The sequence below is a fragment of the Rhamphochromis longiceps genome, linkage group LG20 (genome assembly GCF_057381845.1).
Source record: "Rhamphochromis longiceps isolate RC_006_pf linkage group LG20, R_longiceps_female_GT1.1, whole genome shotgun sequence".
Taxonomy (NCBI): domain Eukaryota; kingdom Metazoa; phylum Chordata; class Actinopteri; order Cichliformes; family Cichlidae; genus Rhamphochromis; species Rhamphochromis longiceps.
The window spans coordinates 16,215,793-16,359,971 of NC_140576.1; the positions used below are offsets into that span (position 1 = coordinate 16,215,793).

At 41.5% G+C, this 144,179-nt stretch overlaps 4 protein-coding genes and 1 long non-coding RNA gene across 7 annotated transcripts in view; 4 read left to right on the forward strand and 1 right to left on the reverse strand.

Moving 5' to 3' along the window:
* The window catches only part of nsfl1c (NSFL1 (p97) cofactor (p47)), a 7,921-nt gene extending 3,953 nt beyond the window's left edge, over positions 1–3,968 (forward strand). For both annotated transcript variants that reach the window (XM_085393993.1, XM_085393994.1), the window contains exons 5-9: positions 1–36; positions 1,089–1,198; positions 1,314–1,451; positions 2,311–2,481; positions 2,916–3,968. The exon at positions 1–36 is cut by the window's left edge and continues 60 nt beyond it. In XM_085393993.1, coding sequence (XP_085250119.1) covers positions 1–36; positions 1,089–1,198; positions 1,314–1,451; positions 2,311–2,481; positions 2,916–3,078 — 618 coding nt within the window. In that variant the 3' untranslated portion in view covers positions 3,079–3,968. The remainder of the gene's footprint in view (positions 37–1,088; positions 1,199–1,313; positions 1,452–2,310; positions 2,482–2,915) is intronic.
* Positions 3,969–6,143: 2,175 nt separating this feature from the next.
* fkbp1ab (FKBP prolyl isomerase 1Ab) lies at positions 6,144–16,241 on the forward strand. The gene is made up of 5 exons (XM_085393928.1): positions 6,144–6,299; positions 6,406–6,453; positions 10,074–10,186; positions 14,167–14,334; positions 15,851–16,241. Exons 1-4 carry the CDS (start codon positions 6,263–6,265, stop codon positions 14,293–14,295), a joined length of 327 nt encoding a protein of 108 aa, XP_085250054.1. The 5' UTR covers positions 6,144–6,262; the 3' UTR covers positions 14,296–14,334; positions 15,851–16,241.
* Positions 16,242–30,926: 14,685 nt separating this feature from the next.
* sdcbp2 (syndecan binding protein (syntenin) 2) lies at positions 30,927–57,614 on the forward strand. The gene is made up of 9 exons (XM_085394120.1): positions 30,927–31,083; positions 43,443–43,494; positions 44,282–44,378; positions 48,561–48,661; positions 49,449–49,613; positions 51,691–51,866; positions 53,099–53,270; positions 55,361–55,452; positions 56,101–57,614. The coding sequence occupies exons 2-9, from the start codon at positions 43,444–43,446 to the stop codon at positions 56,153–56,155; spliced, it is 909 nt and encodes a 302-aa protein (XP_085250246.1). The 5' UTR covers positions 30,927–31,083; position 43,443; the 3' UTR covers positions 56,156–57,614.
* A 3,391-nt stretch (positions 57,615–61,005) lies between these two features.
* snphb (syntaphilin b) lies at positions 61,006–94,723 on the reverse strand. 2 transcript variants are annotated; one of them, XM_085394118.1, is made up of 6 exons: positions 94,602–94,723; positions 78,372–78,500; positions 69,100–69,279; positions 68,498–68,605; positions 67,557–67,706; positions 61,006–67,417 (listed from the first exon to the last, which is right to left on the reverse strand). In XM_085394118.1, the coding sequence occupies exons 2-6, from the start codon at positions 78,419–78,421 to the stop codon at positions 65,425–65,427; spliced, it is 2,481 nt and encodes an 826-aa protein (XP_085250244.1). In that variant the 5' UTR covers positions 78,422–78,500; positions 94,602–94,723; the 3' UTR covers positions 61,006–65,424. The 2 variants fall into 2 exon arrangements, with proteins under 2 accessions (XP_085250244.1, XP_085250245.1); XM_085394119.1 differs by lacking the exon at positions 69,100–69,279.
* LOC146645139 (uncharacterized) lies at positions 80,245–83,832 on the forward strand. The gene is made up of 5 exons (XR_014909072.1): positions 80,245–80,263; positions 80,678–80,741; positions 81,118–81,270; positions 81,632–81,721; positions 82,297–83,832. It is a non-coding gene; the product is annotated as an uncharacterized LOC146645139 (long non-coding RNA).
* Positions 94,724–144,179: the final 49,456 nt, after the last annotated feature.

Sequence of the window (144,179 nt, forward strand, 5' to 3'; positions counted from 1 at the left end):
GCTGGTGAGAGGCAAGCTTCCAACAGGCAGCAGGATGTGAGTGTAGATTATTTTCTTTCTTTTTGTGGGTAATTCAGTCCTTGCATTGTTTCCTGTCCTGTGTTTCTGAATCTGCTCCAAGGTAGACTTCAGTCAATCAAAGCCTGGGGCTCTTACGTTTATAGCAATAAAACAAGACAGTAACAGATGAAGGGTGATCAATCCTGTTCCAGGAATCCAACTAATCATTAATCAAATCCTAAAGAGTGTCCTGATGAGTAGAGTCACATAACACCGAGATGTTTGTTTTGTTGCTTTGTTATATAAACTGCACTCACGGCCATCTCACAAAGCATACCAGTGCTGAAAGGCATGATGCACTTAAGTTGTTGTTCTGAGAGTATTTCAAAAAGTATATTGGCTCTAAAAGTAGCCCATAAATCTGAGAGAATATGTAGGCAGAGTAGAGGTCTCTTTAGCCACTAAGACCAGACAAATCCTGCAGGGATGTTGCACTATTACAGGCACTCTGTGGCAAATATGCTGCAATTATGTATCAAGCCTGAATGCACTCTGCAGAGCACAGTTTGCCTGAAAGTATATAAATGCATGTTTCAGCAGCACCAACAGTACGAAATAAAAGGAGCTGATTTTAGAGCGTTATTCTAAGAAATCATCACTAGATTTGTTAGAATAACTATATTTAACTGCATTGATAATGCAAATCATACACCTAACCTAGGAGGCCTTTAGGAAGCATCCTAGTCAGAGGCCCAAACCATCTCAGCTGGCTCCCTTTTCTTTGTGGAGGAGCTGCGCCTCTGCTCCACCCAACCAGCCTTTAAAGAAAAATAATTTCTGATGCTTGTATCTGTGACTTTGTGACTAGTTAAGGCTAGGAACGTAGGTTGAATTGTGAGTGGACAGCTCGGGTCTCTTCAGAGCAACGGGTGGGTACAGCGTCTCATTCAGTGCCTCACCAATCTGTCTGTCAGTCTCAAACTGTGTGTGTGTGTGTGTGTGTGTGTGTGTGTGTGTGTGTGTGTGTGTGTGTGTGTGTGTGTGTGTGTGTGTGTGTGTGTGTGTGTGTGTGTGTGTGTGTGTGTTAGGTACATGTGGTGCTTAAGCTGTGGAAGACCGGTTTCAGTCTGGATAACGGTGAACTCAGAAGCTACGATGATCCTGGAAATGCCAACTTCCTTGAAGCGATCAGAAGAGGGTGAGATTAGCTGAAATCTATTATTTGTTTGCAATTTCAGTAATTTGCTTTTCGGCTCGTCTTATGTCCTGATGAATGTTAGTTCCACACTCACCCGTTCATCCTCATCCCACAGGGAGATTCCTCTTGAGCTGAGACAGCGGTCTCGAGGGGGCCAAGTCAACCTAGACATGGAGGACCACAGAGATGAGGACTTTACCAAGCCCAGGATGGCCTTCAAAGCCTTTGACGGTGAAGGACAGAAGCTGGGGAGGTGAGGATGACGTTTGATTTAACATTGTAGCTGTATTGTGTCTATTGTATGGTTTTTAAAAAAGCACTGACTGAGCTCAGTGCAAGCTTCATTCATATAAAGGCCAGTGAACCAGTCTGCCTCGTTTTTCAAGTTATCATGAATCATCTGGATGAATTACTGGTTTCTATGGGTCATAGAAACTCCAAGGTTACTAATAACCTGCATAAGTCATGCATGTTGACGGTAAGTACAAAGAAGACAATTCCAAAGCAATGGTTCAATCCTGACATTTGTATGGAATCATTCTGGATACGATGTCTTATCTGTATCATTAATCTTGAACGTACCACAGCAAAATTAAATAACCCACGACTGTCGAAGCTTGGAAAATCTTCTCATCCAAAGTTATTTCCTGGAAGAAGTCTGTAATATATATCGAAATTCTCACTATTTGATTTTCTTTATTTATTTGTGGATGGGGATATTTAATACTTTTATCAGTTTCCAGAACATTGTTGTGGTTTATAGGCCGGTGATTATCTGAAAATAATACAATCTCAAGCTAAAAACCTTTTCCTCAGGCCATAAAATCGTCTGCTGTCCACAGGACTGCAGGAGCATGTAATTTGAATAGTTAAATGTTTGATTGAATACAACCTCAGTAAAATCGATCAGCAAGCAGCAAATGGAAAAGCAAAACCCAAACTAAAGTGTTTCAGACAAATGTTTGGAAAATAACTGCAAACCAAATCAGTAGCTACTTTATTCTTCAGATGTGGACATTCATGTATTTAAAGTATACGTTGTGTATGTTTTGCATTCATAACTTCTGTTCACTTTGGTCATGTTTGGGTTTTTTTTGCCCTTTTCTCTCCAGCGCCACACCAGAGTTGATTTCAGCTCCGCCCACCTCCCAGCAGGACCAAGCTGCCAACGAGGCCCAAGCCAGTGCCTCAGTGACCCTCGACCCCTCCCAGCCCGTCACTAACATTCAGATCAGACTTGCCGATGGTGGCAGGCTGGTCCAAAAGTTCAACCATACCCACAGGTAAAAAAAATTTAAGTTGCATGTGTTTCTGCTGGACGTGGATATGAAGAGGACAAGATCTGTAGATATTTGGTCCCAGTTATGCAACCAGTCCTTGTGATTGTTAAGGCAGAGACATTGTGTTGTTTCAAGTGTCTTATTAGGGACACAAGGTTTGGGGGGTTGTAAATCAGTGAATCCCTGTCTCATAAACCCAACACACTGTGATTTTACACCAATACAAACCATGTTCTTAAAGAAGAGAGAAAGAAACAGATACACAAACTGTGGTACACGAGTCTGTAGACAACATTTAGCTTGGTCAGTGCTACCAGCCTAAATAATTGAAGAAGGTGAAATCAGTCCTGTATCAAAGAGTAGAAGCTAACATTGTCAGATTTCATCCTGTCATATAACCCTTCTTTCCTGTCCTGCCGTGTTCTTGTGTCTCTCAGGGTGTCTGACCTGCGGCACTTTGTGGTGGCGGCCCGGCCCGCCATGGCTGCCAGAGAGTTCGTCCTGATGACCACCTTTCCCAACAAGGAGCTGATGGATGAGAGCCAGACGCTGCAGCAAGCCAACCTCCTCAATGCTGTAATCGTCCAGCGGCTAAAGTGAGGATGAGAGAGGAAGATCAGCCCCATGAACCCTCTCCCTGTCCCCCTCCTCCAGCTGCCCTCCCCCCTCTTCCACTCCTCCCTCTCCCTGTGGTGTGGCTAAGCAGCTCTTTGAAACCTGCTGCCCTATCGAGGGTGGAGAGAAAACAGACTTATGTATGGACTTCTAATTTCTCAGTTTTGTTTTTCTAAAGTGAAACTTAACACTCTGCTTCACAGCCCTGTCCCCCCAAATTCTCCCCCCTCTCCCTGTCTGTGAAAGACGGTAACGGGGACGAAACTAAAAATCTTCCAGACTGGAACAGAGTTCATGTAAGAGCCTGTCGGAGCCTGAAGATGCAGTCTGAACGACAGTTTAGTTATAAAGGTGTTCACTAAAGATTTGTTTGTTTTCCATTAACCCATCTTTTCTTTTTCTATAGACCTTAACTCAGCCCATCAGCTGTCAGTAGCCGGTGCTTTGGCAGATCCACACCGTGACAGATTCTCACTTTGATTCTGTCTCAACAGCACAGACCAGAATCACATAACCAAAGCCAGTTTATTATCGCATGATGACGTGGCTTTGTACAAGTTTCCATTTCTCTCCACACATTCATGTTGGAGAGAAATGGGTGATGATGTAACAAAACATCAAGGATTTTTCTCTCTCCAAACAAACCTGTACCCGTAGCCTTACTCTTCTTTACGCATCTCCACAATCACACCTGTCCATTTGTTTAAATGAAGATGGAATAATTTTTTTTAAATCAACTCCTTTTATCACTTCCTTCTCTCTTTTTTTTTTTTTTTTTTTTTTTTCACGCCGATTGTAAGATTGTCCCAGTTAGACAGAGGCATTTTGATATATGAACACCAATTACACATGGCTTTATTATTAAACCAATGGTCGAGCAAAAGAACATTTAGATTGTAAACACTGGTTTGTGTTAGCGGAAGTTGAATTCTTAAGATACACTGACATCTTCTATGCATCCTGGGGCAACACAAAAATATGTTTGGACCTCTGGTGAAATAAATCCATTTTATGGTTGATGTATAAAGAAATGATGGTCTTGTGTTTTTGTTATTGTTAGTGGGATATCTGCTGCTTTTATAAAGTGAGAAAACATGAATTATAATATGCTAGATAATGTTAGCATTTCACCTGGGGGACATCAGTGAGTTTATCAGTGACGTAACCACATTTCATGTTGGTTTTCTAATGTGTAAATCCCTCCATTTGTCAGACTTCCCAAAAGAAATTACACATGGACCCAGCAAAGGTGTGTATACACCTTATTGCCAAATACCGCCATTTCCATTGTCAGTCTGGCACACAGACTGTATCTAAAAGAAGGATGTTGTCACAGGTACGTCGCCCTTCTGGATGTTTTGGCTGTCAGAATATTTGGTTTGTTTTCAGGAGTGACCATATTTGGACAAGAGGCTGGAAGCCTAAGTTATTGCATGCTAGCATGTTTGGTTAATAAGGTGCATCAATGAACTGCATGAATGCAACATTAAACACACATCTGCTAGCAACTACTAAGTAGCAGACTTATCAAATACTAAGACTGAACTCACCAAAACTGAAGCAAACAGATTCTCTGCATCTGGCAGCAGGTTTTATTGTTTGTCCAACTGTAATTAGCAGAGGTAAAGCTTGGCACACAGCTGCCGGCTATTCAAAGTGGCTACCTTCCTTAACAAAACAAAGGCATTCTAAAAATATTTACCCACTGTATAGCACTTCTTAAGAAAATATCTGTAGAGTCTTGGTTTCTGATTATTTCTGCTGTGAGGTTGAAAATTTTAAAATGTAAGAATTGAGAGGAAGGCAGATGATGTGGTTTCTAATCTAGGGGTCCTCCTTGGATTTGGGCATGCCAAAAGGGAGGGAGACGATCCCAGCTGGACATGAGATTGTCAGTTGTGTCTCTTGGCTGGCTTCGTTCCTAGCCTCTTAGTGCCCCTTTGGAGAGTGTTGTGTGGGAAGAGGGAGGTCTGAGCAATCTGCAACACATGGTAGATGGATTTATGGAAGTGTCAAGCTTTGTGTAATATCTGACTATTGATCAGATCTGATGGGCCCCCTTTGTTCTAATAGTGTTTTATTGTTTGTCTTACGTGACTCACTGTATAGTGTTTAGATCTAAGAAACCTAAAATCATTCTCATGAATAAAAAAAGCTTCCACTTTAAATATTTCCTTTCCTGTTCTCACATACAGTTTAAGCTTACTGTATTCTGAATTAAGATGAATTAAGATCTCAGAGGCCACACACACACATCCACGTGGACTCGGTTGGCATGCAAATATTTTATAGTGACTTTAGCATAACAGTCTCAACTACTGCGCTACAGTTTAACGATAATAATAATAATAATACATTTTATTTATAGGTGCCTTTAAGACCCTCAAGGTCACCGTAAAATAGTACAAGAACAATAGCAACAATAAAATAATATTTTAATAATAATATAATAAACATGGCAAGATAAAATTTAGACATAAGGTTGAAAAAAATGAACCATGGAGAATGAAAAAACCTAAGAAGCAGGTCAGTTCTGATTCTTCTTTCAGTCAGAAATGAATGGCACGTAACTTTTTTAATTTCTTGCTACGTTGTGCTTTTGCATTTAAGGAGCACTTGCTGGTGCCCAGAGTAAACCCAGTGCGCTGTGATCGGTTTTTCCTTTTTGAAGGCCTGTTTTTCTGTTATTTGCAAACTTTTTTAATCTTGATTTTTTTTAAAATCACAAGATAATATCTGAACAATATATTATTCACTTTTAAAACTGATTTTATTTATTCTAATAACATTCATCTAAATATGAAAACGGGTGGCCTGTGGCCGCCAGGGGTCCGTTCCTGTGATTTAGATTGGGTTTTGCGGAAGTGTTGATGTGAGCCATTGACGCTAGTGTGTGTGTGTGTGTGTGTGTGTGTGTGTGTGTGTGTGTGTGTGTGTGTGTGTGTGTGTGTGTGTGTGTGTGTGTGTGTGTGAGAGAGAGAGAGAGAGAGAGAGAGAGAGAGAGAGAGAGAGAGAGAGAGAGAGAGAGAGAGAGAGAGAGAGAGAGAGAGAGAGAGAGAGAGAGAGATGTGGAACATCCGCCGGAGGAGCGCGCAGACAGACTGACTGCGGGAGGAGTGTTGCCGTGTTCAGGGACAGCAGCAGCAGCTCCAGGACGCACAGCGCTGAAATGGGAGTCGAAATCGAGACCATCACCCCCGGTGACGGTAAAGCCTGCTGTACATTTTAACGTGCTTGCGTGCAGCCATAGAAACAGCGCCTTAATTGCGTCATGAGCATGTTATGTTGAGCTCCCTTTTGGCTTCTCCACAGGACGGACTTTCCCCAAAAAAGGACAGACGTGTGTGGTGCATTATGTCGGTGAGTTTGACGTGACAAACTTAAACTGTACGTGCACGGACACACTGTACACGTTAGGCACACCGGCGGGTTCACGGGAAGGCCGTCCGAGTGGAGTAACGGCTGTGGGCACTGTGTCCTACACCCGTTCTGAAAAATAGCTCAGCGTGATAATCCTGAAAGTATCGCAGGAGATGATGAGAATCCTCGCAGGGACGCTGTGAGGGTTGGATTAAGAGCAACGTGCAGCCGGACAAAGTGTGCACAGCAGACATATTTTGTGCCTCAGACCTTTCCAGGCAGTGATTTCTCAGTAGGGCAAAGAGGTATTACTGTCAGTCACCGACCGAGCTGCGTGGAAATTTAACCCCTTCGTCGCGTTTCTACTCCCCGCACATTCGGTGTGTTGGGTAGGTGAAAACGTGCAAAGCAGCATCAGCAACAGTAGGTGGAGTTGGTGGTGGAGGTGGTGGTGTGTCCCGGGGACGGTGCTCTAGATTCACCACTGCGTAAAATAATGCGCGCCTCAGTCTGGGGCCGACCGCTCCATTACAGCCTCATGAAGATCACTGGATGAATGTGGTCATTTGTCTTGTCTGGATAATTAACAAATGAGGAGGTGGAGGGGGGACGCAGACTGATTCCGCCGCAGGGTTCACTCAGAGGACCAGACAGACAGACCAGAGGAGCCCAGACAGCACGGTTTTAAATCCCGTCTGATTTCCAGCGCTTTTCTGTCTTTGTTGGAGTTTCTCTGGGGTCGTTGGGGGGTTGGGGGTTGGTGGCGTTTAGCTGAGCCGATTATAACCGTCTGGCTGACTGTAATAATAGCAGGCTCAATCCTCTACTATTTTCTGGAGAATTGCACGTTATGTGAACAACACTGAATGTTGGTCACTTCGTCACTCTGAACAAGAGTTAGCAATATCAGTCACATCTTTTATTTTTAACCCCTCCTTTGTGCCACCAGGATAGAGCTGTAGGACTGATGTACAGCACAGTCTGTGGCTAAGACTTATTTTCTGTGTTAATTAATATCTCAGTTGTCTTTTGGTGGGGTTTTTTTTGTGTTTTTTTTAAGAAAAAATGTTTAGAAAGGAAGAAGCTTATTACAGTTCACTGGAGTCAACTTGGATGGCAGCATAAAATGTTTTGTTGTCTAACTAATAATCCAAAGCCACAGGGTGCAGATGAAGACTGAAATGGTTCAATTTATTTAAGTTTTAATTATATAGTGCCAAATCGCAACAGCAGTTGCCCCAAGGTACTTTATATTGAAAGATAATGATCCTTTAATATTAGAGTAAAACCCAACAATAGAACAACCCCTTATGAGCAAGCACTTGGCGACAGTGGGAAGGAAAAACTCCCTTTTAACAGGAAAAAACCTCCGGCAGAACCAGGCTCAGGGAGGAGTTGGGTTGAAATTGAACATCATACTGTGTTAAAAAAAGTCTAAAGTAGTGACTGGGGCGATCGTGGCTCAAGAGTTGGCAGTTTGTCTTGTAACTGGAAGGTTGCCGGTTCAAGCTCTGGCTTGGACAGTCTCGGTCATTGTGTCCTTGGGCAAGACACTTCACCTCCACCAGTGTGTGAATGAATAGTGGAATTGTAAAGCGCTTTGAGGGCCCGAAAAGCGCTATATAAATGCAATCCATTATTATTATTGATAGCATAACTGATTGGCAAAAACAATAGTGGATAAAGAAGGATTATCCAAAATATGAACACTCGTCCATGACAAATTGTCGACATTAGCAAATTGGTAGCACCGTTTAATTGACTAATGACGTATACTTGACCTATTAATATTAACAAGCCTATGAGTATAGAGTTATTAACTAATAAGCACGGGGTTTCACAGTCAGATCCAGCCCTCACTCGTCACATCTGGTTTCAATACACTGGTGATAGAGAAAAGTGACTAACTATCCAGTGAGTGACTGTGTCCATCTTTTATACTGGCTCTCATTTAAACAGACTAAGTTTTGGCAACATATACCCCCCAACCCCCATTAATCTCTAGTTGCCGATCAAGTCACACATCACTTACTAGATCCTTCTCACTTACAAATCCCTCCATACGCTGGCCTTCAGTATCTGTCTGACCTCCTTCACCCGTGCACACCGTCTCAGATCCTACGATCTTCAGCCATGGGTCTGTCCCTCGCTCTAACCTCTGTACCGCTGAGCTTTCAATGTGGCAGCCCTACCCTCTGGACTCCTCTCCCATCTGAGCTCCGCAACGCTAGCAATGCAATGCTAAAACCGTATGTTGAGGTTTAGCAGTCGGTTGTGTGCATGCTAGCAGAATTTGTGCAATCAAATTTGTGGCTTTTTCTATTGCCAAAGTTTTGCATAAATTAAAATTCTCCTCAGATAGTGCTATATGAAAAACTAATTTATTACAAGCCACTCATAGTGGAGCATGAAGTTTGTGGATCAGCAAAGTCATTGAGAGTTTTCTTGTGGAAATTGCACACTACTTCATGGAAATCCTTCCTCGTGTTGCTGTTGAGACGTAAAAGCAGTGGACAGACTGACAGATATCATTAGCATGCTTTGCAGTGTATTAAAAGGGAGTAACATGTAGATCATGTCGTGCAGTTCCCAGCATACTAGACTACATATTTGTCTGCACCTGTTTTTAGTTTGGCAAAGCGTGTTGCCTGGTGAGACAGACATAACTCACCCTGTAACACAAGCCTCTTTGCTTCGAGATTATGTAACATGAAGTCAGAGCTCATTTGGGCTTTGCAAGGCAAAGCATATTTTTTAAAACTTGTTTTTAGGCTTGAGACTGCATTCTCTCCTTTTTAATAACCCACAATCTGCAGGATTTCCTCTCTGAGCCGTCTCCCTTCCTGCAAGCCTACAAAGTTATCTTGACATGAAACAGGATATTCCGTTACACAAGCGAGTCTTTTTTTGATGCAGACATCTGTATGAAGATCAAAACTTGGTCTGTCTGGGAGCAGCTCTGCATCCAGGAAATGATCAGCGTGTGAGAAAGTCATTATTGGGTTCTTTGCACTGCAGTGCTCGGATCGAATGGGACCTTTAGCTTGTCCAGATAATCTGATATCTAGATTTCCAGAAGAGGACAGGACACCCCACCGTGCCGCTGGGATTACAGGCTGCATCTTGCCAGCTCGCCTCCTGATCTGCGTATCGATATGTGTTATGTTGCATCAAGCAACCACACACACAGACACACACCCTTCCACGGTGGTGGTAATAACAGTAATAACGATGGCGGAAATGGTATTGGAGGGCTGCTATTCTGTGCACCCATGCCTGCATCTTCCTGACTCACATTCAAACCCACCATGCAGACAGCTGCAGCTTCTATTTCTGAGATGCTGAGAATCCCTTTATTTGTGCGCTCTGTATAAACACAGCAGAGATGATGGATGCCAGAGAAGCTTGGAAGACATCACTGTTTGCAATGGTTTTATGAAACAACTTGTACACGTTAGATATTAGCCGGCCTGAACATTCTGTGAGTGATTAGTCCTGTAATTGTTCATGTTCAGGGGTAATGGCTGGCTTTTTCAACAGCAGGATGAGGGCGTGCACCAGCAGCTGTTTCTGTTTCTCTCACACACTGTACTTCCATCTTACCGTTTCCTTGTTTGCAGGCTCTCTCACAGACGGACGGAAGTTTGACTCTTCTCGTGACAGAGACAAGCCTTTCCGGTTCAAGATTGGCAAGCAGGAAGTGATCCGAGGCTGGGAAGAGGGTGTAGTGCAGGTAGGCTGGAGAACTTTGGGAAAAGGTAAAAAGGTTATTATTAGTAGCGTTACATTTTTCCATCATAGACTTTACATGGTGGGTTAGCACGTTTTAGTTTTATATATTCATCCCTCCAGTGATACCCACCTTCAGTTTACTAGGCCATAATCTTCTCACTTTTATTTGGGAAGTTAATTTGCTGCTAACCATTTTGTATTTTCCCTACTAGCTGAGTCACTGGGTAGGTTACTGTTGTGGCGGTCTTCAATATCCATCTGCTGCTTTGTAGGAAGGATCTAGTCCTGTGGTTGGAAAGATTCCAACTCCACTATCTTGGACTGCTGCTGGTGTTCATACTCCTTACTGGAGATCTTCTGCAAGCTGGAAGGCCACCAAACTGGCTCATGTGCTGCAGTTCTAAGCTGTACAACAGAAGAAAGCTTACTTCACCAGCTGCAGTCCAAGATGGTGGAATTTAACTACAACATTCACTGAAGTTGATGATGATTCAATAAAACATGGATACATCTATGCTCATTCAGCCTATTTTCAGTCAGGTTAACAACCATCGACTCTGCTGAGAAGATGGAAATAACAAAGCTGACGTGTTCCACTGGTTTTGTAGTTCTTTTGGAGCCAGAAATAATAATGGATTGCATTTATATAGCGCTTTTCGGGCCCTCAAAGCGCTTTACAATTCCACTATTCATTCACTCTCACACACTGGTGGAGGCAAGCTACAGTTGTAGCCTGGGGCAGACTGACAGAAGCGAGGCTGCCATATCGCACCATTGGCCATCACCAGTAGGCGGAGTGTCTTGCCCAAGGACACAACAACCGAGACTGTCCAAGCCAGGGCTCGAACCAGCAACCTTGCGATTATAACACGAACTGCCAACTCTTGAGCCACGATCGCCACGAGAAGTGACCATATTTACAGCCGAGGATGGTGTGCTAAGTTATCACCATATGCTAGCTAGTTTGGTTAGCAGACATGCTGTTGCTAATTAGTCTGAACACTAAAAAAAAAAACAAAGAATTTCAATCAACAGTTCAGGGACTCTGATTAACTGTCTGCTAAGCGGCGCATGGGCTGGACACAAAAACAAAAGAAAAAAACAGTTTGACCATGAAAGCAGATATATGAAAAGAGGTAGTGCGAAGTAAAATTCTTACCGGGCAAAAAATGAAAACTGAGATTGCATTTTGCAAAATGTCTTTTGACTTCCGCTTAGGCTATTTGCAGACTTGCAGTCTAACAGATTCATTCACGATTAGCCAAAATGACCCAGACTAAAAACAGCCTAAAAAAACTGACTTTAGAAAGGCTCCAGGACCAAAAATCGTGCCCTTTAGAGTTTGCTTGTTCAGACGTGTTCATTGTTTCCTGTTTATAAACAGTATCATTATACCTGGAGCAAATGCCATAAATGCCATAGTTTCTGCTACTTGTCTGGTTCCAGGTCATGTAACTAGTTAGTTGTATTACTGTCAATTATGAAATTCAGCTGGTTAAAATGAGGTGGTGATGTCAGTGATATCAATGTACCCGCTCATGTGCTTTGTAAATACAGTGGGGCAAAAAAGTATTTAGTCAGCCACCGATTGTGCAAGTTCCCCCACTTAAAATTATGACAGAGGTCAGTAATTTGCACCAGAGGTACACTTCAACTGTGAGAGACAGAATGTGAAAAAAAAAATCCATGAATCCACATGGTAGGATTTGTAAAGACTTTATTCGTAAATTAGGGTGGAAAATAAGTATTTGGTCACCTCAAACAAGGAAAATCTCTGGCTCTCACAGACCTGTAATGTCTTCTGTAAGAAGCTTTTCTGTCCCCCACTCGTTACCTGTATGAATGGCACCTGTTTGAACTCATCATCTGTATAAAAGACACCTGTCCACAGCCTCAAACAGTCAGACTCCAAACTCCGCCATGGCCAAGACCAAAGAGCTTTCGAAGGACACCAGGAAAAGTATTGTAGACCTGCACCAGACTGGGAAGAGTGAATCTACAATAGGCAAGCAGCTTGGTGTGAAAAAAAATCAACTGTGGGAGCAATCATCAGAAAATGGATGATAATCTCCCTCGATCTGGGGCTCCACGCAAGATCTCATCCCGTGGGGTCAAAATGATCATGAGAACGGTGAGCAAAGATCCCAGAACCACACGGGGGGACCTGGTGAATGACCTGCAGAGAGCTGGGACCAAAGTAACAAAGGTCACCATCAGTAACACACTACAACGGCAGGGAATCAAATCCCGCAGTGCCAGACGTGTTCCGCTGCTGAAGCCAGTGCATGTCCAGGCCCGTCTGAAGTTTGCCAGAGAGCACATGGATGATACAGCAGAGGATTGGGAGAATGTCATGTGGTCAGATGAAACCAAAGTAGAACTTTTTGGTATAAACTCAACTCATCGTGTTTGGACGAAGAAGAATACTGAGTTGCATTCCAAGAACACCATACCTACTGTGAAGCATGGGGGTGGAAACATCATGCTATGGGGCTGTTTTTCTGCCAAGGGGACAGGACGACTGATCCGTGTTAAGGACAGAATGAATGGGGCCATGTATCGTGAGATTTTGAGCCAAAACCTCCTTCCATCAGTGAGAACTTTGAAGATGAAACGAGGCTGGGTCTTCCAACATGACAATGATCCAAAACACACCGCCCAGGCAACAAAGGAGTGGCTCCGTAAGAAGCATTTGAAAGTCCTGGAGTGGCCTAGCCAGTCTCCAGACCTCAACCCCATAGAAAATCTGTGGCGGGAGTTGAAAGTCTGTGTTGCTCGGCGACAGCCCCAAAGCATCACTGCTCTCGAGAAGATCTGCATGGAGGAATGGGCCAAAATACCAGCTACTGTGTGTGCAAACCTGGTAAAGACCTATAGTAAACGTTTGACCTCTGTTATTGCCAACAAAGGTTGTGTTACAAAGTATTGAGTTGTATTTTTGTTATTGACCAAATACTTATTTTCCACCCTGATTTACGAATAAATTCTTTACAAATCCTACCATGTGGATTCATGGATTTTTTTTTCCACATTCTGTCTCTCACAGTTGAAGTGTACCTCTGGTGCAAATTACTGACCTCTGTCATCATTTTAGGTGGGGGAACTTGCACAATCGGTGGCTGACTAAATACTATTTTGCCCCACTGTAAGTGCTGAGCTTATTGTTCCCACTGGTTTTACATTGGACTGACTTGATTGCAGAAAGGAAATAAACATTTTATTATGTGTCTTAAACAGTCTTAAATTTGTATCTAGTACCCCATACGGAAACCCCAATACAGCACATATAAAATAATGATCAAGCAATGAAGCTAAAGCTGGTCTATAAGCTGTGTGAATTTATTCAGATGTCCTCAGAGGACATTCTGCAGTGTATTGTATGCCACTGGATCAGATTCTGGGGGAAAAGTCATAAAGCTCGGCAGCTTCAGCAGTCATGATTTAGAGGCAAATGTAACTGGGATGGTTTCAAAGAAGATGTATTTTGCTTCTGTAACACATAAATTTATTGACATGGTTCCATTATCGAGTTTTCACTTACCAAGCTCTCCATTAACTCTGTTCCTCTGTGCACCAACACAGCAAGGACACAGCTCCATATCTCACCCGCTCAGCCGTGCAGCATTTAGATGAGGTGGCTGGTGCTGCCTGTGTGGACATCCTGTATTTTTAATGGTAGCAACTTCAAGTTCTCTGTGTGCTCAGTGTGATCTTTAATATACCCACAGGGCATTTAGATTGATTTGCTATTGTGCAGTAAAGCAGTCAGAGTAGATGCACTGTGGATAAGATTGAGGAAAACTGAAGCATCATTAGTAAACAAGATATTTTTACTGTCCCCTGTGGCTTATTATCTAACTTCCACTGCAGAGACTACATTATGATCCAATTAACTGTATTTTCTAGCAGAACAAGTGCTCAATAACAATCCATTGCCTTTGTCCTGTTTCTGTCTCCTCCTCTTCATCCTCCTGCATCTAGATGAGTGTTGGTCAGAGGGCCAAGCTGACCTGTTCGCCTGACTACGCTTACGGAAACAAAGGCCATCCGGGCATCATCCCACCTAATGCCACCCTCATCTTTGATGTAGAGCTGCTGGGTTTGGAGTGAAACAAACCCGCTGGCTTTATTTATTTTTTTTAATGTTGTGTAAGTAGTCTGTAAAAAGTCACAGTCTGATATACATTTAGCTAGCTTACATATTAAACACAGGGCAGCACAGCAAGTGATGAATGGACTGGTTCTCGTATCATGCATTTCGACTCTACTTGAGCACTTGGAATGCTTTATACCCATTCATGCAAGCACTTTTTTCCTACACTTAATTGCTTTCCATCTAAACACACACATTCATACTCTGACGAACACCCTGGAGAGCAACTTGGCGTTGCCCAAGGATTCAAATAAAAAATCAGCCACCCAAAAGCCCCATAAACTCATAAGGCTAGAATACAAGGGTTGTTGTTATTGAGAAAATAACTGGTAGCACACTCACAAGTTCAGGCTGTCCTAGAGCTTTCCTCTCACCACAGATGAGCTGTTGTTGTTGTACCTTTGTCATTTTAATTTTTTTCTTTTTGTCCTGACAGGACACAACTAGCCTACTTTAACACAGTACCATAGCATAACAGTTGGCTAGCTTCTTCAGTAGCTAGTTTATTATTTCACATTACATGACATATTGTAGCTGCAGCATGTATTGAATTCACTCACTACCTATTATTATAGCATTTCATTATGTTACAGAACTAACATATTCACACATGAATATGAACTGGCTAAATTTGGGTTAAAAACTGAGCTAATGTAGCTATAGTTATAATGTAGCTAGTTATGGCTACATTCTAACTTTCTTTCTGGGCTCTGTTAGCATTGTTTTCTTCTACTTCAGTGGGTGTTTTTTTTTTTCTAGCTTTAGTTTTTAGCTGACATTCAAAAGCTTGGTTTACAATCTCCTAAAACTCTACAGGTATAACACAAAGACATAGATACCCCATAATTAGTGTAATTAATACTAAAAAAATAGAATTTAATGACAGTGAATCAGCTTAGTGGATGTGACACCAGACAGCTTTGGGCCACTCCCCTAACTTTAAGTGTTATTAATGTGGAAATTAGCTATAAAGAACAAAACCATTTCTCCAGGTTGTAATGTTACAGCTAAAGCTCTGTTTGTAGCCAGTTTATACTGGCCATTAGAGGAAATGAAGTTTTTGGCTTTTAATTCTGTAACCTAGAAGTTGATACTTGTTTTTAATGTTCATATATATCCTATATTCCAAGTTACCGTCTCAGTTAAATCCAGTTTGGATCCCAGAAGTGCACCTATTCAAATATGTTTCACAGCATCCATTTAGCATTTATGCTTAATTGACTTCCTACACTCCTTGTTTTTACCCTTACCCCTGAATTGGTCGTGGCAGGAAGTTTCATCCTGTTTAAAGGGAGTGTTTCCTTCCCAGTTGCCAAATAGGCGATTGTCTGGTTGATGTGGGGGGTTATCTTATTCCATTAAGTGCCCTGAGTGTATATACTGCTGTTAAACACTTAAGCTTGATAAGATGACTCTTAAATCTCAATCCAAACTAAAGTGTCAGAGGTATCTCCATCTGTACATCCTAAAATGTTTTTAAACAAGATGTTCTCCTTCATGTTGTCATCACAGGGGACTTCCTACACGGGCGACCAGGAGAGAAGCTAGGAGAGTCTGCACTTGAGGCTCAAGTCAATATTCCACTACTTATTTCATCAAACTATGACAGTTTGTGTTATTTTGTCTCTGTGACTGAGTTGATTCTGTTTTTCCATCTTATTCTTCCTCCTAGAAAAACCATGGGTCATAGCCTTAAAAACCTCCACGTTCTTAATCTTAAAATGCTAATTGAATTGCTTTTCTTTGTGTTTTAGAAATGTTGTGCATGGTTACGCTGAAAAGTACATAACCAATGAACCACTAGCCGAAACATTCATCTTTATAAGTCCAACCCATACTGATGTTATATGTTTGACAGCTTGTTGTATTCCAAAAAAAAATAAAGGAAAAAAAAGTACAAAAACATATTAAAAGCACACATTTTTATCCCTGCCCAGCTTCAAATTGGGTTAAATAGGCATAAGGTTAAATTTAATGGCTACTTGTTGTGAAAGTCAGGGAAGGCCTTAATGGTGCGACACAGGAACGTAGTTTCTGTAAAACACCACTGTGTTTACTTTTTCATTGAACTTGCGAATTTAAGCTGGCACAAAAGAGAACAAGTAACAGTTGTAGATAGCTCTCATGTGTGCCTAAATCTTCTCACCAGATACACGGTTACTACTTTACCCTATCTGCATGTTGTAGGCCTGATGGAAACTTAGTGCGTACATGCTGAAAGCTTTGCATCTGATTTTATTATTACTGCCTTCTCATCTTGCCAAGTCTTTAAACCCCATTTAAAGCCATACACAGGTCGAACGGTGCAACAACGGGATTTGTGGGAGCACGTGTCAATTGGAAGTTTGGTTATTTTTGTCTTATAAAAATAGGATGGAAATGTTTGAAATCAAGGGGAGGGTGTCAGTCAAATTGCAACCTCCCTGATTTATTTTGTGGATCAATTACAATTGTGTATTTTTTCAGATGCTCACTTTCTATCTCTAGAATCAACATGGCTGATGTTCAACCTATGACGATAAATTTTCTTCTTTTTTTAGTTATATTTTATTTTTTTGCCACTGTTAAGTACCACACTGCCTAACTGAAGTCTGTGTTGTCATAAAAAAAGTTGCTGACACACAGGCGTCCTTGTGGTTTTTGTATCTAAAAAAAAAGTAGTAGTTTTAAATGGAGTTTAAATGAAGGGATTTGCTGGCCTGGCTGTCTGATATTGACTGTTGATGTTGCACATTGGCCAAGCTGCAACTGGTGTGACAGCAGTCCACCTATGTACTGTGTAGTTCTGTGCTGATGCATTACTGTATGCAGGCTAAACCAATGAAGACATATTTAAAATAAAAGAAGTACTCTCCACATGCCTATGAAGTTTATTTTTGGCTTTTTTTTTCTACTCCACTGTATTTGATTTATTACCATTTGGGGCGTGACAAAGTGCAGACCAATCATCATGCTTCAGAGGCTGCCTCTGTTTATTGACTGCTGCTCACTGACCTGCAAGCCAAGGGTGGGGTAACCTAGACAACTAAACTGATGAGCAGCTTATATAATAAATTGTATTAACATTAGATAAACACTTTAAAAATCAATAACTTGTGAAACTATTTTACCACAAGTGCCTACAAGCTAATCATAAATACCAGCTTAAATAAAAGCTTTTGTGCATATTTTTTTATCTCTCCTAGAATTCCACTTGGTGCCATCTGGAACCTTTAAAAGGTGCTCAGGATGCATGAGCTTACTGGGGGGGAAAGTAAAAATGTGCTGCTTCAAGCTGACTGGAACTCTGTATGAGTTACTGCACTGCAAAAAGACCACTTGGATTAATACTGAATGAATACACATACATTGTTGGCTTAACCTTGTTATAACTGCTTTCATCTAGACAGCAAGCAATACCATGTTCTTAAAATCTTTGAAGACAAATAATGAATTAACGCCTGAATTCATGTTAAGTAAACCTTTTGCCTTCTGTGTTTCTGGTTATAGTTATTATTGACAACATATAGGCATATAGGGAATATAGAAGGATTCTAAGTATCACATTACTTCTAAAGGTCAAATAAGTTAAATCTTTAATAAAATGTCTTTTATCTTTAAAACTATGCTTAAAATGCTGCTACCTTTGTATTAGCAACATTCAGGAAATGACACAGGAATATGGGGATTCAAAATATCATGTTCTAGTTTGCGTCTAAGTATCATGTCACCTCTGACCTCAATTTTAAATTTCACATCTGTGTGGAGTTTGCATGGTTTGGGGTTATGTAAATAGGTAATTCTAAATTGCCCATAGGTGCGAATGGTTGTCTGTCTCTATGTGTTAGCCCTGCGACAAACTGGCGACCTGTCAGGATAGGCTTCAGCCCCCTGCAACCCTCACATGGATAAGCAGAAGAGAATGGATGGACAGTTCTGATCTTTACTATGCAAATTACAGATTCTTTACTCTTTTCAGTCTGGTTTTCAAAAGTACTCCAATGAGACTGCTTTCTTGAAGATCTATAATGATCTTTAAATAGCTTCTGATGCAGGGAATTATTCTGTAATAATTTTGCTTGATCTCAGTGCAGCCTTTGATACCATTGACCATAAAATCCTACTTAATACGCTTAAAGTTTTCACTTGTGTATTTTGGTTTTTCCTTAGGCTGGGTTTCTACTTATCTCAGGGCTGCCCAATCCCAGTCCACAAGAGCTACTATCCTGCAGCTTTTAGATGCATCCCTACTCTAACACAGCTGAATCAAATGGTTTGATTGCCAAACATGATGGCATGCTGAAGAGGTAAAGGCCTGATAACAAGCCATTAATTTGATTCAGGTGTGTGGGAACAAGGATGCAAAGCTGCAGGACGGTAGCTCTCGAGGACCGGGATTGGGCACCCCTGACTTATCTGATAGGACCTTCACTGTTAGAGCAAACAAGTTCACCTCCCTGACCTGCAGGTTAGAGTTCAGTTTTGGATCCATTATTATTTTCTTTCTACATGCATTCTCTAGTTGGCATTATTCAATCTTTTAATAACATTTCTTATCATTTCTATGCCGATGACAATCAGCAGTATATGTCTTTTAAGCTTCATCACCTAAACATCACCGAATTTAGGATCTTCTTGCTGTGAGGCAACAGTGCTAATCACCGAGCCATGGTGCTGCCCAAGAACTAATTTTCTACAATTGCTTTGTAATAATTTATAATAATTTGCTTCTACATGGCAATTTTGAAATAGGCAAATAATTACCAGTAGAACTTGCATCAAGATTCTGTTTCTTCAGAATCTGTTACTTCACAGTTACCTTGCCTCAGTATTAATGAGTCACTGTTAATGACAGACAGCAATGTGGGACCATTGCTGGTGAGTCCCAGAAAGGACAGAAGGAGGTAATATATCTAAGGATATTATGACAAGGATTTCATTTGACCTGTTACTGAAGTTAAACCATTCATTGTAATTGGAGAAAAAGAAGTAGATGATCCAGGGCACCAAGGACCATTTTCATGAGGGGAGCCATTTGAGGAGATTTTTGATCTCAAGTCCATCAACTTATTTACAAAGTGATTGAGAAATGTATTGCAATCATCATCAGACAGCTGAGTTGGAGAACAAACAATACTGTTGATAATCTCAAATAATACCCTTGGATTATTCTTATGACAATTTACGAGATTATTGAAATAAGAGTATTTAGCCTCTTTCACTGACTTATTACACTCAACAAAAATATAAACGCAACACCTTTGTTACTGCTCCCATTCCCCATGGGATGGACGTAGAGACCTAAAATTCATTCCAGATACACAATATAACCATCCCTCCCAAACAGTGGTCACAAATCAGTCCAAATGTGTGGTAGTGGGCACATCTGCTATATTGAGATAATCCATCCCACCTCACAGGTGTGCCACATCAGGATGCTGATCTGACATCATGAGTAGTGCACAGGTGTACCTCAGACTGCCCACAACAAAAGGCCACCCTGGAATGTGCAGTTTTTTGTTCTATTGGGGGTCTGGGGACCCAGAACCGGTCAGTATCTGGTGTGACCACCATTTGCCTCATGCAGTGCAACACATCGTCGCATGGAGTCTATCAGATTGTCAATTGTGGCCTGTGGAATGTTGGTCCACTCCACTTCAATGGCTGTGCGAGGTTGTTGGATATTCGTGGGAACTGGTAAACGCTGTCGTATACGCCGGTCAAGCACATCCCGAACATGCTCAATGGGTGACATGTCCGGTGAGTATGCTGGCTATGCAAGAACTGGGACATTCTCAGCTGCCATCTGCTCTGAACAATGTGAACCATGATTCATCCGTGAAGCGCACACCTCTCCAACGTGCCAGATGCCATCGAATGTGAGCATTTGCCCACACAAGTCTGTTACGGCGACGAGCTGGAGTCAGGTCAAGACCCCGATGAGGACGACGGGCATGCAGTTGAGCGTCCCTGAGATGGTTTCTGACAGTTTGTGCAGAAATTGTTTGGTTGTGCAAACCAATTGTTCCAGCAGCTGTCTGGGTGGCTGGTCTCAGACGATCTTGGAGGTGAACCTGCTGGATGTGGAGGTCCTGGGCTGGTGTGGTTACACAAGGTCTGCGGTTGTGAGGCCGGTTGGATGTGCTGCCATATTCTCTGAAACGCCTGTGGAGACGGCTTATGGTTGAGAAATGAACATTCAATGCACAGGCGACAGATCTGGTTGACATTCCTGCTGTCAGCATGCCAATTGCACGCTCCCTCATTGCTTGTGGCATCTGTGGCATTTTGCTGTGAGACAAAACTGCACATTCCAGGGTGGCCTTTTGTTGTGGGCAGTCTGAGGTACACCTGTGCAGTACTCATGTCAGATCAGCATCCTGATGTGGCACACCTGTGAGGTGGGATGGATTATCTCAATATAGCAGATGTGCCCACTACCACACATTTGGACTGATTTGTGACCACTGTTTGGGAGGGATGGTTATATTGTGTATCTGGAATGAATTTTAGGTCTCTACGTCCATCCCATGGGGAATGAGAGCAGTAACAAAGGTGTTGCGTTTATATTTTTGTTGAGTGTATATAAGCCAAGAATCTCTGAATTATTGCAAGATGAATATGAGTAGGCCCTGATACATGTTGAACAAAGTTAAAAGAGTCTGTAATGCTCAGGAATTCCTTAGTGATACTATTTGATGGATCTTCTGCATGAATATAAGTCCCTAACAGTGATGACCATGCCAAACCTAATAGTGGGAGTTAAAAAGACTTGAAATACTGACAGAAAAGATTAAGCAGACCCAGGAGGTGGAAGATAAATTAAAATATCATACATGAGCTGATCTCTTCCAATTTTGATCATAATCATCTCGAAAGAGCTGTAAAAGCTCGAAGAGATCACCTGGTATAAAAATGTATTGCGGGGCATAGCTATAAAAGATAAAGATGAAGCTGACGAAGTAGTACAAGGAAACCGTCTCTCTTCCCCCGCTGCCTCCGATGAGTCCTCCAAAGAAAGGGGGAATGACCGGCAAGAGTGGAGATATGCTGGGTGCTGCGACGCACTCAAGCATTCTGTGCTGGCACGCGATGGCGCTAAACATGTTTAAGACATTTATAGCACTTATTTAATTCAGCTTCACAGACAGAGTTACATCTATGTCAGTTTTTGAGAGTAGGATTTTGTAGTGTAAATTAGCCCTTATACTAATAGTATAATGCAAATAAATAAATCAGCGATCTTTTACAATATATATATATATATATATATATACATACAAATAAAAAGAATCATGTTTTATACTGATCCAGAGTCAGGGTCAGCAGCAGACATGTACTAGCAACCTACTTTTTCAAGGGGCATTTAAGTCACCTTGCTTTTCAATATTTACAACCATATAGGCACACTACATCACAGAGAAATGTAGTCACAGTAGTCAAAAAATGGTCTTAAATTGCAGAGCGAAGGCAGGAGCCAAACAGGAGACATTTTATAAGTAGAGAATGAACTTATTATACACTAGAACAGTTGACTGCGAGCACACAATATCACCAACACATTTCCAATTTCTTTGCAATTTTCATGCTTTGGGGGGGGGTCATGCTTAAAAACTACATGCAAACGCAGAAGAATGTCCTCTTTTTAGTTTCAAAGATTCATGAGGGGTACTCCCCAAAGTCTGACCTGAATATGAGATATATATATATATATATATATAGTTGTTTAACTAACTAGTGATAGTATGTCAAGAGTGAGCGAGACATCGATTCACTGATCCACACTACTAGAATTTACAGCAATGACCTCTGAATGTTCATGTCACGAGATGGTAAATAAGAGAGGGAAAGTAGTCAGAACTGAGGGAATGCACTCCCAGGAGGCAACATTGCAGACATCGAGGACAGCTACAAATATCTGGGAACCCAGGGACTAAGCATTTAGTATTGCTCCACTCTTTCCCTGACTCACAAAGCATCACATGATGTCACAAAATGTTATTGATCAGTTGCAATGATGGTCTTAGAACAGTATTAATCAAGATATTGTTAGAATAACACCAACACGGGGATAGCTGACTGTTAGCGGGACATCCATTCGGTAATTCCTCTGGCACGTTTGTCCTTCTTATTAAAGTCAGCTGCTGAGAGCTCACACTGTTCTCTGTGTACAAATCAGCCTGACTCGCCAGATGTTTGGATCCATATTTGACTATTAAGCACATTTTGGCTATAATGTTTGGTCTTCTGTAAAGTGTCAGCTACCTTTGTAGCTTATCTATGACATGTTGTCATTTATTTGACACAATGTAGCTCCATGGTTGACCAGCACTTTAAGAAGTTGTGCAACTTGTTACTAAAATGTTCTCTTTTTATGTTGGGGCCCCTTATTATTTATCTTAATTTTTTTACAGTGCACAGCGATCCAGCCAGATAAAAAGACAGCCTCATGGCACTGTGACGTTAAGCTCCACTGATCTCCCCTACACCCCTTTGATGCATATTTGCTTTGTGCTTAAAATATGGCACTCATTAAATTATAAATTCTACCCTTCCTGTGCATCACTTTAGGTATAAATTCAAATGGTTATTATCTCTTGGCATAAGCACATTTGCAATACTAATCTATCATCGAATTCCCAGGGCCTCCATCTGTACCAGCTGAGAGGCTGCCAACAAGGACAAACCAGTCAATAAAAACAAAAAAAACCAAAAAAAAAAAAACCCCATAAACATTTTAGTGCATTCTTTTATCTTTACAGTGTCCCCCCCCAAAAAAAATAAAGCCCACAAAATGCGCAGGGTACCAGGAAAACACTCCCAAAACAGTTCAGGGGGCCGGCCTTGAGGTCGACGGCCCAAGAGTCCAGAAAACAGCTCAGGGGGTTGACCATGAAGCCAGCGGCGGCGACGGAGCAGGTCTTAACAGTCTTTGATTTAACAGTTTTCACAGTCTCAGACTTTACGTGGCCAGGTTTAGAAAAAACAGACTTGGCAAAAGTGGGTTTTAGCTTATTTCCACCACGATGAACAGTCTTAGGACTAAAAATCTCAGAGGAATGTATATTGTCATTAACTAGCTCGTGAGGAGCTAAACCAAAACTGGCCTCCCAATCCAAATCATCATCGAGAAAAGAGATCCCGAAGGTGTCTGAGGTGAGATTATAGTCATTTCTGTTTATTGGCTCAGGAGTGTGGGAAATGTAGTCATTTCGACTCACCACCACAAGTTGCTCAGAATTGTCCTTATGACGGCAGCGTGGGCACCGCTTTCCTCGGGAGGAGCAACGCTGTGGCTCCAGCAAGGAATGTGTGTCCGAAGTTAAACGAAGACCTCCCACTTGTAGTGTAGGTAGCACAAGTGCAGGCGAAGCAGCAGGTGAAGCAGCATGGCAACTCCGGGCACCCCCCAGAGCTTAACGAGTCCCATGAAAAATGTGCCCATAGTGGGGGTGAGCCATGGCCTCCACCGGAGCTCCTCCTCTAGCTGGGAGAGAGCTACCTGTCGGCGCTCGTGCAGTTCAACGTCTGCTGGGTCCATGTTCTGGTCGCGATCTTCTGTTATGAAACGGCTGTGTGCAGGCAGGAGTGGTGATATGAAAGACCCAAAATGCAGACTCACGGAAATCAAAGGTGAAGTTAAATACAGCTTTAATGCTGAACTCCACAAAAATGTAACAAAACTGAGACTCCAAGGTAAACTTTACACAGACAGAACACACAGCAAAACAAGGGTAGATCACAACACGGACACAGAGAAACACAGGGCTTAAATACACAAATGGAGCAATCAGGGAATAGGTAACAGGAGGGAAACAGCTGGGGCAAATCAGGCCTAACGAGACAAAGGAAGCAAAACCAGACACATTTACATGAGACACGGACTTTCAAAGTAAAACAGAAAACATAACACAGACTGAACTTACAGACTCACAGGCAGGCACTACAACAGAGGGAACAGAGACGTGGGACCAGGGCAGACAGACACTGACTGGACACGGGGATATAGCAGACAGGGGAGACTGCAACTAAAGATTACACAGAGACATAAACCATAAGACAGAGCTCTAACAAAGAAACCAAAGACTAGAAATGATAAATAATATAATAAACTCAAAAACCCTGGGTCAATGACCCAGGCATCCTAACAAATATACATTATGCACACCGTAGATTTATTCATGTCATAAGTGTAGACACTTCTGAGACCCTGTGTTTTAACCTATGGCATAACCTGATCTGTACCTCCAGTGCAGAAAGCCAGTAAAAATAATAACAAACTGTGTATTCATTACAGACTGTTGAGGACATTGTACTGTGATGTTTGATGTGTGTTGGCTCTCCTGCACGCAGTAATAAATAGCTTGACCACAGCTCTTTCTGTGTTGCAGACTTTTTTTTTTTTTTTTACAAAATTCCACGACAGTAGACACACATTTTTCCCATACCTAAGGACTCTCCAGCTAACACTTCAGTGAAAAAATTTGGGTAAGACACTGAAACTAGACTAGACTAGCCAAAGATTGAACCACCAACCTTCCAATTAGAAGAAGCCCTGCGCTACCTCCTAAGCCACAGGTTCCACCAGTCACAGGGTGCTCCGGTTAGCATTTAATTGGAAAGTTGAATTAAAGAAGAAAATGTGGTACAGTAGGAACATTATTGACAGGGCCCACCAGTAAAGTCCCTGTGCTCCCTCAGCTAAATTCTACTGATACACTAATTCATGCAGTATGGTAATGAAAAATTTAAATACCCATATCACTGTTAATGTATTGAAATGCAAGCTCAATTTAATTATTTAGTTCACAGTAGTTTAGTGCTTCTGCAGCATAAATGGGAACCAGCATGAATGAGGGGGACACTGAATGGATGGGCCTGTGCAGGTCAGTCTTTGAAAAGTACTCACCATGAGTCTTTCAAACTAAAAAGAGGTCATCTACACATCACTTTGTGCATTTAGTTTTAAAGCATGGCCCTATTGGAAAACTGCAAAATAAATGGAAACGTGTTGATGATATTGTCTGCTTACAGTCAAATGTTCAAGATTGTGATGAGTTCATTGAGCCAGAGAAAATGTCTCCCCATTTGTCAGTTGGTTTGCTTCTAGAATCTAAGACATATACTTTTGCACATTTATAACTATGGTTACATTCCTCTGAGTGTACAGTCTATGCCTTTGTAAATATGCATAGCATTTGCTAATTATTTATTTCATCATCATCATCATCATCGTTTATTTATATAGCACTTTAAAAACGCACCAGGCAGACCAAAGTGCTGAACAACACAAAAACAAAGAAAAGCAAAACATAGTATAAAATAATAGGAGGGATGTCAGTTTCCCGCAGAGTTAAAAGCCAGGGAATGAAAATAGGTTTTCAATCTGGACTTAAAGAGCTGCACTGAAGACGCTTGTCTAATATGAAGGGGAAGGCTGTTCCAAAGCTTCGGAGCCGCAATTGAGAAAGCTCAATCTCCTCTGAGTTTCAGCTGCGACTTAGGGACTGGCAACAGCAATTGATCAGCTGAACGGAGCAAGCGAGTAGGAACATGAGGCTTCACCAAATCGGATAAATAAACAGGGGCCAGACCGTTTAAAGATTTAAAAACCAATAAAAGGACTTTAAAACGGATCCTAAAAACAATAGGAAGCCAATGTAGTGAAGCCAGAACCAGAGTGATGCGGTCAAATTTCCTTCTACCAGTTAAAAAACGTGCCGCCGCATTTTGCACTAATTGCAAGCGTGACAGGGTGCCTAACCCAACCCCAATTAAAAGGGAATTGCAATAGTCCAAATGTGAGGTAATAAATAAGAGTTTCCAAACTGTGTTTGGAAAGGAAAGGCTGGACCTTCGCTAGGTGTCTGAGGTGATAAAAAGCCAATTTTACCACCCCATTTACATGACCATCAAAGGTAATAATAATGGATTGGATTTATATAGTGCTTTTCTAGGCACCCAAAGCACTTTACAATACCACTATTCATTCACTCTCACATTCATACACTGGTGGAGGCAAGCTACAGTTGTAGCCACAGCTGCCCTGGGGCAGACTGACAGAAGCGAAGCTGCCATCGGCCCCTCTGGCCAACACTAGTAGGCAAGTAGGGTAAAGTGTCTTGCCCAACGACACAACGACCAGGACAGAGAGCCCAGGGATCGAACCGGCGACCTTCCGGTTACAGATGCGATTCCCAACCCCCTGAGCCACAGTCGCCACGGTAAGTGCGGAATCAAAATTCACACCAAGATTTACGATTGAACTTTTCAGATAGGAGGTCAAAACACCAAAATGAGCATCTGGAGAAACAATAGAGCAATGCGGGCCAAATAAAATTGCTCCCGTTTTATGATCATTAAAATTTAAAAAGTTATTTGCCATCCACACTTTAACTTCACTGAGACAGTCAAGTAAAGATTGACAGGGAGAAGTAACCAGGTGGCTAAAAGGTAAATAAAGCTGACAATCATCAGCATACAAGTGAAAAGATACTTTATGTTTTCGAAATATCGCACCAAGAGGGAGTAAATACAGCGAAAAGAGTAATGGCCCAAGGATAGATCCCTGGGGCACACCCCAATGCAGAGGAGCCACAGAAGATGCAGCTAACCCCAGCTTAACACAGAAACCTCTGTCAGAAAGGTATGACTTTATCCATATCCAGTTAAATATATCTTATAGGAGACACACACAGTGATATTTGAGAAGTGAAATGAAGTTTATTGGATTTACAGAAAGTGTGCAATAATTGTTTAAACAAAATCAGGCAGGTGCATAAATATGGGCACTGTTGTCATTTTATTGATTCCAAAACCTTTAGAACTAATTATTGGAACTCAAATTGGCTTGGTGACCCCTGACCTACATACACAGGTGAATCCAATAATGAGATAATTTAAGGGGGTCAATTGTAAGTTTCCCTCCTCTTTTAATTTTCTCTGAAGAGTAGCAACATGGGGGTCTCAAAACAACTCTCAAATGACCTGAAGACAAAGATTGTTCACCATCATGGTTTAGGGGAAGGATACAGAAAGCTGTCTCAGAGATTTAAGCTGTCTGTTTCCACAGTTAGGAACATATTGAGAAAATGGAAGACCACAGGCTCAGTTCAAGTTAAGGCTTGAAGTGGCAGACCAAGAAAAATCTCGGATAAGCAGAAGCAACGAATGGTGAGAAGAGTCAGAGTCAACCCACAGACCAGCAAAGACCTACAACATCATCTTGCAGCAGATGGAGTCACTGTGCATCCTTCAACCATTCGGCGCACTTTACACAAGGAGATGCTGTATGCGAGAGTGATACAGAGGAAGCCTTTTCTCCGCCCACAGCACAAATAGAGCTGCTTGAGGTATGCTAAAGTACATTTGGACAAGCCAGCTTCATTCTGGAATAAGGTGCTGTGGACTGATGAAACTAAAATTGAGTTATTTGGGCATAACAAGGGGCGTTATGCATGGAGGGAAAAGAACACAGCATTCCAAGAAAAACACCTGCTACCTACAGTAAAATATGGTGGTGGTTCCACCATGCTGTGGGGCTGTGTGGCCAGTGCAGGGACTGGGAATCTTGTCAAAGTTGAGGGACACATGGATTCCACTCGGTATCAGCAGATTCTGGAGACCAAATGTCCAGGAATCAGTGACAAAGCTGAAGCTGCGCCGGGGCTGGATATTTCAACAAGACAATGACCCGAAACACTGCTTAAAATCCACTAAGGCATTCATGGAGAGGAACAAGTACAACGTTCTGGAACGGCCATCTCAGTCCCCAGACCTGAATATTATTGAAAATCTGTGGTGTGAGTTAAAGAGAGCTGTCCATGCTCAGAAGCCATCAAACCTGAATGAACTAGATGTTTTATAAAGAGGAATGGTCCAAAATACCTTCAACCACAATCCAGACTCTCATTGGAACCTACAGGAAGCGTTTAGAGGCTGTAATTTCTGTAAAAGGCGGATCTACTAAATATGGATTTCATTTCTTTTTTTGTGGTGCCCAAATTTATGCACCTGCCTGATTTTGTTTAAACAATTATTGCACACTTTCTATGAATCCAATAAATTTCATTTCACTTTTCAAATATCACTGTGTGTGTCTGCTATATGATATATTTAACTGACATTTTTTTTTATTGTAACAACCAATGATTTATATAGGAAAATGATAACTATTAATAAGGTTGCCCAAACCTTTGCATCCCACTGTACATCCATTTCTGCAGCATGGTCAGGCCTATATGGTAACCCAACCACAATCATAAGAAAGGCTGCTGATTTGACAGTTGTTGATCATGAACAACCTCCACAAATTGGGTAGGCCATTGAAGGACCTTCAGGACTGGCTCTTACATAGTGCTTTTCTACTCTGCGTGAGCCATCAAAGCACTTCATAATACAAACATTAATCACACACATTTTTCCTATACCTAAGTGCTCTCCATCTAACACGTCAATGGAACAACTTGGGTAAGATACTGAAACTGCAACTCCTTGGAGACTAGAGCAGCCAGAGATTGAACCACCAACCTTCCAATTAGAGGATGACCAAAAGAGAGTGTGATCCACCAGTCTATATCTGCTGTGATTACAGCCCGGTACAGGTATAAATCCACAAAAGCACCACGAGGTTCCCGCACAAACTAATGAATCAGATCTAGCTGCTAATCGTTAGCGTCACGGCTAATTCACATCGCTACCAATAACTTATATACTAATGACACATAGTGGGGATCAACGGCCAACTTTCCCACATTCTCTGCAACCCCGTGGACTCATCTGTAGATACATTTTAAGTTATTTACCATCTTGTATCTGCTTACCTGCAAATATATATATATTGACATAGCACAACGTTACACACTTATCAAGTCTCACACAACTCTCACACAACACACAACTCAAGGCGCACATTATATAACATTATATATATACATTATATATATATATATATATATATATATATATATATATATATATAATGTTTTTCCTCTACACCCCCCCCCCCCCCCCAATTTTTTTGCACATGTCGAGGAGCGTGTCAGGCTACATTTCACTGTGTGTTATACTTGTATAACTATGCATGTGACAAATAAAGAACCTTGACCTTGGGGGGTGCCCTGTTTTGTCCATAATGTCTTTCTTGTCCTTACACCTGTATTACCTCCTAAGGCACAGGTCCCAGCTTTGAATTTTGTTCCAAACAAAAATAAAACAAAATGATGAAAAGAAGATTGGACTCTTTGCCCTTAATACCAAGAGTCATGTCTGGAGGAAACAGGCACTGCTCATCACCTGACCAATACCATCCCTAAAATAAAGCATGGTGGTAGCAGCACCAAGCGCCAAGCAATTTTTCTTCAGCAGGAATTAGAAGACTAGTTGGGTTTGATTCAGGAATTTATAGAGACATGCTTGATGATAATCTGCTCCAGAGTGCTCTGGATGTCAGACTTGGTCAAAGGACAAAAACCCAAAGCACACAGCCAAGATAACAAAGCAGTGGCTTCAGCACTCTGTGAATATCCCTGAGTGTTCCAGGCAGAGCCCAGACTTAAAACCTCTGCAGAGATCTTAAAATGGCTGTGCACTGACACTCCCCATCCAACCGAGGTCTTCAAAGTCAGCTTAATAATAACTAGTTCAAAATTCAACAAAAGTGCCTTATAACTTAGAAACTATGATTCTTACAGCATATGATTCTTAAAGCATGTTGTGTATTGTCAATATGTAGAACATACTGTATAGAAGTTTAAAACATCATTGTCACATTTGACCTCTGACCTCTCCTTAACATGGATGTATTGACAGCAAGAATGACAGACAGAATTTTAAATTCTACAAACGATATTTTAAGTGTCCAAAAAGGACTGGATTGATTATGATGTAGAACACAGAGTATGTTTAAAACTGCTGAGTCATAAAGCCTCTTGCAAACCAGGTGATTTCTTTATTTGATATATTCTGCTGACTACAGGCTATTTACGGACATAAGGAAAGATATCAGACATAAAAAACACATAGAAACATTGTAAAATCACTTTTTTTGGCTGATGATTACTGTTTGGCCCTCCCTCACTTTGTACTCTGGTAGCAATAAGTCTGACTCCTCTTCTACAACTATGAGTAAAGTCCTTCCTTCCTCACTCTGCCCTCAGCTTACTTAAATATTGACATGGGTGGAGGTATTAGTAAGACTTGTTGTCCACTACAAAGGACACTGAGTGAACGTTTAGTTTTGAAAGAAATGCCTGTAACCTGAAGTTAAGAGTGTCATACTGAAGAAGAAGTTTGCAACATAATCACTTAACCTCCTTTTTTTCCTATGAGCTACAATGACGTCGCTCTGAAAACAAAGTCCATGTTGTCTTTTAGCTTAACCCAGCATGGCCTCTTCACAGTACAGTAGGATTCATTTATACTGAATTGCGCTTGAGTTAAAAGTCTTAGACTCATGTTCCCCAAAGAGAACAAAAATGAACAGTTGTCTTATCATTAATTACCGATGATCACAATGTTTTCGTATAATTATGGTCCTGGTGAGTTAATATTCATGTGACCGGTACTGGGCGTGGCTTACAACGTCAATACTGATTGACGTGGTTGGCACGACCAGGAAGCCAGGAGTGACATCACTTTCCAGAAGTCCCCTTCAGGTTTGATCGGCGGAGAGCCACAGCGAAGCAGAGACAAGAAAAAAAAAGGCGTTCGCTGCTATCTGAAATTCAGGAGCGTTTAAGCTGACTTTTCAACCAAAAATTTAAAAGGTAAGACGGCATTTACCAAATTGTTGTAGCAAAGCCTTCCTAGTATTAACTGTTACATCCTGACTTCGTGTACCTTACAAGCTAACGTCGTTACGGCTAGCTCTCTGCGTTCCTGCTGTTTATGTCGGAACAAAGGGGGTCTGCTTCTCGGCTCCTCCGCTGCTTTTCTCTTGATATGCACACCTCCCAGTGTGTTCTCATTTCAGCTATTTTTTTTTAGCAGCGTTATGACTGCCCAAAATGTACCCGTCGTCTTAAAGCACCTCATTAATATTTAATGGCTGTGCGGTAAGGTTAGCTAACGGTTATTCGCAACACTTTAGTGTCGTAAAACTTAATGATTGTCATATGATTTAGACGCAACTGAACGACCTCATTAAAGTCATAAAGACGCTTAGCCATTATTAGAGTATTATGGCAATGGCGAACCTGATATTACTGACCAGTCGTCTGAAAAATGCAGTTCCTGTGTTGTTATAGCGTTAAAACAACAGCCTAAAGCATAACGGTATGCTAGCTATCTTAAGTCCTGTAATGTAACGTGGTACAGATAAATAGGGCACATTAGCAAGGGTGTGGGCTTTTTTTTTTTTTTTTTACCTTTTCAGTCCTTCTCCCTCCCTCTTTCGTTTTCCCAGCCATGTCAGTAGACCGGAATAAGCTGCCAGGAAGACCACATTCTTAGATCGAACCAATTCGTTCAGGCTTACTGAAGTTGGCCTTCTCTTTTCTTTCCACTATCCATCCAAGCTTTTTGCTTCGCTGGCTCCATATTATCAGGCTGAATAGAAGTGATGAAAAGTGCTTTAATTCAGTATTTTAGTTTTTGGGGAACTTGGACTTTGCTTGCACTCTTCTATTCGATCCTGCTTCACACTCCCAGGACAGAGTTATTGTTGTTTTGTCTATTTTGTCTGTTTTCGTTTTAATTTCTTTTCTTTTTAAATATTTTCTTAGTTTCCACAGTGGGTCTGCTCTTTAGTTTTGTGCTTTTTTAAAAAAAAAATATACTTTTACTAGTATTGTATTAGTTTAGTTTTTATTCATAATAAGTGAAGGGTTGAGGGAGCATATTTATCAAGTGCAAGTCATAACAAATATATAAGGTATAACAATAATATAAATGTAAAATAATGTAAAAGATGGCTGCTGCTACTGTAAAGCCACCTACTGTCATGCTTAGTCATTCTGTAAAGAATACGCTGCTTTATCCAACTTCTTGATTCATTTGGGGACCATAATTTCCAAAATAAACATTGTATTTTATTCAAAACTAGTAATATAGAACATGGATTCAGGAAATAGGAAAGTGTTTATTGAGGTCATGGATTAGGTCAGCAGTACGGTTATTTTCCATGGACTAGATCGACCATCGACTAGATGTTTGTTTTTATTGTGAGGAATCTCCCCCTGCAGACGATTAGAGACATTTCAGGTCTCAGGCACTCCTGATTTGGCTTCACTTTTCAGACTTCAAAGGTACAGCTGTTTTTTATATGCAGTCTGTGTACAATACATGCCACCTTTGACTTTCAGTTATGACCAGTTTCAAAAAACATAGTTAGTTTTACATGCCCACAAGTTAATAATAAAAGACAAATTACTTAAAATTAAACTTTTTTTTATTACCTGCTTGTAGTTGTGTTTTTTGTGAACTATAATAAGCTTTGTTCCTGGCCATGTCTTATTCTAGTGTATGCAGATGAAGATTTGCTTTAAAGCCATGTGATATGGACTTTTTGTGTTGTGTAAGTTTTCTTTGAAATGGTTGCCTAGTCACAGCCCTGTAGGTTTCAGATGAATGTCTGAGCTATTTCCCCTTTGGCTTTTTTTCCCACAGGGTTTCTTTATTTCGAAATTATCTTAAGATCCCAAAAAAGCAGAGTAAAAAAAAGAAAGAAGTTTTGTGAATTGTGAAACTTTCACAATACAGGCTGGGGAAATGCTCCTCACAAGGGTTATAATCTAACAATCTTAGATTATAACCAGCCACAGACAACCTGCAGTATAAATGCTTTTACTTTAGCGCATTTAGCTGATGGAAATATCAGCTGCCCACTTCTTTTAAGCTGCAGATGCAGAAGTGAGTCAATGATGGGATTGTGTCATGGCAAAAGTTGGTCAGACTCTCCTTTTTTTCCACCACGGTTACTCCCTTATACCTAAAACCTGCAGATATGAAGGAGGGATATAAGGAGAGCAAACAAACAGAGCTGAAAAGTAAACAGTAGAAGGTACAAGAATGTGCCTCTGTATCCACTGGCACAATGATGCACTTGTATGTGAGGACTGGGAGGAAGAGAATAGAGTATTGGCTGGAGTAGCTGAGAGAGTGAGATGTTATTGTGGTCAAGTGATTTGCTTACTTTACGGGCTGAGTTCAAGTTTTATTCACTGGTGTTAAGCTCGGTGTCTGACTGCATGTCTTGCCACAGGATTGTGATATATCGCACATATTAGTACAATAATTTGGTAATGCATCATACAGCGAGTTACAAAGCATTTACCATGTAATGTTTGGTATTTAAAAATACTCACAATACATTTTACATTTACAAGTATTTTAGGTACTGCAAAGTAGTTTCAGGTACTGAAAATATAACCCTTATTTCAGAAGAATCATATGACATATGGACATTACACCACAAGTCATGTGCTGTATTACGAGTTGCTAACAACAGGGTTTTTTTTGATTGGCTATATTTGCCTCAGTATGTGGATAAGCTTTCTTTGGGAAGTTGTTTGTGATGGGTGCATTAGCAGGATGGAGAGCAAGTCATTATTTTTTTAACTTGACTCCATTTAGTTTTTCCATTTTGTTGTCTTTCTTGCTGAACTCTGTCATTCAGCTTCAGTTTTGGTCCTAGTTTGGTCCTAGTTGTCCTTTATCCTCCTCACCAATTTCCTGTTTTGTTTTGATAAATATGTGTCCAGATGTCTTGTGATCATGACACGCAGTTAGCTGTCACGATGTGACAACTGAGCTTGTAGAGAAGTAGAAAGTCCAGAGTTTGTTTAACATTAGCACTGCTAGCACCAATAGCCTTGGGTTTTTCCATGTTAACGTCTACATCCTGGTGCAGAATATGGTTACACGTCTCTTCAAATGCTTCGTTATTTTCTAGTTTATTCTGACAAAGCCTACATAGAGTCGCTCTTTTTTATTTATTTTTTTATTAATTCATTTTCATTTAACGTCAAAGGTTTGCAGAACAGCACTGCTTAGCACAGCTGTCATATATTTACTTTCCTCTTTGCTCATTTACAGCTCACATTCATAAAGAGCAAGAGAGAGAGATAAGGGTGCCTCGATCTGCAGCCCCAGGTAGTGAATGTTGGCCTTTTAATATCAATGAACCATTAACTGCCATTGCACATTCATAAAATAAAAATAATTTATAGAGCCAGATAGAGCATGGCGATATGGCCAAAAATATTTATCACGATATATATTTGAAAATTTGCGATAACGATATAACCGACGATATAATTGATGCGAGACAAAATACAACTCCACAACATTACTAGCGCAAAAAGACAACCTTCCATTTATTTTCACTTAAACAAGAAGCTGGTTTTTATGTACATTAAAGCTTTATAAAAATGTAACAGTGCAAATGCAAATTCCTTGCTGAAAGTTTAACCAAAAGGCATTTCCAGTAGAAATGGGCTGACATATCCTGAGCATAACCATGTATAATATCCACTGAAGTTAAAAAGAGGTGCTTTGCAACATTAAACTGCAGTGTGCAGTACGCATTTTTCGGACCATAAGGTGCACGGGATTATAAGGCACATTAAGCGAAACAAAGCAGTCAGATAAATCAAACTTTATTAAACTCGTTCTTCTTGCTTCCTCCACTTCTGTACCATTGATTCATTAATGTTGAATTCTCTGGCAGCTGCTCTATTCCCATGTTGTTGCAGTATATTAATGACTAACCTCGTATTGTGGATGGATTATCTCAGTTGTTCTCCTGACTGAAGTTTGGTCCGTTTACAGCATCCTGCCATGTGATTGCATTTGTCTCTAACCATGAAGAACCTTCACGTTAACTTTTATAAGTGGAAAAGTGTTAGTGTTCGTCCTCCAGCTTCACTGTTTATGTTATGCTAACATAGCTGTGTCGGTAGCGATCACGTAGCACATCATTATATACCAGCTAGCCCAACTTCAGTAACCCTACAAACGTCACTGCTGTTTAGTTTCCTGTCTTCATTTATGTTGGAAGTGATAGCAGAGCTGTACGTTTGATTTTTTTCAGAAATCTCTCAGTCAGAACATGCTATATCATGCTTAGGTAACTAGCTAAACTAGCGAGCTAACTTCCGCTAGCTTCCTGCTAACTTCTAACTCCGTTAAATGTAATAACTTTTGTTTTCATGGATGCCTGGAAGTTAAACTTTATAGTTACACCTGGTAAAGCAGCAATGCTGATCGTTTTATTAAAGATGAAAGAATTTAGACAGTTTTTAACTCTCAGTGATGCTGCAGTGTTGTTTGACCTGAAGAATACGGAGTTTAGGACCCAGATTACTCCCAGATTTAAGAGCATCTTAGTCCGACAAATACGACAATAACAACGGCCGCTTGCATGTTCTGCAAAAAAATGTGCTTTGTTGTGTATCTGACGGACAAACACCAAACCAGTTCCACATCACGGAAGTTGCACCATTTTTACAAACCAATTCTGGTTCATCTGTTTCACTCAACAATCGGCCATGTGCGTATGAAAACAAAGACACTGCGCATGCGCGTTTTACTCCCATTCTATCGCGATATTTCATTTTTCTATCGTTGCCTAACATTATACCGGTATTACCGTGAACGGTATAATATGGCCCAGCCCTAGAGCCAGATAGTGTTTTGGTAGTTGAGAGCAGTGGGTATTTAGTAAAAAAAATGTATTCATATTATGGAAACCAAGAAATCTTCATTAGGAAAAAAAAACAAAATTCTGTTGAAGTCTTTGAGCTCTTCAACACATTACAGTCTTTCAACTGAATTAGAATGTATTTTTATTGCCAGGAGGGGCATTGACGCACACCACTGCTTTTATGAATACAATTATAAACTGTAATATATTTATCATTTGTAGCAGTAAATAATCAATAGTGAGCTGCCTCTCCAGTCAGTTATTCATCCTGTCCATGGACGCAGACTCCAAGATCTTGGACCAGCAGCTTCTGTGAACTTAGTGTGGCGGCACCTGAACCAGTTCTCCAGCTGCTGGAGGTTCTGATCACTGTGGTTGTCTAACTTGCAGCGGGTTTCCAGAGTATAACAAGGATTACTGTCACCAGCTGCTGTCGACAGCAGTACAGTTGAAGTACGTCTCACTACAGGATGACGGATTCTCCAAAGATAAATTGTCTAATAGCTGGTCATAACAGTGACCTCATCAGCTTGCTGCTGGGGGAGATACAAGACTGGAATTGTAAAAGTACAACTACCTTTGAAAAGGTGTCCAGTGCAAGATTTATGTCACAAGAGATAAACACCTTTCATTCCTGTCAGTAAATGCCATCTTAGTGTTGATGTCATAAACAAGACTTTTTCCATTATGTAATGGTACATATTTGATAATATCCGTGATACATAAATAGCTACCAAACTAAAAAGAAAAAGATCATCATGTTGTACATCCATGAAAGTCTTTGAAAGCCTCTCATGAAATACAGTAACAATTAAAAAAGTAATTTTCACAAAGTAGTTGGGTATATGCCACGAGTGCCCTCTGTGTGTGAGTGCATGATTGCCTATCACAGGCAATCATGCACTGTAGCTGGAAAATGAAGAGGTTTAAAAAGTTCATCCATTGCAACATGTTCCATTTGTAATGCTCTCTGCTTTTCCCGGTTCTTTGCTGCTTGTTACCTTTCATGTATGAAGTCTGCAGATTGTTATCTGGAAACTAAACAACAACAAAACATCACAAGCTGAAAAGCTTAATTGTTGTGTAGTGCAGCGGTCCCCAACCTCCGGGCCTCGGACTGGTACCGGGCCGCGAGAGTTGAGGCTCAGGTGTGAAATGTATGGTTTTCCATGTTTTTATCGGTTTTCAGCGTTATTTTGTTATATCGTTTACTCGGTTTTCCTGGGTTTTTTCACGTGTGTTATGAATAAATCTTCTTTTTTTCGGTACCAGTACTAGTTTTATTTTGTTGTATTTATCCGCGACACCTTAAAGGCCGGTCCGTGAAAATATTGTTGGGCATAAACCGGTCCGTGGCGCAAAAAAGGTTGGAGACCGCTGGTGTAGTGTACACCTCAACACAATGTGGGGCAAAGAAGTTTTATTTTCAAAAAAGGATATCTGTGCTTTTCCTTAGTGTTCAGATACAGTGGTCATATTCAGTAAAACTGATTTACTTCCACCTTCCACACTTCTTTTTTACTGCTCACCTTTTCCAGCTACTAATGATAAACTATCGATTAAAAAGAGATAGTTTATGAAGTTTGCAATATAGATCCATGATTACGTTTGCCCTCATGCAACTGGGGCTGAACCAGTGTGGGAGGGGTTTTGTGGACCAAGAATAAAATATGAAGTGAAACTAAGGTAAATATGAGGATATGGATTTTGTATGGAAACCAGGCTTTGCTATTGCTGTGGTATTGACATTTATAGTCATTTTTTAGATCAATACTTTTGGTGTATGTGGCAGCAAATCAGCTGCTGAAGTGGGCAGATAAAGTTTATGAAGCTCCGCTTTTCACTATTATATATTCCCACGTGGTAATGTGTGGGTAAGTTTGTGTTTTCTTTTTTCTTTTTTTGTTTTGGGATTTGGTCAAGTACAGTGGAGTTGTTGCAGAGTTCTCTGGGTTATTTAAAGAATGCAAGACCAACAAAGGTGGGGTTTTCCAGGGTCAGAATGGGCTGCTGAGCAGTGACCATAAATAGAATTAGTGAATATACAGTTCCAGCAGTGAGTCTGTCACAAATTCCAATTAAGAAATCTCGTTAGCAGATTGTTTTTATTACAGAATGAATGATTGGTTTTGGATAAAATCTCTTTGAGAAAAATTGTGCCTAACAAGAAAAGTAGATTATGATGTTAATATTACTAAGAAGAAGATATAAAACTGTTTTCAGGAAAAATAGCAATTACAGTTAGCTATTATTTATAAAACCAGTTTTGCAAGAAACATTTGGACAGATGTTCAGGTTTCAACTTATACAAGTATCTTTTGCTTTTAGGATGCTATGATCAGGGGTGCACATAAGTTGTCCGCACGTGTGCATGCACTGTCAAAATAAAAGATGCGCACCAGATAAGAAGTTGCAACGCGTGTTTGCGTGCATAAGATTTTCTGGAGGAGGACAGACATGATGGGAATATGCACCACATCTCTGCGTTCATCATTTGTTTGAAGGCAGCTCACTTCCTGCAACCACTTTTCCGAGAATATGCCCTTCTTTTGCGGTTCGGACTCCTTCTGACATTTCTTTGGAGGTGGAGGAACACCAAAGTAATCGCTTAAAGGAGCTTGCTTCTTCGACATCTTTAAGAGTTCTAAACAAATGTCTGTCCTCCCCTGGCTATGACAGTAAACTGAAAAGAATGGGTCAAAAATGGAGTCTGGTTGATATACGGTGAAGGTCAGCACTTAATTCAATAATGATAATAATAATTGTCAATAGAAAATTGTACTTGGTAGTCAGTATAATCTTTTAATAATATAAGTTTACATATGGTAGTGATAGGATGTGCGATCCTCAATAGTCTGCAAAGGCTTTGTGTGCATTCCAGAGTGCTCTGGCATTCACACCCACATCCTGGGAGCATGGGAAAGGTTGTACCTTCTTTTATTGTTTTACGGTAGGATAAACGTAGCTATGTCAGTATTAGTCTAAGTGCCTTTTTTACATATAGATGAACTGTTGAATTTTCCAGACCAGCAGGTTTAGGGAAGTCGTTTATGGGGTCACACTCTGACACACGCACACGCACACGCACACACACACACACACACACACACACACACACACACACACACACACACACACACACACACACACACACACACATATACACCTCCACATTCCAATGTAAGGAACAAACACCCACTGATGTATAAATAAAGACCAGGGCAGTCTCAGAGCTGCGAGTCTCAGAGCTCTCACTCTCAGTGCGAGTGCTCTGTACTGCCCTTGCATGCAAGTAAAACTGTGTGTTTCTCCTCTCTGATTCTCAGCTGAAGAAGTGTTTTAGAATACATCTCTTGACAACAATAATAATAAGAATTATAATAATAATAACAATACATTTTATTTAAGAAAGCGCTTTTCAAAACACTCAAGGACACTGTACACAAGCAATAACAACAACAAACATAACAATTTGCAAAATAATAAGGATAAAACGTTGAGCAAATAGATAAAATAAATTAAAGTAGCAGGAAACTCTTGAGAATCTGTTTTGTGACAATGTCCTGGTGAGATGAATCAGCATGGGAACCCAAAGAAACCTGCTGGTTTGAAGCCAGGACCTGAGTCAACATGCTACCTGAGCATGTTACCAGAGGATGCTATAGTTTATTTTACATAAACTTTGGACAACCAACTTTTTTTTACATAAGGTGTTGTCCTGTAGAAGCATCCATGAACTTTCTGTTGTGTCAGATTACCAGGCACCAGAGTACAGGAAAACATGAGCATTATTGTATAACAAAGCAAATGAGCGAGCAGGTTCTACAGTAACATACACCAGATGCAGACATGCTTCCTTGTAATGCGTAACCATGCCACTGCATGTCTTAGCCTGTTCTGCTGGACTGTTGACTGTCTACTACCTCTCATTTCCTCTTCCTGTTGCACCCAGCTGTTTGTTTGTGTTCATGATAATGTCTTCTGGCCTGAATTTTGTTTAGACTAAAACCGCAAAGGAGTCCAGGTTGCATTATAATGGTTTTTGCCATTGTAGGATGCTGAGAGCTAATACTCTCTGCTTATGTGTTTCTCCATAAGTCTTTTTTCCTCCACCTGTGTTGACTCAATATTATGTTGTGTGGCAAGCCGCATGTGCTCTGTACAACTCATTTATATTTACAGACCTGAGTGTTATTCAGTGCAATGTTGTTGAACCTTAGCAGAGACCTTCATCATTACCACAGTTCAGAGGAGATGATTAAAAGACTTTCTTATATATTGTCCTACTTTTGTGCACTGTACACATTCTACCAAAATACCTTGTGTCATGTCTACTTTGTCCAGAATACGTCATTTACGGTAATGTGAGTTCAAAGTCAGCACACACATGTGCACACCTTCATTCATCCAGTGTTAAAACAAGACTGAAGAAGATAACTGTGTCCCTAGGTGACACACATTGGAATAAGTGACCTTGTTTTTTCTATGGTCCTTTACATATATTGACAGTGCCTGTGTGTTCACCTGGCCATTCGTTGCCAGGTTCTTCATTTCTGGAGCTTTGCTGCTAATGTTAAACTATGGAAAACTGTTCCATGTACTGTCTGGACAAAAGGTCACCTTAGCTTGGATTTATTCACCGCCTAACACAGATTTAGAAACACAGATTTAGAAATAGCCAAATGCTATTTCTAAATCTGTGTTAATGTGCTTACGGTTTGGCAATACAATAATAATACAAAGTGAGAGGTTGCTAAACAGTTATTTTCTGAGGGTGAAGAAAATGTATTTGATTTGATTTATTTCATCTCGATATACAGCGACAGTTGAATTAGTTGCTAGAAGAAGTCTTTAAAACATGTAAAAAGCTCACTGAGTGTGCCGAGGTGGAGACCAACCACAAGATGAGGGACTCAATGGAAAAGCAGCTGGTTATTAGAGCAGGGCGATATGACCAAAAATATTTATCACGATATACATTTGAAAATTTGCGATAACGATATAACTGACGATATAATTGACACTAGACAAAATACTTTACATCTCCACAACTTTATTAGTGCAAAAAAACCCATCAACGTATTTTCACTTAAACAAGCAGCTGTTTTTTTTGTGCATTAAAGCTATATAAAAATTAACAGTGCAAATGTAAATTCCTTGCTGACAGTTTAACCAAAAGGCATTTCCAGTGGAAATTGGCCGACATATCCTCAGCATAACCATGCATAATATCCACAAAACTTAAAAAGAGGTTATACACACACAATACGGTAATTGAAGCACAGTACGTATCACTCCGCGACGCTCCTGCCTACGATAGCCGTAATGCTCCGACAATCCATCAAGCGGTGCGGGTTCGTAGCTTAGCAAAGTCATACTGAAACATTTGACAGATTTTCGAGCGCCATGTAGGGCTGCTCGATTATGGTAAAAATGATAATCACGATTATTTTCACTGAAATTGAGATCACGATTATTTGACGATATTTATTTAACCCTTTAAGACCTACTATAGAACCATATTTCTACTTGGAGAAGTTTAAGAGGTTTATCCCTCAAAACTTTAAATACAATAAAGTTGCAAAAAATAGTTTCCCACCACAGGAAATTTATTTTGAGTGTCTTCATAGTTTTATTTTGGAGATACAGCAATTTTTATATACTCCAGGAAAAACAAAAAACAATCCTATGATGCAAATTTGCAAAGAAAACAGCATGTGCATCATTTCACTGTGGGAAGTGTTACGAACAGCTGATAGGAACGGCAAAGCGTGTTTCTGGAATATTATGTTTTTGTTGCTGCAAGCGCTTTTTATGCAGTTTTTGCAAAGCTATATGTGGAACGAAACCGTGACCGAGGACAAGCTGATGGCATCAGATGTAAGTACAACTCCTCCGGTTTCATATGCAAAACAAATTATTGCGCTAGCTTACACGGTTCAGGTTCTACAGGGATTTAAAAATAGTTACGCAAAACGGAGCGTGCTGCTCTGACCGGCTTTAAAGGGTTAACAATGACTTTAAAAAAATAATATAAAATAGTGTGCAACACCACTGAAGTTTTTTTTTTTTTTTTAACTCTTTTCAACCAACGGCAGTCACTCTCCAAATAACTTCTGCTTAGCTTTCCGAGCTTCCCTCAGGTCCTCTTAATCAGCGGTCTCCACCCTTTTTTGCGCCACGGACTGGTTTATGCCCGACAATATTTTCACGGACCGGCCTTTAAGGTGTCGCGGATAAATGAGGGAGGGGCTAATAATCGGCTCAGTCATTTTTAATGATCGTTGAAAGCCCAGATCGTAATCGTGATTAAAATTCGATTAATTGAGCAGCCCTAGCGCCATGTACCACATAAAATCAATTCGAGGTCAGTAAACACAACCAGAATTCATACATAAGGCACACGGGATTATAAGGGGCACTGTCGATTTTCAGAAAAATCAAAGGATTGATTTTAAGTGTGCCATATTTTCCAAAAAACACGGTAATAACGACGGCCCGCTAGCATGCTCTACCAAAAATAGTGCTTTGTTGTGTATCTGACGGACAAAAGCTAAACCAGTTCCACACCACTGAAGTTGCAGCATTTTTACAAACCAATTCTGCTTCATCCGTTTCATTCAACGATCCGCTTTCGCCCTTCTCATTCTCCGTTGCCGCCATGCTTTTTCCGCCATGTGTGTATGAAAACAAAGGCACTGCACATGTGTGTTTTAGCCATATTCTATCGCGATATTTCATTTTCTTATCGTTGCCCAACATTATAACGGTTTTACTGTGAACGGTATGATATGACACTTACTGGTTATTGTGCAATTATTTACTATTTTATGTGCTTCTAACTATCTGTAGTGTTGTTTTAGTTCATTATTTTAGAAAGCATGGATTTTGCTCCTATTGCCCATGCACACACACATGCCATGTTGCCCCAGAAAGTTGCCAGAAATACAGTTTTACTCAGTGGTGAAGTGCACAAGAGCAGATGAACACACCCAAAACTCTGGCTGATTGGGACCCACGCCCAGTTTCCCACCTTGGCTCAGGCGATTAGAGGATCATCAGGGGGTCCTTTTGTCCCTCTGTGGGGGGTCACTCCCACTAGGTTTATATCTGGGACTCCCCACCATTTGACCTTAGAACTGAAGAAGCTTCTCGGATGAGAGGTGAAACGTCTTCAAGCAACTTAAAGAAGTCCAGACGCTTTTCTTTGCAAGCTCCTTTGACTACGATGACCTGGATGACTGAGAACCTTCACAGACAAGAGCAGAGTTTCTTACTTTGGCTTTCTGAGTGTTTGACTGTGTGCATCATTCACTCTTAATCTGTGTTATTACTCTTCGTTTCAAACACTAGCATCGAAATTACATTAGAGAGTTGTAATGGATGACATGAAGACAGTTTTCGTCTGGAGCTGGTGATGCTTATCTGGTTGGGTTGTTATCTTGTTATTTCCACTCACAGTTGGTTGTGTTATCTCCACAGCATGTCTCTGTACCCATCACTCGAGGACCTTAAGGTCGACAAGGTCATTAAGGTAAGGGTTTTGAAGTGAATCTATATTAAATGTGGTGCTGGCTTTGTAAGTAACAGGTCATGTAAAATATACAAATATGTTCCCAATGTGGTTTTCATTTTCAAAATGAGAAGTCTTACTGATGTTGTAGAGCCTCTTTGGAAACTCACTTTAGTCACCATAGCTTCTAAAGCAGTGAATGGGACCTTTTTGGAGGTAATTTAATAAAATGGTTTGTAAAACTTGTCCCTCCTCAGGAGGTTTGGATATTCACCAACCTTTAACCTATCCTTTGTGCCTCTGACTTTAATTTAACTCGGTACTTGAATCAGAGAGAACAGAAAACATAATAATAATAAACATATAACACTCACATGGCATCGCAATCACTGAGTGCTAAATAACTTTGTGATATCAGTATCAAACCTGCCTGCCACAGAAGATGTTCAGGGCAGTGTAAAAGTTTAAGAACCCCTGGTCAAAATTTCTGTTAAGGTTGTTGAAAATGGTATAAGCCTTAAAATTAATAATTCTTTTTAACTTTTTTGAGTTAGCAGGAATAGCAGAGGTCAAGCTGAGCTGTATAGCCCAGTAATACCACATTAAGTTTGAACATTGTAAGAAATCAGGAAATTAACTACTTACAGTAATGGAAATTTTTGCACTCCAAAGCCATTGATATTTGTTGTAGGCAAAGAAATCCTTCAGTCAGTCTCCTTACCAGCAGTAAAATACTTATGTATTGGTTTGAGCCCAGTTATTTCTAATTCAGTATTTAAAAATCACTGTGTGTTTGATTGCTTTTTAGGCCCAGGCCCAGTTCGCCCAGACTACCACACCCATGCCAGCCATCACTGAGGGAACCTACCAGCCCCAGGCTGCCACTGCTGGGATGCCAGGATCAAGTGAGTGTCACTTACACTGTTAAAAATCTTTAGAAAGTGTTTTTGTTTTGTCACCTAAAAACCTTCACCACCACCTTTTTTTCTTTGTCTTTTGGTTTCTCTTTCTCTTGTTTCTGTTGCTTGGTGTTTGTGTCTCTGTGTGGGGGGCCTGTGTTTCGGAGCTTTTAGTTAAGAACTTTGCAGTTGTATAAGGGAAAGATAAAGGACTGGGATTGGTGTTAGGAGTTATTTAGGAAAATAACTAGAGTAAAGGGGCCTCACACATTCTATTATTTGTCTTTTTGTGACTTGTTTCTGTTTTGTTGTGCATTTGTTTTTGTTTCTCTGTGTTTTTGTCTGCACGGAAGCCTGAACTGTGCAGTGGGTTGGATTTAGATGGAAGCAAGGCGAGAGAAATGACGACCCCACAAAAGATTAAAAGTGGGCAAAAGGGCCTTTGGAGATTAGAGAAAACCACTTATTTTCACTCCCCCTTATCCCATTCTCCCACTCATTCAATTTCTTCTTTCTCTGCTTGGATGCAAAGTCCTGTGGGCTTTTCCGTCTTTTGTTTTTACCTCAGCATAGCTGTCTATGAGTCACCATGGAGACTGGCTCTGGCAGTTGTGGTGGGACAGGGCATGAAGGGAAAAGGGAGAGGAGGAGGCGGAGTTGAAAAGGAGGGAGGAAGAGGAGGAGGTGAAAAGGGGGCAGTATGATCGACATAAGCCTAGTTGGATATACTCATTTTGTTCAATAACAATATCAGGGTGTCTTGTCATTTCGATTGAACAAACTGAACAGAAACAGTTCAGTTCAATGTAGTTTTATTACTATACTGCGGAATCACAACAATTCCCTGAAGGTTTTTTATATTCTAAGGAAAAGACCGTACAATAATAGCCAGAAACCCCCAACAATCAGATGACCTCTTTTGAGCTAGCATATTTATATTAATAGTAATTACTATTAGTAATAACTAATATTAAATGAGAATGAAAAGAGGTGAGTGAAGAAAAAGTGCTCAGTGCATCATGGGAAGCCCTAAACAGCCTAGGCCTATTGCAGCATAACTGCAGGGTTCAGGGTCACCTGATCCAACCCTAACTATGTGCTTTAGCAAAAAGGGAAGTTTTAAGACTAATCTTAAAGGTAGGGAAGGTGTCTGTCTCCCAAATCCAGATTGGAAGCTGATTCCACAGAAGAGGAGTCTGAAAGCTGAAGGCTCTGCCTCCCATTCTACTCTTCAAATAACCAAGTAACAGACTGATTATTTTTCAAGCGCTTATATGTGAAGAGACAGATTTTAAATTCGATTCTGAATTTAATAGGATGCTCTCTCTTTCTAGTCCCTATCCCTATTACAGTAGTCAATCCTAGATGTTATAAATGCATAGAATAGTTTTTCAGCTTCTCTCTAAGACAGGAGATTTCTAGTTCTAGTAAAACAGGACATCCTTCATGCTCATCCTAATCATCCCTGGGAGTGTGGAGATTTGAATTCAGGTCCTTGTTTACAGAGCTCACAGGTTGTTACTGTTGATACTTCACCCCAGTAGTCTTTTCTTTGCTTTGCTAATTTGAGAGGACAACGGAACATCATTGAATAAAAAAGGAGAAATCATTATCATTCCTAATACTTGCCCGTGTGGGAGCATGTGAAGCAGGCATGTGTGGGAGAGGTGAACCAAAGAGATAAAATAAGAGAGCATAGGAAGATAGACCAGGAAAGCAGAGAGGACAGGCCAACTGTTATGACAAAGTATTCTCATTTTCTGATATAGCAGAGCACATTCAGTGATTTTAATTAGGACCTATTGTAGGATTGCACTTTGAATTAGCATATTTTGTTGTTTGCTTAAGGCTTGACCAACGAGTTGTGGGTGCTTCTCTGTCTCTATGCTTCTCTTCCATACCATGATCAGACCTGCCATTTATTAGTGTGCCTTGGGGGATTTCTGAGTGTGTAGGTGGAGTGTATATTTTATTAAAATGGCATATTCAGATCATGTTAAAATAAGAATATGATACTAAGATTTTGTCTCAGTGATGTATTAATAGATCAGAATCATTAAACTACTCCCTCCTGCTGTCCTGTCATACTCTCTGGTGCGCTCAACATATACCACCTATCTACTGCTTAGTTTGTTTCATTTCCACTTTTGTCCTCAGTAAACCGACCTCACTGGTTTTCAAAAAAGTTTCTGTGATTATAAAACAGGAAGTCAGAATCCAATAGCAACAACCTTTGACAGAAAAGGTAAAAAAGCAATGAGTTCCTGTCAGACCTTCCTGATAAATTATAGGGTCAAACACAACTGGTCACAGACCATTATTTAAAAGAAAAAAAGCCACTTGCCCCCACACAGGCAGTACAGTTTAAATCTCTTTAATCACTTCCTTATTGAAGCTGTAGCTTTTCTGGTAACTGCGGGTAACATGTCAGCAGTGAGTAAATTACTTCAAGAATTACACCACCAGCTACCAGTTGTTCATTATTTTCCTGTTTAATCTACTAATAATTTTAGCTACAGAACAGGTAGACATATGACTTAATTTGCTGGCAATCCATTCTGGGTGTGGTTGCATGTGCTTTCAAAGTACATAAGAACATCATACATGGGGATTAACTTGTAATTAAATGGCTTTCATTCTTACTTTCATAGGTGTTTAGCAACTTGGCTGATACCTATTTCCCTCCTCTGAATACTACCATACACATTCTTCCTTTTGCTTTTTCCAAAATAAAGAAATTCAGGCAGGCATGTATCATCACTTTGCATGAAACTACATGGTTATATTTTTATATCTTTGGGATATTTACGTAGGCAAAACAAGAACACACAATGGACACATACAAGCAACAAGCAAACCTTTCCATAGCAGGTTATAGAGGGCTTGATGTCATAACACGGAGCTCAGTGCTGATGTCTGAATGGTTGTACTGCACAGCAACACAGGCCGCTCATTATCAAATTTCTTCAGCGGAAAGCTTAATAGCTCAGGCTGTGCCCTTGTAGTGATGGATGGCATGAATAAAATATAAAGTGTTGGAAAGAAGGTGGTCGGCTAAACAAACTTAAATCGTTTAAAAACCTGTGACTGCGGGAAACCTGTCTTCATTGTTATGTTTAGAGGTAGCACTTCTTTACCTTCTTTACTTCTTTTGCATTAATTAGAAAAATATTAAAATGTATTTGTATGGGATTTCATCAAAACCAGTGCTACAAAACACAGTGCACATTATAATCATTTCAATCACTTCAAGGATAAGTTACCAGTGTCTCAGCAAGAGTCAAGTGCAATGTCCAGAATAAATTATAGTGGGACTCAGCAGTCAACAATAAAATAACCTAAAAAAGTGTAAATAATTTAGAAGCAGGTCTGCTCCTAAGTCGTTAAAAGGGGATTTTAAAAAAAGATACAGATGAAGCGAGCTGGAGTATGCCAGGCACATCATTCTGCAACTGAGAAGCATGAAGTGGGAGAAATTAGCAGACTGTACACTGGTGGGTACAGGGACAGCAATTCCAGTATAGTGTAGTCTGGGTCCAGGCATTCAAGGGCCTTAAAAGCACTAAGATAGAGTAAAATTGAGGTATTATGTGCACTCTTCCTGGTCCTCCTAGATTTTGCTGCCACGTTTTGGGCAATGTAGAATTCACTAATTGATTTCTAATCGATACCTGTTAAAAGGCTATTACAATAATCTAACTGAGAGGAAAGCACGAATGATCTTGAGTGTGACACTAAAACTTTTTATTGATTGTATTGCAGCAATCTTCCCTCAGTGTTCTTGTTTGTGTGTTTCTCAGAAGTGAGATCCATATCATACCAAACAGACTTCGGACCACTGATTGAACATTAATTTCTAAATGAGGACCAAATGAGGTCCCAATGCTAGGATGTTTCAGAACCACTAACATCTTCATTTTGAGTTTTATCACACAACATTACCAGATTTGTGTTGGTGGTCATAGAGGTGTGGTCACAGACATACCAGTGGATCAAGATGATATTTCTCTATATACTGTGGCTAAGTGGTAGCATATTATGTAGAAAGCTCGTTTTTTCCTTCCTACTCACCACATCAACCTCCTTCTACCTGCTCTGTCTGCCTCCAACTGCTCCCTTTATTTCAGTTCCTTCTTGACCTTGTTTTTCACCCACTCACCTCCTTCTCTGTCCCGCCTGTTCTCCCAGGCCTGTACCCAAATCTGGAGGAACTGGGAGACTACATGGGGCTGGCCCTCAACAGCGATGAAGTGCAGAAGAACTTGGCCCTGGTGCCTGTTGCTGACAATGTAAGCATTATAACTGTGTGTGTTTTGATCTTCATGCTACCCCATTATGTGTGGATATATGGCATGTTTCGTTTTTTATTTATTAACAGTTGTGACTAAAAGATATAATAATAGGCATTTTGGCATTTTATTTACACTAAATTCTGGTCACATTTAATTTAAAACTTCATAATTAATCTCACATCAAACCAGCAACATTTAAAGACTCAAAACCTGCTTTTATTGGATGTAGGAGTTGTGAGAGTGCAACAGTACTGTGTTCCTGGAGCTCCACATTACTAAATGACTCACTGCAGGCCTGGAGCACTGTGTGGGAGGGTGTGAGCTCTTCACTCCCCTCCAACACTGTGTGTGTGTGTGTGTGTGTGTGTGTGTGTGTGTGTGTGTGTGTGTGTGTGTGTGTGTGTGTGTGTGTGGAGGAGCGGGGGGGCGACGACACATTCCGCTCAGTTTTGTCACCTGGCATTTAACCATCTGAGTTCTTTGCCATTTGCTGCTTCTCTGCACCTCCACTGTTATTTTCCTGCTTTTTAAAAAATTAATTTCAAAGCATATTAACGACAGAAGTTTTTGAAAGAAAAGCCTAAAGCGTGTCATTCTCTGGTGGAGGAGGAGATGAAACCGAATCCTCCCACTCTATGTGATACAGCTTTCCTTTTTATGTTGACTTGAATATTAATGTAGCCTTGCTCTTAAATCTGTTTTAAATCACCCCTGCTAGTTCTCTTTTTTTTTTTAACCCACGTCTTTCAACCTTTTCACCTTCCTCGCTGTTTGCCCTTTCCAGCAAGTGGCACTGCCCTCTGGCTCAGGTGTTGGAGGGATGGTGCGGCCGGTTACCGGAGCAGACATTGGCATCAGGAGGGCAGAAATCCGCCCAGGACTGCGGGAGATCATCCTCTGCAAAGACCAGGACAAGAAGGTTGGACTCCGGCTCAGGGCCATCGACAATGTGAGTCAACAGCCAAAAGCCAACTCCTTCATGAATTATTCAGCACAGGCTGACTGTCATTAACAGCCCTTTGAAACCATACCAGTGACTGAGGAAATCCACACTAACATCTTGCGTTCTTAAGCACAGGATCACAGTTGTGATGTGGGTCAAACTGTCTGAAACATCTTTTCTTCCAGCGAATAGATCACTAGTGTCAGCTGTTTGATCTACTTAAACTAGAGCAGAGCTTATTCAGGGACAGTGTAACTCTGAATATTTTTATAGCAGATGTCCCCTAAGTGTGCCACATGCAGGCACTCATAAATAGTGTTTTGAATAGAGGAAAGCTGTAAGGAAATGCTTGCTGAATGCTTGTTTGTGTGTTAAAAATGTGGCTGTGCCAAAATCTGCATGGAGCCATAAAACATAAGGTGTAAGCTTATCTTATAGTAGTATGTTTATGTCCTTTAAGGTGTTATTTGGCTAAACAGAGAGGTACAGAACCTACACAAACTTGCGTGTAGTTCATGCAGATGATGCTGCATGTAGAAGACAGCCTGCAAAGCTGTAAGTCAGCTCAGCTTAGGAACATCCCAAAAGCACGAAGGCCAAAATAATGAAGGGTGACAGCTTATAAGTATAAATAAACTTAGCAACATTACTAGTGAAAACGGGTTGAAATAATGACTTTAGCTAACTTTTAATTTCAAGTAATATCTACATAAAATATTTAAATGAATAATTACGCTTTTACCATGTGACTACTCTGCAGTGGGCTATTTTTGTTGTTGTTGTTTTTCTACCCTTTTCTGCATTTATTTTTTCATGTAAACATGTTTATAGCCAGATTGGAAAACCCTGGCTGAAGTGCCCTTTTTTAGGGTAAGTGAAGCCGCATGGGGAAAAGATATCCTTGGTTTGTTGGGCTTGCTTTGTAATACAGACCCTTCTCTGAGAGAACATTGTGAGGCTTATCAAGATTTTTTTAGGTCAGGTTGAAGGTCAGTGTTGACACTGTATGATTGAATGGAAAATAATTATTATAGGTTCAAAAGAACAAGGTCCTGTTCTCTGCCCAAGTAATATGAATTGATAAGAAGAGGTAATTATAGAATTCTGCAGCATGGCAGAGGGAAATGTTTGAATTGCTCTTACCTTGCAGGGGCCCATAGAGCAGGGTTGTGTGATACTTTGCATCAGAAAAATAACTGAACACGTCAGTGAGTAACACAGAGATGATAGTGTCGGTCATCTGAGCGTGTTTATGAAGCTGTCATATGAGTCTTGTGTTGACATCAGCTCTATGATACAGAATAAACTGGTGCCTTGTGTCTGTTGGGTAATACTGTTATTGTGCTGATTTCTTTTAGTCTGGTGTTACAGTTCTTTTAAAAATTATAGGTTCGTATTTCTTTTTAAGGTCTAGTTACACATTTACTTTGTAAGTGTGGCTGTGCTACCTGAAATCATATGAGTAACTTACTACTGGGCACAGCATTTATGTGTTTTGACAAAACTCATAAAGCCTCTATTGGAACCACCTGCTTTTGTGCTTGTTTCATTTTTAAGACAGAACCATTTTTATGGGCATGATGGGATGCCGTGAGTGAATTATTAGAATATCTAAACCTAAAAAAAAGTCAGCAACAAACCACAGATGGAGTGTCAGCTCAGGTAGCTTGAAAGTGCTAACAGGCTCCTAATGTAGTTAAGTTATCATGTACTTTGTGTTCTGATACAATGAGCCCTATGTGAAGTAAGCTGAAATAAGTGTGTTGGGGATCATTGTGGACCTGAAATTAAGCACTCTTGATTTCTTTCTGCACCAAGGAGTATAGTCAGCTTTGCATTCAGGTTAACATAGAATCCAGAGAAGAGACCTAAGAATAGAGATTATCAAATGTATTTTTATATCGCAGATCCATCAAACAAAACATTTTCATTGGATAGTTAGAACATAAACATCCTGTTTACCTTTTTATGGCCCATTTCTGTGTCCTTGTCACCTTCTTTTGTATTCTTTCCACTACCTGCATCTGTTTTCTGTCTCTTCCTCCATTCCTCACACTTTGAATGTTTTATCTGTTTCTCTCAGGGAGTGTTTGTCCAGCTGGTGCAGGCTAACTCCCCCGCTGCCCTGGCTGGGCTGCGCTTTGGGGACCAGGTCTTGCAGATCAACGGGCAGAACTCTGCTGGATGGAGTGCGGACAAGGCCCACAAAGCTCTGAAGGCTGCGTCTGAGACCCGCATTGAGCTGGTGGTCAGGGACAGGTGAGGGGACTTGTAGTGTGCAGCAGGGCTTGTCAAACCTTATATCAGGACTTGATGCTTCAAACATAACAGATGTCATACAGCTGGTCCATATTCTGTCCATGGTTGTGTTTAGCTTAAGTGGAGTGCTTTTCTATATAAATGTGCATGTCGGTCGTGAAGCCATGAAGCCAGCGCCTTACACCTGCATTCTTTCTGTAGGCCACCAGATGGCAATAGCTGTAGTTGAAAAAGACTTCTGGTCTCATAGACCTGCGGAGTTCTCTGCTACCCATTTTCCAAGAGCAGAAATCCTGAACTCAAGCATTACATTTAACTGTGAATTTGAAATAATAATAATATGGAGCTGGAGTTGAGCAGACTCTGTCCATTTTAAGCTAGCATCTACAGTGTGCTGTTGGTTCTCACAAGATCTCCAGTAACTGTTTGAATAATAAGCTTTTCATGAAATGTTTTTCTTGTCATAGTTTTTCTGTTCGTCCAACTTTGACTTTCAAGGGTGCTCATTAAGTTTCAGTGTTCATCATAAGATGACTTTTTATTTGGTTTCAGTCTCAGTTTTGTTTCAGAAATGAGAGTCACCAAAAATTCATTTTCGACTGTGGTAAAACGGTTGGACACCTATGTTTGTGAATGTGATAACTTGAGAATGAGGCGACGTAGCATTTTGAAATTGATACCATAAGTGTATCCTACGGTGTTCCTATAGGAGGCTAAGTGGTAGCACCATTGGTTTAAGAACAAATTGTTGCGAACGTCTTAATTTCTCTGCGGGCTTGCAAATTATAAATATTACAGTGCACATTAAAACTAGACACATCAGAACAGAACAGACACAAAAAGGATCAAAGGATCTCTGACTACTCGGCCGATGTATTATTACCTTGCCTTTTATACAGAAGTGCTACACTTTGGATTTTGAATCTGTAACAGGATGTGTTCGGTGATATCGATGTGTGAGCAGATTTCCAATGTAAAACTGTAAAATATTTAAACTGCTGGGGTATTGTTGCAGTATCATAGCCTCTGTGGAGCTGAGATCTTTGGCTCCCTCTTCTGACTGTTTCACACATGTCATCTCTCCTCTTAGTTTCTGTTTTTTCGACTGTTATGAAATGCTTTTTTCTGAGTCACAGTTCTGTGATGACAGGCATGTTGTATGCTGCTTTATAGCAAAAGCTCTAAGACTTTCTGCATATGGATTATTGATGTTTTCCTGTGTGTGTCTCTAGGCCATTTCAGCGCACCGTCACCATGCACAAAGATAGCTCTGGTCACGTGGGCTTCATCTACAAGAATGGGAAAATCACCTCATTGGTCAAAGATGGCTCAGCCGCCCGCAATGGCCTGCTGACTGAACATTACATCTGTGAAATCAATGGACAGAATGTCATCGGACTCAAGGTCAGACTCTCACTCGTGCAAATATCAGGCTTTTCATCTAATAGTTTGGTAGGATATTTTGTCATATTGTGTGTGTTGTGGAATCTGTATTATGATAGATGAAGTTCAGTATAGAGAATACCATGGACCGAAAATGACAGTGACTTCAGAACGTTTGCAATGCTCATCAGATGTTTGGTGACTGATTTTAAAGATTGCACTGAGATGGCTGCTTCCATAATAGGAGAACGTAATAAAACACAGGGACGCCCAGCAGTGTTAAGTAAGTGCAGTGCTCCCCAGCTCTGAGGTGTTTAATAAGTGTTGAGTAGTTTGCTTCCAGTGGGTGCGTAGTTTCTGTCTACCCTGTGATGCAGGTTTGCAACATGTTCTTATCTCGGGTTTGTTTGCACATCGATTTGATGCACCTTTGCAGTGCTCACGGTTATGGAAGCATTCACTTTGCTTTTGAAAATTTCTGGCTTTCTGCACCACTTGACCTTTCATAGAACCATGATTCACCATGTGAGAGTATCCAATGAGATCACGGCAAGTTGGTTCTGTGGATGTTTTAAAAAATAAATAAAAAAACAAACAAGCTGTAGTAAAATGTGAATAAAAGCTGGCAAATTTCATACAGTATATAAAAGACAGATGTAGCATACAGGTCTGAAAGGTCTTTGGGAGAATAGCCTTCAGCTCCCCTGATATGTCTATGTGACTGCAGTAAACACTTCAGTGATGAGCTAATGAGTTTAGTTTGTAGTTTAAAGTCTGGTCATTTAATAAATAAAGATAAATAAAGACCTAGATCAGGTCATGCTTTATCATGGGATTGATAAGCTGCTAGTCCTTGAGCATGCAGCATCACGTTATGCGGTTCCTCAGTTTTATCTGCCCCTCACACCAGTGTTAAAACAAGATGATGATGACAAAAAAACTCAGATTGAAGCATCACTAATTTGTGGAAGATGTCACAATGCAGTGTTCATCTTTCATGAGTAATTCAATTTGATTTATATAGCGCCAAATCACAACAAAAGTCGCCTCAAGGCCCTACAATAATACATACAGAGAAAAACCCAGCAATCATATGACCCCCTATGAGCAAGCACTTTGGCGACAGTGGGAAGGAAAAACTCCCTTTTAACAGGAAGAAACCTCCGGCAGAACCAGGCTCAGGGAGGAGCGGGGCCATCTGTTGCAACCAGTTGGGGTGAGAGAAGGAAGACAGGATGACAGACATGCTGTGGAAGAGACCCAGAGATTTATAAGTATGAATCAATGGAGAGAGGTCTATTAACACATAGTGGGTGAGAAAGGTGACTGAAGAAGAAATACATAATGCATTATTTAAGACCTTGTATGTGAGGAGCAGGATTTTGAATTCAATTTTGGATTTAACAGGGAGCCAATGAAGGGAAACCAATATCGGAGGAATCTGTACAGACAGTTTTAGCTATCCTGGAAAGTAACTAGATTTTACTGACCAGATCTTATTACATTCTGATTTTTCAATGTAAACCCCCCCCCCCAAAGCAAAATATGTGACAGTGTGGCAAACAAATTAAGACAGTGACCTACACATCTGAATGTCCACTAGCAGCCAGCTGCCAATTACAAGACCATTTATGATGAACACAATGCCTTATGTAGTGACTGGGCTTGAGCCTAAGTTCATCTAATGAGTAGCTTAGCTCAGCAGAGCAGCAGCGTGTGCTGTGCCTGCATCCCTTGACTCTGGTAGAACAAATATGTAAACCCCTGTATGTAACGAGTCATCTATTGCATTCAACTTGTAGGTTGTTTTTAAAGGTCTGAAAATGACAAAGCGTAAAGGCAAAGTTTCCTGTCGCACTTGTATACCTGGTAGTTGTTTGGTAGTCTTGAAACAACAAACCCCAATTTCTCAGCTACTCCTGTGTTTGTGTTGCTTCCCTCGGCCTTCGTAGAGCAGTTGTGCTGTATTTCAGACCATTTTTTGTTTGTTTGTTTTCTTGTTTCCTGGAATACGTCTAAACAACAGAGTGAAACTGTGAAGCGAGTGTGTTTGTTTTGCACTGATTACACAAAGCCTTTACATGTGCCTCTGCCTGTGTGGAAATTTCCAGGACTCTCAGATCAAAGACATCCTGACCACCTCTCCGACAACCATGACCATCACCATCATGCCTAAGTTTGTCTACGAGCACATGGTTAAGAGGTAGGACTGCAGCAGAGACTTTTTCTGTCCATGCATCAGTTATTAACATCTGATCTCAAGTCAAACCCAATGTGTTTGGCTCGATCTGTGTGGAATAAGCCATAGAGTCACATTGAGTCACCTCTCGCCTGACTAGCCAACATTATCTTAACATACTGCTTACCACCCTTGAGCAAATTTAAAGGTTTAAATGAGTAATTAATAGAGATGTGTACTGAAATTAGGCATGAAATGGACCACAGGGCTTAATTATCGAAGACCAGAATGCAGATGAGCTCCAATGCTATCAGTGCTGCTTTTGGTACTGGAGAAAAGAAAAACATAATGGTTATTATTTCCACAAGAATTTTATCTTCAAGTCCCTTGAAGGTATTTATCTGTGAGGCATTTTTGCTGTTCCTGATCCACAGACAGCAGGGCCATGGCGCAGGTCTCTCATTTGCCACACCGTGCAGATGAACACAGACCCTGGTTTAGTGATGGTGGGGTAGAGAATTAAATGCTCAGAAGTGTGGTTGCACTGATTCAGACAGTGCTTATTGTCACAAGTGAAACAGTGATGCCCTCTAAAGAGTAGCTGAGTGCCCAGCTCAAGAGATCAGGAACCCATGCAGCGTTTTGTTGACAGGTTGTGTGCTTGTGTTCCAGGATGTCCTCTGGCCTGATGCGGTCAGCCATGGATCACTCTGTCCCAGAGGTGTGAGGACCAGGAAGAGGACTAGAGGATGTCAAGATGTCTACAGTGCAGATTCTTTCTCTCTGTTTTCCTTATGTCTTTTTCTCTATTTCTGTCATCAAACCAAACCTCCTCCTACATCACAATCACCAACCCTGCCCTTGCTCATCTCTAACATAATCTTAAGATGCCTTTTTTTCTATTCTTTACCTTTTCTACATTTCCCTCACCTGCTGACATTAGTATGTTTTATATGTTAACCTAGTACTCTGATATGTTTTTTTTTTCTTGTTTTGTATTTGAGATTAAGGACAGTAAAACAAAAAAAAATGTTTTTAAAAAAAAGCCATGCATACCATCATGAGTCCAGAGCTTCCTGCTCAGTGTGGAGATGAATCATTCACCTTTTCATAATGCTGTAAAAGCTGACGGACAGCCATCAGAGCCGTCCACGCAGATATTCAGCTGCCCTCCTGATCCCTGCACCCAACCCCTAACGTGTAAATAATCTGAGCTGAATTAACACCTGCAGACTCATATGAAGAGGTGTGTTGTGGGTTCCAGTGTACAGTCATTTTTACATGGCCAGTGAAAGTGATGGTGGTGTTTACTATTCTTTCTTTTTCTTTCAACATTAAAAAGAATCCCAACATTTCACCACCCAGGTCTGAGTAGCAGTTTCCGCTTTTTCCAAGAGATGGCGACATATCCTTGTAACGCATTTTCAAGCCTCTGACATTAAGTTTGCAGATAGTGCGTGTGCACATTCTGCGGAGCAAGTGTAAGGAAAGGGAGCAGCAGTACATTATCATTAACCTATGCAGCTGGGACTGTCCACAAACACTCTTTGACAGAGTAAAAAAACATGAGTTAGCAGGTGCCCAGCGCACCACAGGCTGCAGGAGTCCTGTGAGGCTTTGTGCTTCAAAGAATCGAGGAAACAGTTGGTGTTTGAATGGAGGGGTCGGCGCCAGGCGGACCCACTAAGTGCACTTTCCATTAACCTTATAAGAGGTCCTCTCTCCTATATTCATTTCAAGTTCCAACAATTTTTTTTTCATAATTGTTGTGTTTGTGATGCTTCATGTTAACGAGAGAAAACTAAAAGCTTAAATTTGATGCTGAAAAATCAATCGGTCAAATGAAAGCATTTAAATTACGCGTCATGGGTTTATCCAGTGAACTGCTGTCCTCTGCTAAGTTTTGTTAAAGGCCTATCCTCTTTAAAATTCCTTCCTTGACTGATGAGCACAGCAAGACTCACAGCAGAGCTCACAGTTGTGAATTTCTACTTGTTATATAAAATTTCTCCTTTTAATGCTGTTCATGTTCGGATGCATGTATTCCTTTAATTTTCTAGGTATGCAATCTGATTTAAAAAAAACAACCGCTGTCATTCTGTAAAAACAAATGCTAGAAAAATCTAAAAGTTTATATACGAATGTAACCATGATAATGTTGTAAACAAATAAAGTCTTTCTGCTCACATTCGTGTTCGGTCTCAAAGCATTGCATTTCTCGTGTTGCTTCAGATCAGCTGGTGTGGGAATAAACACAAAGGCAAAGCAGATGTTTCCTCCATGCTCTTTAATATAGGGGCTTTTGCTCTTTCTTTATACAGTGTGGTGGAAGATGTAGCCTACTGATGTCTGTACCTGTACACACTACTGTTGCTATTAAAATAGTTCATTTACGTGATATTATCTGGCAATATTTATGATGTCAGCTAAATTTCTACACGAGGCATTGAATGTCCTCAGTGGAAGGATGTTAAATGACTCCACCTCTGTTACATTAGTTACTATTACATAGGTTAGGGAACACACACAGTCAGACAAGGACTAAAGCGTAAAGTGACAGTACACATTCAAATATTGTCTGATTTTAAAAAAAAAAAGAAAAGCCAAACATCCTCCGTAGTCCTTTTCATATGCATTTAAAATCACATGTGTCTACAGGGGACATGTATATATAATCAGTCACCCCCACGCACTGTACACTGACATAACAGCACACTACAACAGGAAGTTCAGGTGTATCTTGGGACAGTCGGGTACAGCTACATTTTTCAGCACACCTGTAGTACCAGCGTAGGCATTCTCCTTGGCTTTAAAGTTCCACATGGTAAAAATACACCACAGGAATATTTTAATGCAATAGACTTAAAGCTGCTAATACGGAATCTCCAAAGTCCCAAAATAATCTTTAAAAAGTGACCATTGGAAGATATTACTATAGCTGCATAAAAAAAAAAAAGACGAATGCACAAAATACATTTTATCATGCTCAAGAATGGTACCTTGCATTCCATTTTTTTTAAAGTAATTAAACAAGAAGATCAAATATCCACATCTAATTCAAATTGTGCATGTGAGACTAAAAGTCATTATCAAAGCAGCTTGCCAAATCTTCATTATCTAGCATTGTATTTCAATTAAACATTTCAGGAACAGGAGCCTTGAGAATAAACATGTGCCCACCTAATGGTGCTAAACCAAGACGGCTGAGATGGTTGCTACTACCATTAACAATTAGCTGTTTGCTAAAGAGCTACTTTTGAGTGCTCCTTTGTTACAAGGGGTCACCAGATGATATGGCACCAGATATTTTACACCAGGTGACCTTTCTGACGCAAAGCACATTTGTGTTTGCCTGGAATCAAACCAGCCACCTTTCATTTGCTGCTTGGTAGATGTACCCTTTGGTCCTTCTGTCATCCTGTTTCCAAAAATCAGCTGCAATTAACAGCGGGACTGTCACATCAAAGTACAGTGCAGGTTTACATCAGTAATCACTTACATGATTATTATAGTAGACATTTTGGTACATAATACATTAATATTGAGAGGAGGAGGTAGCTTTCCACATTGTCACACCAGTTCCCTCACAGATTTATGGCTTTTGGTAAAACAGGGAATTGTTTTAGCCTCTTCATTATTTTTAGCCAAACCTTTCCCACAATGCAGCTGGATGATGGGCGCACAGCTCTTGCACAAATCATAACAATGCAAACGATGCTGAGAAAACCTCGTGATTGTGTCCGTAAGGCATTCATTCGATCTTTTCATGGATAGCAATGCATTAATTCAGATTATCATGATTGTCACTGACATCTGACAATTACATAATCGGATCACACAGTATGAGAAAAAAAATTATGTTTTTGAAATGAGAGCTTTTTAGAAATGTTATGGCATCTATGTATGTTAATACATAGATGTATGTAAATGTGAAGGGCTTAAATAAACAGTTCTTATTACATGAGAGAATACTGCTTTACAGCATCCACAGGAACAAGCCATACCTACATGTCTGTAGTATCTTATTTACGCCTAATTTTTGCTTCAGCTGTACTTTAAACTATCACTGCAGAACAGAACAATCAGAAAATGCTCAGTGAGCTCACACACACAGTGCAGCTCAAAAAATTTGGGTGTAAAATTGCGTCTTTCTTTCTTTCTTTCTTTCTTTCTTTCCTAAAGAAACACACATTTGTTGGAATTTAAAATCATATATTAGATTTACCAGAAATATTCTAAATGACAATAAATTGTTCAATAATCATAACCGAGTTAGTATTACATGAAAGTATTGCCAGTCCGAGTTCAACTTCAATTGCTATTTCATCAACACAATGCTTGGTTCTGTAACCAGAATAAAAAGTGGAGTTGAAGGTAAGAGGACCAGTACATCAGAATCTGTCATTAGAGAAACAGATGTCCACTCATCTTTTCACTTTCAACTTATGTTGAAAAAGTTATGACTTTTTATGAAGAGCATGAAATTCTCGGGCTAACCTCAAACTTGCCAGTGCTAAATTACAATCTCAACTTCAAGTAATTGCTTAAAATTCATAAAGTGAACAATAGTGCAAAACATATAAACCAACTGGTGAAAAGAATAGAATAGAAAAAAGAACAAAAGTGTTTTTTTTTAAACGCAGAACAATTTGAGTTGCTGTTTTTTTGCTGGTTGTGTTGGAACATTTTTCATTCGACATTTAAATCGGGACGGACAGATTTAGAGTTATTCCATGGAGGGATTTATCAAACACGCCCCCTGGGCACAGGAGTTTACACTGAAGACCAAAACATTTTGTAGATACTTTGTATGATTGTTTTGTGTCACTTTATAGTAGTTTTGCACCTGCTTGTAACTTTACATTCCACTAACACTGGGGTCGGCAACCTGCGGCTCTTTAGTCCTTATAGTGCGGCTCCGCGTGGTTTGGGAAAATAAAGTATTTAGCTGAAGTGTATTTTATTTATGTTAGTTTGTTTTTAACTTGTAGTTCTAAATTGGAAGGTTATTGTGATATTGAAATATAAAATTAAAATTATATTCTATTATTTTTTCATCGCTCAAAATAAGCGTCACACTCGCGGAAGCCGGTATACCCGCCGAAACGCCGTGCATTTATCCAGACTTTCAACCCATAGACCAGGGGTGGGCAATTCCAGGCTCCGAGGGCCAGTGTCCTGCAGCTTTTAGATCTCACCTTGGGTCAACACACCTGAATCACATGATTAGTTCGTTACCAGGCCTCTGGAGAACTTCAGGACATGGTGAGGAGCTAATTTAGCCATTTAAAATCAGCTGTGTTGGTTCAAGGACACATCTAAAAACCTGCAGGGACACCGGCCCTCGAGGCCATAGCCCAATTATGGATCTTCGGATCCACATTATGTCAGCAGCTGTTCTCCACCGTGAACTATGTTAAAAACAAACACCGCTCACACCTCACAGGTGACAGCTTACAGTCCTGCGTAAAGATGAAGTGACTTCGTACAGCCCCGATTTGCAGACGCTGTGCGCAGAGGTTCAGGAGCAGAAGTCCCACTGTAAACATATCACAGCAGACCCGACGATGCTTCCATGAACACGCTTTTCAGCATCTCTTTATTGACCACTTTTCTCACACACGGTCGCTGTACGCATACAGCCGGCTGTAGCTTTTCAGCTCACAGCCCGACACATACCAACACAACAGCACAGATAGCACGGACGTTAAGGCAGCGAGGCGTGATTGCGGGTGCCGCTTAGGTGCGTCCGCGTCCCCTGCAGCGGCGCAGCAGACCACGCCCCGCAACACACATTAACCAGGTAAAATACATATTTAGGCAGAATTTTGCAAATATCTATTTTTCTGTTTTTAGCAGCATAGTGCTTTTTTTCCAATTACTTTTTTAAAAGTCAGGCCAAGGCTCCAAAAGCCCAAAGGTGATATAAGGATGGCGGCTCACAACAGTTTTTGTTTGCTACATGGATCATTTTAGTTCAGCTGGGTGTCTTTCCTTTTGTTATATTTCTTTAAGAGTTCAAAATATGTTAATTACATAAATAAAATGTAATTTTCTCTGTAGCACTTCATGGATTTCATAAGCAACACACCTTAGTTGTTCACACAAAGCATAAGAGTAAAACACTATATATACACAATGTTATATTCATTTTAGATGTCAAAAAGTATTTGCGGCTCCCAGTGTTTTCTTTTCCGTGGAAACCAGGTCCAAATGGCTCTTTGGGTGTTAAAGGTTGCTGACCCCTGCAATAACATCTTGGTGATTTTGCGCTGCTTTGATTTCCCTCTGTGGTTGATTTTTCTTTTATTGGTCACTGTGGTTCTCTTTGTGGTTGTTCCACATGTATTTGAAGTTCTTTGGTGTGTCTTTGTAGTTGTATGCAGTTGTTTTAAGCATCTTTGTGGTTGTGTCTCTGTGTCATTTTGTGGTTTTATGTCTGTGCAGTTGTTTTTCTTCTTCCTGCAGCCCTTTTACATCTTTTTGTAGTCATTTAGATATAATTTCACATCTATTTGTATTTACTTAAGCTCTCTTTGAAGTCATTGTTTTATATTTTTGTAGCCACTTCAAATCTCTTGGAAGTGATTTTGCATCTCTTTTAAGTATTAGACATCTATACAGTTGTGTTTTCTCTGCATGTTTTTGTTGCTTCAAAGTCATTTAGGAAATCTCTTTGAAGTCATTTTAATCTCTGTACAGTTTAGGCACCTCTACAATTGTTTGTTTTATACATCTTTGAGGTCATTTTATATCACTGCAGCGACTTTCTCTTTCTTTGTAGTTGCTTTCTGTTTTTTTATCCAACTGTCTTGCAGACCTTAGTATTTATTGTCATTTTCTGTCTCTTTGTAGGGTTCTTTATGTTTTATTTCCTTGTACATGACTTTGTAGTCACTTTAGGTCTCTCTGAATTCATTTTGAACCTTTTTGTAGACATTAGACATCTCTTGCATTGGTTTTACGTTTCTTGCAGTTGTTTTGTGTCATTTTTGTAGTTGCTTGGTTTCTTTTTGGAATAGTTTTAAACTCTGTTTTAAACTCAGCCACCTATCAGTCATATGTCTATTGACATATGACTGATAGGTGGCTGTAGGTCAGGAGGTAGAGCAGGTCATCTACTGATTGTAAAGGTTGGTGGTTTAATCCCTGGCTCCCCTTAGTCTGCATGCCAAATATTCTTGGGCAAGATAATAACCCCAAGTTGCTCTCCCATCTCAGCATCAAAGTGTGTGAATGGTGGTTAGAAAACATTTAAAAACATAGAAGACAGTGCTTGGGTGAATCTGGCATGTTGTATGGAGTGCCTTGAGTACTCTGGGAGAGAGTATGTAAGTGTTATGTAAGAATTAGTCCTTTACATAGCATTTTTGTCTGTTATCTACTGGCAATTGTTTTCCACCCTCTTGCAGCCATATTGCTCTTTAGTGAGCTTTCAGATCCCATTCCAACTTCTGGGAAGCTTTTTGTTTTGTTCTAGCAGTCTTAGCAGTTAGATCTGTGCCCAGCAGGCCCATTCAGTTATCCAGCCATGATTTGCTTATTTGTTCATTTACACATTCATCTTTCATCACAGTCCTCTCGTGATGCACACATTCAGACAAATGAAAAAATACCCTGATGCTAAGTGCATTTAAAACCCAGACATCTTATTAATGTACATCTGAACTGTCGACTAAGATGTAGCACACGATGTCTGTAAATGCCTTTCAGAATGATCTGTTAGACAAGTTAAGCGGAGTTATTAGCAGTGACTGACTAGCTCTTGTACAGTTGACTTGGAATACATACTACCAGAATGACAGTTAAAACTACACCACAAGAGCATTAAGTTTAGCAGAAATATACAGCACAGATCACAGACTGAGCACAACTCATTCCATTCAGAGCTACACTAAGATACCAAAGTGAGCCGGTGAGGATCTACAAACAAAGTGTTTGATCGTGACATGGCATTTCAATTAGATTTAATCAGGTGACTTTAAGTAACACAAACTGAGGTCTGTTATTTTCACCAAATGTTGGTTCTGGCAACTTTGCTTTGAATACAAGCTTAAGCAGATAAGGCCCATATGAGACAATATGACTGAGTATGGAAAATATTCCACCCTAAAATATAATGTGCATGTTATTATTATTACCTTCCCAAACAAGTAGACTGCCCCAATAAATAAATAGATACATAAAATGAAAACAACAAAAACAAAAGCTCTCATATGGATTACAGAAACAAATCTAAGATTTTATTTAGAGAGCTTTGCTTTTTAATTTTTGAGTTTATCTTTGCAAAGACTCAGGCTGGCTCTCAACTGAGCTTCATTTTTAGTGTATAGTTATAAGTGTGGTATTGATCTTAGTTTGAGTTTAATAAATCTGAATAGCTTTATTTATTTAGGAGAACTAATCGTAATGCTCTCAGGGTAGAAACACAACGAACATGGCAGAATAGGTAAATCACCCATGGACTTTCTATAATAATTAACATCTCCTTCATTATTAATGAGATTCTGGCTGGCCTCCTGGGGATGCAGAGGTTAAGAGAAATTAAAGTGCACATTCTAACGTCAACATCAAGTACAGGGAAATTTTTAAGCAGTCTTTAGAAAAGAAATTGCAGAAATCAAACAAGGTACTTGCCTTTATCAGGTTAATTGGCAGGTTAGACTAAATAACTGCCTACAAAAGGCGCAACATGAAGACTTCATTCAACAAGGACAAAACCTGTTTTTTGTTTCAAGTGATGGTTATGCATATTATAAGTAGATGAGAATGATTGACGACATATGCAATTTTATGGCCTAAATCAATGCATGTATCTGTGTATAAGAGAAGATAAGATAACCTTTATTAGTCCCACAGGTGGGAAATTTGTCTCTTATCTTTTATTATAAAGTAATTTTAATCTAAAAAAATCTACATGCTGCTAATGGAGAGATGCCAAACAGTCTTTCATTGTTCTTGTAACAGTGACAATAAAGATCTATCTTATCTTATCTTAAAAACAGTCTCATCCTAAGTGTGATGGCATCATGGTTTTTGTTTTTAGATGCCTCAAACTGCTAAATGCATGAAAGAAAATTAGAAATCAGCTTCTATGCAGTTGATGTATACACACCTCAGATTAACCTACTGTGTTTGATTAATAAACATCTACATAGGATTTTTGGCAGAGGTCATTTTAATGATGAACAACATTCCTTTGGGGGGTTGAGCTCAACCAAAACGCTTCTTTGGCCAGGAGAGAGAACTAAAACCTTAATACGATTAAAAGTAAGTAGAGTTTAACTTGGCAGCACAACTGAACTGGCCACAGCTGGGTGTTTATGATTTGAAGCAAATTTAATAGGTTTGTGTGTTTCTACCCTCGGAACATCCCTGAGTTTTGTGTCTACGTCATGATGGCAGACACACTCTGAGATTTCAGTCTTGAAGATCAATGAAAACCGTCTGCAGTCGTAGAAACATGTAAATTCTGATTTAGAGTGGATTTTCCCCTCAGCCATTGCTTAATGACTTGGTGAAGCTGTAGCTTTTTGTAACTTGGTTACACATGTATACAAGCTCTTATACATATATGCCACATATACACACACAACCAGTCAAATGTGTTAGAATTCATAGGTTGAGTAGTCAATGAATCTTTTACAGTTTTCCCTGCATTTAAGATCAAAAGAAACAATCAGCATAAAAGATTCAGGCATCATTCATTTCAATCAGCTCATTTACTTTTCCACAAGCCAGTAGAGCTGGCAGACATCTCGGTAGCAAGGCTGAGGAACATTGGGTGACAGACATTGCGGAGCAGAACCAAAACAAGGCAGAGCTTGTCAGTCCAAGAGCTTCACATTTCCTGTTTCTTATACCCCTCTTGCCTATTCTTGGCAGAAACTGCAGGACAGGAAGTCCTTGTCTTCTTGCACTTGAATCTTCCAAGAGAAAACCTATACAGGAAAGGTCGTGGTTAAGGGCCACAGAGGTGCTGAGCAGATTTTCCTCTTATATCTGTGATCCTCCTAAGTCTCCCCCGCCTGCGGGGTAGTGCCTCAGCCCGCCTCCCCTGCGCAGCGAGTGCAACGCCACAGTGCAACAGCCTCTCAGCAGTGATCCTATGTGATACATTGGCTGTCCTTCCCGGACTGGACCGCGGCAGAGCCACGCCACCGTCGGCACCACAGGAATGGCCACCGCAAGCAGATCAACTAGGAAGTGACGACTCCAGTAGCTTTTCTGAATCGTCCCAGAGCTAGATGATTCTCCGTTCTCTTCTGCAGTGTCCCCTGTGGCACCGTGCTCTTTTGTTTCACCGTTATCATTGTCCTCATTGTGCACCTCCACCACTGTAACACCACCTATCTCCTCATGGGAAGTAGACCTTCTTGGCTGGATTGTGTGAGGCTGTTCTATAGCTGGAGATGATCCCTGGTGACTCGGACTCAGGTGAGGTGTCTCTACCTGGGTTGATTCTTGTAAAGGACAGCTTTCTTGCTGCGTGTCCACAACTCCGAGGTTTTCAAATGATGTCCCACCCTGCCTGCCTTCTCCACAGCATCCTCTTAACTTAAGCTCACCCTGCCATGTTGCTGGCATCGCAGCAAGATCACAGAGTTTTCCTTGAGCCGGCTTCTCTTCAGCACCCTGCCCTCCTATCTTCTCTCCCACTGAACCAATCAGCGTCTGTTGCCTTTCTTCTGCCAGTTTGATCATAACTATCTCCACCTGCTCTTCTGCCACAAAAGCTTCCTTCTCTTTTTCCTCTTTCTCCTGCTTTTCCTCCTCCTCTCCATACTCTTTCTCTTTATGCACAGGACTTTCCATGGAACACGCAACAGTGGCGGACCGTGGTAAAGATGGGACCACTGGAGTTTTGGGGATTGGCTCTGTTGCTGTACTCATGACTGTTGCTGTGGTTACTGAAGTTGTGGTGGTAATGGAGTCCAACTCCTCGTCCCCTTCATCAGACATCCAGGTTGAAGTGGGGCTACAGGCCTGGGACCGGAAAGTACGTTGCTCTGCGATGGTGTCCAGATCGGAGGGATACCCTGCTGTTGTAGGGATGGGGCAGCTTTCTGTCTGAATGCCAGTCTCCCTTAAAGGGTGCAGGTACAGATGGTGGTGGGAGAGGCAGGGGTGGCTCATGCAGCTCACTCCACCCAGACCACAACGAAAGGGTGCCAGCCCCTCCCCTGTGCACAGCTTCTCATACGTAGAAGAGTGTGGCATAGTATGCGGCACAGAGTGGGACAAATTGTGAGGGAAAGAATGAGGTAAGGTATGTGAGTAGGTGTGAGACAGTGAGTTTGGCAGAGAGTGGGGATGAGAATGGGGAAGAGAGTGGGAGAAGGTTTGCGTGTAGGAATTAAGTAAAGATGCTGTTTCCTCAGAAAGGAATGCGGCCTCCAGCAGAAGGTCAGCCCGGCTGGGGATGTTACTCTCCCCACAGCACACAAAGCCGCTGTCCTGGGTGCCGTCGCCTGAGAGACAAGGAAAGTCCGACCCGTTGTCATTGCGGTCCGCCAGTGCCTGATCACTCAGCTTTGTGTAGGTGGAACTCCGAGTTAAAGACCGGGCTGGGGAGCCATCACAAGAGCAAGACCCTCTTCCTCCTACAGTAAGTTTGGGTACTCTGCCAGGACTTTCTCCTGAAACAGATGCTGGTGCTGAACCCCCAACGCGGGTCCGACAGCCTGGCATGGCCTCCGCCTCCTTTGCTAATCCAGCCTGGGCCAACTCCATACTCAGCAAAAGGTTCTCCAGCTTGTGGTTCTGAGCGTTGATATCCTGAAAGTACTTCTGGACCCCTACATCTCCACTGAGGCCTCCGGCATCGCTCAGCCTGGCACGAACAGTATCCACAGCCTGTTTGAGCTGCTGGATTTCCTGACGCGCCTCCTTCAGGGCCAGCTGAGCCTCTACGCGGTGGCACTCTTCTTCAACCCAGTCCTCCTGCATTCTGTAAAGCCGGCCTCTCAACTCATCTATTTCCGTGTCCCTAAGAGGGTGACAACAGAGAAAGGGTTAGAACCTTTGACGATAAGAAGCACAGACCAATATACAAGATCTAAGAAGAACTAGCATAAAACCTTACTTTATAGGACCTGCCAGTCTCTCATCCTGTCTCAGTATCTCACCTGTCTTGCAGGGTGTTGATGGTTTCTTTTAGCTTGGCCCGCAGGTGTCGGATACACACCTCCTTCTGCTGAAGGGGTGTGAGGTACTGCTCTGGTGGAGGAGGCCGAATGCCATGGTTGTCTGTACATGACGTGTACTTCTGATGGCGTCTAAAAAAGACAGGACTTCAGTTTATGAAAAGAATAAGTGGTGTTTTCCATTTTTTGAGATGTTAAGAAAGAAGTGATGGAAGGAAAGTTAACATCACTATTATAAGAATTAAGAGTTTCAAACACTCTTAACCTTCTGAGGTCTAGGTCATCGGTGATGATGATATCACAAATAACTTTTTGCTTATCTTCAAAATAGTAGGTTGGGGCTCAGAGCTGCTGTTTTATCAGTAATGTGGGCTTTTTTCCTTTTTAACAGCACTCACCATATTTTCATTCACATATTCAACCAATGAGCATAAACTGAAAAAAGAAGAGACTGCAAATGTGCTCTTTCATACTTTTGGAAAGCGAACTGGAGTAAATAATTTTTTCTTGTGTCATATCATCACTAAAATTCTGATTAAATTTGATTGAATTATTTAATCAAAATTTGATAAATTTTGATTAAATAGCTAATTAAGGTAATAAGACAGCAAATCATATTAAGTTCTGTTTTCACTGAGTTGACAAAGTCACAAAGAGTTCCATTTTCTATCCCAAGGCATTAACGTTATACCTCTTGTCCATCAATGCAGTAGTGCGGCAGAGTTTGTGGTGCACTGCTGTTAGAGAACAAGCCCACAATTTGACAAGTTAGAGAAGTCATTATTTTGCAATGTTAGTGTTGGAATTTGGGGAAACATTAGTAGGAAGAATCAGAATCGGTGGCCCGCATTGCAAACATATTTAGCTCTAGCATTGGGACTACGCTGGTACAAGAGCTAGTAGAAATGTGCTACACCTCTTACCCTTTGGTTGGGCTGCATTCACTGCCTTTACATGAGCCTGAGTTGCTGCTGCTGCTGAGAGAAGCGTTTCCATAGGGATCTCTATTACTGGCCGCAGCCGGAGTGCGCCTGGTACACAGTAAGAGGAGACATGTTAATGTGTTCCTGGCAACACCATGGAACCACAGTCCAGACACTAAGTGAGCTGCTAAGCTAAACCATGACAAACGGATCCACAGTGCAAACAGAAATGAATGGAAAACACTTCAATCCAGGTCCACCACCATGCTTATACAACACAGGTCTACACAGATACACAGAGTACAATATTTCAGCATGTCGGCCTGAGAAACAAATACACACACTCCTCTTGGCACTCACAACAATGCTGAAACTGAAAAGGACATCAAATTAGCGTTACTCAATGAAAAAAGAAAGTTTTCACCAGAAGGGAACTAAAAGAGAGCAATCGGACAGAAAAGAAGAAGAGAGTCAGACTAGACAGGATGTTTTCTAGAATGTGGCGTCACAAAACATTTACAGCAGTGCAAAACATCTTGCCATTCCCATGCTTTAAAGGATCAAGACTGATCGGGAGGAAAAAAGAGTGAGTCGGGACAGACCGGGAGCGAGGGGTAGAGGGAGAGTTTGTTGAACGACCGTGGCGATCCGGAGACTTGGTGGAAGTGTATCCCTTGGTCGGTGACTTGGTCGATACATAGCCTTTAGTTGGGCGCATTGACACCATACAGCTTGACTCCATGGGCACGTAGTCTAACTCTATGAACCTGCAGTAGTCAAACCTGACCAGAGACAAGAGGGTGTTAAATCACAGAGGGTGGCAATGTGCCTGCTGCACACTGAAGGGAGGTAAGGTTGGTTGACATTTAGCATATCTCAGCATAATTTTAAAATGTAAGAACTCAAACAGTGAAGTGGCTCAGGAGAGCTTGCTTTCTAAAAGCCATGCTTCAATGTTGAGGCTCCTCTGTTTGGCTTCCTATACTGCACCGCTAATAGGAGCAGTTTACTGCTATGAGGCTTTTACTGGAATGTAAACTAACACTGCATCCTGAAACACAATTTACAAGTGATAAAATGTTTTAGGTCTTCTAAGAGCAACATGGAAGCAGCTGCAACAACAATAATTCATAAACGCCCCATTTTAACTCGCAACACACTTTCACAAAACTATCTCAGCAAACTTATAGAAATTTCGCCCCACTTTTGATGACAAGTGCAAACTAGCTTAGCTAAAAAAAAGTTAACTTTAAGACAACTGACACCTGTGCAAAACCACTATAGAGACCAAGTAAAACCACATAATATCAAAGAGTAGAATTGGTGGTGTATATATATTTTCACCTCTAGGCATTTTTACTATCCAGCAAAACATGACACAGTTTGTTAGTACAGTTTAATTATATCAGTGGTAGATAGGGGAAAAAAAAAGGGTTATCTGTGATTGGCAACTTCTGTCAGCGTCTGTGTGGTTTTAAAGTCTATAATGAATGTTCACCAACTGAGTTACTGTTGTTCTTTAACAAGGACATAACTGTTGCCCAATCACTGGACACCACACTGGGAGGGGAGGACAAGCAGGGTCAATCAGAACAGCCATGATGGTATTGGACACAGGACACGAAAACTCCACACTAAACATGCACATAGTCTTGTATATAACTCGTCTCTGTCTTTAAACTTTTTGCTGTTCATGTCATATATATGTATATATATATAAATATATATATCATACTTGATGATAGTCAGTGTTTCCCAGAAATACATATCTTACTTATTTCACCAACACAGAAAAACTAATGAAGCACAATGTTTTTGCAATTTGGCTGAATTTTTTTAATTGCTCTTGAGTTCATTTCACTCTATTTTGAAAGTACAGTTGTTAACTATGTCATGTTTCCATGATGGCAAAGTGACGATCTCACTGTTCGGGGGGTCCTCAGCTTCTTCTTCTGTTAGCTTTTCTTTCTCCAGCTCCACCATCATGGACTGCAGCTTACAATGCTAATCTTGCAGATCTGGAACAAGCTGGAGGTTCACTTTAAACCCAAATGCACAGCTGCTGGAGAACTAGTTCAATTGCTGCTATGTTGAACTCCCAGAAGATCACGGTTGCCAATTGCAGGTCAAAACTGTTTGACTGTTGTCACAGGATTTTACTAACTGAGGAAGTTGCTAGATAAACAGCTGACGACTGAATTATTAGATATTGGTAAGTGGCTGTCTTAATCATCTTAGAGTTCAGCTGTGAGCTTGAGGGCCACATTAATCAAAACTTCAAAGACTTTTGGAACTAATGCTGCTAAGCTGACTCCACCAGGGCTCTAGAGCAGAACAAGGACTGCTATGGTCTGCTGCCGTCTAAGACAATGGAGCTGAAGTCCATCGACACAATGAGGAAGTTACAGGAGAAGAAGCTAATTACTGTCCTGTTATTGTCACAAAGCACCTATGGAAAAGTTTTTAAATTTACTTCTAAAAAAAATTAAGCAATACACCAAGTCCAACTAGTGGTGTATGAAATCATGCATGCACATGTGTGCACAAACAAATGACCAAACAAAGAAACAAACTAAAAACTCTTGCAACACTATAAATGAAATTTTGAATTTTGAGTGCCCTGTAAAAGATTAATAATAATTTTACTCAGGGTTTATTTGAGCATGCAGCTAAGGTTCAGCAAAGGTTCCAAAAAGTAATTTTACGCATGAGGTCAAGTAAAAAGAACAAAAACCTTAATCACCTGGATTATGTAATAAACCGCTGGAGACAGTTTGTAATAGACAGATACATTATATTTAAACTATTATTGAACGCACGTCTGTTGTTTCCATTTTCTACTGTATATTTTGCTACTGAACTGAGTCACCGTGTCCTGTGTTACATAATTAGGGAGGAAGCCAGATATTGACAGCTCAACACTTGATAGCACAGAAATGGGGAGAAAGAAGCAGCAGAAACACTGAGCCTGGAAAATACACAGTACAACAGTGTTTAGGGCGTGACAGTTCATCCCAGCCATCTGCTGGGATGGAACTAATGTCTGGGGTGTGGGTGTTGTCTGCTTGAGGCAAGCATTTCCCAGTTGTCAGGTGTTAGCATGAGTGGGTGGAGAGGAGTGAAGAGATATTCCTTTACGAAAGCAACTTTGCTCAAGAGGCTGAAACTGATTTAGTAAACAATATCTCGATAAACCAAAAGCACATTCGCATTACAGGCAATGCTGCTGCACATGAGTGTTTCACACAGTGCTGTTGAGTGAGTGGCTGCGGTCAACCAGTGATCACAGTATGCACATTAAACGTGCCATTTCTACCGTGCATGTAGCCACTAAACCTAATCCTTGAAAGATTAGCACCAATTCTTGCGTTTAAGTGCATGATAGTATCACAGACTCTGTATTCGAAGGTGATGTGACACAACAACACGCACACAGTTCTTGCCACTTTCTGTGCTCCTTACAGGCCACAGACTGTATACATGTGTTGAAAGTAGCCACAATGACACTACCCTCTGATTTGGTTTGAGCATTTTCCACATTACCATTCTGATTTTTGTACACTTCAGTCAGGACTTATCATATCCATGGTAGTCACACAAGGCGTTTATGTTATTGTTGAATCTATTTCTATTTATATCTATCTATATCTATATCTATATCTATCTATTTTAAAAAAGTACATCATGTTGTTTTGGATAAGTCTTGAAAATAGCAACCGAGGCCACAACTCCAATCAAAAAATGTTTATAAAGATATCATGAAGTCAAACAGAAGTCATTAGGCTATAGCCCTATGTATAATAGACTCCAGGCATGCCTGCTTTTTTGGGACCACATTTTTACATTACAATGCACCAAATAGGCATGCTCCCCAGGTGAAGAACAAGCAGGTGACAAAGTAGTATAAGAGGAATGACTACTTGGCCTACGGGTCTCCAGCAGTCCATGTCTGTGTCCACAACGGAGGATAATCTTGGCTTGAGGTTTTAATGCACTATAAAGAACTATGCTAATTCCGCACTAAACTAATCATAAACCTTTAGCCTTTATGTTAACAGTAGCATGGTGCAGGTTTTCTTGTAGCAAACATCATCTAAAGTAAATGAAAATATAGCAGATTTTGGCAAATTCAATACATAGACCTCCCTTTGAAAGTCTCTTGTTGCTTTACATAGTTTAAAGCTAAATCTTAATGAATAACAGGACTACCTTATAAGTCATCAACTAGCTCTACGCTGTATAACAAGAATAAGTCTTTTAGCATTGATTGCATGCAAGTACCCATCTAGTATCCAGAGGTAATGTTAGCTAACTAAACAAGCTAGCTACTGATGGTAAACTCTTCAGTTTACCTGCACATACATGTCTGTGTCTGCTAAATTATTCTTATCTATGCTGGGGATGAATATTTATCCCAACTTCTGAGTTTCAGTACTGCGTCTTAGATAAAGTCTTCAGTGCAAACAACAGTCAAATAAAAAAATCGACTTTTACTTTTGGCAGTTGTGATCCTATGACACCGTTTACAGTAGATCAGGATCTGTTCTGTTGCAACATTTTATTAAACTCACAAACACATGTTTTTAGCATGAAAACTACCAAATAAAAGAGAAATTAACTAGATTCACAGCATTAGGAGACTCAAATAAAAAATCTACTTTGTGCCAACCGCTTGCCTGATCGTTGACATTGAAATTCCCTAAAATGTGAGCTGTGCAGCTTTGCAACAGGTGATGTTGACAGGAGAAGCCACACACCTGACTGCAAAGATTAATCCTAACCTGACCACGTTTCACTGCATCATTCACAGGTTAGAACCTTAACTTGCCTGTGTGCTGTTGTTTATTTTTCCAACATTTAATTTCCAATTTTGGTTTTAGTGGCTACAGTGCATGCCAAAGCTACAGCTACAGCTATGGAGCATGCTCTCTCAGACTGTAACTGAAGTGTGTCTCACGCAGGGGGCGCGGGCACAGGAATGGCCACTGGTGCTGTGGCGGTTGGCACAGCAGTCCCCGACCCAGACGCCGGCTTGGGTACCGGCACGGGCGAGGACGCCAGTATTTGCTGCAAGCGAAGTTTGGGCTGCAGCACCTTCAGAGGGTTGAATCTGAGGAAAATAAATAAGAGAGAGGAGGACACCACAACTATACGTTGATCCGTCTGCAGTTACACAACTTTTCCTGTAAAAACATTAAACCCTCCAGACAGATTCAGCTTGGTTCCAGTTTAAGAGACCATTTATCAGTCTGTGCCCAACACATACACCATAGCAAGCAACAGCTAGATGACAGCAAAGACTATTTAACACATCAGCTGAAAGAAACGACACATTGGCTTTCTGTGGTATTAAAGTACTGGTAGTGTCAAACTGGACCACAGAAGAAAAGCAATGTCCATCACTCATGCATTAAGTATATAACAACACATTACTGCAGCATTCACATTCCGAAACAAGTTAATGGTTGTGCGAAAGTCAACAGTGGTCCCTACAGACAAGAAATACATCTTATCCTTTATCCTGTGTCCAGTAAACAGGCCAGGTTAGTCCAGTGGCTAGAGGAGAGAACATCAATATACTCAATAAACTCTGTTCAAGTCGGTTGCTATTTACAGCATTTAGAACATACACTGCTATGAAAACAGTATTTGCCCCCTTCCCAATTTCTTCTTGGCACACTCACAGCCTTCAAACAAATGTTAAAATTAGACAAACAGACTGAGTTTATATAAAAAGAAAAAAGTTATCTAAACCTAACTGGCCTTGGTGGAACAATAATGACGGGTTACGCCACCCTTGGCAGTAAGAACTACAATCAAGCGTTTGCAATAACTGGCACTGAGTCATTCACATCGCCGTGGAGGAATTTTGGCCCACTTAATTCAAAAAAGAGGTTAAGATATTTGCCAAAACATCTTAACTGGACTTAGATCCAGACTTACTTTGAACACTCCAAAATTATAGTTGGACTTACTGTTTTGGATTAGTGCTGCATAAGGTTCAGGACACAAGCTGAGGGATGGACTAGTGAAAGTGAACAATGTGGTTGATCACAACAATTTCGTAAATAATAAAGAGCTATTCTATTCTATTCTATTCTATTCTATTCTATTCTATTCAATACATTATTTAATTAGGGAGAACAATTACTTTTTCCGTGTAGGGCCAAGGAGTTTTGAATAACTTATTTCCTTTAATAAATGAAATCATCATCTAAAAACTGCATTTTGTATTTATCTTTGTCTAATATTAAAATTTGTAAGATTTATTGTCATTGTAAGAACACTGTGAGACGGGATTCCAGAGTGCTACCTCATTTGGAAAGGGCACAATGAATGTGGAATGTGTGATGATCTCAACATGTAAATGTAGTAAATAAAAAAAAAAAGAAAAAAAAAAAGAAAAAGAAGGCAGCAAATACTTTTCATAGCACTCTAGTTCTCAATTTTAGGTCCATTTATTCATCAACAAGTCTTAGACGAGTTATTTACAGGAAGTACAGAAACAAACTGAGCATGGTGCCACTTTTTAAATAAAGACAGATATATTTATATGATATGTTGGTCTTTTACAATTTGACTTATTATAAAGCTACAATACAAAGTAACACATGCCAGTTTTTCCTGGTTTGCAATCAGCAGTTTCCTTAACTGTTTATTCAGAAGATTTTTACACATTCTTTACTGAAAGTACTTATAACTGAGTTTCAGTGCTAACTGCAATGCCAGCTTGCCATTTGGTGGTGTAATTTTGTAAATGTTTAATTATTGCTGCTACAAATCGTAGCAGTAACAGTAAATGTTGCCTTAACTTTTCATTTATATTTTTTTAATCCTTCATAAATACTGACAGCTAACCGTGTCGGAAAAAGCTCAAGTCTCGCAGTTCCCACTGCAGTCTTAAAGGCGCACACCCCACCATGTCATTAAATCGCTGCTGAAAATTTTTAGAATTTATAAAAGACTCATTAATGGAGTTAAATTACTTATTACTGTTTAAAACAACTGTCAATTAATTTTAAAACACCCTATTTTCTCTCACTTATTAAAAAGTGGCACCACATTGACTATGAATATTTGTTAAAGATAAACACACACACACACACACACACACACACACACACACACACACACACACACACACACACACACACACACACACACACACACACTGTTGTCCCCCCCCACTGACACCGGGCAAACCTCCACCAGCCCCACTCCTGCAAAACAGGTGAAAACAGACTTAAGAGCGACAGGAGTTAGTGCCGCTGAATCTTGTTTATTTATTCATTTATTTTATTTATTTTTGCTGTGTTTTACTTGCATCTATTTGAAAGAGTGAGTGTAAACGCAAAAAAATAATTTTATTTTATATGCTGGAATATGCAGAAAATAGGTTTAAATGTTAAACAAATTTCTTCAACTCAACGACGGTTGCATATGATTTAATTTTTGCTTGATGCAATGTGCATAAATTAAAAGATTAAACCTAATAAAAGAGACTCTTTCATTTGATTCAATTTTATATGATGGATTATGCAGAAATCCAGCTCAAGGCCACTTATGGTTTATTTGGTTAACTTGTGGCTGACATTTAGCTAATCTGTTGCCCACATATGGGGTGGCTGTAGCTCAGGTGGCAGAGCAGGTCAGCCACTAATCAGAAGGTCGGTGGTTCGATCCCAGGCTGCCTCCTGGCTGCATGCCAAAATATCCTTGGGCAAGATACTAACCCCGTGTTTGCCTACTGGTGGTGGTCAGAGGGCCCGGTGGCGCCAGTGTCCGGCAGCCTCGCCTCTGTCAGTGCGCCCCCAGGGCAGCTGTAGCTACAATGTAGCTACTATTGTAGCTACAATGTAGCTACTATTGTAGCTACAATGTAGCTTGCCATCACCAGTGTGTGAATGTGTGGGTGAATGACTGAATGTAGTGTGAAGTGCTTTGGGGTTCTTAAGGACTGAGTAAAGCGCTATACAAATGCAGGCCACATATGGCTGACATTAGGCAGCCAGGATTGAGATGCCCATAGGTCATCGCACCATATGGTTTGTCTTCAGAACTGAGCCAGAATACGGCAATGTTTCTGTCTGGGAGTAGTAGAGATAATAACTGTTGATTTAAATGTGCTTTTGTTGTTTTTTTGTTTAGCATGACCTTATTTTGGATACTACAGCAAGATTAGAAAGGAACATTATAAAAAGGTGATATTTTGAGATGTATGTATTGTGATGTAGTCCTAGCTGTGTATATTATTATTATTATTATTATTATTATTATTATTATTATATGTGTATATATTATTATCATTGCTGGAAAGCTGCATGTTTTTGGGGAACCATATGTTCGCCAATCCATCGTTCTACAGAACATGTTTCTATTTCTCCTTCCATTTCACGATGGTTCCTACATATTATCAGAGACCGAGACTTTGGTCTCTGATAACAGAAAAACTTAAAGTTTTAAACTAACAATGCGCAACTTGTAGATCCCAAAGATGGTCCTAAGTTAAAACTCTTTGGAAACTTTTTTAACCAACCAGCAAAGATATCAATGACATCCACGAAAAGCAAGTGAGGTCATGTGATTCACTTTATACAGTTAATCCAGCTTTCTTTTTTGACTTAAGACGATTTAACAACAATTCAAAATGGGGTTTTGACAGGATAATCTGTCCCGTAATCTGTTTTTCATCAGTGAAACAGAAGAAAAAAGTTTTTCCAGTCTTTGACACTTGTTTGTACTCCAAATTTATTTATTTATTTATTTACACAAAAACATTTACTGCGGAGCAATTGAGCATAATGCCACACTTGTAAAAATGCACTGATGGGAGTGGAAAGTTCTGTGGGTGACAAAGCCAGTTCATTTCAGTAATGACCAGGGCAATCTACCAGGAGAATCAAATTAGTGGGATAAAAATGAGCCGACAATGTAAGCGCAGGTTCTGTGTTTAAGGGGAATCAGTATATATTGATATAAAGCCCAAGTCTCCCATCACAATTTGATAGGGAGTGTGTGGAGTCTCAGAGGCCAACAAAAAGCTTCTTTTCTGGATAATTCTGAAAGCTCCTGCAAAGGAAATACAGCTTTGCTTTATATGAAAAAACTGGAGAGCAAGGACTGCACCAATAAGCTGAACTCATTTCAGCACAATATTAATTTTATCTCTTTATTATCCGCTACTGGTAAGAGTAGATGTTACAGTTAGGCAATGAAGAGGTGAAACATGCATAATAAAAGCACCAACACTATTATCACTAACATTTACAGTGATGCTGGATTCAATTGCATACACACAGGTTTTTAAAGTAGTGAAAAAAAACAGCTGCCTTTAAAGTAAAAGCAAAAAAGCTGAATTATGATTTCTCACAAAATTGCAAAAGACAGGAGATGAGGAGTTTATTGAAGAGTGTTTGGTGTCTGAAATGAGATAAACTGCAAAATGTGTACTTCTTTATGTTTGACCTTCACGCACACCTCACACCTCACCAGGCTGGGCCTGGATGTTGCCTGCAAGCCACACAATACTCAGGGATGGTTTAGTATTTATACTTTTTACTCTGTTTAGATCGTGAGGCAGGACACTTTAGACTCTTGTGGTCGAATTGAGCACAATAAAAAGAAGTTACTGGTTTTTAGCAGATGAATCTCATTTTTTGCTTCTTATTTTTTTATTTTACAGACAAAAAGTATTTAAGAAACCATGAATCACTGAAATGAATTTTTCTCTACTTATTTCTCAGGGCTCTGAGACACTACAGTACAATATGACATACTTATTCCCTGCAGACTTTTCAACCATGGTTACCTTGCAGTGCACAGAAAGCCCATAATTATCACAGGTGAGCACAAAACAGGTATTCACTCTACTTACCGGCGAGAGACCGATGTAGACCTCTGATTGGGCGGGGCAGGGGCAGACATGGAGCCAGGCAACGTCTCGGGTTTCTTGTGCTCTAACCTTTTCTCTGAGTTTTTCAGCTCTATACTGAGAGCCTGCAGCCTGACAGAAAACAGACATAAGCAGTGAGTGAACACAGAGTCACACAAAGAAAGAGAGGACTGTTACACACTCAAATAAAGCGTGATTTCTGCTGACTGCCCATGTGCACCGCTATAGATGCCTTCATCAGGCTCCCTTGTGCTACTGACACAAGCTGACACTTAGCTTGCACAGAGTGGACATCAGCGTTCAGCAACAAATCACATTTCAATCATGTGGTACAACTAGCCACTTCTTTGTCTGTTTCCAGGTCAAATAACAGTGGCAGAGGTGAGCAAAGAGAAGTGAGAGTTGCATCTGCATCTGGACAGATTTGGTTCAGTTTTATTTACATAGCACCAAATCACAACAACAATCACCAACAATCACCTCAAGGTGCTTTATATTACAGCCCCCTATATATGAGGAAGCATCTGGCAACACTGGGAAGAAAAAACTCCCTTTTAGCAGGAATAAATCTGTAAATGTACACATATATACATGTTGCAGGTTTCTGCCACAGCTGTAGTGTAAGTACGTCCAAAAATATTTACAAATAACATCCTGCTGAGTTGTATTGTGAGAGAGAAAGACAGGCTAAAAGAGAGAAAAGCGGATGAAAGAAGAACTTAGAGGGGGGAAAGAGGAGGATTATTCTCATCAATAATACACCACAAACAATTTGGTGGGCCCTTGAGAGGCAGGTTTCTGTATGTGTGGAAACGCAGGACGCCTGCTGTCAGTCAGCTTCCTGCATTAACACTTCTCTGCTGTGTTGTTTTCCTATCAACCATGACTGCCTCGCTCATATTCTCTTCTGCTTCTAAAGTCGGCGAACAAAGACAGCTGAATGAAAGACAGTTTTTCAGTCAAATCCTGTCGATACTAATAATCTACCTACTGTAGAACCTCATCCACATCTGAGCTCTAACTTTAAATCCTCTTCCATTGTTCCTCGGCTCTCTATCATGATTTTAAAGCTGGTCTAAGATGTATTGTAGCATAGTTAGCAGTGCGCAAACTAAACCACAGACCCGCGCAGTGGCACAAATCTCTATCCTAATGAAAACACACACACGATCCTTATGATAGTGTTTTTGTATAAACCAGAGGTCGGCAACATGCGGCTCCGGAGCCGCATGCGGCTCTTTAGTCCTTATAGTGCAGCTCCGCTTGGTTTGGGAAAATAAATTAGTTTTTTTAAAGTATTTAGCTGAAGCGTATTTTATTTATGTTCTTTTTAACTTGTAGTTCTAAATTGGAAAAGTGTTGTGATATTGAAATATAAAATTATATTCTATTATTTTTTGATTGCTCAAAATAGGCGTCATACCCGCGGAAGCCGGTATACCCGCTGAAACGGCGTGCATTTATCGAGACTTTCAACCCCAGGTAGGCCAATTATGGATCTTCGGATCCACATTATGTCAGCAGCTGTTCTCCACCGTGAACTACAGTGGGGCAAAAAAGTATTTAGTCAGCCACCGATTGTGCACTGAAAAAAAGGGACTGGCCATCTCTTGGATTTATGTAAGCATCTTGCATGTATTTAACACAATTGCCTCATGTTTTAAAGATAAATGTAACTATATAGTGTAAAAACTACATGATATGCAGAAAGGGTGTATTAAATTGTTCATATCATGTTCAGGTGAAGTAAGTCAATAAGATAGCAACGTTAAATCTCGTGAAACCACGCGTGATTTCATCTCGCGGGCTTTGGATCGTGGTTTAAAAAATGCATCCATCTCAGTCAAGTCAAGCAGCCAACTCTACGTTTTTTGGTATGTCTTGATTTTTTGAATTAATGTTTACCATATTTCAGCCAAATGTAGTTAAACGTCTAAAGTGCCGCCATGTAACATGCTAAAAAAGAGCCGTTAGCTTATTTGCTGTTTTATCTGTTGTCAAAGAATTGGCGCTTTTTCATTTGAATTTGTCTTTGGCACAAGAGCCGTAATATCACATTAAACCTAATTGCGAGGCACTCATAACATAATTTGGTTTTCTGTGTGAATAGATTTGTCAACTGACTCTTCAGTTACATTGTGTATTTACTGCACCGTGGTGTTAGTGAGATTTTGGACATTGAACAGCTTTAGCTAATATCATCAGCGGTATTATGCTAGCTTACATCCCTACCCCTCTTGCCCTCACCTGCTGTCCTTTTGTTTTTGTTTTTGTTGATGCACATTGAGAGACCACATCTATTCTGCATTTCACCAGGAGTCAGCTGATGGATTGTGGGTTCAAGGTGTTATGGTAAGAAAGTATATTCTATTTTCGCTTAAGGTTTCTGTAACTTAATTATAATAGGTTTTTTATAATTATTAGGTGCATGCATACTCAAATAGACCACCCTATTAATACAACTGAGAAATCCAAAATCTGCCATAGGTTTAACTTATACCTGTATGTATTGTCAGAAAGGTGATTACTGGACTCACATTAATGCACACTTGAACTAAAATGAGGTTGTAACTTGTGGGTTCTTGGGTTGCAAATCAGAAATAAACATCTTTGGATTTTTTTAATCCCATAAGATCTGGAAACACAGTTTTTATTCAACAAAACATTACTGATTATTAACCAAGCACAGTGCCTGCTGTTATTTCAAAATAATTTTATGTCATTTCAGATGAAATGCAGCATTCCAGTGCATCCCAACCATGCCTTTACAGTCAAGGTTTCTGACGGAGCTGAGTTTCTCTCTGACAGTCTGCTGAAAGTGTTTGCAAAGTGATCGGGGGAACAGGGCACAAAGCTAAAGGATGTAGCTGCCATAATGACAGTAAGAACTTTAAAATTCTTTAACTACAAAGTGTATATGTATTGCATTAGGTCAGTAAAAGATTTTTATGCTGCATCCATTGAAACAGTCAACTATTACCTGTGAGTACTGATTCCACCGAAAGGATGCCATAATTTTCGTCATGCATTTACTGGCCCACTGAGAAAAATTGATCTTTTTAAAAAAATAAATGTTCTGGAAACTATATATCCATAAAGTTGATGTCAAACAGGAACTTTTGATATTGCTTTGTAGATGCTGGTGTTGCATGTTGACTGGTTTAAGTTTTTGTCTGGGATCATTTTCTTCTGTGCTACTGAAAAGTTCACAAATCTCTGTTTTCTTTGTTATAATACTTTAGGATGACATTAATGCTCGAAGGGAGTCCCTCATCAAAGTGCTCCGCATCTGTGTGAAAGACAATTGCAACATCTTGGTGCAGGAGTTCATGGTGAGTGTTTTATGAGTAGATTGTGGCTTTGCAACATTTAAAAATGCATTTAGTTATCCACTTGATCCTCATTGGACTGGTTAGGACCAGTAGTCCTCTTTAATAATTTGAAGTTCACATGAGGCCTAGTAGTGAACTCGGCCACCGGCCCTTGAGGCCCCACCCCTGTATTAGGGGTCACATCAGTGTGAAAAAACTTTAAATTTGTCATTCTAGTGAACAAAGGAAAATCCCACCAATATTTACATTAGCTTTTGTTTGAAAAAAAAAAAAAAGACCAACAGCTAACCAAATTGTGGGGCTGAAAGTCTAAATTCTAACATCTTCTGAGTGACAAAACCTGGATTTCTGATGGGCCGGTGTCTTTCTAACAAAAACTAATGTAAAATTATGTTTTTCACCCTCTCTTAGAAACTCTGTTAGACCATGAATGGCAGCATGGCAGGCCACTCTTTGGCTATAGCTATTTACTATGTTGCTTGCATTGGTTTAAATTACTCTAACATTAGAACTGGTAGATTCAAAAGAGATGAGTTTAAAAGGGAATCTTAAAAAAATGTTTTGTGTTTAACCAGGACTTGACTGAGGCCACTGCACAGATTGAGAAAACCACAATGAACATCTGTCTCCAGAGGATGCACCAGGCAATGACTTTTCTGATGTTGGCATCATCATCGAGGGTATAGTAGTTCTTCAAGATCTGGATAACGTGACCTTTGCAGTAGCCATGCTGTTTGGACCTTTTTTATTCCTTCAATATGAGTTACCCATCACAACTCTGCTACACTTTTGAGGTGATTCAAAGGGTGGTAATGGAGTTGGAAGCAACTCAGCTCTCAAGAAAAGTTCACAACTAAGACAAAACTGCTCCTGCAACGAAAGCTCACTGTTATGCATGTGAGGTGACCAGCTCTAGGTGAGAAGACATTTAAATCTCACACTTGTTCTGCTGCATTTTTGAAGCTCAATTCCAGGAACAGATCGCAGGGTTCATTTTTATATACACTGCAACTGCCATGAGGACGAGCCGTTTTTTTGTTGTTGTTGTTGTTTGTTTTTCCTTTTGCTCTGTACAAGTTTTCTGTTTGGCAGCATTTTTAAATTTCTCTTTGTATTTTTTCTTTCTTTTACTAGTGAAGAGATGTAGCATGAACAGTTATGCAGTCTAAATATCCCATATGGGCCGTGTGAAATGGTATTTTCAGTTTCATTCAGTTGAAGTAAGGAACGTTGAATATTTCTAAGTGTGCTGTTTTGAACCAAGATGTCACAGTATGATCAGTGCTGTAATTTTTGACAGTCACTGTATCAATGTTATTTTTGCATCTCTTGAATAAAGGTTTTGACCTGCAAGTGCTAATTTCTTTAGTTATTGGGGTAAAATGGGTAATGTTAATAGGAAGGTGTTTGCCAATTCAGTAACCTAATTTAATGTTAATGGAAACTAACATTACCTCAAATTGTTTAGTTATAATTGTTGTTTAACTGAATCTTGACGTCAGAGGCCTTAAATAGAATGTTTTGATTTGTTCTTTCCCAACATTTTTCAAAAGAAAGAGTCTAATTTCTTTGCTGTGATTGATTCCAGAGAACACGGAAGAACTGACATTATTTAACTGTTGATTTATGTAGATTCAGTAGTGGAGTAATGTCAGTTTAATTCTTTACCTACTGTCAATGCAGTGAAATTAGACATTTTGTTTTGAAAGGTTACTGGTGGATGCCAGCAACCATCTTGGAAGAGGACAATATAATCTGTTATAAGGCCTCCATTTGAAAATTGTGTATTTGATACTAGAATATAATAGCAAAATGTAATTTGAAGATAACATGTAGTATTTAAGTGACCAAGTAGTATTGGGTAAAAGTTATTGAATGGTGTTGGGATAAAGTGAGAAAATTGTGAAGGATTAAAATATTTCAAGAGCTCAAATTACTTCATCAAAACATGTTTAAGTCACATTTTATCAACACAAATTGCACAGGTTTATTGAACATGAATAAATTGTGTTAATTTAACTCAATTGTTTAAGTTGCTGCCAAAGCAAAACATCTGTGTGCAACAAATGTCCACCATTGAATTAAGTAAATCCAACAACATATTTTTTTCAGTGTGCAAGTTCCCCCACTTAAAATGATGACAGAGGTCAGTAATTTGCACCAGAGGTACACTTCAACTGTGAGAGACAGAATGTGAAAAAAAAATCCATGAATCCACATGGTAGGATTTGTAAAGAATTTATTCGTAAATCAGGGTGGAAAATAAGTATTTGGTCACCTCAAACAAGGAAAATCTCTGGCTCTCACAGACCTGTAACGTCTTCTGTAAGAAGCTTTTCTGTCCCCCACTCGTTACCTGTATGAATGGCACCTGTTTGAACTCATCATCTGTATAAAAGACACCTGTCCACAGCCTCAAACAGTCAGACTCCAAACTCCGCCATGGCCAAGACCAAAGAGCTTTCGAAGGACACCAGGAAAAGTATTGTAGACCTGCACCAGACTGGGAAGAGTGAATCTACAATAGGCAAGCAGCTTGGTGTGAAAAAATCAACTGTGGGAGCAATCATCAGAAAATGGAAGACATACAAGACCACTGATAATCTCCCTCGATCTGGGGCTCCACGCAAGATCTCATCCCGTGGGGTCAAAATGATCATGAGAACGGTGAGCAAAGATCCCAGAACCACACGGGGGGACCTGGTGAATGACCTGCAGAGAGCTGGGACCAAAGTAACAAAGGTCACCATCAGTAACACACTACAACGGCAGGGAATCAAATCCCGCAGTGCCAGACGTGTTCCGCTGCTGAAGCCAGTGCATGTCCAGGCCCGTCTGAAGTTTGCCAGAGAGCACATGGATGATACAGCAGAGGATTGGGAGAATGTCATGTGGTCAGATGAAACCAAAGTAGAACTTTTTGGTATAAACTCAACTCGTCGTGTTTGGAGGAAGAAGAATACTGAGTTGCATCCCAAGAACACCATACCTACCGTGAAGCATGGGGGTGGAAACATCATGCTATGGGGCTGTTTTTCTGCCAAGGGGACAGGACGACTGATCCGTGTTAAGGACAGAATGAATGGGACCATGTATCGTGAGATTTTGAGCCAAAACCTCCTTCCATCAGTGAGAATTTTGAAGATGAAACGAGGCTGGGTCTTCCAACATGACAATGATCCAAAACACACCACCCGGGCAACAAAGGAGTGGCTCCGTAAGAAGCATTTGAAAGTCCTGGAGTGGCCTAGCCAGTCTCCAGACCTCAACCCCATAGAAAATCTGTGGCGGGAGTTGAAAGTCCGTGTTGCTCGGCGACAGCCCCAAAACATCACTGCTCTCGAGAAGATCTGCATGGAGGAATGGGCCAAAATACCAGCTACTGTGTGTGCAAACCTGGTAAAGACCTATAGTAAACGTTTGACCTCTGTTATTGCCAACAAAGGTTATGTTACAAAGTATTGAGTTGTATTTTTGTTATTGACCAAATACTTATTTTCCACCCTGATTTACGAATAAATTCTTTACAAATCCTACCATGTGGATTCATGGATTTTTTTTTTCACATTCTGTCTCTCACAGTTGAAGTGTACCTCTGGTGCAAATTACTGACCTCTGTCATCATTTTAGGTGGGGGAACTTGCACAATCGGTGGCTGACTAAATACTTTTTTGCCCCACTGTATGTTAAAAACAAACACCGCTCACACCTCACAGGTGACAGCTTACAGTCCTGCGTAAAGATGAAGTGACTTCGTACAGCCCCGATTTGGAGACGCTGTGCGCAGAGGTTCAGGAGCAGAAGTCCCACTGTAAACATATCACAGCAGACCCGACGATGTTTCCATGAACACGCTTTTCAGCATCTCTTTATTGACCACTTTTCACACACGGTTGCTGTACGCATACAGCCGGCTGTAGCTTTTCAGCTCACAGCCCGACACATACCAACACAACAGCACAGATACCACGGACGTTAAGGCAGCGAGGCGTGATTGCAGGTGCCACTCAGGTGCGTCCGCCTCCCCTGCAGCGGCGCAGCAGGCCACACCCCGCCACACACATTAACCAGGTAAAATACATATTTAGGCAGAATTTTGCAAATATTTATTTTTCATTTTTTAGCAGCATAGTGCTTTTTATCCCAATTATTTTTTTAAAAGTCAGGTCAAGGCTCCAAAAGCCCAAAGGTGATATAAGGGTGGCGGCTCACAACAGTTTTTGTTTGCTACATGGATCATTTTAGTTCAGCTGGGTGTCTTTCCTTTTGTTATATTTCTTTAAGAGTTCAAAATATGTTAATTACATAAATAAAATGTAATTTTCTCTGTAGCACTTCATGGATTTCATAAGCAACACACCTTAGTTGTTCACACAAAGCATAAAGGTAAAAAACAATATATACAGTGTTATCTTAATTTTAGATGTCAAAAAGTATTTGCGGCTCCCAGTGTTTTCTTTTGCGTGGAAATCGCGTCCTAAAGGCTCTTTGGGTGTTAAAGGTTGCTGACCCCTGGTATAAACACAAATCAACCTTAGGAGCACATCACAGAAAAATGTATCCACAGAGAATCTACTGTAGTACTCCGGCTTCCTCCCACAGTCCAAAGACTTGTAGTTAGCAGGGATAGGTTAAATGGAAACTCTAAATTGCCCATAGGGCATGTGAGTGTGAATCGTTGTCTGTATCTGTGTGTTAGCCCAGTGACAGACTGGCGACCTGTTCAAGGTGCCTGTTCACCCTGCCTCTCACCCTAAGACTTCTGAGATAGGCTCCAGCACCCCCATGTGACCCTGTAGGTAGTATTATTGCAAAGTGGAAGCATTTATGAACCATGGCAACATAGACACAAAGTGTCAGCCCATCTTACATTACAGATGCAAATTTTATAGTATGTAGTTTAAATCTCCTCCAGCAGCAACATCAGCACAAAAACTATGTTCCAGGAGCTTCATGGCATGGGTTTTTATGGCTGAGCTGCAACATGTAAACATACATTGCCAAGCACAATGCCGTGTCAGATGGAGCGGAGTGAAGCACACCACCACTAGACTCTGGAGCAGTGGAAATGTGGTCTGTGGTGTGATGAATCATATTTCGTTATTTGGCACTATGATGGACAAGTCTGGTTTGGCAAATGTCAGGAGAACATTACCTGCCGGAGTGCCAACTGTACAGTTTGGTGTTGGAAGAAAAATGCTATGGCATTGTTTTTCTGGTTTCCTTCGACGCAGTGAGGAGAAATGTTAATGCTTCAGCTTACAGAGATATTTATTCAACTAGCTGAGTTTAAATAAGCAAGAGAACTTATTCTGCTAGTAGATACCGTTTTTTCTGGACCTTTTATATTAATTATTAGTTTTGTATTTGTAATTATTAGATTTGTATATAAACGATGAATTTAGCTGGTAAGACACCTTCTTTGTGTTTGGACTCTGAAGCTCCTCTAGATAATGAATGTGACTTGTAGATCTGAAAAGTGAAACCAGCATGGAAGTGTGTTTAATCTACATTAAATTATACCATTTGGCTAAGATCCTTGACAATTTAAAACCTTTTCTCTTAACTTCACTGTTTTTGACTTTTTAGAGCAAAAGTTTACTTAGCTTATAATTCATATCTACCAATCTTAGCTGCCTTAACTATCTTATATCTAACTTCAAGTCAGCATGTCATCCTGCTTTGGTTGCTGTCACCACAGATCAAACCACACCAGACCACATGATGCAGATGATTTATTAAGTTAGGCCTGTTATGCAATACCCAGCCTGAGTGTGCTGAACAGGCAAGCAGCTTCTGTGCTGACGACATGGAAACACAAAACTGGAAAGAGAGGAGGTAAGAGACAAGAGAACGTGAGGATGAGAGGAGGAAAGAGGAGCCAATGAGATGAAAGGAGAAGACAGCACGTGTTGCGAGAAGAATAGTAACTAAGGAAAGGAAGGAGGTTTGAAAGAAGGATGATTCTGGACACACAGGACTATGGAATGGCATGATTACATACACACACATTCACAAACTCCGGATTATTCATACCCCCATGTGTCTGGAGCAGAACACACAGTGCATTGTCTCTCATGAAAGACAGCGTGTCCTTGTTGTCCAACCATGATGTGCCCTTGATGAATCTCAGAGCATCTGCAACAAATGTTCTGCAGTGTCAGTACGTGAAAGTACTTACAGGCAGTACTAAACAGTAACAAAGATCTGACTTATTCCAGGATGCACAACATAATTTGTGAGAGGAATGCAGACTCACAAGTCTGCATTTAAACTCCTCCTTTAGTCTTTCATCTAGATCGAGCAGACTGCAGTGGTAACATAACTCACGACTTGGGGGACTGGAGGCTGTGTGTGTGTGTGTGTGTGTGTGTGTGTGTGTGTGTGTGTGTGTGTGTGTGTGTGTGTGTGTGTGTGTGTGTGTGTGTGTGTGTGTGTGTGTGTGTGAAGGTGTGACTCACACCAGTTACCAGAGCCTCCTGAATGCATAATGCAAGCCTATCTAATAAACAGGAAAATGCTGGAAACCAGAGGTTCATAAACTGCTTGATAGCCATAGGGTCTTGAACACTGAGTCACTGCTGCTATTCCAGAACAGCCATTCAACACCTCTGGTGTGTGTTTGGATGTGCTTGTGGGTGAGTGTTGATCTTACAAAGCAACTGTGGTTGTTCTGTAACAATTCAACAATTCTCCCGCCCTTGAGGGGGTCAATGTACGGAGCACCGCAGGGGACATGGGAGAAAAAAAAATTAAGACTGACTTTTGCGAGATCTCGCAAAACTATCTCGGGATCTCGCAAAACTTTTGGGATCTCGGGATCTCGCAAAAGTCAGTCCTAATTTTTTTTTCTCCCATGTCCCCTGCGGGGCTCCGTATCAATGATCAATGAGAAAGATCAAATAAAAGACAAACATAGACTGTAAATAAAAGATGGCGTCCTGGGTTTTAAACAGAAACCCAATTTGGGGGAACTTTACACCTGCTATCTTTCTAAGGAATGGCTCCTTTAGTTTTAAAATGCTGTTTTGTTTCATAGACGTCTATTAATAAAAAAGGCCTCTGTCTCCCATTGGTTGATTCCAGTAACAACTGAAGTCATAGTTAATGGTGCAAATCAGGATAAATCAGCGTATAGTTTAAGATGGCCTATCAGTATAAAAGAAGCTGGGCCCGAGCTAAGCAATGGATGATGTCACAGTGGTGACATCCATCCTTTATATAAGATATATTTTTATATAGGTCAAACTCCAGCAACAAGTGTTCTTATATAGAACACAGTCCTTTACTAATGTGTTTCAGCTTGTGGTCAGGGTTGCTATTACACACAAAAAGAGAGCATGTTAATACATAAGCAATCCTTTCTGTAATTATTTTAAATTAAAGTCTTTAGCATTTCAATGGATGACAATTCTTCATGGAATAATACCTTAATGTAATTAAAAGGTGGCAAAATAAAGCAGATCACAATGAATGAAACACCATCACTGTGTCCATTTGAAGTATTAGAAATGTATGGCTATATTTTAGGCACCAGGAAGTTCTCCAACACAGCTGCTGGCTCCGGCATCACAGTGTCAGAGTTAGATATATTCCGTGTGTTAGGGGTCAAAGGTTAATTATGTCTTATTTGCTACACTATTCCCAAACTAGTGAAGGCGAAGAATTCACAAGCAGTGAACTCCTCATCTGATTTCAATAGTAAATCTGTAGACTGAATGGAACACTGCGGCTCTCCGAGGTAAACAGTCTCTATCGCACTGGATGATGACTCATTCTTTTATCTTAACATACAGCACAGTCAGCCGCTTCTAGTAGCATCCTACCTGGGGAAACATAACAATATGACCCTCCACCATAAGTGCTATAAATACCAAGTCTTACACAAGAAAAACATGGTTATGATGTTGATGGTAGAGGTGCTGGTTTCCTGGATTTTTCCTACAAAGGACAAATTACATGTAAACACTACATAAAACACTGGAAATAACTAAAAATCTGCTGGTTGATCTGTTTGTTAGCCGTCGTCAGGTTTGGTCTCTGCAGTCTACAGTGCAGCTAAAGGAAAAAACAACAAGACACTTGGGACTTTGTTTCATAACAATCACAGAAGTCACTAATCCTCTGCGTTTCTTTGTGGAAGTTTTATACAAATGCATCCAGTGCAGCACTTATTTGATTTATGCTCTGCCCAGCTCTGCTTGGCTCAACTGGTTGTCATGTTTGTGGCATTCCAAACATATGTTGCCGACAGGGAAGTTGCAGAGTGCACTCTGGGGAACAAACTATGCAATGGAAACACTCGTTACATGGATGAAGGGTGTTTGTCTCTTTTTTATGTTTTTAATTGGTACTGGCATTTGCAATGGCAAATAGCTGTTATTGACCGATAAAATCTTGAATTGAGGTTTCCAGAGAGGTGCAATTAAAAAGAATCAATTTTTATTGCCCTTTCACAATAGAAAGTGGTATAAACCTACCCACAGCAAGTCTCTATAGCAGCAGCTGATAGTGATGCAAATACACACTGCAGTAAAGGCTGCACAATGTCAGTTTCTCAAAACAGATGGCAACGTGAAGACCAGCTCCTCTTTCTTACAAGCCTTTCCCCATGAACATGAGCCATGAGCATATACAAACTTATTCACACATACAGTAAGGAGGTCAAAACGGCAAACGCAGATCAGGCCAGTCCTGCAGAGTCACCCTATTGCCGCAGTGCATGCAGAATAAGGTCCAGCAGAGCACAGCAATAAAGCTGCTACAGCAGTGCTCTTACTAATTAACATAACAAAGAAAAAATAATAATGTTCTAATCCTTGAACAAATATAATCAATCAATAATAACAAGACTCTGTTTTTTTTCTTTTATGCTCACCAGGGTTAATGGTGCTCTTATAGTTTCGTTACATCAGGCATTTATTGGACTTTTGCCCTCATTTGGCTTTGGTTAAAAAGCACTTCTGGATTTCTAAGGGGCTGTCTGAGCTTAATCAGGTCAAATGCTCAAAATATCCAATACACCATAGGTTTGTCATTAGTGAGCCAAGCAGCAGCAAATGAAACCACGCCAGAGTGCTGCAGCCTAAATGATCGTGCTAATAGCGTGTGTGAACCAAAGAGCATTGATAAAAGCAGGAAATCAATAATCACATTATTACAGTGTACAACTCAGCACTGCCTACATGAATCTCTTTCACTGTCGATTGACATTGCTTATCTCTCCTGCCTATTTCAGGCATGTATCATCTGAAGTGGTATTTTTGTGAACACTGGATGGATAGAAGAATATCTGCTCTCTTTTTTCTCTGTGTTGGTCTCCACCATCTCCTGAGTAACGTATGTACTCAATTCTTCACTGTGAACAGCCACGAAAGGGCGAGAGATGGAACACAGAAAAGATCGTCAGGACCAAAATCAAACATATAAAGTGAAAAAATGAGAGGAAATTGTTTACAACCTTTGCTTTTAGCCTCTGGTTTGACTTCATTGTGCAGCAATAATTGCAGCTAATCTTTTGAATAACTGTTGATGAGTCCTGCATCGACTTTGGAGGATCTTTTGCCCATTTCATAGTTTATAACATAATTTAATGTTGCTAAGTTTCCTTCCATAACTTTAAGGTTTGGACTTGAACTTGGCTGTTCCAAACCATTATTTTTATTCCTTTATTTTTTTTTTCTGTGTTCAGCTGAACAACTTGGAAGATTTCATGAGATCATAAGAAATCTCACTTGTGTATTTCCACCAACATGTTGTGAAGACGAGACTTTTTTAATCTCTGTTTTTGTAATGTAAAAACAGGGGTGCATACTCACACTTGATTATCATCCCAGTGACGGAAAATACCTTACAAATAACAATTTGTAATAATGATTCAATTTGTTAAATTGGTTGTCTTTATCTACCTGTAGCAACATTTAGCTTCCAGTTACACAGGCCTAAACACCAGTTGGTGACCAGGCAAACACTGGCCACTAGAGAAACCAGTGGTGAGTGGTTACTGGAGGTTGCTGCCATTCCCTGTTAAGTCCTTTGCTAAAGTAAGTCACAGAGGCATAGAGGCTGGTCGTTGACCCCCTTGCAACCACCAATCACTAGTCTTGGTCTCTAAGTGATGGTGAATTTTGTGTGAATGCAAAAAGAGACTGTTTGTCTTCATAGTAAAAGTTGCAGTGTTTGGAAATGTGTTGGTTTCAGCAGTAAGACATACGTTGCATTAAAGCAAACATTCTCAGTTTCTTTGTGCTGCACTTTTTCAGGTTTCACTACTGCTTGGGGGTTATTTAGCGAGTATCTGGTAAATGGGCTGATTGTCTACCTGAGCACTAAAAAGTGTTTTATACAACTTACCTCATTCATCCATTTATACATGTAGTTTTTCTACCTAAAAACACTCACATGGAAGCACCAGAGTTCATACTCCAACAGATGTACTGGAGTATGACTGCAGCAGTAACAGCCAGGAATAGATCCACCAACCTTGCGACTAGCAGATGACCTGCTCTACCTCCTGAGCTACAGCCACCCCAGTCTGCAAGCAAGTCATCATCTTCCATGCACATAACAGGTGACTGCAGCAATCTAGCAACCAAAGCAATTATATGAAGGTTGCTTGTGCAGTATTGTCTTTACGACCAGGTTCACCTAACAACTGCTACTAAAGACTACCAGCAACCTTCAGCTACAAATCACTATCTGCTCAGGGAGTACACATTCTTCTCTAGAGATCTGAGGGCCGCAGACCGGTCTCTAGGTGTGTAACTGAGGTCTGAAGAGCCACTTATACAATTAAACTTAGTATTGTGTAAAATTAAGCTTTCTGCTATTTCCCCTGCTCTTTCTTCTTTATAGACACTAAACCTTATCTCCAGTTACTGTAGAAATATTGTGCAAACAACTGAAATTCAAAGTGACATGTTTTACTGCACATGTGGGCTATACCTATACTAAAAGGGAATACCCTTTCTTCCTTTGCAGCATTCATGGATTTGAAGGTTTGATTGACACTACAACAAATAGAACAAAGAGCATTTCATATACTGAGAGACCACCGGAGCAGTGCCACACTTGAAGGATCAACAATTCTGCTTGTTGTTCCTAAAATTTACTCTCCATGAGTGCATCTGGATAAATGGCACACATTTTTGCCTGGTGACTACGTCACCATGGCAACGGTCAGTCCGCCACTTGTTTGGAACGTGACCAGAAGGAGAGTGGCTATTGGCTGGGTGCACTGAGGAACAGGATGAAGGAAGGAGCCTGCTGCTGACAAGATGGCAATGCTGCAAAGGACAGCTCAGTCTTACAGCTTGCAGCAATGCATTGGACTTCTGTTTCAGACAGCGTACTGACCGTATGTGGCCTCATAAATTAATTAAGGTTCATAAGTGTGGCTGGAGAACTGAACAGTCCTAACGGAACAGGCTCAGTTCCCCAAGAGCCCCTGTGACTCCTTGGGTGCCTGGGTCTGGTAGCCCCTTTCTGAAGGGTATCTAAAAAGAGATTCAAAATGAAAGGATAAAAGAGACTCAACAACAAACAATTTAAACATGAAAATAGAACTTAAAATGGCAACGGAAATGGAATGGCTTTAAAATTAAGTGCACAAATACACACATTTCCTTAAAAAGGCAACAAATGATTCAAAACAATTACAAAGACCCAAAACAACTATGAAAGATCCAATAAAACAACACCTATAACCATTCCACAAATATGCAAATTAAACAAAAGTAGAGGCAAAGAGACAGAGAACAACAAAAATAAAATTTCTTACATATAAAGATCAAAAGCCTATAAACAGAGACTGAAAACAGTTTTACACAAAAGTAGAAAACTCAAATCTAAAAGACAATCACTACCAAGACATGCAACATGGCAACACAAAAAATGCAAAAGCTGCTAGAGATGAAAGAAAATGGGCTCAGTGTCTCATAGTGCATTAGTGTCCAAATGTATTTAACAGTCTTTGCTTGCACACATGTACTTCTCGGTGTCTACCTACTTAACTGTAAAAAACGTTGAGCATTTATGATGACAAAGTGGAGGAAGTGTTCTTTCAGCACTGGCACAGAAATGCACAATATGCTTTCTGTGCCAAGAATATTCAGGGAGATCCTTGCGCCAGAATCTTCAATCAAACTCCTTTCATAACTCCATCCATTCACTGACTACGCTTCTCTGCCACTCTATTAAAATCAGGCTTAAGCCTGACAGAAAACCCGTAAAAGAAAACTGTGCGCAAATGAATTTGCTCACGGAAACTAGACTGTTCTGTGATATGATCAGAGTAAAAGCCATGTGGACATGAAAAAAGAGCTCTGGCTCTGTCATCTGTCAGGCAGGACGTTACGTTAGTGGAAAAACAGGAATGCTGCAAGGTCAAACTGCAGCGCCAGGCAGCCCGTCACGACTCTGCCGCCTGCAAACATGGATGACACTCACTTTGAGTGTGAGCTACTTGTGCATGCGGAGCCAGGGGTTTTAAAAACTGTCTGCTGTGACGCTGCGTGGACAGTGTGTACTATATCTGACGCCCAAAGGCCCGTGAGAGTTCAAACATGGACGCGCAGGATGACCAGACGCGAAAACATCTGCCGGAGAAAGCGCACTGCGCATCAACATCATCATCATCATGCCTCCATCAGCTGCACCAAAACAAACAGACAGGCCAGAAAACAGCCTGACCCGACAACCAAGAGCTTTACTCTCCACAAATTCCCTGCACGGGGGCTCCATTCACTTATTATTTCTAACCGCTGTTGTGAGCCACTCGGTTCACTACACGCAGACTCGTTCTCCGCACTGAGAGAGCTCTGCAGCATCCACGGATGGCACCGATGATTTCCATAAACGGGCTTGACCCGGCCCCGCTTACCTGTGCCCGGCTTCCCGTATACCGCTGTTAGTCCGTCCACAGCTCCATCGCCATGGTTGTTGTTGTGTCCCTCATTTCTTCCACCAAGAGCTCCGCCTGATGGAGCGGCGGCACGTCCGAGGAGGCGTGGGGAGGAGGGAGAGAGGGGGCTGAGTCAGGAGGGATGCAGGGAGATGCACTGGATGGCTGCCGCGTGAGGAGGAGAGGCACAAGGGTATATGGACGGAAGCATCTGCGTCACGTTACGTCAGATTGATCTTTTTAAAGGGAAACACTGCTTCATTTGTCGGGCTTCAGCTCAGTGCAAGCTACAGTGCAAGCTTCTTTAACACCGAGAATACATTAGAGACAGGGCTGCTGTCACTGCAAGTAGAAAGTGGTCTGTTACTAGGTAACACTGCAATAAATATATAATTATGGCTATTGTGAAGATGTAAAAATATTTGTTGGGAGTGATCGACAGGATTTTAAATGAGTAAATCAGAGGGACAAATATATGCTCGGACATGTGCAGAGGAGGGGAAGTGGACATTCTGTGTGAATGATGTTGAGGTAGGAAAAGAGGAAGATCACAGAGAAAGTTCGAGGATGTTGTGAAGGAGGACATGCAGAGGGTTGGTGTGACACAAGGGGATGTTGGTCAGAGGATGAGAGAGAAGTAGACAAGTAGCCAGTGTCCAAACAAAAACTTTGAAAGACCTCCAGAAAGACTTTTGTACAGCGTTCAAGATAAACAAGAGTTAGTGAGTTTTCATTGTCCTCATTTAAAGTGCTATTAAATTGTTAAACATTTCTTTGTTTTACATAGACCTGTAATAAAACCTGACTTCCTTTTACTTATTTTTAAAGACTTTGTGCCAAATCTCAAAATTGTCCTATACTGACCGTCTCAGCCATAGTTCAAGAAACAATAACTTTTACTAGAAAAAAAATCTTAAAAATGTTAATAGGCACTTCTGGCATACCTTTGTGTCTTTTTAAATGTGTATATTTCTAAAAGTAGGAAGTTGATCCTATATATCATTACTGAGAACACTGTCCTATGCTCCATTATGTCATATTTGGATTTTCTTCTTTTTTCTGATTTTATGTGGATAGCTATATTTAGCTGAAGAAACTCATTTAAGATCATATACCTGATATACCCCCGTCAATTATTCATGGTAAGTTTTTCTATTAGAATTGTGCAAATATTTAACCATGTTTACAGAAAACTGAAAGTGTTGAGTTTTATTTTCCTTTGGTGTGTGAAAATGCATGCATATTTAAATATAAACAGTATTTTAAATAAAATAATTAGGGGTCATTGTCATCTTATCAACTAATTATGAGAGTTAAGTTAAACCATGCTTATTAACTGACACTAAAACATAAAAGTCCACTGTTGTGATGCCTTTGGGATGTCACTCCAGATGACAAAGATAACACACAAAAGAACAACATATCTTTAAGAAGCTTTTACACAACTAAATAAAATAAGTATGCATCTTAATCTCAATCTCTTAATTTTCATATTTACCAGTCTCGGCAGATGGCCCCGCCCTCCCTGAGCCTGGTTCTGACGGAGGTTTCTTCCTGTTAAAAGGGAGTTTTTCCTTCCCACTGTCGCCAAAGTGCTTGCTCATAGGGGGTCATGTGATTGTAGGGTTTTTCTCTGTATGTATTATTGTAGGGTCTAGCTTACAATATAAAGCTTCTTGAGGCGACTGTTGTTGTGATTTGGCGCTGTATAAATAACACTGAATTGAATTGATATGTGGGCAACTGAGCTCTCTTTTAGAGCAGAAAGAACTGAGGGACAGATGAATAGGACAGATCCTCACAGAATGATGCTCAGTGTAAATTAAACAGAAATGCCTTAAACTGAAAGAAAAACTCCCTTGATAATCCCTGGGACAATGACGTCAACAAAATCTTGGAGATTCACGCAACACTTTCATGCCTTTAACCATCACTCAGATTCTAATCCATGGCTCTGGGGGAAAATTAGGAGTTATTTTGCCCGAGGACACTTCCACATGCACGTACAAGATGGGGTTTGTGTCACTAAAACTCTACCTTCCGATACAGCTGCCACAAAGTGATCAAACTAAAAGAATCTTGAACTGATAGCCACCATCTTGCTACTTAGGTTGTGGTAAAAATGTAAAATGTGGCATTTTTTAAACTCATGACATTTGGTTGGTAATTGTATCTGTGCAGTTTTTGTGTAATTTAGAATTTATTTCAAAATAACTTCCTGAAAACTGCCAGGTGTGTCTCAAGAGCTGACAGGACTTGATGGTATCATCCCATACCTAAAAGCGCTGCCTCTTGCCTGATGTCTTGAGTGAGTTTGAAAGGAGTTTGATTGTCAGGTGGGCACTGTTCATCGTCAGCGTGTCGTTAATTTAATCCAACAAACACTCCAGACTGCTCAACAGCGACGTGTGGTGTCCCAAGTGTGTCACCTCTGCTTAATGGTCATCTCGCTGCCCAGCTTTAGTCATTCCTCTTGATTTACAACCATTTGGTGGATATGGATGAAGAGGACAGCTGCAAAGGGTTGGCGCTGCTTTAACTTATCAAAAACACTGTATTGTCACTCAACCATGTGAGGTTTTGTCATCATCGATAAAAACACTTACAGACATTCAGAATATCTCAGTTTTGGGCCTTTTTTTTTTTTTTTTAGCTTTTATGACAAAACAGTGGAGTGTGAAAATGAAAGCTACCAGAGAGAGCAGGAGAAGGCGAAGAAGATGTATTGGTACTGTGTCTGTTCTCTATTGGAAACCAGCTAAGATGACTCCAAAGGAAATAGCTAACGGCTAAAATAAGTTATTAGATGCCCACAAGTCTAATACATACGAGCTGCCCAAAGACCAGATATGACAAAAAATGTTACTTGAAGTTTACAAAAGAACACTGAGGCTTAGGAATAAAATAAGTTCAACTAGGGTCATCTATCAAGTCATGTTCCAGGGAAATGTTAGGGTTTGGCCAAGTTAAAGCCCAGATCGCAACTCATGTCTTTAACAGTGGCACATCACATCTCATATCCTGCAAATGTGGCAATGCTGAGCAAATTCTGACTGTAGAACCAAATTTTCCCCCAAATTTTGTACATCAACATTTTGAGCTTAATGCTGTCTATAGATTTAGATGAAGATCAAATCACTTTGTGAATAATTAACAGGGAAAACTAGCTAATTCCCATGTAGTCACCTTTTCATGAAATAGATTTAAACCTGCGGAGGTCATCAGTGCATCAAAATTCAGGGGTCGGATGTGAGTATTGATTGTTAATGCTGAAGTGGTTGCAATTTTTCTGCAGCAATGCAGTCTTTATTTTCTGAGGCACTGCAGGGCATTGATAAAAAATTATAGTTACCTGCATAGATGTAAGTAAATAATGATCAGTGTTTCTTGGCTTAGGGACAAAACAATCAGTGTTCACTCATGATAAAGAATAAGAAAGTACATTTCTTGAATGGAATTACAATTACAGGTCTCAGTATACATTTGCAAATAAAACTGCTATTATAATACTTTCTACATTTTTATGGATCTGTGTATGTATGGCTGAACATTGTTCCTCTCAATGCTGCTCCCTAGTGGGAATATTAATAAAACACCAATTCAATTCAATTCAATTTTATTTATATAGCGCCAAATCACAACAAAAGTCGCCTCACGGCGCTTCAACATGGCAAGCATCATGAAGAAAGATGAAGGATGTGCACACATACAGTACGAGTTATCTTTCCTTATATCAGTAAAGCTGGAGTGCCTTTGCCACAGTTGGTGTATGAAGATAATTAGCTGATCACATATTCAGTTCATATTTCTATTTGTGTTTATGTAAAAAAAATACACATACATTGCTGTGAAAAAGTATTTGCACGGTTTCACTGTTTCCTGTTAAATTTATCATGCTTACGTGTTTAGGGTTCATCCAAAAAAAAAAAAAAAAAAAAAAAAATAATAATAATATTAGTCCTAAAATAGCCCGAGTTATGATAAAATAAATTTTTTAAATAATGGTTTCATTTATTAAGGTAAAAAAAGAAAAAGCTGTCTAACCGTACCTGTCACTATGTGATAAGTAATCGCTACCTAAACCTAGGGACTACAATAGAGCATTTGCAATAACTAATGATGAGGCTGTCACATTGCTGTGGAGGAATTCTGGCCCACTCTCCTTTCTAAAAGTGTTTAATTTAGCCACACTGGAAGGTTTTCAAACATGTACAATCTTTTTAAGGTGATTCTAGAACATTTTATTCACATTTAAATCTGGACTTGGATTAGGTCACTCTTAAACCTTAACCTTATTTTCATTGTTTTGACATGATGTGGACTTGCTAGTGAGTTTTGTCTTGCTGTGTAACCCAAGTGCACTTTTTATCAGGCAAGAACTGATGGACATTCTCCTTTAGGATTTTCTGGCAGAGAGCAGAATTCATGGTTTCATCAATTATGTTGGATCATCCAGGTCCTGAAGCAGCAAAGCAGCCTCAGACCCTCACACCCCCACCATGTTTAACTGTTCTTTTTTATGAAATGCTGTGTTAGGTTTAAGGTGTAAGGGATGCAAACCTCCCAAAAAGTTCAAATTTTGTGTCATCAAACCATAGAATATTTTCCTAAAAGAGACCATCAAGATATGTTTTGGCAAATGTGAGTTGAGCCTTTGTGTGTTTTTTTTAATTTATTTTAAACTCATAGAGCTCAGAAGGTTTGACAAGGTTTATCTTTGACCCCTCTGCAACCCTGAATTGGATAATAGGATGGATGTTTGCTTCTTTGGTGTTGGCTTTTTTTTCGTTGTTGTTAAAAATTAACAAGAAAGAAGCAAACTGTGCAAACAAATGGACCTGGAAGTGTGACGAACAAAACGGTTGAAAACACCCTTGATCACAAAATATAAAGAGAAATAAATCATTCAATAGACTAATGTGACATTAAATTAACATAAAATATAACCATTAATTATTTAGAAAATATTACAAAGATGTTTTGTTTTTCTATTGCACTTTTTAATCTCTTAATTTTCATATTTGCCAGTCTCGGCAGATGGCCGCCCCTCCCTGAGCCTGGTTCTGCTGGAGGTTTCTTCCTGTTAAAAGGGAATTTTTCCTTCCCACTGTCGCCAAAGTCCTTGCTCATAGGGGGTCATGTGATTGTTGGGTTTTTCTCTGTATCTATTATTGTAGGGTCTAGCTTACAATATAAAGCACCTGATGCAACTGTTGTTGTGATTTGGCGCTATATAAATAAAATGGAATTGAGTTGAATTGAATATTACATTCCCCAAATGAAATGACTCTTCGATGTAATACATAATTGCATTTTTCACCTTATTTTTCCCAAAGTTTGTTTTTCTTTCAAAATATCTTCAGGCATTTGTGCTTCACTTGCTCGTTCACTTTTCTGTTATGGCCTACCGATGCCTGTTATAACACTGTTCATGACATTTTATGTTGTCTGTTAATAAAATTCACATCATGGTATAATGTTTGAATTTACAGAAAGGGAACTTGATTAAACACAAATATGTTGGGTGGGAAATTCACATTTATTTCTGCATGTCTGCTCCAGCAATTGTTCAAAGTCCAAGTAAAGTAGGAGTATCCTGCAAAGGATACACCTGTGCATCCTTAGTCAACAAGCCTCCTCTCTCCTCTGTCCTCCAGATAAATTTCTGGGTCACAGGCAGGAGGACGAGGAGACACAAATAGACAAAAAGAAACGTGCTGGAGACCTGCCTCGTTCACAACAGAAAACGCTCCCTGCAGTGAGAAGATCAATGGAGAACTGTGGCGGCTGTGGGAAACAACAATGTCATTATTATGTAACTGAGACTGGAGACAAAAGCAGCCCCTGAAAGTCCCTGACTTAAATTTGCTTTGTGAGTACATTTGCATTTGGGGTTCATTCACACTGTTTAACATTCCATTTCTTTACTTCTGCCTGTGATACTGGAAACAGTCAGAGGCAAAATGACAGGCTGTTTCATACATCATAAATATGACTTCTGAACTCATGGAACTGCATTTCAGTGAGCATTAAGAGGTAAGAGGCGGTTGCAATAACCTGACAATCTGATGCCTCTCTTTTGCCGTTTAGAAAGGAAAAAGTGTGCATGTGCCCAAATCGATAGCACTGACAATTCTTCATCTAAAACACCTGAGAAGCTCAGCTGGGTAAGGACAGAGCGCACAGCAGCAAAGTTCTCTGTTTAATTTGCAAAAGACTTTAGGTTTAGGATAGGAACAAATTTTATAATTTGTTTACAGCATATACATATATTATTTCTAAAAGTTAATGGATCGGTATTTGCACATTTTGAGTTTTTCTATCCACCCAAAGCCCTTTTCCCAGGCTTCATTTACCCATTCACACACCTCTTTATTATTTAAACCTACTTATCTCTCACACACAAATGCATCAGGGGCACAGGGTCATTTACCATTTGAAAGTTTGGTGATTCATTTCCCAGCTCCTCCAGTCTGCATGTAGAAGTATCTTTGGGCAAGATACTGAGCCCTGAGCTGGCCCAATGCATCCATCTAGGTGCTTAGATACAGAAAAAAACTGCGGGTATAAATATGAGTGCATGTGTGAATGATGCTTGTAGAAAAAAGTGCTTAGTGCTCAGGGTAGAAAAGTGCTAAATAAGTCCATGGACCCACTTTATTAATCAATATTAGCATTATTATTTACACTTAAGTGATTTGAATTCTCATATACCATTTGCACAAAAATTTTGTCAATTCATAATTTCATTATACTAGCCAAAGAAACTAGTTTCATAACAAGATGATCTCATGCGTTTCCATTTTTAATGCTGGTTGTGAATAACAAATAAAACTGTCATTCCCCTTTGAAGCTTAAACCATGAAATAATTGCCAGAAAACTCAAATAGTTTGATATTGGAGCATTTATTGAAAAATAATTCAAAATTAATTTGCATATATGAGTTTCAGTTTGAATCATATTTGCTATTTGCTGCATTTTTAAAAATATATATATTTTTTAAGGACAAACACCTTAGAGCAAAGAGTAATTTCATTTTATAGACAAGTGCACTAACACTTCCACTGTAACTCAATTATAATATCTAACAAGGAGGACTCCAGAAAGCACACACTGTAGTATTTTACCAATTAAAAGTACAGTCTTTTGTTTGTAGGGTAGCACTCCTGTTCATTCATGCAATTAGCAAATCGTATCATTAAAGAAAAAAAAAGATGCAGCCGGGTTCAGGTATAGTGTCTGTGGAATAGCCAACAAACAGCCAGTAATGACAAGTTAATTACACAGGTGTAAGGTGTCAGGTTTTTTTGGCTGTTTCACAGCATTAGATTAGAGATAAACCAAGTAGTTAGGCTTAGTTTAGGTATCGAAGTACATATGATGAACTGACTAAGAAAAACTATGATACAACGAATTCTGACTAAAAAAAGATGTTTTCCCCAAGAAAATGGGTAGATAAATGACAGGAGGCTATTTAACCTTCAGCTTTGTTTACCTGACAGATGTTTTTCTTTTGGAAACAGTTACAAACTGTTATAAAGACAATTTTCCAGAATGTTGACTGTATAGTGCAGGGGTCCCCAATCCCAGTCCACAAGGGGGCCGGTGTCCCTGCAGGTTTTAGATGTGTCCTTTATCCATCACAGCTGATTTAAATGGATAAATGACCTCCTCAACATGTCTTAAAGTTCTCCAGAGGCCTGGTAATGAACTAATTATGTGATTCAGGTGTGTTGACCCAGGGTGAGATCTAAAACCTACAGGGACACTGGCCCTCAAGGACTGGGACTGGGGACCCCTGGTATAGTGTAACAAGACTAATAATGAAATATGCTGTTGGATGAAGTCTCAGTGCTTTGCAAACCCGTAGCAGAGATTTCATGCTGCATACATTGGGAAATGCATCTTTCAAGCTGAGTACTTCAAAAATATTTTCTAAAGCAAGCGAGAAAATTCTCAATTTGTTTGACGATTTGCTACATCATTCATACACTAGATGGCAGTATTGCCCTTGAGCACAATAACTATATTTTACTAGGACTGTGCATCTGCTTCTATGTGTTTTACTGAATTCCAAGTAATTGCCATTGATTTATTGTGAGAATTCTCACCAATCTGGCAATCCAGCTCACATGTGTGGGAGCATATTAGGTAATTTATTCTAACACTAATAGGTAAGCAGAGGCGGTGGTGTGTGTTTCATGATCAACAACAGCTGGTGTGATTATGCGAACGTGCACCCGGTCAAATCCTTCTGCTCACCGGACCTGGAGTACCTGATGATTAAGTGCCGGCCATTCTGGCTACCGAGGGAATTTACAGCAGTGATTATTACGGCTGTTTACATTCCCCCACAAGCCGACACTGACCGTGCACTCAGGGAACTGTACAGCGCGATCAGCAGCGAGGAAACCGCACACCCAGAGGCAGCGTTTATCACAGCCGGAGACTTTAATAAGGGAAACCTGAAGAAAGTCTCACCAAAACTCCATCAACACATCCTTTTCAACACACGTGGAAACCGGCTACTCGACCACTGTTACACCTCTTTCCGGGATGCGTACAAAGCCCTCCCCCGCGCCCCATTCGGCCAATCAGATCACTGCTCCATCCTGCTCCTGCCCGCCTACAGGCAGAAGCTGAAACAGGAAGCTCCAACCCGGAGGGCGGTGCACTGTTGGACGGACCAATCGGAGTCTGCGCTGCGGGACTGTTTTGATCACGCGGACTGGGAAATGTTTCACGTGGCTGCTAGGGACATTGATGAATACACAGACTCAGTCTGTGGATTTATCAGGAAATGCGTGGAAGATGTCGTCCCATCCAGAACAGTTAAATCCTTCCCAAATCAAAAACCCTGGATTAACGGAGATGTTCGCGCGGCACTGGCGGCACGGAGCACCGCCTTTGCCTCCGCGAACACATCGGACTACAAACACGCACATTACCAGCTCCGGAAGACGATCAAAGCAGCCAAACGTGAGTACAGGGACAGGGTGGAGCAACAGTTTGACAACCCTCGGAGTATGTGGCAGAGACTAAACACGATCACAGACTTTAGAGGGAAAACCAGCACACCGCAGACCACGGCCTCTCTGTGTGAGGATCTAAACGTATTCTACGCTAGATTCGACACAGCGAACACCATGAGACCGGACAGTGTGCGCACCGCGGATGACGTCAGTGCGCACACTGTGTCTGAGGAGGATGTGCGGAAGTGCTTCAGGAAGGTGAACGCACACAAAGCTACTGGTCCGGACGGGATTCCCGGCCGCGTCCTCAGGTCATGCGCGGCTCAGCTGGCTGGAGTGTTCACGCACATCTTCAACCTTTCCCTCTCTCTGTCTGTAGTCCCAGCCTGCTTCAAAATGGCCACCATCGTCCCTGTACCCAAATCCTCCACCATCTCCTCATTGAACGACTGGCGACCTGTAGCCCTGACCCCCATCGTAAGCAAATGCTTCGAGAAGCTGGTCAGGGACTTCATCTGCTCTGCACTACCCGACTCACTGGACCCTCTACAGTTTGCATACCGCCACAACAGGTCCACTGATGATGCCATAGCCCTGACACTACACACTGCCCTGTCACACCTGGAGAAGAGAGACACGTATGTGAGGATGCTGTTTGTAGATTACAGCTCAGCATTCAATACCATCGTTCCCTCGAAGCTGGACAGGAAACTGCAGGATCTAGGACTGAGCAGCTCCCTCTGCAGCTGGATCCTTAGCTTCCTGTCTGACAGACGCCAGGTGGTCAGACTGGGCAGCATCACCTCATCCCCCATCACACTGAACACTGGTGCTCCACAGGGGTGTGTACTGAGCCCTCTCCTGTACTCACTCTACACCTACGACTGCACAGCCACTAACAGCTCCAACATCATTGTGAAGTTTGCGGACGACACTACAGTGGTGGGTCTTATCACCAATGGTGATGAGACGGCTTACAGGGAGGAGGTCAGCGCCCTGACCCACTGGTGTCAAGACAACCATCTCACCCTCAACGTCGCAAAGACAAAGGAGTTGATAGTGGACTTCCGGAGGTGCAGAGAAGTACACACCCCCATCACTATCAACGGCGCTGCTGTGGAGAGAGTGAGCAGCTTCCGGTTCCTTGGAGTACATCTGGCTGAGGATCTTACGTGGTCAGTACACACAAACAAAACAGTGAAGAAGGCGCAGCAGCGCCTCTTCTTTCTCAGGAGACTGAAAAGATTCGGCATGAGCCCCCGCATCCTCAGGACCTTCTATCACTGTGCCATTGAGAGCATCCTCACTGGATGCATCACCACCTGGTATGGCAACAGCACCGCCTACAACTGCAAAGCTCTCCAGCGAGTAGTGCGGTGCTCTGAACGGATAATTGGAGGTGAGCTTCCCTCCCTCCAAGACATCTACAGGAAGCGCTGCCTGAGGAAAGCGGGGAGGATCATCAAGGACTCCAGTCACCCCAGCCATAAACTGTTCAGACTGCTTCCATCAGGAAGGAGGTTCTGCAGCATCCGGTCCCGTACCAGCAGACTGAGAGACAGCTTCTTCCATCAGGCCATCAGACTGCTGAACACTTCATAGACACCTCAGCTTCACTACTGGAACTTCAACATTATGCACTCCATACTGTATATAAATGCCACTTGTTTTGCACATATTCAACTCTGTATATTTTATATATTTTATTATTATTATTATTATTATCTTTTTTTTTTTTTTTACTATTTAATTTGTAAAAATGTGTACACACACACACACACACACACACACACACACACACACACACATAGGAAAATATTTAGTATACACATCCAGAAATGCATATACTATTATATATTGTACATATATTTATTAGTTTCAGGTTGGCCATTCTTGTATTTTGCTCGTTTGTGTTGTTGTGTTTGCACATCTCTGTTGCTTGTGGGGCTCGCACACAAGAATTTCACTCGCATGTGCTGTGCCAGTGTGCCTGCACATGTGATGTGACAATAAAAGTGATTTGATTTGATTTGAACAATGAGACTGATTGCTTTGTAGAAAGAAATAAGAATGTGTTTGATGGATTTGTATCTTTTTTTTCTTTTTCTGCCTGTCCCATTTGGTTCTTTAGCCGTCAGAATTGTTGTCTGAAGACCAACAAGGATACCCAATGGATTTACTTTGCCAAATGGATCATCACGGCCTTGTCGTATTGGTCCATTTGATCGACCTTTGTTGTTATTATTTATTTTATTTTCAGTTGTTACAGACGGGACAGACATGACTGAGGGATAGGAAAGGGAGAAAGAAAGATGAAGGAAAAAAAACAGAAGTGAGAAAGGGCACTTAAAAGGAGAAAGAAGAGAAAAAGGAAAAAAAAACTCCTGGATCACCTGTTGAGAGAAAAAGAAGAGAAAACAAGCAAAAAAACCCATACTAAACACAACACCATCACGTTAATCTAGCTAAGTGTAAACAGCAGTAAATACTAAATATTGAATGTTGTTGTGTAGCAAGCAAGACCGACAGCGCACAATATGCTTGGAAATAGCAGCCAATAGAGGTGTAGTTTATGTCTATGAACAGTGAACACCTGTGTGGATCAGCGCGCTTGTATTCAAAAGGTTTCCCCATGTAATGGTCTGCTAGAGGGTGTAGAGAGCCATAGCCCCGTCCCCCAGGGCATAAAGCAGGCATGGAGGAGATCCAGGCCCCAGACATCCAGAGGCCCCAGAGTGCGAGAGCCCAAGGAGGACCACCGGAGGGGCATCCATGCCACCCTCCTGGGAAGAGCTGAGGCATCCCAGATGAGGCATCACCCAGTAGCCACCCAGTAGCCACAGAGCCAGAGGGGGCTGCAGTGGCGTGCCCGCCAGCTCTGCCGGCAGCCAGCTGTGCCAGAGTGAACCAAGCTGCAGGCCCAGAGGCCGGAGGCCCGAGGGCCCCCTTTGCCCCGGAAGAGGCCTGACCGAGCAACAGGCACCAGGCCCCGCCAAGTAGTCACCGGGAGTGAGCTGGTACATACCTGAGCGCCCAGCCCCGGACACCAAGAACCACCAACTGTTAGGATGCCTGGGTCGTTGACCCAGGGTTTTGAGTTTATTATATTATTTATCATTTCTAGTCTTTGGTTTCTAAGAGTTATGTCTTATGGTTTATGTCTCTTAGTTGCTGTCTCCCCTGTCTGCTATATCCCCGTGTCCAGTGTGTTGTCTGTGTCTGCCCTGGTCCCACGTGTCTGCCCTGGTCCCACGTCTCTGTTCCCTCTGTTGTAGTGCCTGCCTGTGAGTCTGTGTCTGTAAGTTCAGTCTGTGTTATGTTTCCTGTTTTATTTTGAAGGTCCATGTCTTATCTTAATGTATCTGGTCTTGCTTCCCCTGTTTCATTAGGCCTGATTTGCCCCAGCTGTGTTTCCCTCCTGTTGCCCATTCCCTGATTGCTCCCTCTATGTATTTAAGCCCTGTGTTTCAGTTTGCTGGTGTTGTGATCTACTCTTATCTACCCTCATGTATGCTATGTGTTTTGGTTTTCCTGCCTGCGTTAATGTTTGTACTTTGGAAGTTTGTTACTTTGAGTTCAGCATTAAAGCTGTTTTTGAGTTCACGTCTGTCTCCGGAGTCTGCACTTTAGGTCCTTTTCCTGCCTGTACACAGCCGTCACATGACACCAATGCACCGACCCCTGAGGGCATCAGTTACCAGCAGGAAGTGTGGTGAGGGGAGAAAGGCCTTTGGAGGGCCTGAGAGTTTCCAGAGAGGTGGAGTGTAAGACCCGACCTGACATATAGACACAGACAAACAGGCACACACAGACACAAACATGCATTCCCACCCTCATGCACACATATACAAATACTCAGCCCTCACCCAACGTAGGGATAGACATACATGGACACTGTACACACAATCACACTCCCCAAACAAACTCTATACTAGTGATGGCCAAATGAAGCTTTCCGAAGCACTGAAGCTTGTATTGAAAAACGGTTCATTACTCGAAGCTTTTCAACACAGTCCTCTCTGGTGACATCTGGTGGCGAAAATTTTGAAGAGCAGCTTGAATCTGCAGAATAAAACGGACTGCTCAATTATCACTGCTCACTGAAGAGTGGAGTTCTCTCCGATATTGGTCCACCGTTCCGTTGCTTTGAACATGTAATTGGTTTTGTTTTCTCGATTGGGGGGCTGAAAAAAAATGTAATGCGTATTTGCGTAATACATTTTGATCAATAAACTTTCCCTATTTAAACATGCACTATGGTGTGGCCTTCCTTTGCTCATAACTCCTTGATGTTGGTAAATACAATAAGTGAGCAATATATATATTATACATATGATAATGCACAGCACATTATGGAGTATGCCCCTGCTGTGAAGTCCTGCCTCCATCTACTTGTCATTTAATCACTGGACAGCTGGACAGGTTCATACAAAATATTAGATTAGGCCAATTGTCCTTTACATATTTTTGACCTAGGGGTAGGATTGATTGTGAACTGGAAAGGGAAAATGCTTAGGGGGCTGAGTACGGCTGCATCGTCACTGATTTGTAGAATCATTTGTTAACTGGAAAATTTATTTTCCAGTGTTAGAAAATCAGCACTGCTCAGTGTTAGCCATTGTTAATCTTCAAAACTGACTAGGTTACTTTTAAACATATAACACTGTCAAAAGTGTTAATTTAACACTCAACAGTGTTGTATTTAACACTCAGAGGTGTGGACCCATATAGACACTCTCCAGTGTTAATTTAACACTGGAGATTTTGCTGTGTACCCTCGCCCCTGGAGGGGGAAACGGCACCTAGACCCAGGAGATGTTACCCTTTCCCCCGGGGTGGAGGCAAGCAGACCGCCCCAGGCTCCGCAGCAGCAGGGAGGCCCCGCATCCCAGATCCCAATCGGATCCCAATCCAGCCCCCCTGCCCCGATGGCCAGCCGAGAACAGGGGTGTGTGAAGACCCCAAACCTCCCTCCTCTCGCTCATGTGCAGTGTTGTTACGTGTTGTTCTAAGGTGCATTTAAAATACGGGAGAGCATGGTGCTGCTGCCAGAGAGCAGCAGGTGTTAGCATGGCCCCTCTCGAGAAATCTCAATGTCTACATGGATTTAAAATCGAGAGGTGGGCACCGGCGCCAGAGGTGGGGCTGAATACACAGACCGTCCACTGGATGCCGTTAACGTGCCCACCCTCAAGGCCCTATATGTATGTGTTATGAGAGTGTGAGTAATGTGGATGTCTAAGTTGTGGAATAAAATTGAGGCACAGATGGCCAGAAGGGGACGGGGGGGATGCCTCCCCTGCACCCTGGTGACACACCCGCACCCCAAGGCCCTACTTGTGTGGGTGGGTGTGTTGGAGAGGGAAGAGGGAGGCAGCCGGGGATGGGGAGGATTTGTTTCTTTAACTTTTAAAACAAATTATCCCTTTCTCCCAAAAATTGCCATCTATTTGTCCAGGCCATTTGTCTGCACCACTGACTGTATTTTCACCCAAACAGAAGCAGACAGCTTCTGCTTCTGTGCAGACAGAAATGCTCAGCGACGCATGAATTTCCAGAGTCTATCAGGAAAATATTTCCGTTGGATAAGAAGGTCTTTGATTCTATCACATCTTTTTAACATGTCAGCACCTCCCACACTCTCATTTGATCTTTTTAAGGTTTGATATGATGCTGCATCAGTGTGTAAGCCCACTCAGGATGGCATGTCTGCCAACAATATCATTCATATCTTAAAGATGCCTCCCACCATGGAATGGCAGGACTCGATTTCACGGCTGATGTGAGCCTGAGGAACACTTCTATGATCATAGGTCTGTGTATAGGTGGGTTACAAGAGCCATCAAAGATATGATGGAAATTGCCATACCATTACAGCAGATGGACTAGGTGACTTAAAGTCGTGCCTAAGGGACATGAGCTGTGTAGCAGAAGAGCTGCAAGAATAACAAGTTTCCTTTCTTTATATCATTTTTCGCTCTTTTGTTCTGTTTAGCTTTAATGTTGCTGAATGCCTTTGCAATGCTGCTCTCTTTTAAATGACAGACTTTATTCTGAGACAGACATTCAGAGATCAAGATGCATTTAGAGATACACAGAAATAATGAATCATGATTCAAAGCCTATAAAAAAGCTTAGCAATAAGTAGGCGTAAATTACTCTATAAGATTTCATATCATCTTATTGTCATGTTTTCACACCTTTTCTGACAGTTGCACTCGAGATGCATGTAAACCATGAGTTTGTCTAACGCCTTCTATCCTTTGAGCAACTACTTCATTTTGACACATCAATAAGGTTTAGGTTTAAGTATTTAGGCATTATGTGTTGGATGTTCCCTGTGATGCCAGCAATATAATCTTTTATCTTTTAGTAGATCTATTAAACATTAGGGTGTGTCTGGTCTGATTGATCAGACACATCCTAATAAATCCTGTACATCGAGTTTTGTCACTTCTTGTACAGGTTTGAGCAAAACTCCTCTAAGCTTGCTTAATTGATGTTACACATCTGTATTTTTCTCCCTACACACACACTGTTTTGGTATTGCATCGATAAATGCTTTCTGCTGTTTTGTGTAAAAATGTTTAAGCCATCCAATGTATATAAAGATGGATGTATTGTAACATTACACAGATTTTGGAAAACAGAAATCTGAAGCCTGAATGATTTCATTTTGGCTGTTTTTGACAGAAAAGACAGAATCCTAAGCAAGGTTTTGTAACAGTACTTTTGATTCTAAAATATCTAGCATTTTAAAATGGTAATCTATGGGCAGTAACGTGTTTTGGTTTTGGGCTGGGTCTCCGGATTTGGCATCATTAGTTCAGGCCCCTCTGGATTCAGGGGCTCAGGATAGAATACATAGGATTAACAGCCTCTGCTAACAGTCTCAGGGCAAGGCCACCAAAGCATCTTTTTTGCTCCGTTGTGGCTGGGGCATAGTCTCTAAGGAAGCCTGTCAAGACTTAAATGGCACTATCTCAGTCTCTAAAGAGATCCTGTATGGAGCAGTCTCATGTGAGACACCACAAGGATGGGTGAGGGCTAGAACTCCGCTTCCTCATGGCAGAACCTCCACTGGGCCAGGTATGGAGCTGGCCTGAAGGGTTGAGAAAAATGTCACAAAAGGCACAAAAGACTGAAGAATAATCAGAAAAGTCAAAATCACACAGTCACCCTGGACCAAAACCAAACAGATTGTATATTTCCATACAATCTGTTTGGTTTGGTCCAGGAACTCTGAAAACAAACTCACAGCTTATCACTCAGGACCATGACACTGTGGTCTTATAGGCTTAAGAAAAGTCAAACAAACTCCTTTTAGGGATGAAATAATAAAGGATGCAATGCCGGTTTGTACAGAAAATGGATAAAATTCAAAACAGTGTTACTAACAGAAAACTTCCACAACATTTAGACCCTGTGAACCATCACACTTAACAATCTCTGCTTTGCCATTGGGTTTGCAATGTCTCTGATGTCAACAGGCTGAAATGGTCAAAAGAAAATGATGGACTTTGGAATAATAAGAAACTCTGAAGATAAAAACAGGTTCACTGCACTGTGCAAGCGTCCAGATGGTCTGCAATGTGCTAGTGTTTAGTTTCCCTTAAAGTAAGTGGTCATGACCCTTATGCAATGTGCCCTCTGGCAATGTTTACACAAAGAGAAAGAAAAAACAGAGTGAAAAGACACTCACTACTTTCCACATAAGAAGCAGCAGTTTACTGTAAAAGGTAATTTGTAAATTGAGTTTTTATATGCATCACCTCCCAATGATGAGTGCAGTGTTGTATCATAATAATTAAGTATTGATGCAGCATAAAACTGGGTGCTGGACACAAAAATGGAACCTACACATTAACAGATCACTATCTGTGTAACAGTTACTCAGATAGAATCTGAGTAAGGTCTTAGATAGTTACTCAGAATCTGAGTAACAGATAGAATTCAAAAAGAATGCAGCCACTGATGTTTACATATAGTGTTTGAGTGGCGGCATGGTTGGAACTGCAGCTTGGTCACAGACTCTGGACCCTATAGAGAGTATCAGTATTGCCACAGCAGCAATCTGACCAGACTGCCTTTACAGAAAAACTGGATGGGAATGACTGGAGTTGGCTGGTTAACAACTACATGTTCAAAACAAGTGCAAGGGGACTGTCCTGTCAAGTAAAATTGATGAAAAAGATGTAAATTAATTGGAAGATTTTGATAAAATTTGCAATTTTGTTAGATAAATGGCAAATTTTGGTAGAAAAAGCAACTTTGTAATGATACCCAGAATATTTTGTGTGGACAAAGTAATAGTAGCCTTTGTTGGCCAAATATTTATTAAATATTAAGGATTTTAAAACGATGGAAATATTTAATATTTTTGAAAGTGTGCTTTAGCAGCAGAGAACATTTATGGTATATTAAAACCCAAACCCCAAACAATTATTGCTAATATACATAAACAGGGCCTTACAGCTCTGTATATAAAACTGTAAAGCTGATGTGCCAAATATGATGTAAAAGGAGAAATCTGAGGTTAAAAAAACAGACAAAAGCTTTTTGCCTGGGTGTGCTGTTTTACCTTAATGCTTTGCTTAAATGTCATTTACATGCTCAGGCAGAAATGGCCTTGCACACCATGGGACAGATCTTTAAGTTATCTGGAGAAGAAGAAAAACCAACCATTAACAGAGCAGCTAGAAGCCTTTTTTACAGTGATGTAACTGGCCATGAATCTGAATAGGGGAACAGTTTTTATATGCAGCCTGAAAAACAAGAGATTCTACAACAGATGGGCAGGCTGCACAGTGTCCTGATCTCTGGAGGGTTTTCTGTCTCTACACGAGTTTCCAGAATGAAGCGTAAACGTGTTAATATATATACTTTTTCCTCAAAAGGGAAATCTAATTGAGGGTTGTTTCTAAAGTAAAAGAAAGCACAGATTAGAAAAAAAAAAAAAACCCAGGAAGCTGCACAACCCGAGATTCTAGCATCAACATTGCTGGAGGACAAACAGTAAAATAGTTCCATAAGCTGTTGTTGGAGACGAATCTCTTCTCAGTGCATGAAGCATGTTATTGCAGTCAAGTGGCTCGAACAAAACGAGTCTGGTACATTTAATTTTCAGTGTAAATTTTGGAAGTAAAGGAGTGAAACTGCCCAAGGAGTCTAGGCAACTTTCCAACCTTATACCAAAGGACCCAGAGCAATGAGATTATATCCTCTGGATAATTATAGCCACACATTAACCCAGTGGGCTAGTACATACATTACCAGTCAGAAATTTGGACTCACCTGCTTACTCAAGTAGCAGAACAATGCTGCAAGCATGTAACATGTAAACAAAAAATACTCCCATGACCTGGATGACTGAGAACCTCCACAGACATAAAAACAAAGATACATGCGAAATATAAAAATATATAAAATATAAATTCTTTATTCAGATTGAATATCTTTAAGTAGAACATGAGCAAAAAAAAGAAGCAAGGAAAATAAAACATATATTATATTTAATATGTATTTTCTGTTGCCTACATTAGAGAAGGCGACTTGTCATAGCTCCACGGCTCAGTGGCTGAGAGTGCCCAACTAATACTAACTTATTTGATATGTAGTTGCACACCACGAACATGTTTTGAGAAACTCTTAAGGAACTTGAGCATTGATAGCTTCTAAAAATAAAGTGAGCATTCTTTGTGTTCATGTGGACTATCCTGTGTGATTACCATTATTTTCTTCTAACAAGGTAAATTAGCCTTTTTACTCCCATAGTTGCAAAATTCACATTAAAACAGCAGAAAAGTGGACATGGCAGAATAAACAGATACAGCATAACCTATAACAATGATAATACACAACGATGGAAAAAAATGTGTACTTGTGTAGCTTCTCTCTGTATCGTATTGTTTTGCCGATCTTCTCAAAGGTCATTTGGGTGTTTTTTCAGCATTTGTTTGTGTATTTTTCTCCTTATTACCTGTTTGATTTGGTTCAATAACATGGCAGCGACAATCCTGGGCTCTAATAGGTGAGATTATAGCACTAATAATAACAGCCTTGGAAACAGATCAGGATCAGTCATGAAAACATATCGACCTCTCTTTGTGAGCATGTGCGTATGAGCTGGCAGGTCTTAGCATTCCTTTGAGGTCCTCTTCTAGCCGTGTGCTCTCACCAGTTCCCAGTGGATGTCTGACTGGTACACCTGCATTCCATTGGCTCATCTCCCTCCTGTGCACTTAAGTAGCAGCTCATTCACTCTCTGCTTGCCAGATCATATAGCCAGCCTCCTCTCTGGAAAACCAAAACACCCGCCTGCCCACTCTCCACCACTCCATGCCAAATTAGACATTAATTTGTTCTTCTGGGAGGAAAGTTATTCAGATTTATAATATAATAATATAAAATTTTGAACTAACCGAAATTCCATTGCTACAAAACTGCTCAAAGAAGTCCTGCCATTAATTAATTCTTTGATCTTAAATATGATCAACCTATCTCTAATAATCGGCTATGTACCACAGGCCTTCAAGCTGGCTGTAGTTAAACCTTTACTCAAAAAGCATCTCTAGACCCAGCAGTCTTAGCTAATTATAGGCCAATCTCCAACCTTCCTTTCATATCAAAAATCCTTGAAAGAGTAGTTGTCAAACAGCTAACAGATCATCTGCAGAGGAATGGTTTATTTGAAGAGTTTCAGTCAGGTTTCAGAGCTCATCACAGCACAGAAACAGCTTTAGTGAAGGTTACAAATGATCTTCTTATGGCCTCTGACAGTGGACTCATCTCTGTGCTTGTCCTGCTAGACCTTAGTGCAGCATTCGATACTGTCGACCATAATATCCTATTAGAGCGATTAGAACATGCTGTAGGTATTACAGGTACTGCACTGCAGTGGTTTGTATCATATCTATCTAATAGACTCCAATTTTTGCATGTAAATGGAGAGTCCTCGTCACACACTGAGGTTAATTATGGAGTTCCACAGGGTTCAGTGCTAGGACCAATTCTGTTTACATTATACATGCTTCCCCTAGGCAGTATCATTAGAAGACATAGCATACATTTTCACTGCTATGCAGATGACACCCAGCTCTATCTATCTATGAAGCCAGATAACACACACCAATTAGTTAAACTGCAGGAATGTCTTAAAGACATAAAGACCTGGATGGCCGCTAACTTTCTGCTTCTTAATTCAGATAAAACTGAGGTTATTGTACTCGGCCCTGAAAAGCCTAGAAATATGGTATCTAACCAGATTCTTACTCTGGATGGCATTACCTTGGCCTCCAGTAACGCTGTGAGGAACCTTGGAGTCATTTTTGACCAGGACATGTCCTTCAATGCACATATTAAACAAATATGTAAGACTGCGTTCTTCCATTTGCGCAACATCTCTAAAATTACAAATATCCTGTCTCAGAGTGACGCTGAAAAACTAGTTCATGCATTTATTACTTCCAGGCTGGACTACTGTAATTCATTATTATCAGGATGTCCAAAAAACTCACTGAAAAGCCTTCAGCTAATCCAAAATGCTGCAGCAAGAGTGCTGACAGGGACTAGAAAGAGAGAGCATATTTCTCCTGTTTTGGCTTCCCTTCATTGGCTTCCTGTTAAATCCAGAATTGAATTCAAAATCCTGCTCCTCACATACAAGGTCTTAAATAATCAGGCCCCATCTTATCTTAATGACCTTGTAGTACCATATCACCCTATTAGAGCACTTCGCTCTCGCTCTGCAGGCCTACTTGTTGTTCCTAGAGTATTTAAAAGTAGAATGGGAGGGAGAGACTTCAGTTTTTAGGCCTCTCTTCTGTGGAACCAGCTTCCAGTTTGGATTTGGGAGACAGACACTATCTCTACTTTTAAGATTAGGCTTAAAACTTCCCTTTTTGCTAAAGCATATAGTTAGGGCTGGACCAGGTGACCCTGAATCCTCCCTTAGTTATGCTGCAATAGACGTAGGCTGCCGGGGATTCCCATGATGCATTGAGTTTTTCCTTTCCAGTCACCTTTCTCACTCACTATGTATTAATAGACCTCTCTGCATTGAATCATATCTGTTATTAATCTCTGTCTCTCTTCCACAGCATGTCTTTCATCCTGTTTTCCTTCTCTCACCCCAACCGGTCACAGCAGATGGCCCCGCCCCTCCCTGAGCCTGGTTCTGCCGGAGGTTTCTTCCTGTTAAAAGGGAGTTTTTCCTTCCCACTGTTGCCAAAGTGCTTGCTCATAGGGGGTCATATGATTGTTGGGTTTTTCTCTGTATCTATGAAGCGCCTTGAGGCAACTTTTGTTGTGATTTGGCGCTATATAAATAAAATTGAAATGAATTGAATTGAGCAGCACGTTGGCACGGTGGTTAGCACCGTTGCCGCACAGCAAGAAGGTCCTGAGTTCAATTCCACTTCAATTCCAATGTCCCTGTGTGTTGGCCCTGCGACAGACTGGCGACCTGTCCAGGGTGTACCCCACCTTTCGCCCTATGACAGTTGGGATAGGCTCCAGCGCCCCCCGCGACCCTGAAAAGGATAAGCGGAAGCGAATGGATGGATGGATGAATTGAATTGAATCGAAAATCCTATATTAATACAGATTTTTCAATACATATTACTCTGAGTACACCCTCAACAAACTTGAATAATACATATTTCACACACATGAACCAGGCAAACAGATCATCATGCATGAAATGAAAGAAAATTAATTTGTATCGAACTTTTTTTTTGCAATGCTAGTAATATTTGCAGGTGAATACTGCATTCAAAATCAAACACAAGGTTTAACATCAAAATATCCCAAAGGTACCTTTAGTGAAAGCAATCATTATGTAGAACAGCCCATTTCAGAGCTGCACACATTATGCTGTGTTTATAATTTTTGTAAATGTATTTGGGGAAGATGTCCCTGAAGGCAACACACAAAACATTAGCATGCACTGCAGCTGAATATAAGCTACCACAATGTAAATAAGATAAGACAAGATAAGATGACCTTTATTAGTCCCATAGGTGGGAAATTTGTTTCGTTACAGCAAAAGTGCAAAGTTTTGCAGCAGAAATTAGAAAACACTGGAATGCAATAAAATAAAATAAAATACTATATACAATAGAATAAAATAGAATACCAATGCTATATACAACTGAGTAAGAAAATACAAAAGTACAACTTTGTCAGAAAAAGAATTGCACATATAGCAGCCTTATTGCACATGTGTGGGTTTGATCAGCTGCAAAAGTCTTTGTTGTAGAGTCTGACAGCAGTGGGGAGGAAAGACCTGCGAAAACTCTCCGTCCCATATCGTCCCCCGGTCCGGATGGGCCTGGGCCCCCTTTCCCTGGTGGGTCGCGGAGTATGGGGGTGCCTACTGGGGTCAGCGGGGGAGCTGGCCCCAGGGAGGGGTCACCTGCCCCTCCCTTCCTTCCCTCCCCATCTCCAGCTGCCTCCCACTTCCCGCTCCACCACAACCACCCACACATGCAGGGCCTTGGAGTAGGGGTGTGTCACCAGGGTGCAGAGGAGGCTACCCCCCCTGTCCCCCCCCCCCCCGTCCCCTTCTGGCTGCCTCTGCCTCAATTTTATCCCACAACTTAGACATTCACATTACTCACACTCTCATTACACAAACATATAGGATTTTGGGGGTGGGCACGCTAAACGGAGTCCAAATTGCCATCAGTGTGTACACCTCACCCCTGGCGTCGTTGCCCACCTCTCAATTTTAAATACACGTAGACATTGAGGGCTAGCAGGAGGGGCTATGCGCTTACCTGCTGTTCTCTGGCAGGTAGCTCCATGCCCTCCTGGGTTTTAAATGCACCTTAGAACACACATGTAGTGATGGGACGTTCTGTATCGAGGCTTCGGAGCGTGTGTCGAGTAATGAGGGGGCGTTTCCGCGAAGCGCGTATCGAGGCTTGCTTCATTTATGGGAGGAGCTGAAAATGATGACGTCCGAAGCCTCGCTGCCCGGCTGTACCACGTGACTGGTTCATGAAGCGGTTCGAATTTTTTCCGCGAGCTATGAGAGCGATATAAACCCCTCAGACTTCATTCAAAATGTGGGTGTTTGATGAAGAGTTGCGGTTAGTGAGAGTTTGGAGACAGTTTGGAGGTTTATGAGAGTGAGGAGAGAAAGTCAGGAGAGAATGGAGCCAGCTAAGAAGAGGAGGATGTCCTCCCCTGTGTGGGAACATTTTGATCTTATTCCTCCCAACAAGGTATGTGAATTTCCACAGAAGATGGATTTTCATAATACTGATGGTGCAATAAAACCTATGTTAGGCTGTCTGTACTTTTGTACAAGGTAAGGTGTTTGCTATGTGCCAGGGAGCTGGGATATAACAACAACACCTCATCCATGCTTAGGCACTACAGAGCTATGCATGAGAATAAGGGGAACACCGATTGTGGAGCAAGACCAGGTGAGCCATCAAATGCCATGATACTATAGCATGCTGTAATGTTACTAAATGATATAACAATATCATACAATGCAATAAGTGACGTGTGTGATATTTAAATTTGTGCTTTGTTTTTATTGTCTTTCCATACTGCCAGCATAAATATACACAGTATACTGCATCACTACAATATAGATGTTTTACACACTCCTTTTGTTGTTGACATTTACAGGCTGTGTGCAAAATGCCACACTCTTCAAATTCATACCAGCTATTATTTTTACGTCCAGTAGGTGTCCTGCTAGAGCAAATGAAGCTTCATGAAGCTTCGCGTTGGGGTGAACCAATTGGATGAAAAGCTTCAGTGCTTCATGGGGCTTCATCTGCCCATCACTACACACATGCATCAACACTACAATGAGCGGGTGGAGGGAGGTTTGGAGTCTTCTCTCACCCCCATTCTCTGCGGCCTGCTGGAGCGGGGGGGCTAGGACTAGGAGGAGGAGTTGGCCGTCCGACTGGGGTCTGGAATGTGGGGCCTCCCTGCTGCTGCGGAGTCGGGGCGGTCTGCCTCTCCCCACCGCAGGGAAAAGGGTAACACTACCTGGGTCTGGGTGTAGTTCCCCCCTCCAGGGGCAAGGGTACCTAGACCCGGTTTGTAGAGTACGCTTGGGGAGTGTGATTGTGTGTACAGCGTCTCTTTATGTCTGTCTCCACGTTGGTTGAGTGTGGAGTAAGTGCATATGAGAGCATGAGGGTGGGAATGGATGTTTGTATCTGTCTGTGCCTGTATGTCTGTGTCTATATGTCAGGTTGGGTATCAGACGCCACCTCTCTGGGGACATCTCAGGCCCTCCAAGGTTTGGAGGCCTATCTCCCCCCACCACCACTTCCCCTGCCGGTGGCAGACTCCCTCAGACATCGGTGCGTTGGTGGTTCTTTGTGTCCGGGGATGGGCGTCCAGGTACACACCGGCTCACTCCTTGGCGGCTGCTTATCGGGGCCTGGAGCATGGGGCTCGCTCGGGCCACTTCGGAGGTGGGGTGCCCCCGGCCTCTCGGCCTGGGGCTCGGTCACTCAGGCACAGCTGGCTGCCGGTGGAGCTCACGGGCGCGTCACTGCAACCCCCCCTGGCTTCTGCTCCGCGGCTGCTGAGTGAGCCCTCATCTGGGACTCTCCTCAGCTCTTTCTGGGACAGTGGCGCGGCTGCCCCTCTGTTGGTCTTCCTTGGTCTCTTGTGTTCTGGGGGCCTCTGGATGTCTGGAGTTTTGATCTCCTCCATACCTGCTTCATGCCCTGGAGGATGGGGCTGTGGCTCCCCACACTCCCTCTAGCAGATCATTATATGAAGGAACCTTTTTAAAAAAAACAAGCGCGTCCATGCTCACAGGTGTACACACGGGTGATCACACACACAAACTACACCTTTTTTGGCTCCTACCTCATAGCACATTGTGTTCTGTCGATCTTACGTGCTGCACAATAATGTTTAATATTTAGTATTTACTGTCATATTCCCATATATCATTGTGATGTTGTTTCTTCTATTACTCTTGTTTTCTTCTGCTTGTGTTCTTTTTTCTTTCTCAACAGGTGATCCAGGTGATCGATATATGCATCTTTTCCCCCTCTGCTTATTCTGTTGGTTTTTGTTTTTTGCCCTTCTCCCTCGTCCCTCTTCTCAGCTGTTTTTTCTTTCCCTCTTTCTTTCTCCCCTTCTTTCTCCCAGTCAAGTCTGTCCCGTATTCAGCAAGTGAAAATAAAATAAACAATAAAAGGTGAATCAAATGGACCATTACGGCAAGGCTGGGATGGTCAGTTTGGTAAAGTAAATCCGTTGGGCATCTTTCTTCGCCTTTAAACAACAATTCTGATGGCAAAAGAGCTAAACGGGACAGGCAAAAGAAAAAAAAAAAGATACACAACAAAGCACTATTTTTGGTAGAGCATGCTAGCGGGCTGTCGTTATTACAGTGTTGTTTGGAAAATACTGCACACTTATAATCAATCCTTTGATTTTTCTGAAAATCGACAGTGCCCCTTATAATCCCGTGTGCCTTATGTATGAATTCTGGTTGTGTTTACTGACCTCGAAATGATTTTATGTGGTACATGGCGCTCGAAAATCTGTCAAATGTTTTAGTACGACTTTGCTAAGCTACAAACCCGCACCGCTTGATGGATTGTCGGAGCATTACGGCTATCGTAGGCAGGAGCATCGCGGAGTGATACGTACTGTGCTTCAACATAATATTACCGTATTGTGTGTGCATAACCTCTTTGTAAGTTTTGTGGATATTATACATGGATATGTCGAGGATATGTCGGCCAATTTCCACTGGAAATGCCTGAGCTAGGACCAGCCGCTCCAGGGTCTTCATCAGGTGGGATGTCAGAGCCACCGGCCTGTAGCAGTTGAGGTCCTTGGGGCGTGAAGTCTTTGGCACTGGTACAACACAGGAGGTTTTCCAGAGCTGTGGGACTCTTCCCAGCCTGCTGTTGTTGGTGGTGGGGAGGAGTGAGCAGGATGAGTAGAGGAGGTGTGAAGTGTCTGAGGTGTCAGAGGTGAGACAGCAGTAGTGGGGGTGGGTGAGTCTGCAGCCGATGTTGAAGACTGCCTCATGGCTGAATCAAATCTGTTAAAGAAATGATTCAGTTCATTTGCCCACCTCACATCCCTCCCAGGCAGAGAGTTCTGACCTTTGTGGCCAGAGATGGTTCTGAGGCTTTGTGTTTGTCTTAGTTAGTTTTGCTTTTTACCTCCCGTGTCTGTGTGGGGCGTACTTTGTGTGACTGGCTTTCTTTGCTAGATTATTACAATAGTTGACTTATGCAAGACTAAACCACTCCAAAGGGAAAGATTCCAGTCATGCAACATAAAAGTAGATAATGGAAATGCAATTGAACTTTTAGATAAAAAAATATAGAAGGTTATGTAATGTTGTAACTGGACAATCCTTGAAACTGATTGAGATCTGTGTGTGGCCTTCTGTCTGCCTCTCTGATTCTGATGACTTGTCACAGAAAAATATGTTCATTCTAAAGTCTGAAGACTTTATCAGTTTCCATGGTAATGCCTAAAAAAGTGTTATTTCTGTCCTTGAAAACTCCGAACCATCTAAGCGAATTGCAAATGTGAAGTGAAAATAGAGCTTAATGGTGAACAGATGTGCTGATTAATCAGTGTATCTGTGCATGAACCAGTTTGTCTTACATCTTGGCGGACTGCGGGCTTTTTGGCCTTAGGCTTATGCTACATTAAATCTTAGTGATATAATATCATTATTATAGTATTTTGCTAAAATTGCTGGAGGTCCTCTAACTCACCTTTTTCCAAATTAAAGGCGGTTGAAAGGTTTCAGTCCAAAGTGGAGAAGACTTAATCGCAGGTCAAAAAAAGCTTTTAAAAGCACAACAAACAAAACTTTAAACACTGAGTTAATACAAGAAAGCAATTGGCAATAAACTAAACTAAGAGGTAGAGGACAAAAACAGTCATGAAAAAGCACAGACTAGAGGTATCATAGGTCTGGATTACAGTTTATTTAGCTCACATGGTATAAAAAAACAGTTAAATGATAAAACAACCCCTCTCGAAAAAATAAATAATCTAAGAACAGACAAGCCTTTATCAGTGCATGCATATCCCCAAAGGTTATTTCCAAAGCTCCAATTTACAACAGTCACCTCAAGGCACTTTATACTTAAAAGTATATTAAAGACAGACCGCTAAAATTCACACAATTTCTTAAGATATGGTGCTTCAAGCTGATAGAAAGGCAACAATAACTGAAATAACTGTATATTATAACTAAACTATGCAGAAGAGCGTCTCTGAATGGACAACATGTCGAACCAGCAGAAGGTCACACTGGAAGCCAGTCCTGACCATGTGTGGACTGGCTACCCCCCAACAATAGCTGTCTCCCAGGTGCCCTCCCTGGCAAGACTCATATGTTGGTAATAATTTTAATAAAAATGAGCACAAAAGAGAGAAAGACACCCTACAATAACTCGAAAAATTAACTTGTTACTTATTCCTGCATATACAGTTTTTGTCATTGGTATTGTGTCACTTTATATGTCCCCTTGATTAGCCATCATCACCCCTCCCCTACGCTGGACCCCTGTACTGTTCTGTTTTGGTGTACCAACCCAATATTTTTGGTGGCCCCCATATGATAAAATTCTGGAGGCGCCCCTGCTCCGAAAATTGAGGCTACAATTTACACAAACTAACCAAAATTGGAAAAAAAAAAGGGAGACTGGAAAAACATTGTCTGGTTTGATGAGTCTCAGTTTCTGAGAATTTGGCTTAATTCAGTCAGAATTTGGTGTAAACGACATGAAAGCATGACTATAGGTGTTATCTAAAAGGAAAGCCTAATCATGAAAGTAGAGAAGAGTCTGGGGTGAAATTTGTTGGCATACTGGAGTCTTCGCGTGTAGAATTTGCATCTCTCTCGGCTTACTCCCACAGTCAAAGGACAATTGCTCACAGGGGGTCATCACATTATTTGTGGTTTTCTCTCTATTGTTTTAGCATGTCATACTGAGGTGACTGCTGTCGTCATTTGGCCCTATATAAATAAAACTGAATTGAACTAAATTATCAAGGTTTGCTTTGGTTTAGGGTGGGTCTTTAGGATATGAATGCAGGAGAGTGAAATTAGCTCTAAAAACTATGTTTGTGAGAATTTAAACAAGAATAAGTAGAACAGACCAGCTCTCAAATGCTTAGGTGCACATGTGTCTCAGGTTTCTGGGATGTGTGTGAGTGTTTTGAGATATAACAGCTGTGTAAATCACCTCTGAGCATAACACACTCTTTTTTTATGAAGTGGGGGATGTTAAATAGTCAGTACATGATATTTTACCTTTGCGTGTGTCAATGTGCGCGCGTGTGTGTGTGTGTGCGCAGGCACATTTGAAATGGCATGTTGTTTGCTGTTTTTGTCACTCGGCTGTACTGAGAAGTGGATTTTCTCACATTTTTCATTCACCACCTTTGCAACTTCAATCGAAAAACAGGTGCACACACACATGAAGTGAAAACTTTGCAGATGAATTTGAATCTCAAGTCTAATGTTTGCTTTGACAACAGAAATCATATTTGCACATGTTTGGAACATTGTGATTAAGCAATGGAAAAATTAACTGTGAACTTTGGGAGTAGGAGATAAAACAGACTGATCAAAGGTTTAGAGAAAGAGAAAGTTGAGAGAAGCTAAAACTGGAATCCCTTTTATCTGGTGACATCTTTTTCCACATACAGCAAGGAAAAGACAAACCTATGTCTAATATGTAAGAAACTGAAGTAAGTAACTAGTAAACATATTCATAAAAATCCAGTCCCAATATGCATGCAGTAGTAATGCAGTAGTGGCAGATTCATTATCTAATAATAATAATAATTCCTGGTATTTCTTCTGCTTTGAGATTGTTTTTCTTTGATTGCTGGCTCTCATCAGTTTTACAGCTGTAGTTTTGTAGCTAGACAGCTAATTAAACTAACATTAGCTCCAAAAGCTGTTTTAAAATGCACTTTGCTTTCATTTTCCAGCTGGCTCTATAGAAGACGTAGCGTTAGAAGCATCACCCATATCCTCCTTTTTAAGCAATAAGTCGTCATTGTGAATGGCCCAAACATTGCGCCTACACCAGGGGTGTCGAATTCCAGGCCTTAAGGGCCTGGAAGAAGGGGCCCTGATGTGTGGAGTTTGCAGGTTCTCCTTTTGCCTGGATGGGCTATCTCCCTGAAAGGCGAACTTGGTCTCTGGCTTAGCGCTGAGATAGACTGGCCACCAGGGTGACGAGATTGTACCCCATCTTTCACGCTATGAAAGGAGAAATGGCTAAGAAAATGGATGGATGTATGCTGTGTGAAAAAATAAGCATACTCATAAGACAATGATTTTACTGTGATTTTGTCTATACTGTATATTGTACTATATGTTGTAAAAATGTTGCTGCAAGGATAATATAAACATTTCTTTTATACAACCTTCTCTATGCTAGATATAAAATCTAGGATCTAAAAAGGACATCCGATAGATTTCAAGTGTTCTTTTCGACCACACTGAGAAAAGACTAACATTTGAAGGGGTACTCCATGTAGAAATGTATGCTGGTGTTACGTTCCCCCCGAAGGGGTCTAGGCATATGAGTGAGGGGACCAGTAACAAATGAGTCCGGAATCAGAATGAAAAGGAAAACAGACAGAGTTGTTCTGTATTAATAGAACTTTATTACGAAATGGTACAGGTGGATTACAAACGACATTAACATTAACTTAAAGGGCCGGCAACGCCGTCTTACCAACAACGCCAAAGAAACAAAGAAAACGCTCGCAGCCACGAAAGGCAGGAAGACTACCAAACAAACACAATAAAAAAAGGAGGCACTTCCCACACTTCCTACCCTACTCCCCACCACGGGGAGACACTCTCAGGGCCCACAAGCCCGTCTGCTCACTGGTCAGAAAGAGGCTGTCTGTCCAACATCTAGCACCGAAACGCGTAGAGCCACCGAGGAAAAAAGCCACCCTGCTCACAGCTCATCCCCAGTTTAAATAGCCTCAGAGGATGATTGCTGACTGGAGTCAGGTGGCAAACGAGGCTAATCAGCAGCAGCTGTGTCCTGGGGAGAGAGGAGAGTGAGAGAGACAGAGAGGGGTAGGAGTGGCAAGAGGGGTGGAGGCGGGGAGAGTCGGCAAACACCCCACCCACACACTCCCACAGCCTCACAGAACGTAACATTCCCCCCCCCCCCCCTTACATTGAAGCCCTACCAAAACAACAACAACAACAACAACAACAACACCACCCTATTGCGAGCTGCGTGAGAGTGCATCAGCCACTATATTGTCAGTACCTTTCTTGTGTATGATCATCAGATTGTAATCCTGGGCCAGGAGTGCCCAGCGCATCAGTCGCTGGTTGTGATTGTACATCCGGTTCAGAAAAACAAGGGGGTTGTGGTCTGTGAACACGGTCACCGGGGAAGCGCTGGAGCCCACATACACTTCAAAGTGCTGCAGAGCTAGAAGCAGAGCTAAGGCTTCCTTCTCTATGGTAGAGTAGTTCAGTTGATGGGGTTTGAACTTTGCAGAGAAATAACAGACCGGATGGCACACACCTTCCTCATCATCCTGCAGCAGGACTGCCCCGGCTCCGGTGGCACTGGCATCGACCTCTAGCTTAAAGGGGCGAGAGAAGTTTGGAGCTGCCAATACAGGGGTGCTGCACAGAAGAGATTTTGCCGACTCAAAGGCATGCTGGCATTCAACTGACCATTCAAAAGGCACCTTTGGGCTACACAGTTTGGTTAGCGGGGTCACGACCACAGAAAAGTTCTTACAGAAACACCGGTAATATCCGGTCATCCCTAGGAACCGCCTTAGTTCCCGTCTGGTGGCTGGACTCGGGTAGTCCAGGATTGCAGCAACCTTCGCCTCCACTGGGCGGACCTGCCCAAACCCCACCTGATTACCTAGGTAAGTGACGGTTGCCTTACCAAACTCACACTTAGCGAGATTGAGGGTCAACGAGGCCTCGGCTAGCCGCTGAAACACTGTCCTCAGAAGGGACATATGATCTGCCCATGTGTCTGTGTATAGCACCACGTCATCTAGATACACATTGCACTGGGGCACATCTCCCAACACCAACTGCATCAGTCGTTGAAAAGTAGCTGGGGCATTTTTCATGCCAAAGGCCATTACTGTGTATTGCATGAAGTGGTCAGGGGTGACAAATGCAGAAATCTCTGAAGCTCTGGGAGTGAGAGGCACCTGCCAGTAGCCTTTAAGGAGATCGAGTTTGGTGATGAATTTGGCAGGGCCGATGATGTCAATGCAGTCTTCCATACGAGGAAGCGTAAAAGAGTCAGAGACCGTTACAGCGTTTACCTTCCGATAATCTGTGCAGAAACGGGGTGTGCCATCAGACTTAGGTGTTAGTAGACATGGGGAGCTCCAGGGGCTACAACTAGGTTGTGCCAAGCCGTTTTCTACTAAGTACTCAACTTCTTCTTTCATGACCTCACGTTTGGCGAAGGGGCAACGATATGCATGCTGCTTGATTGGGATTGCGTCTCCAACGTCAATGTCATGCTCACAAACGTGGGTACGCGAGGGTACGTCACTAAAAAGAGACAGGTAGGAGTGCAGCAAGTCAAGTACCTCTTTACACTGGGACGGAGGAAGGTGAGATAGGTTGGCCTCGGCCTTAGCTAAAAAAACAGAATTTGACAACCGCCCACATTGCTGTCCCTCAGAAAGGGTACCCAGATCATCATCACCCTTAACTCCAACACTTAGCAGGGCAACAGGGACTGAACCGGGGACAGCCGTCCCAGCAGTGTCTGATGATTCTGTCATGCTGGTGTCTCTGGTATGGTATGGTTTCAACATGTTGACATGGCATAGGCGAGTCTTCCTTCTGCGTTCTGGGGTGTTGAGAATATAGTTGGTGTCAGACACTTTTTTCACTATCACATAGGGGCCTGAGAAACGAGCCATGAGGGCAGAACTGGGCACGGGCAACAACACAAGAACTTGGTCCCCAGGCTGGAACTGTCTTTCCACTGCTTTTTGATCACATCGTTTTTTCATGTTTGCCTGGGATACACAGAGAGCCTCTTTTGCTAACAAAGTAGCCCGTTGCCACCTGTCCTTGCATGTTTTTACAAACTCCACCACAGTAGTTTTAGGCACACAACCACTGAGAAAACTCTCCTTCAGCACCTTTAGCGGACCCCGCACGTCATGTCCAAACACCAGGGTAGCTGGGCTGAACCCCAAAGACTCCTGCTTCGCATCACGTATAGCGAACAATACAAAAGGGACCCCTTCATCCCAGCTTTTTCCGGTGTCGTGGCAATACTTATTCAACATCGCCTTGAGAGTTTGATGCCACCGCTCCAGTGCACCTTGTGACTCTGGGTGATAAGCACTAGACACAGAATGAGAAACTCCAAAGGACCGTAGAGTCCGATTAAAATCCCTGGACATGAAATTGGTACCCTGATCTGTCTGCACGGTTTTCGGGAGGCCAAAGGTGGTAAAGAATTTGACTAGTGCTTTGGTAATGCTTGCTGTCGTGATTTTCCGCAGAGGAATCGCCTCTGGGTATCGAGTGGACACACACATTATGGTTAACAAGAACTGATTCCCTGCCCGCATCTTTGGTAAGGGGCCAACACAGTCTACCAGGATATGCTCAAAAGGTTCACCGACAGCAGGGATAGGACGTAGGGGGGCGGGGGGCACCGCCTGGTTCGGTTTACCCACAAGCTGGCAAGTGTGACAGGTGTTACAAAACTGCACTACATCTGCTTTCATTGCCGGCCAAAAGAAATGCTGCAGTATACGGTCATATGTTTTAGTGACACCCAAATGACCTGACCATGCGTGATCATGTGCTAACTGCAGCACATGCCACCGCAGACTGGTCGGAACCACCAACTGCCGCACTACGCTCCAGTCTTCTCCAGGCCTTGGGGTCCACTTGCGCATCAATAAACCTTCCCAAACGAAGAATGTCTGCCTCTTGCTCCCCTCACCTCCCTTATCCTGAGCTGATGCGGTAAAACACTGAACTAATGAAGGGTCTTCTTTCTGAGCCTTCACAAGTGCTTCCCGGGTGAGCAGAAAAGGAGCTCCAGACACAGGAGCTGGCTCAACCACACTGTGAGCTAACTCTAAGGCTCCATTATCTCCCTCATCGGTGCAGGGCATCACATCCTTCTCTAGAATAGAGCCGATCACTGATTCTGACAAATCAACCCCCCACCTTGTTGCTGGGCACGTGAACGAGTCAGAACGCTCACCGGGAACACATCCGGGTGCTGCAGGCTGAGGGCATCTAACACAGGCTCTATAACAGGATTGTTGGTCACCTCAGGGGTAGGGTAAACTTTCCCACCCGCGATATCATTTCCCATTATAAAATCCACCCCATTAATCGGGAGAGAAGGCCGCACACCCACTGAGAAGAAACCACTCACCAGCTCACTCTGTACCCAGATACGATGGAGGGGAGCAGGCACAAAACTCATCCCAACACCTCTTACAATGATGCTAGAGTCACAGTCAGACTTCTCATTAAATTCAAGCACACTAGCTAGTATGAGGGACTGTGAGCCACCAGTATCACGCAGAATGGTCACTTCACGCTTATCCTCGGTCTTACCAGAAAGCGAAACTATCCCCTTAAAAATGAAGGGCTTAAAACACTCATCCGGGGTCTCAGGGGAAGGGGGCCTACTGACAGGAGGCATGGTTTTAATCAGCCCAACCCCTTTTGGTTTACGTGAAGACGAGACTGATTGTTTCCGTCTGTAAGCTTCACAATCTGCGATCAGGTGGCCAGACTTAAAACAGAAAAAACACTTTCAGTCTGCCTTGGGACGAAACACAAGTACCTCACTCTTTGGGTGCTGTGCAACTGGCACCTCGCCAGCCTTCACTGGGGCATCGCGCCGGTCATACCTACTGACACTGGTTTTATGGACGAGCGCGAACTCATCAGCCAGCGTCGCAGCCTGCTGTAGCGAGGAAACCTTCTGTTCATTAATATATACCGCGATGCGCTCAGCAATGCAGTTCTTAAATTCCTCTATGAGCATTAGTTCCCGGATCGAAGCCAGGTCAGTGGGTTTGCAGGCCGCACACCACCGATCGAAAAGAACACCTTTTTCCCTGGCGAAATCAAGATAGGACTGACCCTGACCTCTTCTCAACCCCCGGAAACGCTGCCTATAGGCTTCTGGGACCAGCTCATAGGCCAGCAGGATAGCCCTTTTCAGCTTGTCATAGTCCAAGCTGTCCTCAGCTGACAACGAGGAACAAACTTCTTGAGCCTTACCCACCAGCTTACATTGGAGCAAAATGGCCCATGAATCCCGTGGCCAGTGCAAGGCTGTGGCTATTCGTTCAAACGACTCGAAGTAGCTGTCGACCTCAGTGTCACGGAACATCGGAACCAGACGACTGTTTTTCCCTACGTCAAACGGGGTGTCTGCCTGACGAATGGAGGCAGTCGGAGGAAGGGAAACCTGCCGGAGTTCCAGCTGTCGCAACCTCACAGCTGTCTCTGCCTCCACCTCCACCTTCCTCAATTCGACCTCTCTGGCTCTAGCAAGCTCTGCGTCTAAACGCCTAAGCTCCAGCTCTTTCTTTAGCTGGAACTCCCTCTCACGGTCCTCCTTTTCTAACTGGAGACGAGCCAGGCGTACACGGAGCTTAGCATCCTGCTTCGAGCCTTCACTTGATTCAATGGAGAGGGGTTCGAAGCGAGGCAATGTCATGGGTTTGTCCTCAGGCAGCCCCTGATCAACAGGTGTCGACACCAATGGACCTACAGCTTGAGCTGACGCCTGCGGAACAGGCTGAGACGCTGCCCCATGCTCAAGTGGACTGGCAGATACTGGCAAGGCCACTATCCCTTTCTCCACCAAGCCAGACACAAGAGCAGCTTTCAGCTCAGCCTTACGCAGAGCTGTGGAAACAGAAATGCTATAACCTGATGCCACCTCATGCAAATCCCTCTTCCTACAGGCGTCCAGTTGGACAAGCAAGGGGTTTTTCTTAAACATAAATATCAAAGGTAGCCATCAACTCTAAAAACAAAAAACTACCTGAGGCTAACAATAACAACAAAGAAGCACCACCTCCAATACACAAATGAGAAAACAGGCGGGAAAAGTGTGGCCAGAGGTTAACCAATAAATAAAAGTACCGCCGACCCTCTCCCCAGACCTGCCTACTAAAATCTTAGCCTAGTTAGCTTCTGGAGTGTACCAGGCTCGAGGCAACTTTAAAGGCTAAGCATCAAGTGCACAAAGCACCGACAAGCCTACCCCCGACAGGGAACTAATCCCCACCCGGGATTACTCCGAAAATAATAAAGGAAAAATAAAAAATGAGTGCCTGAAGGAGGAGCTTACGCTCAGCTAGACACTCCCCTTTTGCTAACTGGAGAGGGAGCGCAGCCGATACAATACAACTAACCAGGCCACCGGCAAACAACTCACAAAAACTCTATTTTCCTTCCATTCATATCCCGGACGAGCCCCCACATTGTTACGTTCCCCCCGAAGGGGTCTAGGCATATGAGTGAGGGGACCAGTAACAAATGAGTCCGGAATCAGAATGAAAAGGAAAACAGACAGAGTTGTTCTGTATTAATAGAACTTTATTACGAAATGGTACAGGTGGATTACAAACGACATTAACATTAACTTAAAGGGCCGGCAACGCCGTCTTACCAACAACGCCAAAGAAACAAAGAAAACGCTCGCAGCCACGAAAGGCAGGAAGACTACCAAACAAACACAATAAAAAAAGGAGGCACTTCCCACACTTCCTACCCTACTCCCCACCACGGGGAGACACTCTCAGGGCCCACAAGCCCGTCTGCTCACTGGTCAGAAAGAGGCTGTCTGTCCAACATCTAGCACCGAAACGCATAGAGCCACCGAGGAAAAAAGCCACCCTGCTCACAGCTCATCCCCAGTTTAAATAGCCTCAGAGGATGATTGCTGACTGGAGTCAGGTGGCAAACGAGGCTAATCAGCAGCAGCTGTGTCCTGGGGAGAGAGGAGAGTGAGAGAGACAGAGAGGGGTAGGAGTGGCAAGAGGGGTGGAGGCGGGGAGAGTGGGCAAACACCCCACCCACACACTCCCACAGCCTCACAGAACGTAACGGCTGGGTTATAAACTTTCTTACCCTTTGTTCTGAATGCACAGCCTCCATGTGGGTGCATCTGATGCCAGAGAAAGCAATGGGAGAGCAATGAAAGCAAGGCAGTGCTGCCCATAGAGTTTGTGACTATAATTCAAATGTCACTGGGTGTTGAATTGGTGATGGTGGTGATGCTATAACCAGATTTGTACAAAAACAAAACAAATAAATAATACATGACATACATACCCTGTCATGCATTTATGACAGGGTATAAAAAAATAATACTAGAGCTACATCGCAACATGGTCATTAAGCCAAATAATGCTTTCCCAAGGTAACATACCTTGTGTTACTTTATCATCTTATACAAAAATAACTTCATCTGTGTGCCAAAAACTACAATTCAAGTTTGCTCTACTTTCCCAGCTTCTCACTTTCTCGTGTCCTTTCCCATTCTTGTTTGCAGCTTTTTCAGCTGTACAGTGACACGTTTAGTCTTTTGTTTTGAAGTGCAATCAAACACAACGCGCTGCAATGCCCGTAGATGTGTGAAGTCTGTGTGATGACAAAAGGCAATGATGTCAAGATGTGAATCACCTTCAACTGACATATGCATAAAGAAAAATATGGACACACAGGCTAGACACAGATATCAAGAGAAAGAACACCTACTCTCACGAGGGGAGTAAATTGGGTTTTTCCCCCCCTCCAGTTTCTATTCAACAGCTGGGGAACATCAGAGACAGGGACATTATTTTTTTTATTGAACGGTGGATCAGTCAGGAATGCAGCTCTGGGCCGTTACAATGATCAATGTGCTGACAGCTGCAACTACTGTCCTTTTATCAGATTTCAGAATCTGTCCTCTCTTTGTTTGAAGCATTTTAAATCTTAAAACTTAATAATCTTAAAACTTGAAATCATTAGATTCCCTTCATTTGTTTCCCCCACCTCATCCTATCTCCATATTTAACATGGTTTTTGTCAGTTTGTGACCCCTACTCTTTTTGCCACCTTGAATGTTGATTTATCTTTGGAGGAAGAACTCGCTTTGAATAGGAAAAGACCTCTAGCTGAACTGGGCACAGGGAAGGACAAGCCTCTACTGCAATCAGTTGAGGGGTGAAAGAAAAGAGACAGAAGTGAAGCACAGCATTAAACAGGAGAAAACACAAAGTACAGAAGTAAGTAGGCAAGTTAATGACATGCAATAAGGGAATAAAGCCACACAGTGAAAAAAAGATTGAAGTGCTCAGTGGATCGTAGAAACTCCCGAGCAGCTTGTGCCTGTAACAGCATAATTAAGGGATTAATCCATGATCCAACCCTTACTACAACCCTAATCTTAAAAGTAGAAAGGATATCTGTCTCTTGAATCCAAACAGAGCAGGATCCACATGAGAGATCTGATAGCTGAATGCTCCCCCTCTCATTCTACTTTCAGAATCTCTAGTTCATCCATCCATCCATTTTCTTCCGCTTATCTAATTCAGGTTTGGGGGGTGAGGGGCAGGAGCCTATCCCAGCTGCCATGGGGCGAAATGCTGGTTACACCCTGGACAAATCTCCAATCTGTTGCAATGGCTAACACAAAAAGTCAGACAACCATTTGCATGCACTATGGGCAATTTAGAATGGGATTAGGCTGTAGCTCAGGAGGTAGAGCAGGGCATCTACTGATCAGAAGGTTGGTGCTATCACTTTCTATTAGTTCTGGTGGATTATGCAATGTGATACTCAGAAGCAGTGCTGCTGTGCACCATCTATGCAAAGAGTGTGGCACAGGTGCTGTTTCAGGTCATCTCCTGAGTCGGCATCCTGAAAGAGATACTGACTGATCAGAGTACATTGTTCATGTCTGGCATACTAAAGGAACTGTATGAGTTATTGGGCATTAAATCTTTTCGGACGTCTACCACCCTCAGACTCATGGGCTGGTGGAGCAGCTGAGTCAGACGTTAAAGTCCATGATTCTCATAGAGCACCATTTTGTGTTGACTGCCACAAGGTGAATGAGGTGTGACAGTTTGATGCTTATCGCTTGGCACTGCTCGCTTTTTTACGACACTGGGTTTAACCAAGGGCTACTCCCAGATTCCCTTGACTGCAGAGTCCAAGGAAAAAATTGCCTGCTCCACTCCATATGGTGTGCACCAATTTGTCACACTTCCGTCTGGCTTGTTTGGAGCTCCGGCCACATTTCAACGCCTCATGGACCCAGTGCTGCGTCCTCATGCTGCATATGCTGCCGCCTAACTGGATGATGTTATCATCTACAGTGAGACCTGGGTGAAGCATGTGCAGTGGGTGGCCGTGGTCCTGGAGTCCCTGTGGAAGGCGAAGCTCACAGCCAACCCGAAGAAGTGTGCAGCTGGAGGCGGGCAAGTGCATACAAAGGTAGAGAAAATGGCCGCCATTGCATCCTGCCCATGTCACAAGGCCAAAAAGGAAGTGAGGCGGTTCCTGGGGCTGGCTGGCTACTACCAGTGATTTCGCGGACCTGACCAGACCCTTAACTGACTTGACCCAAAAGGATCTGGTCCAGTGGATGGAGGGGTGCCAGGTGTCGTTTGTGCAGGTGAAAAAAAAAACTTGCTCCCCACAGAGACTAACTTTTCCCACCCTGCAGACAAATGCCTCAAACAGAGGTCTGGGGCCCATTTTATCCAAGCAGGTAACAGGGACCACCTGATCCTTAGTAGTTAATATTACATCCAATTGCCTCGTGGCCTTATGACATCCTCTACACTATGCACTTGAACATATAACAGTGATGACCACCTCTTTCGTTGAATTTTGAGTGTTTTAATCAGCTTTGTTACATCTGTGGTGTTCCAGGTCAAAAGTGGTCACCATAGAAAGTTAAAACAGACTGGTCAATTGTGACCGGAACACTGAAGTAAGGGGGTGGGGGTGAACACAATAGGCGGGTTAAGAGTAATGAATAAGTACACAATAAGTTCTTATCTTAAAAGGTGCACTAGAATGTAAAGTGGATTGCAGAGGAGGTTAAAATTATTCATTAGTTTTTCCTGTGTCTGAGCTAGGATGAATACCAGGGGTGGTGGGAAGAAAAAGTCTCTCCTGTTTTCTTATTAAAATTGTGTAACACTGTCCTGGTAGTTATTTTGGCTGTTATTTTATAGTTATTTGGGCACAAGGTGTCCCAGGGTGTCACAGGTGTGAAAAATTGTGTGGTACATAAATTAAATGGTAAATGGACTGATTCTTATACTACACTTTTCTACTCTCCTGGAGCACTAAATGAGCTTTAACCCACTTAATAGAACCCCTGTTTAAATTTACAGGTAAAGGTAAATTAGGCTGGATTCAAAAGAAGGCTGGAGTGCTGACGGAACACACACTCTGATGACTTGAATCAGCAAGTGGAAGTGTTTGGCTCTAAAATTACAGTATCAGAGAAAGAAATGGCAGAATGAGTGAATGACGTCCTGACAGAAATTTGAGGATTAATATTTGTATAATATTTGTTCTTGCTGTTATCATTATTTCTTTGTGCCGATGAGATTCCGTAAAACAGAACGTAGAAATGATACAGATTCCAAAAAGCATTACTTTTTACTGCTATAGTTAACAAAATGAAAATGTGGTGGTCTGACACAGCAAAAAAAAAAAAACACTGTAAAGAATGCTAATGGTGTGAAATGGTCTTAACCCTTTCCCAAAACAACGTATTATTCAATAAAAAAATCAGTCAGTACACAGGGATGCACCAAAAGTAACTGCTTTGTATCCAGGGTATTGCATTGTTGTCAGCTAACTGGCAGGAAAAAAAGGAACAGGTGCACCTGTAAGAAAAGATATAACACCTGGAACAGCAAAATATGAAAATGCACAGATACATAAATCTGCAATTTCCCTGTGTTGTTTGTGTGTGTGTGTGTGTGAGAGAGAGAGAGCGAGAGAGAGCGAGAGAGAGGGAGAGAGAGAGAGAGAGAGTGTGTGTGTCTGTGTATGTAACTTTGTCATGAAATTCACCACACTGAAGCCACAATGCCACCCAGGTCAGATTCACTTGTTCTTAATGCAGACATTCACACCGGCCACGTAATTTAGCTGGACAGCATTATTTTTTTGAACCATGCTTGATTTTTCAGATTTCTCAGATGAGAATAAACAGATGCGACCAATCAGATCACTGCATTTGCCAACACATGAGCTCATAGCTCAAAAGTTGCACTGGTATGGAATATACAATGATATGGAAATAGTAAATTAATACCTCGGATACACTGCTAGACACTGCACCGGGTCAGTCAGCTCTCTGAAATTATTTCTCTATCTCCTCAAACAAGGTCCCAACTCTGCCAACAAGATTTCAAACTGCCCCACTGACATCCTGAAACATGTGCGAAAGTAGTTGAGATACAGCTTCAACTCCTGGATCAAACAAAGGAATTCTCCCTGCAGCTGCCTTCTTGTGAGAGTGGATAAACCCACAATCTCCTTTTCTTCCTGTTTAGAAACATCAGGACCACCTCAGAATTGCTTGATGTTGATTGAATCTGTCATGGTTTGGCATGGCAGACCGTGGGGATGTGGGGAAAGAGGACCCAGGCGCGGTGCTCTGTGTATCCGGTTGTTCAGTCTGATGTCACTAGCCGTGTCTGGACCTAAACTCCGCTGCAGGTCCATATATCAAACGATCACTATGGCATTACTGAGAGTTGAAAAACTGTCTAAAGTCTTTCATCTTTAATAAATCGATCAGCGTTCTGCTCTACCAGGTGTAACAATTGAGTTTAGCATCCAGGCATCCATGAAAACGGAATTTATGACATTTAACGGAGTTAGAAGTTAGCTGGGAGTTAGCTCGCTAGCTTCTATCTAAATACAATATAGCATGTCCTGACTGTGGGGTTTTGGAAACAAATTAAAACGTACAGCTCTGTTATCACTTCCAGCATACAGTAAATGAAGACAGAAAACTAAAAAGCAGTGACATTTGTAGGGTTACTGAAGTTGGGCTAGCTGGTATATAATGATGTGCTACGTGACCGCTAGCGACACAGCTATGTTAGCATAATATAAACAAGCTAACTTCTTTTCCACTCGATAAAAGTTAACGTGAGTGTTCTTGGTGGTCAGGAACAAATGTAATCGCATGGCAGGATGCTGTAAAAGGACCAAACTTCAGCCAGGAGAACAACTGAGATAATCCATCCATAATACGAGGTTAGTCATTCATATACTGCTGCATGGGCTGGGCTGTAGTTACATCCTAAGGTTTTAAAAACTGAGCTTAAATAAATGATTAGCGGTAGTAAAAGCCGAGAGAGGGCAACAGTGATCACTGACTGTTTTAGGAGCTTTTTGAGATCAAATAGAAGAAAATACATAACATTAAACATGTTAACAACACAAAAGCCATATTAAACGCAGACTACTTTAGGCCCGGAAGTAGGATTCGTCGCGTCATCACTGAACAACCGGATAAACAGTGCGTTTATTTACAGTGTCTGGAAATAACAACAATAAATCCCCGTGGTTTCCCCTGACTCCCGTGTGACAGCAACACCAAATATACATACAATAATAATATAATTCATAACTGCTCAGGGATCCTGGGTCAATCTGACCCAGCTGACAGAATCTTGTTTTGTGAGGGAAAAATTTCCATAAAACGTGACACATTCTGTGTTATGTTACATGAGAGATTCAGATCTGGAAAATGTGGGATTTTGTGTCGTTTTTTCACACATGCTTGGTGTATAATGGCTTCTACACTGGGAGCATCTGTTGGCTTATGTGAGTGTATGGGGTGTAAAAGATGAGTATGACTGTGTGAAATCTAGAATGCTTTTGAAATTGAGGGGGCAGTTCTGGCATGAAGACCCAACTGATTGTCAACAGTGCTCATCCACAGCTTCCCTGCAAAACCATCAACGTCTAATATGAAGATAAAATTGAGGGAGATACAGCAGTGAAAAGGTGAGTAGGAGGGGTGGCTACTTCTAAATGAGCAAATGTTGCAATGACTTGCTATAAATGACACTGACCACAACTGTCAAAGGTGTCAAATTTACAGCTGTCAGATGTAGCTCAACACAGTTACATTTCACAGATGGAGGTATAAACATGTTGTACTTACTGAGTTAAATGTAGAAGAGGCAGGCAAATAAAGCTTAACAAACACAAATAAACAAAAAACTTTTTTGGTAATACTATTCTGCATTGTAATTGTCAACAATAAGCCTGTGTTACAGAGGAAATACCATCAGTGTAATTGTGCGATTTACTTAATCAGTATACACTACCTATAGCTATATAAATATCCACCTTTGTGGTTTATTGAGGGATCCTGTGGGTCCTGTGAGTTGCAAATTGGAGTTTCCATGACTGATGTGTTTGCAGATTTGATAGGCTTAGATCTGATGCCTCAACAAAGTACTTCTAAAATGTAATGCAGACACTGGTCCATTGATTTTATATATATATATTTTTTCTTTTCTTTCTTTTAGGAGCCAAAGCCAGAGTTAGTTTATTGTATCAGTCCAAAAGGGAATGAATCTGGATGCAGCAACGAGGTGCTTCGGCTGGCCATGCTGGAACAGTGGAGTGGCACTACAAGGGTGTGCAGTAGCCAGATATCCCATCTGCTCACACTGGACTTGATCCCTGTATGGTTGACAGACTGCTGCACAGCACTGATGAGGTTTTTGTATGTGTTGATATTTTAATGACTAGACTCAAAAGATCAGAGGAAGGAGGATGACTTTGAACACGATTCACTCTTGTATTTCAGTTATTTCAGATCAAATTTGTTGTCCTTGCTGTCTTCATTTGATTAAAGGAACTGTGCAGTATCTTTACATTGGTCTACTTTTGCTAATTTTAGTGAAAGAATCCTTAATGTATAATATATATTGAACACTGTCACATCTGTAATATTAGAATACGGCTATTTTTTATATTTATTAGGGATGCAACGATGGGGTGTGAAATCAATGAATAGTGGGAACACATATTCATTGTGTTCCCACTAGTGCTGTCAGCGTTAATCCCGTTAAAATGACGTTAACGCCATAACGCGGCAAATCTCCCTTAACGAGTTACCACGGATCGCCCGTGCGTGGGGCTGGATGGCGTCAAGACGTTAACGAGCTAACTGCGCTAATGCACTAAAATGGTAAATAAATGGTAAATGGCCTGTATTTATATAGCGCTTTACTAGTCCCTAACGGTGTGTTCACACCGAACGCGATGGGCGCGTGAAAAAAGCCCCAAACGCCCCTAACTTGACGTGTGCACATTCGCACCTCTACGCGTGTCCAAGAAAAATCCATCGCGCCCCAAAATATCATATTTTAACGCGCGTGAACCGGAAATGTGGGAGGGATGTGGGAGGAAGTTTTGCAAGACCGGTATCTTTGCAAGATGGCAGGTGTTGAGCTAGCGCTTGAGGAGAGAGTCTCCCTTCTCTATTTACTGTGGAGAGCAGAGCAGCGGCGTAAAAGACGTCCTCGCCGTACCTGGGTCCATCAGGTCCTCGAGACGCGTGAGCAGTTTGGTGAGTTTCACCATTTGCTACAGGAGCTGCGCCTGGATGACGGCAGATTCCAGCGATATCATCGTCTGTCACTCGGCCAGTTTGAGGACCTGCTTTCCCGCGTCGGTCCCAGAATTGCCCGCCTAGACACCAATTACAGGCGCTCAATCCCACCAGCAGAGCGCCTGTCCATCTGCCTGAGGTTAGTAAAAGTGTTTAATACGGTAGTCCTTTATTGATACCTGTGCTAATATATGCTAAACCATCCATTTATACACTGCTAACATGGATGTGCTATGCTAACAGTGAATGCTGTCGGCGTTTACTGATAGCATAGCACATCCATGTTAGCAGTGTATACTAACATGGATGTGCTATGCTAACAGTGAATGCTCTCGGTGTTTACCGATAGCAAACTGGTACGAGACGACTTCATAATATTTGTAGTGATACTCAGACGGTCTCATCAAGTCCCGATTTAATTCGATTTATGCTGTTATCAGTGTTTGAATGATAGCATGGCTGTGGTGTCATAGGTATGCTCTCGGTGTTTGCTGATATCAAACTTGTACTAGGACCAATGTGGGTTAATCTTTGTCGTGATACTCCTTTTTTCATTTAGACCTGGTTTAATTCTGGGATAGTTGAATATTTGTTTATGATCACGGCAGACTGTTCTAGATTATATCAAATATATATCATGTAATTATCCTTATAATTACAAAATGTTTTATGTAAGATTTATGTTTTGTAATTTTGTAATTTCTATAATGTATTTTGTAACTGCAGTACACATAATAGGGTGCCATCTCCAACAACGATGAGGCGGCCTACATGGATGAAGTGAAGAATCTGGCATCGTGGTGCCAGGACAACCACCTCCAGCTGAACGTCAGCAAGACCAAGGAGCTGGTGGTGGACTTCAGAAGGGGTCAGCACAGAGACTACAAGCCCATTATCATCAATGGAGCTCCAGTGGAGAGGGTGCAGTCCTTCAAGTATCTTGGTGTCCACATCTCCTCAGACCTGACATGGGCTGCCCACATTCAGGTCCAGACCAAAAAGGCTAGGCAGCGCCTGTACCACCTACGACAACTGAGGAAGTTCAGGGTCTCTCCAAAGATCCTCAGGATTTTCTATACAGGCGCTGTGGAGAGCATCCTCACACAGAACATGACATCATGGTTCGGGAACAGCTGTGTGAAGGACCAAAAAGCTCTCCAGAGAGTGATCCGTACAGCAGAACGCTGCTGCAGGATTGCTCTCCCCCCGCTTCAGGACACCTACACCAGGAGATGCCGGACTAGAGCAGCGCAGATACTGAAGGACCCGTCCCATCCTGGCAACAAACTGTTCCAACTTCTGCAATCTGGTAGAAGGTTCCGCATCTTCCGGGCAAGGACAGAGAGACTCAAGAGGAGCTTCTATCCCCAAGCCATCCGTGCCCTAAACACACACACCCGCCCTCTCACATCATCTATAATTGACTGAGACAGGACTCTCTTCCAGACACTCTAAACCAAGGCACAATGTACATTTCAATTCCTTTAATTTTAAGGCAAGGCAAGGCAAGGCAAGTTTATTTGTATAGCACAATTCAACAACAAGGTGATTCAAAGTGCTTTACAGAGACATTAGAAACAAGAACAAATAAAAAGCATGATTTAAAATTGATTAAAACAAGCAAATAAACAAACAAACAAACAAACAAACAAACAAACAAAACAGTATATAAAATCAAAACAGATAAAATCAGAACAGTAGATAAAATCAGTAGTTAAATGTAAGTTTTGAAATTTAAGCTTAAAAGTGTGGATTTGGTGCTTTATTCAAATGCAGCTGAGAACAGGTGAGTCTTCAACCTGAATTTAAATAAACTGAGTGTTTCAGCTGATCTGAGGCTTTCTGGGAGTTTGTTCCAGATATAAGGAGCATAAAAGCTGAATGCAGCTTCTCCGTGTCTGGTTCTGACTCTGGGAACTGATAAAAGACCGGATCCAGATGACCTGAGGGATCTGGAAGGTTCATACTGGGTCAGGAGGTCATTGATGTATTTTGGTCCTAAACCATTCAGAGCTTTATAGACCAGCATCAGAACTTTAAAGTCTATCCTCTGACGGACAGGCAGCCAGTGTAAAGACCTCAGAGCTGGACTGATGTGGTCCACTTTTTTGGTCTTAGTGAGGACTCGAGCAGCAGAGTTCTGAATGAGCTGTAGTTGTCTGACTGATTTTTTAGGTAGACCTGTAAAGATGCTGTTACAGTAATCAAGCCTACTAAAGATGAATGCATGGAATAGTTTTTCCAGGTCCTGTTGAGACATCAGATCTTTTATCCTTGAAATATTCTTGAGGTGATAGTAAGCTGACTTTGTTATTGTCTTAATGTGTTTTTCTAAGTTTAGGTCTGCATCCATCACTACACCCAAATTTCTCGCCTGGTTTGTGGTTTTTAGATGTATAGATTGAAGTTCTCTGGTGACCTGTAATCGTTTTTCTTTGGCGCCAAAGACTATTACCTCAGTTTTGTTTTTGTTTAGCTGGAGAAAATTGTGGCACAACCAGTCATTGATTTCCTCAATGCATTTACCAAGAGCCTGTACAGGGCCTCGGTCTCCTGGTGACATTGTGATATATATTTGTGTGTCATCTACATAGCTGTGATAGTTTATTTTGTTGTTTATAATCTGTGCCAGTGGGAGCATGTAGATGTTAAACAGAAGGGGTCCCAAGATGGAACCTTGGGGAACTCCACATGTGATACTTGTCTGTTCAGATGTGAAGTTACCTATTGATACAAAGTATTTCCTGTTTTCTAAGTATGTTTTGAACCAGTTTAGTACAGTTCCTGAAAGACCTGTCCAGTTCTCCAGTCGTTTGAGTAATATGTTGTGGTCAACTGTATCAAATGCTGCACTGAGATCCAGTAAAACTAGGACTGACATTTTTCCACTGTCTGTATTCAGACATATGTCATTAAACACTTTGGTCAGAGCGGTTTCAGTGCTGTGGTTCTGTCTAAAACCTGACTGGAAGGCATCGTAGCAATTATTCTGTTTTAAGAAGTAACTGAGCTGTTGAGAAACTGCTTTTTCAATGATCTTACTTAAAAATGGGAGATTTGAGATCGGCCTGTAGTTGTTCATTTGTGTCTTGTCAAGATTGTCCTTTTTCAGTATAGGTTTGATTACAGCAGTTTTTAGTGATTCTGGAAACACACCTGATAATAACAAAAAGTTGACGATCTGTAACAGGTCTGACTCTAAAGTCTTTGAGACCTTTTTGAAAAAACTTGTTGGCAGGACATCTAAACAGCAGGAGGAGGAGTTCAGTTTACCTAAGATGTCCTCCAGGTCTTTGCTGTTAATAGGGTGAAACTGTTTCATGGTGTTTAAACAGTTTTTTGGTGGACACAGTACATATCCTGGATCTGCTGTTGATGTACCAATTGCTTGTCTAATTTTTTGGATTTTTTCTGTGAAGAATTTGGCAAAGTCATTGCAGGCCATGGTCGAATGAAGTTCAGCTGCCACTGACACAGGAGGGTTTGTTAGCCTGTCAACTGTAGAAAATAAGACCCGAGCATTATGGCTGTTTTTAGTGATGATGTCAGAGAAGTAGGACCTCCTTGCATTCCTCAGTTGTAAATTATAATTGTGAAGTTTCTCTTTATAAATGTCATAATGAACCTGGAGGTTTGTTTTTCTCCATCTGCGCTCAGCTTTCCTACACTCTCTTTTTTCATTTTTCACCAGTGTGGAGTTTCTCCATGGAGACTTTTTCCTTCCAGAGATAACCTTCACCTTAATGGGAGCAATAGTGTCCATTACATTTAACATGTTAGCATTGAAGCTATTGACGAGCTCATTGACTGACCCTCTGGACAGGTCAGGTGTTAATGGGAAGACCTGGTTAAAAATTGCACTACTGTGTTCAGTTATACACCGTTTTGTGATCACTGTTGTTGATATATTTGTGTGGGCTGAGATTTTACTTTCAAAGAAAACACAGTAATGCTCAGACAGGCCCACATCAGACACAGTAACCGTTGAAATGCTCAGGCCTTTGGAGATCAGTAGGTCAAGAGTGTGTCCTCTATTATGTGTGGCCTCTGTTACATGCTGAGTCAGCCCAAAGTTGCCCAGAGTGTTACTCAGGTCTTTAGTCCCTTTGTCCTGAGGGTTGTCCACATGAATGTTAAAATCCCCAACAATAATTACACAGTCAAAATCAACACAGATCACAGACAGCAGTTCACTGAGGTCATTAAAAAAGTCTGTGCAGTATTTGGGAGGCCTGTAAACATTAAGAAACACAACTTTGGATGGGGCCTTCAGCTGTAAAGCCACATATTCAAAAGACTGAAAACTTCCAGGAGATAGCTGCTTACATTGAAATGATTCATTAAATAAGACAGCAACCCCCCCTCCTCTCCTGCTCACCCTGGCCTCACTGATAAAACTGTAGTTAGGAGGGGTCGTCTCGATGAGAACAGCTCCACTGTTACTTTGGTCCAACCAAGTTTCAGTTAAAAACATAAAATCAAGGCTGTGCTCAGTGATTAAATCATTAATTAAAAATGTTTTCCCAGCTAGAGATCTAATGTTTAATAAAGCCAACTTAAGTGTTTTAGAGGTATTACTTGTCCCCTCGTGTTTGGGAGCAGTCTGTGGCACACAAGGTATGTTTACTATGTTTAAAGATCTTTTAGAGTGCAGCTCTCTGTGTTTTGACCAGGCCACATGTCTCCTGTCACCTAAAAGTACAGAAATTTTAAAACCTTCTAGTAAACAGGGTCCCAGCTTCTCCTGGGAAAAGTCACCACTGCCATAATCCTCACAGCCCGGACCCTTCACACATCACACATCAGACTGCGGAGACAGGGCATGAAGAGGAACTAAGGGGGGCGAGGCTGGGCAATGTGACTTCGATTGCTCTGTTGAGGGTGGGGCTCGATGGCGAACCTTTGGCCGCTCTGGTGGGGGGTTTATGGGGGACAAAAAGGGATTGGGACGGGGGGTAGATCTGAGCCCAGCATTGACCCGCTCCATCATCTCCTCAGTGAATTTCAGGTGTGGGGAGGAGGGAGAAAGGGTGGGGGAGGAGGGTGATGGCCTGTCAGGGGTTTGGGGGACTGGGGAAGGTCGTGGTCCCTTGTCCTGGTCGTTGGTGTTGTTGAGAGAGTTGGAGGCAAATAGGGACCCCTCTTCTTGCCTTAGATGTCTCTCCTTTCTGAGGCTCTTCCTCAGATGCCTTAGATGTCTCTCCTTTCTGAGGCTCTTCCCGGGTGGGGGCAAATGGAGCTCCTCCTCAAGGTTTCTGCTGGGCTTTGTCTGTTCTTGGAGTACTGTTTGTTCCTCTTTATGAGATAACTCCTCGTTTATCTCAGCCTTGGCACCAAGCACAGATGGATGACGTATGGAATAAAACAAGTTGGAGGTGAACAGTTTCACCCCTGACTTGTTAAAATTAAATCCATTTGCTTTGAACAGATGCCTGCGTTCCCAAAAAATATTAAAGTTGTCGATAAAATGCACTGAGTGGTCAGCACATGCTGATATAAGCCATTTATTCAGTGTAAACAACCTGCTGAATCTCTCGTCTCCTCCTCTGACCGGCGGTACAGGTCCACTGATGAATACAGCTGCATTCAGAGAGTTTACAGTATTTAATAATCCAGTAAAGTCCCGTTTCAGAACCTCCGACTGTTGTTTGGACACATCGTTTGACCCTGTATGCAGAACAATGTTTGTCACAGTTGGATATTCATCTGCAATTTGAAGAATTCTCTCCTTCAGGTTGTTGACCATATCCTTAGGAAAGCAGAGGACTTTAGTGTTCTTACCGCACATCCTTTGTACATCCTTTACGGCAGAGTCACCCACAATCAGAGTTTCAGGCCTAGCCTTTAGCTTTCCCTGTGGTCTTTTGCTATTCAACAGATTTTCAGACCTTACTTCGCTGCTTTTAGATGG

What these genes read in the sequence shown, in the direction of transcription:
- fkbp1ab (XM_085393928.1), top strand. Translation starts at nt 6,263, where the DNA reads ATGGGAGTCGAAATCGAGACCATCACCCCCGGTGACG. An exon ending in GTGTGTGGTGCATTATGTCG is followed by an intron (nt 6,454 to 10,073) that starts GTGAGTTTGACG and finishes CCTTGTTTGCAG; the next exon opens with GCTCTCTCACAGACGGACGG. An exon ending in GGGAAGAGGGTGTAGTGCAG is followed by an intron (nt 10,187 to 14,166) that starts GTAGGCTGGAGA and finishes TCCTGCATCTAG; the next exon opens with ATGAGTGTTGGTCAGAGGGC.
- sdcbp2 (XM_085394120.1), top strand. Translation starts at nt 43,444, where the DNA reads ATGTCTCTGTACCCATCACTCGAGGACCTTAAGGTCGACAAGGTCATT. An exon ending in TGGTGCCTGTTGCTGACAAT is followed by an intron (nt 48,662 to 49,448) that starts GTAAGCATTATA and finishes TGCCCTTTCCAG; the next exon opens with CAAGTGGCACTGCCCTCTGG. An exon ending in AGAATGTCATCGGACTCAAG is followed by an intron (nt 53,271 to 55,360) that starts GTCAGACTCTCA and finishes GGAAATTTCCAG; the next exon opens with GACTCTCAGATCAAAGACAT.
- snphb (XM_085394118.1), bottom strand. Translation starts at nt 78,421, where the DNA reads ATGTCTGCCCCTGCCCCGCCCAATCAGAGGTCTACATCGGTCTCTCGC. An exon ending in GAATGCAGCCCAACCAAAGG is followed by an intron (nt 67,707 to 68,497) that starts GTAAGAGGTGTA and finishes TGTCTTTTTTAG; the next exon opens with ACGCCATCAGAAGTACACGT. An exon ending in ATCAACACCCTGCAAGACAG is followed by an intron (nt 67,418 to 67,556) that starts GTGAGATACTGA and finishes TCACCCTCTTAG; the next exon opens with GGACACGGAAATAGATGAGT.